Genomic DNA, 121896 nt, shown 5'->3' on the forward strand with positions numbered 1-121896 from the left:
GCCCTGCACTGGGAAAACTGGTGTGATGGCTTCTGAAATACAACTATAGTTTATGTTATAAACAAGCTTCTGTGTAGCCATGGGGCAGCCATTCAAGCATAGGACACATAATAGATAACAGATAAGTTCTGACAAATCCAATTGTATACTACAGAGAGTATCTGTTATCTGCTGTGTATCCTGTGCCTAATCTCCCTTTTCAGTTTTGAATGGCTGCCCCCATGGCTACAAATCAGCATCTTTATATAAACTATTGTAGAGTTAGAGTAGAGTAGAAGCAAACACACCAGTTTTACCAGTGCGGCACAACAGTGCATTATATTATCATTACTTTAATAGACTTTCATGTTTTTGTGTTACTGTTCCTTGAATCAATCACATGGCAAAAAAAAAATCCAAACTTTCTTTTTTTTGTTCATTTTCAAGCAAGCTGAGAATTAGCAACTGGAATCTGAAAATTTGCTTCCTATAGACAATTATGGCATGTCCTTTTTCTGCCACAGTTGTGTACAAATGGAAGCACAAGCTTTATTGCAAATGCCTATAAATCTTCTCCAATCTCCTAATGTCTCAACATAGAATACCCAGACAATGTCCATTTCCATCAAAGCTTTGTTGCTACTACTAAACTGTGGACCTAGCCTCATTTCAACATTTTTTCCTCTGCCTTTTTCAGTGTGGTCACCAGACCACCCACCCGTAAGCACCTGAAGTGTAAGCTCCAATGCTTTCAGGCATTTTACCTTGATAAGGGGCACCAGATACCAAGACTGAACAGGCAGGGATTGAGCATTTACCATTATATTTTTGGAATAGTACGGTATGTGTACCATTTCCCTAAAGTTCTCTGATTGAAGCCAGTATATATAATAGAATATGGATATCTTGAATGAGTGTTGTGTGTCAGTATTTCATGTCATTGTGTATTCTATGCAAAAAAAAGGGTTGCAGGTTCTATATCAGTTCATTATAAAGTCTCCATTGTGAGATCATCACCATTCATCTCTTTTCAGGAAAGCCTGGATTGACTCTTGTGTCATCTGCCTGAGAATTTGGCAGATCACTAAATCTCACTGTCCCTCAGGCATCAGCAATTAAGATTGTAAACTCGGTCGGGCAGGTAATCCATTATGACTGTTAAATTCTATGTTCGAATAAAATGATACCAAAAGAAATAGACTTCTAATGATTGGTCATGCAACATAATACTCGTGAGCAAAGCCAAAGGCCAGGCACGTTTCATAAAATGAGGAAGGCTATAATATTTTACAGCGTAGGTTTTCTTTCTTTGAGTTCTGACCACATATGGTCCAGCCTTGCTAATTGGATGAATGTACATATGTTCTGCCCCATCAATTAATTACACATTCATCAGAGACAAAGCATCCAAAATCCAAACTGCCAGTGCTGCTTACTGCATGTGCCTTTTTTATCCAGGGCCAGAATCAGTAATAATGGGGCTCCAGGCATTGGGTTAAAGCAGTGGCCCCAGTCTCGGGGGGGGGGGGGGGTCAGTGTAGCTCAGGGATATCCAGCTGCTGTTCAACTACAACTCACATCATCTCTCCAACAACCAAAATCTTGGAGCTGCAGTTGAATAACAGCAGTAGGGAATGGCTGGACATTCCTTATAAATAAATAAAAATATATAGCAATTTTTACACTGTTTAAATGCCATTTGTGATTTTAGTAGCATTTGTTCCGAAGAGGCTCCTATGAAGATAGGCGCCCAGGACAAATGCCCTTTCTGCCCTACCTTCAGTCCTTGTCTTTCTCAGCCCCTGCAGTACTCCAGGGAAAAGGGTTCCCAATAATTTTTGAGATTCCTGTAACCTGCTTAATCACCCCTCCTTTCCCAGAGCATTGTGGTTAGTGCTGAGAGAGGGCTGCTGGAAGATCAGAAATAAAAGCAGTGAGCCGAACTGCACACAACATAGAAAGGAAGCCAGCGACCTGCTGAGATCCTATCACTGGGGTAGTGGGGACCCTAAGGGGACTTGCCAAGTTGAAAATCAATGCACAAATTTAAAACCATGTAATATGGAAAAAAAGAACACATTGATTGTGATGCTTTTTGATATTTGGAATGCAAAAAAATGTAATATTTATTGAAGATTGTAAGCTCTACAGGGGAAGGGTCCTCTTTCCGCTTGTCTCTTTAAATAATCATCAGTGTTACTGCACTTTTTATTTATTTATATTTATTATTATATCGACTGCAGTTTGTTCTGTTAATGCATCATTCTGCTGTACAGTGCTTTGTGCATTATAGCACTTTATAAATGAAAATGAACATACATACCTTAGATTGTAAGCTCTTTTGCACATGGCCTTCCTCACCTTTTGTACCTGGTTTTGGTTGTGATGTATGGAACTCCATTTGTTCTATGTATGTAATTAATGGGATTTAGTTGAATAAACACATTTAATTTACAGTGCTGTGAATATGCTGGCACTATATAAATAAATGTTATTAATAATAAATAACAATCCAATAGGTTCTGGCTTTAGGGCAGAGAGTTGCACAGCTCATAAAGAAATAGAAATAGGGCAGTTGCCCATAATTTCAAACCTTAGGCCGGGCACCTTGGTAAGACTATGGCCTTGCGAAAAGCACAGGTTACATACAGTATTTCACTATTTAATTATTATTATATTGTTTTTTAATATTATGAATATCCAACCTGAGGTTCTCCAGCTCTGTAAAAAAACTCCCAGCATCTCACAAACAGGGGACGTTATAGCTTAACTGGAGAGCTGCAGCTAGGGTTTATGTGTGCAGGGTTAAATCTAACGCATATAAAAGCTACAAGCTGAAGGGTTAAGTAACAATTAATTTAAATGTCCACTATATGGCTGTGCAGAGAGTCTGCAGCCTGTATCTTAAATAACTGTTAATTAGCCACGCAAGTTTTCCAGTGCTAAAAGGCTGAGGTGGCAACCTTAGCTGCGTGTTTGACATTTCTGCCAGCATGAAGGCATCCCTGTAGAAATGCCAATAAAAATGTCTTTTTTAAGATTCAACTAGCAATAGAAAAATGTTTGCTGCAAGCCTGCTGCCATGCAAGGGTTAAGCAGATGAGTGGGGGAGGCAGTACATGGTATGAGCTGGAGGCAGTTAAATTGTATGTTTGTACAGCGGGTGGGTGTGGTATCTCTTTGCTTACTGCCCCCCCTCTCTGGTATGTAATGTAGGCTAGTGAAATGTGTATTGGGGGAAAGGTGTAGGTCTGACTTGCATCTTTATGAGCTGTGCAACTCTCCTTTTGCAGACTGACAGGCAGGTTTCTTTTTATAACCCAGAAGTATTGTTTCCTTTTTCAGTTTAACTCTTCTCTCCCTGTGTGCAACACTGCCTTTCTACATCCCATTAGTAATAGGCTATCGGGGGGAATGTAATGAAAGTTGGTAGCGGAAAATTTGTTTGCAATGCGAAAAGTTATGCCTTTGCGTGAACAAATTTTGCTATGTGCGAATTTAATATAGCTTTTTTTTAGATTGTACGTTCTTGTGAGCCTTGACAGGTCATTTCTTTAAATCTATTGATTTGTGACCCAGCTTTATGATTATATGTGCCTATGTTGCCCCTTAACATAAAACATTTGGCTGTTCCATTAGACTCGCCATAGCCCCAATTCTGTGTATATGTGGGGGGTCACGGTCAGCACTAAACTGCACAGACAGACGCTCTTATAGATGGAGTCAGATAACTGGGTCACAGACAGATTGGGTGGATTAGTGCAATTGGCTATCCACATATTTCAATAAGGGAGCAGCGATATAATATTACTACATGTGGTTGATGGTTTTCTCTTAAACACCCACAAAAACCTACAATTGCCAAGACTGTGAGCTGGAGAGAGAAAGGCCTTTTATAGTCAAATCGCTATATGATTTGCTCCATTTTCCTTAGTAAATAAGCTTAAAATATAAATACAGCACTAGCCATGGCAGTGTAGGATTGGACTCCAGAAGCAGCCCATTTTAATAGCTGGGCAAAATGGACATGTGCCCAGGTCCCACCAGCAAACCCTACAACTGGTATAACATTTGACAGAGTTAATTGGCCCCTCTTTGTTTTCTGCGGGACAGTCCCGATTTTGACAGCTCAGTCCACAACACCCAGATTTTTATTAAAAAAAGTCCCAAGTTCCGAGTTTCTCTTTAATCTCCTGCACTGATGCCAGAAAAAGATACAAAGTTTCTGAAACTAAATTAAAATAAGAGGGGTTTGGCAGAGAGACCAGAACACTCAGCAGCTGCACTTAGATACATCTGTAACCATTTAAGATAAGCAATTGTAACTATTTAAGAAAAGCAAGTCTCTTGGGGAAACTGAGACTCACAGCTTAAAGGGCAATTTCACCTTCAAAACAGTTATAACACATAATACATGGCCCTAAAACTCCCAGAAATGTGTTCAAACCTTCATAACCTGCCAAATGTTGTAAAATAGACATGGTGTGGCCATAAAATGGACATGGTCGAAAACATTTTGCCGCATGTAGTGTGGCAGAACTCTTTGCATTTTTCAAAAGTTGGGAAGTATGCAGTATCTCCATTTTGTCATTAATCTGCTACCATGGCCATTGGCCCAGGCACCTAGATATCACATTTGACATTGTTTTCTTTTGCCTTCCCTGCCTTCATATGTTGATATTCACATGCATGAGGGATGTTCCATCAGAAATGTCTGAAATGCCCACCAATGAAATCTTTGTCTTAGATCTGCTGTTACCTTAAAGTGACCCTATCCAGAGTATCTCTCTGGCCCCAGCCAAGGACACTTCCCACTGACCTTTTCTTATTTTCCTGTGCATGTAAAGTTATGCTTTTGCCACTCAGCTATATTGCATGCTTTGCCGTGTGTTCCAGTCTACATTGTAAGGGCTCGCAGGTGGGACGCAGCATGTTGCATTTCACCTGCATTCAGCACATACATGTATTTGTGTGAGTGCAGCCCCCTTCACAATGATTGAGTGCGTCTACTCCTGCGATCCTGCAGAAAAAACAGCCAGTATGTAAGAGCCCTACTAAAATTGCAGTTATTTTGCACACAAAATGTGCAATTATAAAATGTAGCATAATAACAGTCTAATGACCATTATTACATTGTAAAACAATACTCCAGTCTTTAGGGCTCTTACTCACTGGCGTTCTGACCTGCGCTCCCCTGCGTTCCGTTTTTTGGCGTTCAGCCGCAGGGGAGCGCAGGAATAGACGCATGTCATTATTTCAAATGGGGCTGTACTCACTCAGGCGCGTGTAGGCGCCGAACGCAGGTTGAGACGCAACATGCTGCATTTTTCCTGCGTTCGGCGCCTACACGCGCCTGAGTGAGTACAGCCCCATTTGAAATAATGACATGCGTCTATTCCTGCGCTCCCCTGCGGCTGAACACCAAAAAACGTAACGCAGGGGAGCGCAGGTCAGAACGCCAGTGATTCCGCCAGCAAAATTAGCAAGATGGAATACAGACTTTACCAAGCCTCAATGCCTAACTGGCTTTAGTCCACTTTAAATTGAGTTACGTTTAGAAAAATAATTATTTACTACAAAAAAAAATTGTCTGACAAATTCATAAACATTAATGTCAGTTTTATTTTTTCTTATCACACCTTATGCCAAAATGTCTTCTTTATGACAAACATAGTTAGTGTTTCCGCAAACTGAAATCCATTTTCTGAATCCTTTAGACTGTAAGCTCTTGTAAAGGTTTGACATGTGGAGGAGCTTGTGACTGGGGGCCCTGGCCATGCAAGAAAGTGCATATCGGCATCCCTCCACCCTGACATAAGTGTGCAGTGAAAAGCACTGTGTGTCAGTGCAAGCACATGGTAGATTTTCATTGCTAAAATCACACACAAGTGCACTGACATGCAGATGCCATGCTATTCAGTGTACACTTAAAGTTGGGGCAGATTTATCAACGTGTGAATTTATAACTCACCACAATAAAACTCGCTCATTTTCTATTTATTCATATGTGATTTTTAAAAGCATATTTATCAAATGGTGAAGTCCATTGATAAATATGATTCTAAGGGCTCTTACAGACGAACGTTTTTAGCTGCGCTCCCCTGCGTTCCGGTTTCATGCGTTCACCTGCAGGGGAGCACAGGAGTAGACGCACTAAATTCTTTTCAATGGGGTTGTACTCACACAGACGCATGAAAGCGCAGAACGCAGGTTGGGACGCAGCATGTTGCATTTTTTCTGCGTTTGCCACTTACATGCGTCTGTGTTCAAAAGAATTCAGTGTGTCTACTCCTGCGGCTGAACGCATGAAACCGGAATGCAGGGGAGCGCCGCTAAAAATGCTTGTCTGTAAGAGCCCTAAAACTCCCATAGGAATGACTAGAACATGGGTGAGTTTTTGGGTGGTAAACGCTAATCTCACATTTTGATAAATCTGCCCCATTAACAATAACAACTGACTGCAGGGAATTCAGGGTGAAACACCTGCGACTAAGGACCCTAAAGTTAGAGTGGAAGGCAGTTTTTCTCCCCTAATGTATTTACTCATCGTGTGACAACAAGCCTGTGTGGGGGAATTTGCAAAAGTGGAGTGAACTAAGATTAGGCTAAGAAATATTAACCTAGAGTTTAAAAAGTTATTCATAAAAGCCTTTATCTTTTTCATGAATATGATGTTATTGTACACTTCAGGAATGCCACTTTAATCATTTTGGAGTTCTACATTTCTCCATACTAAATCTAGAGTTAATGTTAAGCCAATATATATGTACGCATTTGGGAGTTATTAATGCCATTGTGCTGGAGTTAATAACATCAAATTCAGGAAGATGGAGTTGAACTGTCAAAGTCATTTTACTCCAACTTTTTTGATGTAAAAACATTTTGCCATTGGGTGGATTAAAAAGAAGAGGCGTTCAGGCAATTGTCAATTTGCCATTTGATTCTTTTACGGTGTGAACTAATATTTAAATTTTTATATTTCATTATAATGCCAATTTTGTGAATGCCCACCCTAGTGTAGGTACTGGTACGTGATTCAAAGATACATTACACGTGGGCAAAACGCTATGACGAGTGCGGAAGCAGAACAAGGACATGAGCAGTAGGGATTGAGTAACGCTGAAGATATCTCAGTATAGACTGCGGGGAACCTTTTGATTTTAATTGCAATTTTAAAGTGGAACATTGTAAGTGCAATACTTTCCTTTATTAAAGGCACATGCTATTCTTTATTGTCCAAAGGAGGATTTTTGGAAGTAACCATAGAGATTTGATGATTAAAACAAAACCTATTTGTCTGTGAGTATAATCAACTACCAGAAATAATTTTGGCGTGTGGGTATTTATAGGGTTGCCACCTTTTTTGGAAAAAAATATCGGCCTTCCTATATTCATGCCGTTGTTTTCTATTGATAAAATTGGCAGCATGCATTATTTTTAAGGGCCAGGCCGGTAAAATACCGGCCGGGGGGCAACCCTAGGTATTAACCATACTCGATGAAGAGCCTTCCCTTCTTTAAAACACGTTTAGGTACTGGTACGAGGTTCAGAGATACATTACACACAGCCAGAACATCAGATTAACATCACAGCACTTTCACCAAACTAGAGTAAGCATTCTGTCAAAAATCCCATTTCAATGTACTCCACCGTTGTGTATTGTAGTCGCTATGCTGCTAGCCATTCTACTTTTGCATTTGGTTGATAATAACAACAAGAGGGCTGCATACTGGACACCACTGCAAGTTTTACCAGTTGTCTCTGTAAAATGCTATCACATTACTTGCCTGCATAAATATATTTACAGTGTTATGGGGTTTTCTAGTGTTGTATGGGTTACCAAATAGTGATAATACTACGCATAAACCCGTGGCTGTGGCATTAGTGATGGTGCCCATAGACTAGGACCAGTGTTGGACTGACCCACTGGGATACCAGGAAAACTCCCGTTGGGCCCAGGTGTCAGAGGGCCCTCATGCTGCTAAACATTCGGCTTGATTCATGGTAATTCCCTATTTCTATAAAAACAAAGAGGCTAAATTAGGGTTGCCGCGTTTTCTGGGAAAAAATACCGGCCTTCCTATCTATTTATCTTGTTTCCCTATTAATAACATTGGGATCAGCCATTATTTTTACCGGCCAGGCCGGTAAAATACCAGCCAGGCGGCAACCCTAGGTTAAATAGGTGGAATAATAGATTATAGTATGTAAAGAAAAGAGACTAGGAGAATAGATGTTGAATGAGGAGAGGAAAATAATAATAATACTGAGATTATGCCCCTAGTCTAAGGTTTTTGGGTGGGCCCCTGGTCTAAGGTTTTTGGGTGGGCCCCTGGTGTCCCAGTCCGACACTGACTAGGACTAATAAAGAGAAATACTAGAGTAATATTACACAATGTACATTGGCATAATGAGGGTGCAGTGACATTACCAGGGCTTTCCCTGTAAGGTTGTGGCCTTCTCTGGAATAAAAAAGCAGCTTTCCTTTATTTTTTTGTTTCTCTCTCATAATATCAAGTATGAAGTTTACAGACTGGTAGACAAGCCTAGCCTAGGAAAAACATGATTTTAGTCAGGATGTCCCTGGGCTTGGAGTTATAGCATTGGAAAAGGTCAGCCTTAGCAAGGAACAGTAATATTCAGGGTGCCTGGGAATTGCTGAGGGATCCCCTGGCCTAGGAATGAGAAATAACATTGGTGACTAGTGCGTCCCTAGCCTTGGAATTATGCGGATCCAGCCCACAGTTTGTGGCTGGCTGGGCGCAGAGGCGGGAGTGGCAGCCATTAGAAGGAACAGCCAGTTGTTTAAAAATCCTTCTAGAACGGTTTCAAATCCCCCCTCCTCCCCCCAGCTCAGAGAGAAAGGAGGAGGGGGAGGAAGCCGCTCTCCCTCTGCTCTGCTCTCAGCCCAGCCTGCTTAGGAGGAGGGAGCACGGGAGAAGGTTGGGGGTGTGGAAGGAACTGCCTATCATGTTGGTTGCCATGGGGAGAGGGTGGGGCTGGGAGCCGACCGGGCCTATCAGGGGCGGGCGCTGCTGGTGTCGCCATGGTGACGGGGTTGTTCCTGGTGGAAGGCTGTGATCGGTTGACAGGTGTGTGTGACAATCGGAGCTTTCTGCAAGCATGTACGCCAAAGGCAAGAGTAACAGCGTACCGTCCGACAGCCAGGCCAGGGAGAAGTAAGTGGCACTCAGACCCCTGTGGGGCCGCGGGGCATGGAGGCAGCGGGAGGTGCAGTTGGGGCACTGGGGGCAGACAGACATGGGGCTGAGAACTTCCTGCCTCCTCTTGGTGTAACAAGGAACGGGGACTGTGTGAAAGTAACTTTGCTGGCAGTGGGGTGAGTAGCTGCTGGGGGAGGCTGGGGCCCCATATCTCTCTGTTGTACAGCAAGGACACTGGGGAGCTGCTGAACTACAACTTGCATCCTCCTTGCACAGTCACAGGGAGCTGCTGGGGTGTACTGTCTGTGCCCATTGACTTTGTGCTTGAACAACAGCTGGAGCTCTTCTATCTGATCATCCCTGAGTGAAGTGGAGGCTTCTGGCTGTGACCCATGTCATTACATAAGTGCTACTTTACTGCACACATATCCCACCTATATCCCACCTATATCCCATCTATGGCCCATCTATGGCCCTCCAGCTTTTGTGCAATTAATGGCTACCAGCATACCTTCAATTGCCTGGGCATTGCTGAGAGTTGTAGTTTAACAGAGGCTGTTGGGGGGGGGGGCAGGTTGCACATGCCTCCTCTGCATGTTGTTGTATACAGCATCACTTGTAAATAGCTGCCTATCCTTCCAGGGTGTATAACCTGCTGTCCTCCAGCTCTTGTTTATCAACAACTCCCGGCATCCCTCGGCCATGTGAGGGATATGTTGGAAGTTCTATTTCAGAAGGTGTTTTGTATGGCAGGACACACATGTTGTGCTGTAGGTTGCAAACTCTGGGGTCCCTGGGCCTTCCCTGTCAGTGTGTATACATGCACCTCTGCTTTTGTTGTCTCTGTTGTATGTGCTGCAGTGTGTAGTATGCTTGGCACTTGCAACCTGCCTTGCTCAATTAGATTGCATGCCCTTTGGAACACTTTCTGCTATTTGTGTCAGTTGCATTACCATTGTTTGTTTCCCTCTGCCGCAGGGACCTATTACTGATCCAAGATATATCTGGGGCTGATTTGTGTGAATAGTATGTATTATTATCATTCATTACATAGTAAAAAACACATTTACCCAGCAATTGGTCCTTAGAGCTTACAGTCTAGTCCCTAGACATGGGCATTATTGTCGGTATCATAAAGAGCCATCTCTTGAGAACTAGTTGCAGGCTGGACTCCAGCAGGACTCCCAGCCACCTTGTGCACAGTCCAAGTGATGACTGGAAGTTTCAGTGGGTGCTCCTGCTAGTCCTGTTTTTTACAAGTGTTCCGTATGCTGAATGGAAAGGTGAGGGCATATGTACCATGGGGACATTATCGGGGGGACAGCAAACAATGGCTCGCTCTGTTTTTTATCAGCTCTGTCATCTCCTCCTGTGCTGCTGGAGTTAGTGTGGAACATGCCGAGCTCTACTTTGTGCCACGGGTCGTGTGTGTGTGAGCTCCTTGGAGGGAAAGTGCATGAGGAACAGGCAGGGGACAAGACTCTGCAGAAAGCATACATGCAATGGTGAGGGATAAATTGCCTGTTCTTATTTGTATCATAGACGGGAGGCAGTTGTGTCAGCTAGCAAAGTTCAACTTACCTGTCACTATTCCTTTCTTATTATAGCGAGGTTCATGTCCAGGCACAAGTGATTGTAGGTAGGAGCGTCTGTGTAGGACAGGTATAGACAACTCCTCGACATACTGTTCAACTACAACTTCCAGCATTTTAAACTGTGGGTTGTAGTTGAGCATCATCTAGAGAAGGGCTGCCCAACTGGCAGCCCATGTGAAAGTCTTCCTGCTGTGTCTGCTTACCATGTGTAAACTTTATCACTGCAGAGATTAACTGGCCCCTGCGTTGTTTAAACCTCCTATTCAGACTGTAGTCCCCTGTATTGTTCACACATGTAATCCCCCCTATATTGTTCACACTTGTAACACCTCTATTGTTCACACCCCTAAATCCTTGTACTTTTCACACCTGGTACCTAGACTGAGACTGCCCACATTGTTTACCTGTTTACTCTTCATACAAACTGCTGAAGGGGCACCAGCACTGTGTCACTGTATGTAGCACATCTTAAAGTGGTCCTGATAGGTTTCCCTGTCTTCTGCTCTATTCTGCCTTCCCTATGCTCCCTGTGTGTGCCATATTCTGCCTGCCCTATACTCCCTGTTTGTGCCATATTCTGCCTGCCCTATACTCCCTGTTTGTGCCATACTCTGCTTCCCTATGCTCCCTGTGTACCATACTCTGCCTTCCCTATGCTCCCTGTGTGTGCCATACTTTGCCTGCCCTGGACTGCCTGTGTGTGCAATACCCTGCCTACCCCATGCTCCCTGTTTGTGCCATACTCTGCCTGCCCTATGCTCCCTGTGTGTGCCATACTCTGCCTGCACTACACTCCCTGTGTGTGCCATACTCTGCCTGCCTTATGCTTCCTGTGTACCATACTCTGCCTGCCCTGTACTGCCTGTGTGTGCAATACTCTGCCTACCCCATGCTCCCTGTGTGTGCCATACTCTACCTGTCCTAAGCTCCCTGTGTGTGCCATACTCTGCCTGCCCTACACTCCCTGTGTGTGCCAAAAAAAAGATTGATGAGTGATATCCCTGCAGTTAGCACCAACGATTTGGTTCTTTTGGTGTGCTATCACTTAATTGTTAATGTCGGTATGGTCTTGTGGTAACATGGGTGTGGTTTAAAGTGGGTGTGGTTTAAAAACAGGGAGTGGTCAACACTGGCTTCCATTATTGGCCCTCTACCATGTAGGCCACAAAAATTCCAGCGCTTTGTATCACAGAAGTTGGACAGCACTGTTCTAGAGTACTGACTTGTGGTATAGACATTTTAATGTGGGCCTTTTGTGTATTTCAGTAATGGGCAGAAAAGCCTGCACTCAGGAAGGTTGTACTTTATAGAAATGCAGGAGGATTCTCTTACTACATTGAATGAGAATGGTTACTATAGTCATATTATTTGCATGGATGGTCTGTTGATAGTAATGCACTAATGCACACTGATGTGTATATTGCAGGGGTGTCAGTTCTGTATTCCTACAGCACTCGTTGAAGTTGGAATTTGTAGCCTCAATGACAACAGGAGGGCTGTATGTATGTATGTATGTATGTATGTATGATATCTACAAAACATGGCATTATCTGATGTGATGTTTACTAAATAATCTCCATTGTATGCCCAAGTAATAATAAATAGCCCACAAAAACATCACATGAGATATTGTCATATTTTATAGATATCTAAACATTGGGTATTCACATACTGTAACTGAGAGAAGACCGCAGCTCTGCCCCATGTACTGTTGCTTATTATAGGAGCAGCGCTCTGCCCCATTAACAATATGATTATATAACAAGTGACCATACGTTGGCCTGCCTCCCAAGATTTCTGGCCAGTTGGCCTGTGGGACAGACACAATGATACCAAGTGACTGGCCATACAATGGGCAAATGTGGCACCTCTTCATTTCATTCATGTGGTGCCATGCTTCTGCTGACAATATGACAGTTTCTGTTTGGGCAACTGAATTGCAATCAAGTAAGATCACAAGATGTTCAATTGAGACTGAACCCTTTAGTGACATAGACATGTTTGGAAGTATGGTCGATATCAACCAAACTGCCAACCAAATGAATATGATTGTTTTACAAAAAAAAAATCCTGTGCCTCATGTACTTACTGTCAGTTCTCTTCATTGTTCATTACATACTGTCACCTAGAGAAGAGGGAGCACCTCTGGCCTATGTGCAGTACTTATTGTAACAGAGAAAAGGGGCAGCAATGTCTATTTTCTCTTAGAGAAGGGACACCCCCTCTGCCCCATGTACATTGCTTAGAGTAACTGACAGCAAACATTGCTCTCAAACCCTTGTCTGGCATCCTGCAACTGCCAGCCTCCAAACTCTGCAGTCAGATAGACTGGGAAATGCTTCTTTATAAACAAAGGGATTTTTTATTTCACTCTCACACGTAGAATATTATATATAACTGAAGAGTGAAGCAGAGCAGCAAGGGTGGGAATTCAAGGGTGAATTCGTAAAATTTGTTTAGAATTCACCTCGGCAAGTCCCCTAAGGGTCCCCACCCTTGGGGGAGTGATAGGATCTCAGCAGGCCCCTGGCTTCCTTTCTTTGTTGTTTGTGGTTTCAGCATGACTGGTTTTATTTCTGGTATCCTTCTAGTACCCTCCCAGAATGAAACCATAATGATCCTGGATGGATAAGCAAGATCACATGTCCAGCTGTTGCAGCTCCCATTGTCCTCACCCAACCCTCCCAAATTCCCAAATGTATCATATTATTATTATTATTATTATTATTATTATTATTATTATTATTAACATGTATTTATATAGCACCAACATATTTCGCAGCGCTGACCATAGCCGTCTGTGATACAAAATAAAGTATACCTGAAAATATACTGCATTAATATAGGGTTTCCTTGATATTCTAATTAATTGATTACGTTTTATAAATTAAAACATTTGTATCGGACCTACATATACTAATAATACTGTGCCTAATGCTTATGAATGGCAGTATTAATAACACGCCAAGGTTTGCTTTAAAGGGATTGTTCACCCTTAAAGGAGAACTAAACCCTAAAAATGAATAGGGCTAAAAATGCCATGTTTTATTTAATGAACTTATTGCACCAGCCTAAAGTTTCAGCTTGTCAATAGCAGCAATGATCCAGGACTTCAAACTTGTCACAGGGGGTCGCCATCTTGGAAAGTGTCTGCAAAGCTCACATGCTCAGTGTGCTCTGAGCAGCTGTTGAGAAGCTAAGCTTAGGGGTCGTTGTAAAATATAAAGCTGGAAATGAGGTTTGTTTGTAATATAAGCTGATGCTACAGGGCTGATTATTAAATTCTGATGCTAATTGCACTGGTTTCTTTGCTGCCATGTAGTAATTATCCATATTAATTACTAATTAGCCTTATACTGTGACATTTATATTCTATGTTCTATGGCGACTTTTCCTTTTTTGAAGCAGGATTGCCTGCATAAGTCCTAACAAACTTTTTTTGGGTAACTGGTTTTCTCCAGACATTTCATAACATATGGAACATTCATTTTACAGGGGGCTCATGTGTAGGGCATTAAATTAACTCTCTTGTCTTTATTAAGGTTCCCTGGACATTTGTAATAAAAAGTGGTAACTTCAAGCATTAGCACCAACATTTATAATAAAGACGTCCCTACAACTTTAAATTACCCGCCCTTTGCAAATTGACCTAATCGCAAGATCACTAGCACAAACAGACGCTAAATGCTCGCACTGCCGAAGTAACGCTAGCGAAAAGTCACCTGCGTTCGCCGACCAGGATGAAACTCTGCATATTAGTGAATTGGCGTAGTCGTTGTGCATTTGCGCCTGGCGACCTGGTGCAAGCTGAGGCTGCCAAAAATTTGCATGTTAATGAATCTACCCCATAGACTCCATTTTATCCAAATAATCCACATTTTTTAAAATGATTTCCTTTCTCTCTGTAATAATACAACAGTAGCTTGTACTTGATCCCTACGAAGATATAATAAATCCTTATTGGAAGCAGAACCAGCCTATTGGGTTTATTTAATGTTTACATGATTTTATGGTAGACTTTAAAGTATAAAGATTACGGAAAGATCCATTATCTGGAAAATCCCAGGTACCAAGCATTCTGGATAATGGGTCCAATACCTGTACCATGTTGGTTTAATTGTATGATCCCCTTTTGTGCTATTGCCTGTTCCTTCCTACACTCCATGACTCCAACCCTTTAATTTCTGCCTCTCGGAGGGAGAGAGCTGTGAGTCATTTCTCTCTGGCAGTGCTGATTTCCAGGGCAGAGGCCTCCGCAGTTTTTCAGCAGAACTATATGGGGCGACTGTGCAGTTCTGCTTTGCTGTACCTGTCCTTTTCCCATGCACAGTCCTGGGAATGTAACCATCGGAACACTGGCAATTCATTGTACTTGTAATTACAGCGTATGTGTCCTGGAGCTTCCCATTAATATCTCTTTGCAACCAGATCAGTGGAAGATTTAATGAGTAGCTGTCAGTTATTTTGTTTCTCTTTTTAATTCTGTATTTGTTTCGCTCCAAAGAAAAACCCAAATACATTCACACCCGATTATTTTCATGTATCTGCATATTAGCTGTCCTGTCTCAACTGTATGGTGTGGCTTCCTATGAACAAGAGGAGCAAATAGTACAGTAGCTCTGCATCTGTGCATGTCAGAATAAGGGTTAGTTAAGTCTCTGAGTGTCAGATTAAGAATTAGTTAGGTCTCTGCATGTCAGAATATGGGTTAGTTGGGTCACTGCATGTCAGAATAAGGGGTTGTTAGGTCTCTGCATGTCAGAATTAGGGTTAGTTGTGTCTCTGCCTGTCAGAATAAGAATTTGATAGGACTCTGCAATCCAGAATAAGGGTTAGTTAGGCCTCTGCATGTCAGAATAAGGATTAGTTATGTCTCTTCATGTCAGAATAAGGGTTTGTTAGGACTTTGCAAGCTAGAATAAGGGTTAGTTAGGTCTCTGCATGTCAGAATAAGGATTAGTTATGTCTCTTCATGTCAGAATAAGGGTTTGTTAGGACTTTGCAAGCTAGAATAAGGGTTAGTTAGGTCTCTGCATGTCAGAATAAGGATTAGTTGTGTCTCTGCATTTCAGAATACCGTATATACTAGAGTATAAACCGAGTTTTTCAGCGTCCAAAATGTTCTGAAAAAGTCTACCTCGGCTTATACTCGAGTCAGCGGGCAGTAGCTGAGATTGCAGTCACTTTTAATCATTCCTATACCAACATTTCGCTTGGGGAGAGACTGCAATATCACACAGCGCCATCTGTTGGTTATATGAAAAAATAACAGTGACTGCAATATCACACAGCCCCATCTGTTGGTTATATGAAAGAATAAGTGACTGCAATATCACACAGCACCCTCTGTTGGTTATATGAAAGAATAACAGTGCGCCCTCTGTTGGTTATATGAAAGATTAACAGTGACTGCAATATCACACAGCGCCCTCTGTTGGTTATACGAAAGATTAACAGTGATGGCAATATCACACAGCACCCTCTGCACATTGTAGTGGGATAGTGGGACAATGCACACAGTAATCCGTTTGGCAATTCTCTGTCACCATCAACTTTGCAAAGAAGTCCGGTTGATCGCCTGGGGGGGTCGCTTTGGTGGAATGTGCGCTGCTGGGAGACAGGGCTGTAGTTGTGTCTAGGCTTATACTCGAGTCAATAAGTTTTCCCAGTTTTCATAGGTAAAATTAGGTACCTCGGCTTATACTCGGGTCAGCTTCTACTCGAGTATATACGGTAAGTAATAGTTGGATCTCTGAAAGTCAGAATAAGGGTATGTTAGGTCTCTGTATGTCGAAATAAGGGTTTGTTAGGTCTCTGCAAGTCAGAATAAGGGTTAGTTGTAGGGATGCACCGAATCCAGGATTCCGTTCGGGATTCGGACAGGATTCGGCCTTTTTCAGCAGGATTTGGATTTGGCCAAATCCTTCTGCCTGGCCGAACCGAATCCTAATTTGCATATGCAAATTAGGGACGGGGAGGGAAATTGCATGACTTTTTGTCACAAAACAAGGAAGAAAAAAATGTTTTCCCCTTCCCACCCCTAAATTGCATTTGCATATGCAAATTAGGGTTCGGATTCGGTTCAGTATTCGGCCGAATCTTTCGCAAAGGATTCGGGGGTTCAGCCGAATCCAAAATAGTGGATTCGGTGCATCCCTAGTTAGTTGTGTCTCTGCATGTCATAATAAGGGTTACTTAGGTCTCTGCAAGTCAGATTAAGGGTTACTTCTGTCTCTGAATGTCAGAATAAGGGTTAGTTGGGTCTCTGTATGTCAGAATAAGAGTTAGTTGGGTCTCTGAATGTCAGAATAAGGGTATGTTAGATCTCTGAATGTCAGAATAAGGGTATGTTAGGTCTCTGAATGTCAGAATAAGGGTATGTTAGGTCTCTGAATTTCAGAATAAGGGTTAGTTGGGTCTCTGAATGTCAGAATAAGGGTATGTTAGGTCTCTGAATGTCAGAATAAGAGTTTGTTCATTTTGCCGTGTAGCAGGACCCTGCCCTTCTGGTCATACACACTTTTTTACACTGTATTTTTTCCATGTAGTAGATATATAACAAGAGCTAAATCTCAGAGATTCTTTATGATGCAGATTAAACCACTACATAGTTATGGCTATGTGGGGATACAGTCTAGAGCAGGTAAGACTGAACAAGTAGTAAATTGTTTAGCTTGGCTAGGGAGTACTGTTACTCCTGTGTAAGCAATGCTTTCTGTGCTACAGCTATAAGGAGAGTAGCTGCTCTGTGATGGATAGCCAGAATTATGCAACATTTAGAAGCAAGGTTTCATACTTCTGTTAGAGCTGTGCTGCAGGATATTTCCCTGAAACTTCAATGAATTAAAGAGGTTGGGGGCACATACAGTATAGTATAGAAAGTTTCTGACTGTTAAATTATTCTGCATAGTAAAATAAACCCTGGGTTGCTGTGGCTTTTAGGTAAGGATGCACTGAATCCAGGATTCGGTTCGGGATTCGGACAGGATTCGGCCTTTTTCACGATTCGGATTCAGCGGAATCCTTTTGCCTGGCCGAACCGAATCGAAATCCTGATTTGCATATGCAAATTAGTGGCGGGGTGGGAAATTGCATGACTTTTTGTCACAAAACAAGGAAGTAAAAAATAAATTTCCCCTTCCCACCCCTAATTTGCATATGCAATTTAGGATTCGGTTCGGTATTCGCCCGAATCTTTCGCGAAGGATTCGGGGGTTCAGCCGAATCCAAAATAGTGGATTCGGTGCATCCCTACTTTTAGGGCATTGTTTTGGGAGCTTTCATTTGTTGACTTGTTAATAAATAATTCTTAATAATAATAATAATAATGACCATTTACAAAACTTAAGAAATAGAAGCAAAGAACAAACAAAGCACATCTGCTTTAGATATACCATCTTATGCAATGGAAAAACTGCACTGCTTATACAGGGGGTTTTATAAAGTGGTTACTAAGGCATGAGAATCTCCTTATCTCTTGGATTGAGCCTACAGCTAGGGGGTGCAGTTAGTTTTATCATTTTAGCTAAAATCCAAAATCCTAAAATACAGAAAAGGACTATCCTTTTAAATAAAAAAAAAATGTTCCTTTTCAGCTGTTGCTTTGTAATAGAGAACAAATGCCAAAATATTGTAGCATTTTGCATGAACTGAAATCAAATCACCCACCAGGCAGCTTTTCCAATACATCTCTCAACAATTTTTATTTCAGTAATTGGTAACTTGGCTTTATTTATAAGAGATTTATTTTCAGTTTTTTTCCATAATGTTCCCGTAAAACAAAAAGAATTGGGTTATTCTGAACAAGGAGATTTTTTTTTTCATCTGTGTACTTTTATGGATTAATATATGAGTGGCCAAAACCATACAAGGCAAAACAGTGAACTGTCATGAAAAAATCCATAACTAGTTATTATAATGCCTCTTTTTTTCCACAAGTATGATTCTTTTTTTAGTAGACTTATTTTTAGACAAATATTGATTGATCTAGCTGTAAAATCCTGTGGATCATATCTGCAGGTCAGTGTGGTTCTTGATTTAGCAGGCTCTACTCTCCAGTTAAATCAAGATCTCTCCAAGCCTTCACCAGATCTGTGGGCATTCTGGAACCATATCCAAGACGATAGTTTTCCAACTTTAAATCAACCAGTGTTTACACAAACCCCTATATGCTATTTATCATTAGATGGGCAAATATGGTAAAGTTCTATTCATTAGGCGCAGTGTCGAACTGGTGTTCCAGGGGCCCACCATAAAACCTTAGACCATGGGCCCACCATAAAACCTTAGACCATGGGCCCACCATAAAACCTTAGACCATGGGCCCACCATAAAACCTTAGACCATGGACCCACCATAAAACCTTGGACTGTGGGCCCACCTGAAGACCTTGGACCGTGGGTCCACCATAAAACCTTGGACCGTGGGCCCACCATAAAACCTTGGACCGTGGGCCCACCATAAAATCTTGGACCGTGGGCCCACCATGAAATAGGCCAAATGGTTAGAATCAAGAGGTTCCACTGACAAAAGTTTTCCTGGTATCCTGGTGGGCCAGTCTGACACCGTTTAGGCGACCTTGACAAACAGAAAAACCGAATAGAATGAGCCTTAATCTTTACTTGGTTTCCCACTGCTGTAAAACCCCCAGTTCCCATCAAAATACTGATTTGATTCTTGTGTATGTAGTGTCAAAGCATCCACCAACACTACTTGCAACAGAAAGGCATCACTTATAGCACTGTTGTATATACACTTATGCTTTAGCATCCACATGGAGTGGTTTCTATTATAGCCTCATCAATTTTTATTTAAACGACCTGGGTATAGATGGAAGATGTGTTCGGAAATAATTAACAACCCTTCCACTAAGTGCAAATTTATTATTTGTGTTATAGTCCAGCCTCTGAACTGTACTTGGGGTGGATGTACTGTAATTACAGCAACAGCAAATAAAGGAGATATGTGTATTATTTCTGAATGTACTGCCAGTTGATCTTGAATTGTAAGACTAACTGTCAAAAAAAAATTTGAAATGTTTCTGTGGGTAGGTAAGCAATGAGTGCATAAAATTTACAGTTCTGACTGTCCTGACCATGTATGTTGGAAATTTTAACAGACTTTAACAAAATTTCATTCAGTTTTTCAACAATGAAAATCAATCTACCGGAAGCAATGCTGAATTGCTTTGGAAAACCTCCAAATAAGAATTTACAAATGCTGATCTTCCAAATACTAAATACTAGGGGTGATCTAGTTGTTTGACCCATGGGCTGTTTAGTCTGTGCCATCTGCATGTGTGTGTGTCTCAACAAGGAATAATCTGATTGCATACGATCTGATACAATCAAATGGAAATCATCCCATGCGTGACCAGATTCTGCCTTGCTTCACAGTGTCATTGTTTTGCCTTATTCTTGTAATCTTATCTTAAAGGAGAGGGAAAATTAAGTAAGCTTTATCAGAAAGGTCTATATAAATACACCAGTAAACCCTCAAAGTAATGCTGCTCTGAGTCCACTGTCAAAAGAAACACTGTATTTCTTTCCTTATATTGTGTATACATGGGCTTCTGTATCAGACTTTCTGCTTTCAGCATAAACCTCCAGTGCTAAGGCTTGAGCATGCTCAGTTTGCTTCTCTCTCCCCCCTCACTTTTCTCCCCTCCCTGCTGTAATCTGAACTCAGAGCTATGAGTGAGCAGGGAGAGACTCAGGCAGGAAGTGATGTCACACCAAGTTAATATGGCAACTGCTATCCTAAACAAACAGAGAGCTTCTAGAGCTGTTTACTCAGGTATGGTAAAGCATTCTACTGAATAAATAGAATATTCTAGCTTGCACTGGTGTAGCTAATCTATTGGCAATAAACTGCTTTGATAGCTTTCCTTCCCCTTTAATGCTCCACTGTCTACATGTAAGGTTAAAATATAGAATGATTTTAATAAGGAACATTCCATTATTAAGAGGAATATAAACAGAATAATTAGGGAGAGTTGTGTTCAATGTTGGTATAGGTGCATGTGTAGATCGTTTTAAGTATTCTATAATATTGTTCTTGATATTCAACGGTCTGTGGAAGAATACAGTAAAACAAACCAGCTTCTTGCTACATTCTCATTCCTATATGTTTTACACACACCTGACCATCTAACAACACTTGACCTATGAAATGAGTCCTTGGTCCTTCTCTTCATCGAAGTTATTTCCAATATCCCATTCAGTCTCTGAACTACATTGTCAGATTTTTCACAGTCTCACTGGTTTTAGATGCAAATAGCCTTTGCTCCGGCAAATTAACTAAGGCTGGCCATTCTGGAAAGCCTATGCAAGCAAATTGATCTTCCTTATTGATTGGTCTGTGTGAGTGTTTTAGTATATAGGGAGAAATCCCCTGTGTATTTTGTACACTTTGTATGTTTGTTTCGCTTCATGCTGCATTTGTCTCCTACCCAGCTATTTTGTAATGCAAATATGGACTTTTTTCATTGTACATATTTTTTACATGCTAGCCCTACAGGGCCAGGGCCATGTCCAATAGACCGGGATGAGGTTGTATTGCTCTCTTTGTTAGGGATGAACCAAATCCAGGATTCGGTTCAGGATTCAGCCAGACTTTTCAGCAAGATTCGGCCGAATTCTTCCACCTGACCGAACCGAATCTGAGTCCCAATTTGCATAATGCCGAATCTTTTGCGAAGGATTCGGGGTTCGACCGAATCCAAAATAGTGGATTCGGTACATGCCTACTGCTCTTACATTTATGTTATGTATACATATACTCCTTCCTATTGCCTCTGACAGCTAAAGCATATTGATATATGGTACATATATATTTGTGTGTTCTGGTTGTTTACTCTTTCAGTAAGTTCTCTTTAATATAGCGAATTTTAATCTCCTTTAAAATGTTTGCTACAGAATTTTCACCAAATAAATCACAATTAAGTAAAGATGTCTGCAGTAAGGGAAAAGCCTTGGAATGAAGAGGGCCCCACTCAGCATTTGTTTTAAGTCAATTTATAAGAAAATTTTTCCAGTCATCAGTTTTAGGAGTGCCAATCAGCCTAAGGGGTATTTTTCATGTTTTTGCTCTTCCAAAGCTCTTCATTCTGCCTCTAAAATACATTCCTCACAAAGCAGTACCATATGTACATGATAATAGATGTTTTTCCTAGTAGCAGCCTTCTATTGCATGTAGCAAATCTCTCCAGATTCCCTTCTAATGTTATGTAAATGTAATGGTTTTCTTTAAACCTGATTGAAAAGTTTTACGTATGGAAGCATTAAATAGGGGGGTATTTACTAAATTTCTCACTATAATTACAAAAAGAAAAAATTTACCAAACTCCCAAACCAGAATCCCCTTAATTTACCATAAAACTTCAGTGCGAGAAAAAGTAATGACAAAATCGTGCAACTTTTTCAAATTGACACCCCAAAACTTGACTTTATCGAATTGCAGCTGCAATAATTGCTCTGGTTTTCGTTCTAAAATCCGATAAATTCCAAACAGACAGAAACTATTGAGGACACTGAAGGTAAAAAACATGTTCCTATTGTTAAAGGGACCATCTGCCATTGACTTGCACATAATTTCAACGTGTTTACTTAGTATTTTCAGATTTGGTTTTTAGTAGCTGTAAGATGCTCTTACAGAATGGCTTGGCGCTTTTCTATGAGAACGCTGTAGACTTACGCTGTAGACTTAGGCCCAATAAATGTCCAATGTGTCTAATAGGAAAGCAAAATAACTTGAAGCTGATGCTGGATCAATAGTATTAGCAGGCTATTGTACAAAAGCCATAAATTACAGTGTGATCTGTTTTTGTCTGGGATTAGAGACATGCACTTCTGGGTGGCAGGAGAAACTATATTCTTAGTCTTTATTTATATAGTGTGGATATACTCCTCAGTACTTTCAAGAGATTGTATATCAGTCACAACAGTTCCCGCCACAATGTAAAGTCCCTATCACACACACACACTGTGGGCAGTTTTATCAGGAGCCAATAAACATCCGTGGGTGGCAGTACAGGTTTGATTTCTATTATCTGGAAACCCGTTATCCAGAAAGCCCCAAATTATGGAAAGTCTGTTTCCCATAGACTCCATTATAATCAAATAATCAAAATTTTTACAAAATGATTTCCTTTTTCTCTATCATAATAAAACAGTACCTTGTACTTGATCCAAACTAAGATATAATGAATCTTATTGGAAGTAGAACCAGCCTATTTGGTTTATTTAATGTTTACATTCTTTTCTAGTAGACTTAAGGTATGAAGATCCAAATAACAGAAAGATCCATTATCCGTAAAACTCCAGGTCATGAGCATTCTGGGTAACCGGTTTCATTCCTGTACTGCCTTATAAAATAGGCAGGGAGAGGTCTCAGGGTATTGTGAGGCTGATCTCAGGCCTCCCAATGAATTACGGCTGCCGTTGTTTAGGTTAGGGCAGAGAGATTGTTTTCACTGGGACTCCAGCATCACAGGGGCCTATGGGGTACAGATTAAAGTACAAAGAGCAATATTATATTGTGTAACTATTATTTGATATTTTTAGTACAGGTATGGGATCTATTATGCAGCTCCAGGCTTCAAAATCTAGACATGCCGTTTCCCATAGAGTCCATTTAAAGCAGTTAATTATTTTTTTTAATTTCCTTTTCTCTGTAATAATAATACATACCTTGTATTTGGTGGCTGCGTAAATCTATATTGGTGGCAAAATAAACCTATTGGGGTGTATAAAAAAATTTTTTCCTGAAAGACTCCTTATCATACCTTCTAACATTTTGAAAGTAAAAAGAGAGACAACATTTTTTTTTTTTGCACGTAGCGCAGTGACATCTTTTCGACCATGCCCATTTCTGTGGCCACACCCCCTAATTACCATGTTTATTTTACAAAATTTGGCAGGTTATGAAAGTTTGAAAATAATTCTCCTTATCTAAACTGTTTTTTTTTTTTTTTTGTCTCAAAATTGTTACAAAGTATCTTATTTACACCTGTTCTGAGCTCTCTGCTAAAAGCCAATTAAGTGAGAAACTTTGTTTCTTTTTCTGGCTGTTCAGTGCAGAGAAAATAGGGACTTTACAGTACAAATGAGGGACTGCAGGTTGAGCTGTTAAAAGAGGGACTGTCCATCCGTAAAAGGAACAGTTGGGAGCTATGCCTTATTTGTATGCCAAGCATTCTAGATACTAGATCCCTGTATGGTTTGTTTTCAAAAGGCACCTGTGAAAATGTTGAGTTGTAATGCAACGGTGTTTGGAGGCTGCCATCAGAAATCTTTGGGGGGGGGGCACAGCTAAGGGCCGTCCTCATACATTACCAGTGCAAGGCACTTTTAAAGGAAAACTATACCCCAAAAGGAATACTTAAAGGAAAACTATACTCCCCAAACAATGTAGGTCTCTAGAAAAGGATATTGCATAAAACAGCTCATATGTAAAACCGTGCTTTATGTAAATATACCATTTTCATAATAATATGAATATATAGTAGTATGTGCCATTGGGTAATCATAAAAAGAAAATTGCCATTTTAAAAAAAATAAGGGCCGTCCCCTGGGATTGTATGATTAACTGTGCACACAAACATACCAGGCAAACTATACTTGTTAGGTCACATGAGCCAATTAACAGACTGAGTTCTGTCTTTTGCTTCCAAACTTCTTCCTGTTACAGTTAGAGCTGCAGTATTTCTGGTCAGGTGATCTCTGAGGCAGCACATAGACCATCACGAAATGGTGGCTCAAGGCAAGAGATGTAAAAGGGCAAGATTTACTCAAATATATAGACCAGTTTGGGAAGATTCTTAAATATGCCACTTAATATGATGTAAACTATCTGTTGCTTAAGTATTCATTTTGGGAGTATACTGTTTTCCTTTAAGCAACACATATTTTATATGATCTTAAGTGGCATATTAAATAATCTAATCAAACTGGAATATATATTTAAGTAAATATTGCTTTTCCCTTGAGCCCCCTTTATGTGATAGTCTGTGTGCTGCCTCAGAGATCACCTGACCAGAAATAGTGCAGCTCTAACTGTAACCGGAAGAAGCGTGGAAGCAAAAGACAGAACTTTGTATGTTAATTGGCTCATGTGAACATGTTTGGTTTGTTTGTTTGCACCGTGAATCGTACAATCACAGGGGCCGCCCTTAACTTTTAAAATGGCAGTATTATAGTTAGGAATTACCAATGGCACATACTACTAAAAAAATATATTCTTATGAAACTGTTTACTTACATGAAGCAGTGTTTTACACGTGAGCTTTTTTATGCAATATGTTTTTATAGAGACTTACATTGTTCGGGTGTTCAGTTTTCCTTTAAGTGTCGCCAGACGTTGCATTTCTTGGCTAGGGGTGCTGACCCAGATATTGCTGCGTAAAAAAGGGAAAAACAAAAGCCCCTGGGCCTAAAATCAGGTGGGTTCATAGTAGCCCTGTCCCTTGTTGGGAAACCTTCATTTATGTTATATTAATTTATTTATATTCAGTGGAATAGGTAGCCCCACTCTTTCTTTATTGCCAGGGGCCCACCCTTCATTTAAGCCCTGATCCCACCAGTCTTTATAAATTAAATAAATAAAAGTAACTACTTGCTGCAGATTATGCGAGACCTGATTTATTTGTGATAATATTTCTTTTATCTCTCAAAAAAATCCCAGAATACCTCACTGTGATGTGAATATAATAATAAAGCCTTAGTTCTTGGGAAGCATCCCTGTTTACAGATATCTGTAAAGTGCAACTTCACAGCCTGATTGTAAATTCTGTTATTTTATTTGCATAAATAAAGGGATGTCGGTTGCCAGAGAGTATAAGCAGGCTCTCTGCTGTCTGCGCTCTGCTGGTAGCTTCTGCAGGTACATTTATTTAACATTTATTTAAAAACGAATGTGACAGCTACAAGTAGATATAACAGAATTTACAGCTGTTTTTTCTAGGCACGTAGATGGTACTAATATTTACTACTGCTACTAGGTGGGCGGGGCCTTTCCTGTTGATCGAAGTTGGAGCAGAACAATCAATGGAGCCTGATTTGTCTGAATTTACGTGGAGGATTAAACTATAAGGCTAAATAAAGCATAGGTGTTTTGAAAGTGGCAACTTTTGTTTCCCTAAGGCTGATGGCATATATACATTTTACTGTCATACAACATATATTGTATCTATTATTCATTGGACCTCGATACTCAAATACACTGGTAGAGAAGTGACTAAACTCCATGCCATGCCACTTCCCATTGACATGGGAACAGCTGGACACTATCAATATTGGTGGTTTTTAAGCCGAAAATACATTAGGGTATGAATCATCTGTACTAGGGCTGGGATCTCCACTTCCCCTTATGTGAATCCCGGCAATTTTTGGCCATGTCCTCTTCTGCACAGATCATGCCATTAACTGGTATAAATATGACTTACTAGTGAAAAATAAAAATCAGAAGTGGTACCAGCCTGGCAGTGCTAAAATGGAACACTTGATGAACATGCCCATGACTACATAGTTAGGTGGTAAAAAGGGAGGGGAAATGTGAGGAGTCCAGTATTATCTAGGAAGTGCAGAATGGAAGTTTAAAGGAGAAGGAAAGCTACGGAGGCATTTTATTGCCAATAGATTAGCTGCAATAGTGCAGCTAGAATGGTATGTTTATTCTGTAGAATGTTTTACCATACCTGAGTAAAAAGCTTGAGAAGCTCTCTGTTTGTTTAGGATAGCAGTTGCAGTATTAGCTTGGTGTGACATCACTTCCTGCCCGAGTCTTTCCCTGCTCACTTATAGCTCTGGGCTCAGATTACAGCAGAGATGGGTGGCCCCCGGGGCAAAGAGTTTTGAAGGCAGGAAGTCTGATACAGAAGCCCATGTGTACACAATAGAAGGGAAGAAATGCTGTGTTTCTTTTGACAGAGCAGCACTACTTTGAGGGTTTACTGGTGTATTGAGGTGGACCTTTCCCATCTCTGTGCCTGAGGCAGGTCTGGCAATATATAATTTGACAGCTAAGATTGTGAAATACCTTTTACAACTGGTATGGATGTTTTAGTAAAAAAAAAAAAAGGTTTCGGACTTCATCACTATGAACTTTGGGTTATTGGAAAACAGACTTTGAACTTTGATATGCAGGGGCGGGGTGAGAGGTGGGGTCCAACCCCGTTGAATTATTTATGTTTTTCATAAGTATTACACCATTAGGCTTAACAAAGGGTCCTGTAGAGGCCCGAAACGTTGCCACTTGTTTTTTGAACTAATAAACACCCAATACTAAATAGACTGCATCAGTTGTGCCATAGGTACAGTATTTTGTTTTGTTTGTATACAATCTCGATGCCTTAGGCATAGTATTAGATATGGAGATCCAAATTACAAAGACCCCTTATTCGGAAAACCCCACGTTCCAAGCATTCTGGATAACAGATCCTGTATCTGAATTTTAAATGTGTAATTTCTGTGTTGTGTTTTAATTTCAGTGGTGCTATTGCTGTAACAACCAAAGGCACCTCCAAACTTTAGGGATTTTGGCTGACAGATTACCTTTTATGCACCAAGGGACATTTTCTGTCTGTAACTGCAGGAGAGCAAGAATGAACTGCAGTTCATACATTATGCTAAAATAACCAATACAATCAAGTTAAGATTTAATTAACTTCTATAATGGGCATGTTAAAGAGCTGGGGGAATGTTTGTGTTTATATGGTGCTTGATTGTGCCTTTTTTATAGACATTTGGCTTCTGTTTTAAAGGAAAACTATACCCCCCCGAACAATGTAGGTCTCTATAAAAAGATATTACATAAAACAACTCGTGTAAAACCCTGCTTCATGTAAATAAACCATTTTCATAATAATGTACTTTTTTAGTAGTTTGTGCCATTGGCTAATCCTAAATAGAAAATTGCTATTTTAAAAAATAAAGGCCGCCCCCTGGGATTGTATGATTCACGGTGCACACAAACAAACCATACATGTTAGGTCACATGAGCCAATTAACAGGCAGAGTTGTGTCTTTTGCTTCCACACTTCCTGTTAGAGTTGTAGTATTTTTGGTCAGGTGATCTCTGAGGCAGCACAGAGACCATCATGAAACGGTGGTTTAAGGCAAGAGATGTAAAATATTTAATTAAATATATTTTCCAGTTTGGTAAGATTCTTTAATATGATATAAACTGTCTTTTGCTTAAATATTCATTTTGGGGGTAAAGGTTTAAGGGGAATTACAGTCTCAAATAGAATAATGCTAGAAATGCTGTATTTTGTATACTAAATATAAACATGAACTTACTGCACCAGAAGCCTAATAAAACAAATGATTAAATTGAAGAAAAGAAAAAAAATGACCCATACAGTTGCATCACCCCGCTTTCAAAGTCAGGGGTTTGTCAGTGACCTTTAATCATAAATAATTGAAAATATGCCCAGAAATCAACAAGGTTAAGATAATGATTAGGAGAGGAAGCTAAATCGACTCAAGGTCACTAGCTGATGGAAGGATTATGTAGGATTCTACATGAATAACTTAACCTCAATTGGTAAATCCTTCTGTTAAAGGACATGTAAAGTCTAAAATAGAATAAGGCTAGAAATGCTGTATTTTGTATACTAAATATAAACATGAACTTACTGCACCACAAGCCTAATCAAACAAATAATTTATGCTTTCAAAGTCGGCTACAGGGGGTCACCATCTTGTAACTTTGTTAAACATCTTTGCAAGACTAAGACTGTGCACATGCTCAGTGTGGTCTGGGCTGCTTAGGGATTGTCATAAAAAAAGCTGCTTGAGTTCTGCATGGCTGGGAAGTAAGGCGGGGGCTCCCCCTGCTGTTCATAAGTATGATTGTTTCCCTGCTCAGCAGTTAGGGACTGTCTGACAATTCCTATCCTCAGCAGTAAATGAAGGGAGAGTTTCACTGCATACAGTCAGGTTTCTTATAAAAACGGTACACATTTTTTAATTAAAGTATATTGGAGATGGTTTCTTTTTCATTAAAGAAAGTAAAAATGGGATTTTATTTGTTTGCCTTTACATGCCCTTTAAACAGTGCTGGGTTCGCGATATGGTTATGGGTAGAGCACCAAAAATATATGTATGAACAGGACCACCAAACTAATGTATAGATTAAGTGGTTAGATCAGAGCAGAGATCGGAAGACAGTGGGTTACAATCTGCCTTTTAAGTCTAAGAAGCCGTGTGCAGTTTGACTCAAACCGCTAGATGAAAAGGCCTTGCGAACATCTGAGATCCAACCCCTTATTCAACCCACACCGCTCCCTTAATGGCCGCTATCACTTGCGCATATCATTTGCAAAAAATTGCTTCATCCTGCCTGAGATTAACTGCCCAGTTCTACCCATACGGGCACAGTACCCAACCACTCCCGCCCTTCCACTACAGCAATTACACCGGTAAATTATCTGTCGTCCTGCCTTATTAGTTTAAAAAGAGCGAGAAAGCACCTGACGAGCGTTTCACTCGTTATGCACGAGCTTTGTCAAAGGCTTTGATAGCAGATGGACCCTTTCACTTTAAGTACCTCCATCAACTCCGTTTTATTCTCTTTCAGGAAATGTGAGTTGTTATGAAACTGTTTGGAGACTGTTAGTCCCTGTAAATCATTATTAGACATGAAATCAATCTGTGCCACAAGGGATTTGATTGGTTATACGTTTCCAAACATGCACTTTACAGAGTAGCATAGTAGCAGTACACAGTAGCAGCTCACTTCTTTATATCCTTGACATGGCATTATAAAGGTCTTGATGACTTGGATATATAGCTATGCAATTTAATATCTGGTCACTGCTGAGATTAACTACTAACATCACTCGTGACTTGCAGCTCTTCATAGAGGGTGCTTGCCTGTTAGCCACAGTAAAATTTGGTGGGAGGTAATTACCTTAATCTATCTGAAGGTTTTGTTTTTTGTACTGGCCCCTGCTGGGCCTGAAATTCCTTGGGGATGTTTTGTTTGTTGTTTTAACTCCCTTGCACCCCCTTTTCCTAAAAAACTGAAAAATAAAAACTTGTTGATACTAGGGGCAACTATGTATTTTATGGAGCTGTAGTAGAATGTATAGGTGTGGGATTTATTCTGTGGAACTCTTCGGAAAAAGACTATGAAGATTTTCATTCATCCAGGTCATGGTATATCTAGTATAGGTAAATCTAAAAACAACTGGACTTGCTGAGTAATCAATGAAGACGTTTCACTACTCATCCGAGCAGCTTCTTCAGTTCAACTGACTGGTGTGGGAAATTCCCGGCATATAAACTCTTCCACTAATCCAATCACAATGGCCCATTGTAACTCTTCAAAGAGTTACAAACACCTGTTTCTAGGAGTTGCATGACACATTGGATAATCCTATCACAGTAACTACACAGAATCTACACCTCTGTGAATTTCTTCTGATGTCACCTCTTTGAAGAGAACTTCCCACACCAGTCAGTTGAACTGAAGAAGCTGCTCGGATGAGTAGTGAAACGTCTTCATTGATAACTCAGCAAGTCCAGTTTTTTTTTTTTTTTTTAGATTTACCTATACTAGATATCTTCGGAAAAAGGTTTTGGTTTTTTTTAATTTAAATTAAGTGTCTTTCTGCAGTGTGGAATGCCTTAAAGGTACTGAATCAAAATGGGAAAAACCCTAAAAAATTGTCATGAACCTGGATTTATACAGCTTAGTTATCATCAAATACAACATACAGGCGATGTCTTGATTCTAAGACATTTTGCCATTTTTTATTGGTATTCAGTTATTTCATTTTTTGTTATTATTTAATTTTTTATTAGCAGATCTCCAGTTTGATTTTTCAACAGCTACCCAGTTGCTAGGATCTTATTTACCCTATCTACCAGGCAATGGTATGAATGAGAGACTGAAAGATGAGTTGGGGAGAACCTGAATAGAAAGATAAGTAATAAAAAGTAGCAAACCCAATAAAAATGTAGCCTCAAAGAACAATAGTTTTTTTGGCTGCTGGTTTTAGTTACCCCCATTCGAAAGCTAAAGACCAATTATTGCTCGGAATAGGGCCTTCTACAACCCAAAGTTAATTTAAAGGTAAACCACCCCTTTGGATGCGTGTGGCAGAGGAGCACCATGTGATTTTCTCCTTAAAACTCTTGCAGTCATACCTGCATAAACCTTTTTGATAGGTTGGGGTGGGGTATTTCTGTGTCTATTTTCTAAAACCAGCAGAATAACCGGTTTAATGCGAAGTTTTTGAATACATTTATTAAAAAATATGGGTGATCGGTTAAGACGTACAGTTTGTTAAATTGCTCAATATAATTATTATAGTAGTAATTGTAATCAGTGCACTCTTTGCTTTCTAAGGGTTTCAATGGGACCATAAGGGATAATATTAATAATGAATTTTTTAAAGGCAGAAAGACTTGCCAGTTATTGGCTTTTCCTATTGCGTGTTAATTAATCGTATACTTCACTGATATCTTCCATAGTTAAATACGTAAGTGGAATTTTTTTTTTTTTTTTATCTCGGTCTCTATATGTCCTCAGTTTCTTTTTCTCAACACCATTTGCAGCCACAGATAGATCAATAGCTTTTGCCAGACTAACTTAATTTCTTTTTCATGAGAAGGTGAGCAGGGACCTTGATTCTGGGGTGGCAGTGGGTGTGATTTACTTAGACTTTGCCAAAGTATTCGATACAGTGCCACACAGAAGGTTACTGGTTAAATTAAGGAATGTTTTGTACCTGGATAGAGAATTGGCAAAAAGATAGACTACAAAGAGTGGTGGTAAATGGCACATTTTCTAATTGGACCAGTGTTGTTAGTGGAGTACCGCAGGGCTCTGTACTAGGTCTCTTGCTTTTCAAATGGTTTATTAATGACCTGGAGATGGGCATTGAAAGTACGGTTTCTATTTTTGCAGATGATACTAAATTGTGCAGAACTATAGGTTCCATGCAGGATGCTGCCGCTTTGCAGAGTGATTTGACTTAATTAGAAAACTGGAAAATGAGGTTCAATGTTGATAAATGCAAGGTTATGCACTTTGGCAAAAATAATATAAATGCAAGTTATACACTAAATGGTGTTGGGTGTTTCCTTAACTGAGCAGGATCTAGGGTTTTTTTGTTAGTTGTTGAATTCTGGGCAGTGTCATTCTGTGGCTACTAAATTAAATAAAGTTTTGTCTTGCATAAAAAGGGCATTAACTCAAGGGATGAAAACATAATTATGCCTCTTTCTAGGTCCCTGGTGAGGCCTCATCTGGAGTATGCAGTGCAGTTTTGGACTCCAGCCCTTAAGAGGGATATAAATGAGCTGGAGAGAGTGCAGAGACTAATTGCAACTAAACTGGTTAGAGGGATGGAAGACTTAAATTATGAGGGTAGACTGTCAAGGTTGGGGTTGTTTTCCCTTGGAAAAAGGCGCTTGTGAGGGGACATGATTACACTTTTTAAGTACATTGGAGTATTTTAAAGACAAATTGCAGGGGACCTTCCATTAAGTGGATCACCGTACCAGAGGCCACCCCTTCAGACTAGAAGAAAAGAACTTTCATTTGAAGCAACGTAGGGGGTTCTTCACAGTCAGGACAGTGAGGTTGTGGAATGCACTGCCGGGTGATGTTGTGATGGCTGATTCTGTTAATGCCTTTAAGAATGGCTTGGATGATTTCTTGACATAATATCTAATAATATTAAAGGCTATTGTGATACTAAACTCTATAGTTAGTATAGATATAGGTATATGTCTTTATAGTGCTACGCAATATGTTGGCGCTATATAAATACATGTTAATAATAAATAATAATATATATAATTTATGTGAAAGTATGGAGGGGGGTGTGTGGATACTGGGTTTTCATTTGGAGGGGTTGAACTTGATGAACTTTGTCTTTTTTCAACCGGATTTAAGTAACTTAACTGTAACCAAACACAGCCCTATTCTGTACGTGTCTCTTAATAAGAGACTCCTTGGCTACTTTTCCCCTTCTGTTCTGGCAGCTACAAAACTTGATCACTACAGAGCCAAAGATTTACAGGACATTTTTTTTTTTTTTTTTTTACCCCCATTGTATGACTTCATAGGGCAGTGATAATTCCAGTGCATGCTGAGGTGCTGATAGGTTGGAGCAGCACTGTAATTGGTGCTTTCAGCCTATCATATTCTTGCTGTTCCCTAATGAGCTTGGGCATCACTTAGCTATGTTAATGATACAAAGTGTGGAACTTCAGAGGAAGGTAGAAGGTAATACAAAAGCCAATTCTATCTCATACCTCGCAGCATTTTGTAAATAGAAAGAGGGACAAAAATATTTGCTGTGCTCTGTGTGTCAAAATTTTTTTGAACAAGCCCATTTTGTGTCCACACCCCCTAATTACCATGGTTATTTTACAAAATTTGGCAGGTTATGAAAGTTTCAACACATTTCTGTGGTTTTTATGTGTTATTACAGTTTTGCTAATGAAGGTGAATTGTCCTTTAAAGGGGGCCGTCGCCAAAAAAAATCATTCCAAATCCTATTTTATCACATTAGCCAAGCAAAGTGAACTTTAATTACACTATATAAATTATTTGAATCTTGTTTCCTTCAGTCTGGGAATTCATAATTATAACAAGCAGGAAGCAGCCATTTTGTGGACACTGTTATTAAGACAAGACTTGTATCATCTTAGAATCTTGTTTGTGCACCAGAATTGGGGACCTGATGTCCATCCCCATGCCCTGGCTACACAATTAAATGGTGAAGAGAATGGGGGAAGGTGTGGAGAGCAGTGACATCTAGGAAGTGCTGAATTGAAAGTGAAAGTAATTGTCTGCCCTGCCTCTATGCCACTGGCAGGGGCAGACAATATTTGATTGACAGCTGAGATTTTTAAATGAGTTTACAACAGCTATGAATGCTTTAATAAAAAATAGAAATTGGATTTCATGTTTAATTTGAAAAGGACTTTTATTATACAGATTTTTGTGTCTGGGTGACAGGTCCACTTTAAGCTGCAAGTCAAAATTTCTCTTAGAGACCAGCTTTTCTTACATTGTTACAATTCTTCCTAACCCCAAAGTGGCAATAAGATAGAGCCTTGAAATATTTAACCCAAATCATAAATAGGAACTATAATTTGTTAATCAGTACTGTGCTGAAAACCTTTCTTTCTTTCATGTTGTTTACTCCAGTCTCATCCTTTTGGCATATTTCCTGCCCTAGGTATGTAGGTACGAAAGGTGCCTATTGACTTTCTAAAACCGACTGCATAGAACAGTTGCTGAAATTATATTTACATATTTATCTAGAATTTTGCAGAAGAGACACCAACTATTTTGAACGCTTATTCCGCAACTCCTGTATCCACTAGGGTTATCACTTGTAATTAAAATTAGACTGTATGGAAACAAAGCTTGTGCAAATGAGCAGTTGTGTTGCAGCGGAAGTTGGCATTTTATTTATACTGCCGCAGTTCTAGGCCGTGTTTTTCCTCCCATAGCCCTGACCTTTTAAATTACTTAACCAGTTCTCACATCTATGATTACATAATTTGCATGTAGAATAATGTCTAGAAATACATTTGCATAGCCTGCACCTGTAGCTTGTAATCAGCTGTAATTTTGTAATCAAATGTAATATATTCACTGTATCTGTGTGCATACGGTTAAAGGTGTTATTGAGTGTAACTTGCTGCTAGGGTTGTGTTTGTTCACATCTGGAAGAACGCTTTCTGGCCCTTGTGTAGTACATTGTTAAACATTGTACTGTTTATTATTTATCACAGAACTAATGGCACACTTTGTTCTACAAATATATATTTATCCATTCCCATGTGGTGGTATTTCTGAAACAGTCTTTTGTTCACTCAGTTGGATTGAGATCCCCTGGGTGAAATAATGCTTCGGCTACCTGACTGACTACAGCTTGCCCACCCTACTAAAGTTGGCCTAATGTAATGTTGGGCTAATGTTAAAGGAGTTTTCCACCCAAATACTATTTGGCATAATAAAAAAGTACTATAAGCAGCTTTCCAGTATACATTAATTACAAATACATTTCAATAGTTTTAAAGGAATTGTTCAGTGTCAAAATAAACACTGGGTAAATAGGATGTACAAAATAAAAAAATGTTTCTAATATAGTTAATTAGCCAAAAATGTAATCTATAAAGGCTGGAGTGACTGGATGTCTAACATAATAGCCAGAACACTACTTCCTGCTTTCCAGCTCTCTTGGTTTCCACTGATTGGTTACCAGGCAGTAACCAATCAGGGACTTGAGGGAGGACCATAATGGTCATTTTGAATCTGAGCTGAATGCTGAGGATCAATTGCAAACTCACTGAACAGCTAAGTCGCTGACTAACTCAGAGTTACATATTTAAATCAGGTTGAGAAAAGACAAAGTCCATCAAGTTTGACCCCCTCCAAATGAAAACCCAGTATCCATACACACATCCCTCCATACTTTCACATAAATTATATATACCTATATCTATACTAACTATAGAGTTTAGTATCATAATAGCCTTTGATATTATGTCTGTCCAAGAAATCATCCAAGAAGGATATACGAGTCCGCACACGCTCCTCCGTTTTATAGGTGCACGTTCCGATATTGGCCACAATCCACTCAGTACAGCAAAAATCTCGATAATGGACAGCACCTCTTTGTATGAATAAGAGAGTTTAGTATCACAATAGCCGTTGATATTATGTCTGTCCAAAAAATCATCCAAGAAAGTTCTTTTCTTCCAGTTTAAAGGGGTGGCCTCTGGTACGGTGATCCACTTTATGGGTAAAAAGGTCCCCTGCTATTTGTCTATAATGTCCTCTAATGTACTTGTAAAGTGTAATCATGTCCCCTCGCAAGCGCCTTTTTTCAGAGAAAGCAACCCCAACCTTGACAGTCTACCCTCAGAATTTAAGTCTTCCATCCCTCTAACCAGTTTAGTTGCACTTAGTCTCTGCACTCTCTCCAGCTCATTTATATCCCTCTTAAGGACTGGAGTCCAAAACTGCACTGCATACTCCAGATGAGGCCTCACCAGGGACCTATAAAGAGGCATAATTATGTTTTCATCCCTTGAGTTAATGCCCTTTTTTATGCCAGACAGAACTTTATTTGCTTTAGTAGCCACAGAATGACACTGCACAGAATTTGACAACGTGTTATCTAGATCCTTCTCATTTAAGGAAACTCCCAACACACTGCCATTTAGTGTATAATTTGCATTAATATAATTTTTGCCAAAGTGCATAACCTTGTATTTATCAACATTGAACCTCATTTTCCAGTTTGCTGGCCAGTTTCCCAACTTAGACAAATCACTCTGCAAATTGGCAGCATCCTGCATGGAACCTATAGTTCTGCACAATTTAGTATCATCTGCAAAAATAGAAACAGTACTTTCAATGCCCACCTCCAGGTCATTAATAAACAAGTTGAAAAGCAAGGGACCTAGTACAGAGCCCTGCGGTACTCCACTAACAACACTGGTCCAATTAGAAAATGTTCCATTTACCACCACTCTTTGTAGTCTATCTTTTAGCCAGTTCTCTATCCAGGTACAAATACTATGTTCCAGGCCAACATACCTTAATTTAAACAGTAACCTTTTGTGTGGCACTGTATCAAATGCTTAAAGGGCAACTAAAGTCTAAAATAGAATAATGTTAGAAATGCTGTATTATGTATACTAAATATAAACATGAACTTACTGCACCAGCAGCCTAATAAGACAAATGATTTATGCTTTCAAAGTTGGCGCAGGGAGCTGTCATCTTGTAACTTTGTTAGACATTTCTGCAATATCAAGACTCGCACATGCTCAGTGTGGTCTGGGCTTCAGTTGGGAGGTTAAGCTTAGGGATCGTCATAAATTATCAAAACAGCACAAGTCAAATAATATCTGCCATAGAAGCCAATACAGCAAGGCTGATTAATAATCAGAATATAGAGATTGCACTGCGTCTCTGGATACAAATCTCTACAGGGAATCCAACAATGCTGCTCGAGTTCTGGGAAGTAAGGTGGGGGGGCTCCCCCTGCCATTTGAAAGTATGATCGTTTACCTGCACAGCAGTTGGGGACCATCTGACAATTCCTATCCACAGCAGTAAAAGAAGGGGGAATTGCACTGCATACAGTCAGGTTTATGATAAAAACTGTAGACATCTTTTAATTAAAGTATATTGGAGATAGATTTCTTTTTCATTAAAGAAAGTAAAAATGGGATTTTATATTTTTGCCTTTACATGCCCTTTAAGCAAAGTCTAAGTAAATCACATCCACTGCCATCTCAGAATCAAGGTCCCTGTTACCTTCTCATAAAAAGAAATTAAGTTAGTCTGGCAAGATCTATTACGCATAAAACTATGAGGGCACACACTTATAGTATTATGATTTGCTATAAAGTCCGGTATCTTATCCTTTATCAACCCTTCAAAAAGCTTTCCTACCACTGACGTCAGACTAACTGGCCTATAGTTTTGAGGCTAAGAATGGGAGCCTTTTTTTAATAGAGCCACCACATTAACAATTCGCCAGTCTCTCGGCACTATGCCAGACCTCAATGAATCCTGAAAAATTAAGTAAGATGGCTGAAAAGCAGTAGTGTTCTTGCAATTATGTTAGACATCCAGTTACTCCAGCCTTTATACATTACATTTTTGGCTAACTAACTATATTAGAAACATATTTTATTTTGCACAGCCTATCTATTTACCCAGTTTTTATTTTTTACACTGAACTGTTACTCTAAAATTATTTTTACATACAATTGCTATTAAAAACAGTTATTTCTGATTACTGAAACAATGTTTCTGATAAAATGGCTTTTGTTACACTGGTTTAAGAGTCAGACCCAGAGAAAAGAAAGGGCTAAAAAAAAATGCTATGTTTAACTGCAGATACATTTTACAAATAACTTTGATGGTTAGAGGATCCCTTTTATTAATAATAAGACCAAGGAAGACAGGCTTGGTATTCAGATAAAGGCCTAATGGTTAATGTTATAAAAGGTACAATAGTTTGCTATCGGTCTAGTAACTCATGACAGTCATTCGGTAGGTAAAATGTATTGGTCAACTGTTTGAAAACCCTCATCTAGTTGCTTGGGATAATTACATTTGGCAAATGTTATACTTTTTATTTAACATTTGCCTGTTGGTGTTCAGTCCAAACCTTAAAGGAAAAGAAAAGGATAGTGTTTTGCAAGAATTGCAATATAATGTACTGTTGCCCTGCACTGGTGTGTTTTGCTTCAGAAACACAACTATAGCCATTCAAGCACAGGATACACAGTAGATAACAGATACGTTCTGAAGAATCTCATTGTATACTACAGAGCTTATCTGTTAGCTGCTATGTATCCTGTGCCTTTTCTCATTTTTCAGCTTTGATTGGCTGCCCCCATGGCTACACTGCAGCTTCTTTATATAGTGAACTATTAGTAGAGTTTATGAAGCAACTATACCAGTTTTACCAGTGCAGTACAACAGTACATTATATTTTCATTACTTTATAAGACTTTGGGTTTGTTGCTGTTCTGTTAAAGCCACATGTCCTTTAAGTACCCATATTTGCTCAGTACATATGTATTCTTGCCACAATGTGTGTTCCAGTCATTCCCTGCCTTTCTGGTAAGCATTGTGCTCCACAAGTATATTGCTAATGCTGCTATATTTTCTATATTTTCATTTGTCTTCCCTCTGGCTGTGCTTATTGCTGCTGCTTCAGCACTTCTGTCTTATACATTTTTAATGCCTTTCTATGGGTAGGGGTGGCTTCATGTCTTGATTAGATACCGTTCTAACAAGCTTTTCAGTAATGTTTTTTTTTTCTTCCAGCCCCCAACTATATTAATAGAAAGTGCTTAAGGGAAACATAAACCCAGTGATCCTACACTTAGCAATACTTTAAGACCCATAGGGCAACACAGTGTAAAACTGGCCCAGAAAGGCATCCTTAATTGGAAGTATTATCCAAATAATATTGCTTCATCCATGCCATTATAGACACCCTTGGTGGTTCATTTAATTTACTCATCTGTACATAGCTTCCTCTGTAATGAAAATATTTTTGCATATGTTTACATTGATCCAAATCTGGGTAACTGGACATTACTCCAAACTCTGCTGAGGCATTCTCCTTAGGCTTCATTCTCACATTACCATCTAGTGGTCACATTATGTTCTGTTCTTCTACTGAGGTTTATGAAAAAAGCAGACCGAGATAATATGGCTGTAGATGTAAACAATGTGGAAGGTTCCACTCATATGTTTCTATGTAAATTGATAGCCCTAATTATAATTATAAACTGCATAAGTTATTAGTAGTTGTTGTGCCCGACATGACAAAATTCATGTGATGGAAGATGGTGGACTTGGTGGAGAGTTCTGACCAAATAACCTTGCATCAGCTTTGTAGCACATTTCTTCAAACAAATCACTTTAAAACATATGGGGCTACTTTACCGAGGGAATGCAAAATTGGTGCAATTCACCCTGTTTTTCCCCTGAAAATGGGGCCAGACAAGCAGGATAATACTAAAAATGTAAGTAGCAGAAATCTAGGGCCCAAATTGGGGCTTCTAGGAAGCGATTGTAGAGAAGAATTGAACAAACTCTTGAAGATTTCATTGTCCGTTTTCTTTAAAAACTGTAATCTTGATATTGTCTCAGAATGAGTAGTTGATGGCATTGCATCATATTATAAACATTTACATTTTTTCTGTTTATTATTCAATCCTTTCTTTCTTATGTATAAGTAAGTTTCACCTTCGAAGGGGGAACTTCAAACAATGAGTTGGTGACTTTTTCATGTCTCAAGCAGGGACTTCTCTGTGATGCATAATACTAGATAGAATCTGTGGTATGTTTTCTGTTCTTTCTTCTCGGTGTGTTGAGTGAGGATAAGTTTGAACCATCTTAATTTCAAGTGTGTATAAGGCTGAAGTTTAATTAAAGTTGCTAACATGATTTTTTTATTTTTATTTTACAGGTTAGCATTGTATGTATATGAATACCTGCTGCACGTTGGCGCACAGAAGTCTGCCCAGACATTTTTGTCAGAGGTAAGGAATTATACATAAATTAACAGATTACATAGCTTCTCACAGATACATAAATTATATGCCAAGATGCACAGAAGGCATAGACGGGACTTTGTGGTAACCTAGGAAAATGTTTGCTCTATTTTTACTGGTCTAGTAATAATGAAAAACATCTGACTGGTTACTGTTGGTCCTTTCAGATGAGCTGCTTTGAGACACAGTGTAAAGTCTTCAAATATCAAGAACTTCATTTAAAACTCAATGAATACCAGCAATATAATTATTGTATGTATGTATGTGTGTGTGTGTGTATATATATATATATATATATATATATATATATATATATATATATATATATATATATATATATATATATATATATATATATATATATATATATATATATATATATATATATAATGAAAAATAGAAATGACCAGCAACACCGAGTTCATTGGTGAAAAAAATCAAAGTGTATTCATGGCTTTACATGAATACACTTTGATTTTTTTCACCAATGAACTCGGTGTTGCTGGTCATTTCTATTTTTCATTATCTATTTAATTTACCTTGCACCCGAGGTAAGCTACAAAGGCGGGGTGCTGCCCATTTGGAAACTATTACATATATATATATATATATATATATATATATATATATATATATATATATATATATATATATATATACCTAACTTTATTTGTAAAGTACTGTTAAGGAGCCACAGCGCTCTACAATGCATAAAAGTACAATATAAATAAAAGAACCATATATAAAAGTACGCAATAAATACACGTACATTCATTATACACAGTGCACAGAGCTCATATAAGGACACAGAGCTTAAAGGGATACTGTCATAGGAAAACATGTTTCTTTCAATGCATCAGTTAATAGTTCCTCTCCAGCAGACTTCTGCACTAAAATCCATTTTTCCAAAAATAAATTTATTTTTTTTTTTTAATTTTGAAATCTCCCAGGTGTCCCCAGTCATGTGACTTGTGCTCTGATAAACTTTAGTCACTGCTGCAATGCAAGTTGTAGTGATATTACCCCCCCCCAAGCAACCCATCAGCAGAACAATGGGAAAGTAACCAGATAAGAGCTCCCTGGTAGATCTACTAGCAGTACTCAATAGTAAAAATCCAGGTCCCACTGGGATGCCTTCAGTTACAATGAGTAGGAGAAACAATAGCCTGCCAGAAAGCAGTTCCATAGTGTAGCACTGGCTCGTTCTGAAAGCACATGACCAGGCAAAATGATCTGAGACTTCTGCTTACAACCCAATATTACAACTAAAAAAAATACATTTGTTGGGTTAGGAATGACATTTTACATAGTAGAGGAAATTATTTGCAGAGTAAACAGTGTAATGTAGAAATAAAAACAATATCATAAAAATCATGACAGAATACTTTTAAGTGCTATCAGTAATGAAGCTACCGGGGACAGACCTGGGTACAGGCTATGCAGCCGGGCCCCCCTCGAAAAGCCAAGATCACGGCAGATTTGCAATAGTGCGAACCACCGGCGGGCCCTGAGGGGGTGTAGGCCCTGGTGCAGTCACACCCCTGGTAGTTCCGCTACTAAGTGCTATATGGTAAGAGACCCAGTGGAAAGGAGGGAACATTAATGAATGTTGTGACCATCTAAATACACAGTCTGGTCTGTTTTTCAGGTGGTATGTGGCTTAGACTCTGTGGCATAGGATTTAACATTTTTGTTCATGCTTATCAAATTACTTCTTGAGCCCTGTTGTATAACATTTTCTTCCCCTTAAAATGCTTAGTAGCAAGCTACTAGCCCAGAAGCTGAGTGTCAGGTGAGTATTCTAGTGTTTGTAATAATAGGGCAAATTAGTACTCCCAATTCCCTATTTATAATTGTATCTCTTAGTTTCTGTTGAGGTCTGACTTGAGTCAGAAATAATGAATTTAACCAGTGATTTTTCCAAAGAGGAAGTGAAAGCACCCCACAGAGACTTAAATCTATAGTTAAACGTTATTCTTCCTCTAACCACCACTATAATACATTCAAGTTGGGGATAAGTGATATATATATATATTGCTTCCTCAACCTTGGTAATTACTACTATATATAATTAACTTGGGATTATTCATTTTCCATTATACTATAGTGTCACTTGTATGATTGCCTTAAGAGAAACCAATGAGGATTCTCTAATATTAAAGTGCAAAGTGAAAACCCCAAATTAATTTTAACCTTAGAAAATCATTTAATTAAGCTAATTATACGCGTTCAATCAAAGTTCATCTATATAAAGTGCAGTGCAATAAATACCCCTATAATAAATATACCTGATTAAAATTACAAATGGTAGTAGGAGAATAAACAATTCATGTAACCAGCACCAAGATGAGATACAATTTATACCACTTGCTCCAGTTCATGAAAATAGATTGGAAAATGGAAGAGAAAGAGAGGTGAAGTTGTCCCAAAGTTTAACTACCTGTATTTTTTCTATCAAGGGACATCACAAAGCAAAGGCAGGCAGGATAACCATGACTGTGGTCTCGATAGTTAACACTAATCTATGCTTGGATGAGAGGCTATCTACAGCTAAAAAAAACACAAATCAAGGCCCCTTGTAAATTCAGTGCAGTTAGGAGAAGAATTAGAGCTGAGCAATGGATAATAAAAAGGTCCCCCAGAACAAGAATGGTTTCAAAGCTTGGTCTTGTACTTTAAATAAAACTAATTTTCCTCAGATTAGTTAAAATTAGACCGGGCACCAAGAAAAACGCAGACGCGAGTTTCGTAATTGTGCTCCTCTGGGGCTCCTCTGTTTTGATGATGAAATTTTGCTGACCACTCCCCTAGTTGCATTCACTTGATAAAAGCACAACCACCAGAACACTATGATTTGAATGAGTACTTTTCTTCTTGTTGGCCATATGCAGGGGTGTAAATAATGGGGCCCAGGCCCTCCAGCAGCCCCCCCAAAGAGTTTTGGTAAAGCAGTGATTTAGAACATATAAGAAGCCTCCTGCAAACCACCTCCTGGCCCTCTCTTTTGTGACCCCTAAACCCCTGGCCTTCCTGTGGTTACATTGTTAAGTCACTGGCTTTCCAAAGGTATACACCAGTCTTCATGACTGGCTTTCACATTGTTGTTTGCAATCTCAAGATCATGTTATTTAGGTGTGATACTGAATGTATCCACTGTGCTCTGTGTGATGTCCTCCATTTAATTGCTGACACTGCATGCTCATATCCTAGGTAATTTTTGAAGCCAAATGATACAGAGGTTGTCTATTTTGCCTACATTTTGAAACCAATGAATGGAGCTTGTTGCTTTATTTTCGACCTGACCGATCAACGAACTAACTGATACCCAAGTTTCCTGCGAATATTGGTCAGCTAGTCTCCAGCCATACGCACACCAAATTTTGTATGAAACCTTAAAGGTGGCCATGGACACACAGATAATATCGTACAAAAGTGATATTCGGTGCATGTATGGAGGGACGAGCCAACCAATATAGGCGGGAGACTTGGTTATCAACAGTAGTAAATTCATGGATCCGCACACACACACTATTATCTGCAGTCGGGGTAAGGTTGATCTTGCTGGTGGTATAACAATAAAAAGAGAGGCCACGTCCCTGACTGCAGATAATAGGGTGTGTGTAGATCCGTGAATTTACTACTGTTGCTAAGAGACCTGGCCGGGTCCATGGAGGACCAGCAACACCATTGCAGTGAAAGAGGAGTTGCGGAAGACCAGTAGATATAACATAAGACTTGGTTATTAGTCAGCTGGTTGTGGCGATCATCCCCCACCGTACTGCTGAATCGTCATATATAGGTAAATTTTATTGTTTCGACCTGTATATCTGACCATTCAGCTTTAACACGTCTATAGTGATGTCCAATGGTTGCAGGAAAGATTGTAATTGTTGTGTCTATGGTCACCTTTAAACAGATCACTTATTGCCCCAAATTAGATTTCATTGATCTTTCCCATGAGCCACAAGCTCACAAATCCCTCAACAGAATGGGAAATGCACCTGCCCTTGTTTGATCAAACAGTGACGTGCGCCTTTAAGCAGTGCCCTTATGCTCCTTATGGTAAATGCATGGATGACAATCACTCATTGTATAGAGGGAATGTTGCCTGTTTTTATTGTGTTTGTGTTCAAGCCTTGTCTATTAGTAGAGCTCATAAAGCAGCAGGTACGCGGGAAGTATAATTTCTCATACAGACATTTGTTAAAACTCTTTAACATCCCAAGAAATCCTTGTGTTGGTGTTAATTTAATGTTTGTGTACTGAGAGCCACTTGCTACCTGGGCTTTGCTTTGTTTGGAACCTGTTCAGCCAGCATGGTTTGGTCTTAGCAACAGATTGCACAGCATCGAACATACAGGGGAGGTTAACAAGCTGGTAATATGGAAGCAGTCACCTATCATTTATCCATGGCGCGAGCTCTCCAGATGCAATCTGTTATTACTTTGCCTGCTAAGCCACTATATACCGATCTAATCCAAACAAGTTCATTTCATTATGCATCCTTCACTTTTGCTTACAGCTTGTTTTTCTTCACAGCAGATGGGACAGCCCTGGGGACGGCACATTGCGCTTTTTAAGTTGTGCAACAGTTTTTGTAGAAGTGCTGAAAATACATAATTTGAGATTTAAAAAAAATGATTCAGTGATAGTGATTAAAATCAAGCTTAAAAGTGCAAAGATTCAGGTGATAATCACTAAGCTGGCTATGACAAAGGGGGTACAGGTATGGGATCCGTATCCAGAAACCCGTTATCCAGAAAGCTCCGAATTACAGAATGACCCTCTCCCATAGACTCCATTATAATGAAATAATCAAAAAAATGTTTAAAAAAATGTATCTGTAATAATAAAACAGTACCTTGAACTTGATCCAAACTAAGATAGAATTAATCCTTATTGGAGGCAAAACCTTCTGGGGTTTGTTTAATGTTCACATGATTTTCTAGTAGACTAGAAGATCCAAATTATGGAAAGATTTTATCCGGGAAAACCCCAGGTTTCTGGATAATAGGTCCCATACCTGTACTACTTAATTGTAAATCCATAAATAAGATCCCCTTAGGAATTATGTATGGATGGCGGTGCAGAGTCTTGAACATTAGTGCATTTTAAGTACCCTCCTAATGAAATTTAAAGATATATAGTTTCAATTAGCATGGAGTTTAGGCAAATGCTAGCGGGCTGAGTGGGGCAGTCTGCAATCTATATGGAAACAAATATGATTAAGGGAACCTTTTCCCGAAATGCGTAAGGCGATGTAGATCCATCTCTTGCTGGATTAAATACTCCTTATTCATTTCATCTGGAGTGCCGGCTATTTGTTTCCATATATTACTAAGGCACAGCTGGGGCGCTGGTGGCTCAGCACCCGGTATTGGAGTGGAACCAAGTGGGGGAAGAAAACCCGCGAGGGGTGAATTTGGAGCGGCTATTATTTTTGATTGAGTCTATAATCTATGCCTTGTGTTGGTTGCAACTTTCATGGCATTGCAGAGAACACTGCCCAGACCCACACACAATCACTGTAATTGGTTGTTGCCTTGAGTGTTCTTACTTCAGTTAAGCTCCTGATATACCTAAGATTGCAGGAGAAGAAGGCCCCATCTTGGACTCAGGAAACTAAAGGCCCGGAAAGAACACACGTCTTCCTTTTCCCCCTTATATCCTGTAATTTTCCCTGTGTACACACCCCCACGTCTAAATAAAGCAGTGGAGCATGAGGCAGAGTGTTCATATTTTCTTTGTGTTACTGATATCGGGTTGAATGAAATGGTGTGAAAGTCTATTTGTCTTTGGGTGCAAACCTTTCTTTTTTTTTTTCTAATTCTTTTTTTTTTTCTTTTTTAGATAAGATGGGAAAAAAATATCACACTGGGAGAACCCCCTGGATTCTTACATTCTTGGTGGTGGTATGTATTTATATTCAAATTATGTGTCAAACAAACCTTCGTGCATTTTTCTAAGCTTTTAAAACAGTGATTCATTCACGTGAAAATTTAAAAAAAAAAAACAATAGTCACAAGATTATACTTAGTTTATTTGCACACAAGTTCTTATGAGGCTAATATGACTGATATAGAGTCTATACTGCACCTGTAGCACCAGTAGTTAACTGGTGCAATGCAGCACGAGTGTTCATAATTTAGCTCAAGGAAGGAAGATGACGCTAAATAAAGCCAACAATTTGTTCATCCATCTCTATTTTTTTTTTTATTTTTTTTTTATTCTTATTTTATGCTAGCGGTACTGAAACATATTGGTGGTTAGGAGTTGTAGAGAGCATCATAAAAGGGCTCAGGCCATTTCTGTCCTTACGGGAGGGCAAGAGAAGGCCCTGTTGCAGCCTGCAGACAGGTTGTACAGTATTTCTAGGGGGGGTGTCCACATAGGTCTGTGTTAGAGTCCTGCATGGAACCAATTTGTTAAACACGACCCGCAACCCTGACCCGTAACCTGCATACTTACCCGATTGGACCCGCGGCGCTACCCACCCGCAAGTACCTTATCCGCAACCCGACCCGCTGACCATCAAGAAACCGGAAGTGCTGTCATTGTAAACCGGAAGTGACATAATTAGGTGTGATCAGAAAAAAGGAGTAAAACTCGCTATTAAGAAGACCCGCAACCCGGAAAACCGCAGACCCGCGTCTATACCGGTTCCCAAAACTTCTACCTGCAACCCACAGGGTACCGCAGGTTTTTGCGAGTAACCCGCAGGAACCCGACCTGCTGCAGGACTCTAGTCTGTGTGCTGTGTAATGGAGGGCAGAGACATGTGCCATTCATTTAGTGCTGAAGGGAAGGTGTTAAATAAAATGGTGATTGCGTTTTTTTGTTGGTGTTTTTTTTTCTTTGCACCCTGCACCATCACATCTTGTTCTTATTAGTCTTATTAAAAGTTAAGTTTTAACTCGCTATTTGTGCTAACTATGTAACGTTAAGTGAAAGTTTGGAGCCTGAACTGGATTGCTAGTAAGTGTGTGGGGGAAGGTCCCAATGGCTGTGGAACCATAACTCCCCACATTACAAGGTTCTTTTTGTTTAATGTGTATTGTAACATGGGCAATGTTTGCCTAATCCTATTCTTTCATACAAACCAACCAAATATGGCCATACACGGGCAGATAAAGCTGCCGATATCGGTCGTTTAGACCAATTTGACAGCTTATCTGCCCGTGTATGGGGGCTTCTGACGGGTCTTCCTGATCGATATATGGCCACGATATTGATCGGGAAGGTTTGATTTTTAGCCGACCGACTCGTCGGAGGCCCTTGGCATATTGTAATTCGATTGTTTGACCATATGGCCGAACGTTCGAATTACCCCCGATATAGCCATGACAGTGGCATATCGGGGAAAGATCTTTGAGTCTATGGCCAGCTTTAAATCCATTCCCCAGTCTTGGCTAATACTTGTTCAGTCTGAATACTGTGGCTCTCCCTGAGTTCCATTGGCCACGTCCGTTAAAAAATAATCCTAGTTTAACCTTATAACCGGTTGATATGGGTTAATGGATTCGTACAACCTTTGCACCATAATCAATAGTCCCTGTTTTTCTGCTTCAACAGATACTGCCTTATAGTGACGCTAAACAGGAGGACGGCATGTAACTGTAACTAATTATTTCATCCTCTTGTCATTTGTCAGTGTATTTTGGGATCTGTACTGCGCGGCACCAGAGAGACGGGAAACCTGTGAACATTCGAGTGAAGCAAAAGCCTTCCATGATTATGTAAGTCATTGCCCCTGCATTGTATTTTTAATTCACTAAGGATTATTCTTGCTCTATTTTGTTTCTGTTATGTTATTTGTACAACCGGCTTGTGATATCCTTTCTGATTCTCGCTACTTGAGAAATATGATACAGTAGTCTCTGAAGGGAGCTTTCCTTTGGGTTCAGTGACTTTGCTTCATACAGAATTGAATGAAACATTTTTTTATGCTATTTCATTTTTCTGCTATTTGTAGAGCGTGTTGGTTTTGGCTGATATTTGGATTCAAGCTTTTACATGCAGTCTTTGTGAAAGTATATTTATTTCACTATCAAATTATTGTACAGTCTTGTGAAACAAATGGTGCACAGTTACAATCATTTTATTTTAGCTTTCATAGATTTTACACTGATAAATGCGTAATTGCTGTTTTCCCAGATTACGGTCCGACAAACAACAAAAACTTAATTTACTAAAGCAAGAAGCATCTCTTGATGGTTACCTGCTCATTCGATCGCTTGATGTGATGGGAACAATATGAAATGAGCAAGGAAGTGCCCAGAGACTCTTCCTGCTTCAGTAAATTAAGCTTGCTGTTGGCCCAACAGCAGGTGCCCTCAGGTTACACATTTATGATATTAGCATTATAAAAATTGATAATTTCATGTACTTTAAAAAAAATTGTCAAATTGTTCAGACTGCTCTTCTGAGCACTATTTCAATTTGCATTAAAGGGGTGGTTCACCTTTAAGGTAACTTTTATTATGTTCTAGAACGGCCAATTCTAAGCAACTTTTTAATTGGTTTTCATTATTTATTTATTATAGTTTTATAGTTATTTGCCTTTTTCTTCTGACTCTTTGCAGCTTTCAAATGGGTGTCACTGACTCCCTTCTAAAAAAAACCAATGCTCTGTAAGGCTACAAATATATTCTTATTGTTACTTTTTATTACTGATCTCTTAATCATATTCTAGTCTCTTATTCAAATCAGTGCATGGTTGCTAGGGTAATTTGGGCCCTAGCTACCAGATTGCAAATTGAAGAGCTGCTGAATAAAAAGCTAAATAACTCAAAAACCTTCTATAATAAAAAAACTAAAACAAATTGAAAATTGTCTCAGAATATCTCTCTCTGCATCATACTAAAAGTTATCTCAAAGGTGAATAACCCCTTATCGTTATTGAATTGCCAATTTTAAGTAACTTTTCAATTGGTCGGTATTATTTATTTTTTATGAATTATTTGCCTTGTTTTCCCAACTCTTTCCAGCTTTCAAATGGGGGTCACTGACCCCATCTACAAAACAAATGCTACACATTTATCGTTATTGCTACTTTTTATGACTCATCTTTATATTCAGGCCTCTCCTACGCGCATTCCAGTCTCTTATTCAAATCAGTGCATGGTTGCTAGGGTAATTTGGACCCTAGCTACCAGATTGCTGACACTGCAAACTGGAGTACTGCTGAATAAAAAGCTAAATAACTCAAAAACCACAAATAATATAAAATGAAAACCAATTGCAAATTGTTTTAGAATATCCCTCTCTACATCATACTAAACGTTAATTTAAAGGTGAACAAGCCCTTTAAGTTGCACACTGGTTATATGTCCCTTAAAGAAATCATGCAATATGCATTCACAATTGTGTTCTTTAACATTTCTAAATTGCACATGTAGAGCTTTCTGACCCAAATCATGACAATGTATTCCCTACATTTCCAATGCATTCAACAGATTGATGATTTATGCATCAATCTTTGTTCTAGAAACATTTTTGTTTCGTGAGCAGAAAAGAAATCACTGCCATGACTATTCCAATGTATTTTTGGCCAATATAATAAATAATGTTGAGGTTTGATATTCAGCAGTGACATGTTAGATGTCAGAAAGTTTTTATCTTAATAAACTGTGGTTTCAGTTCTAAAACTGTCACTAATTAGAGGTTTTACTTGCTTGGAAATAGGAACCATTTGATATTTAATGAGTTTTTTCAAAGCCACATTGATTTATAAGCTGTTTCTCAGTTCTGCAAACTGTTATTCATGCAGGGAGCACGTTGCATGCTATTGTTTGTGTGAAAAAGAAATGAGCAATCGTTACTAAATGCGGCAAGGAGCAGTACTTAAATGAAATCCCATGAATGAAAAGAACCCCTTAAGGAAGTGTGTTTGAGTTTCTGCCTTCTAGTGTGTGCTTGCCAGGGCTGGACTCGGAGCAGGGCAACCATCTGCCAGTGATGAAAGCCTGGGCCATTATTTAAGGGGACAGGGAAGTATACAGCATTTTGTGTGGCTAGAATGGGCAGTCTGTTGAAATTTGCCAAACAATTGAATAGTTATGTACTTAAAGGAACAATAACATCAAATTAAAGTAAAATAATATAATGCAGTGTTACCCTGAACTGGTAAAAGTGCTGTATTTGCTTCAGAAACACTACTATTGTTTATATAAATAAGCTGCTGTGTAGCAATGGGGGCAGCCATTCAAAGGAGAAAAGACTCAGGTTACACAGCAGATAACAGATAGCAGATAACCTCTGTAGAACTTAATGTTATCTGTTATCCATTATTTATCCTGTGCCATATAGACTTTTTTGAATTTCCACCATTACTATGAACTATAGTAGTGTTTCTGAAGCAAACACAGCAGTTTTACCAGTGCAGGGCAACAGTACATTTTTTGGTGTTACTATTCTTTTAAAACATATCACCATTGACAGCAGACAGATCAAAAAAATACCTGTCCAACATAATTTAGGGTCAGGGCACACAGACAGATTCAGGGAGATTAGTCGCCTGGCTCTTCTTCTTCGGGGCGACAAATCTCCCCGAACTGCCTTCCCAGCGGCTAAAATGTAAATCGTCGGCGGGATGGCACTTTTTTCCACATTTTACATTTTTTGTATTCCTATCCTGTTCTTATATGCATTTCCGTTTCTTGCATTCTACTCCATAGTTGATCACAATATAATGTGCAGTATTTCTAGCCTAATTCTTTAAGCTTTAGGTCTCCTTTAAGTTTCTGCGGCACTTGCAAAAACCAGGTTTTCAATGGACCGATCTGTTCTGGTGTCAGAAGAATGAACTGTGTTAAATTTCCTATAATATGGGAATTGCAAAGTGCCCTGTTTATAGAAAACCTTGCTGTGAATGAAGCACAGGTGCCTACCTGCTTGAAAATTAAATTGTGTGTTGCTGCCTCTTGCTTTGGAAAAGGTATTGCCTCTTCTGCCATTCGTATGAATTTATCACAATATCTATATAATGTGGATGTATGTAGTTATTTAAAGCAGATGCAATATTTACACAGTTGGGCAGAGAAGAAAAATAGTGTCATTCTTGTGGATTAGAGCAATACCATTTGTAGTTTGCTCATAGTATGCTGTGCTGCTATTGTTTTGGATCATACTTTTCATACTTCTGGCCCTTATGTGGAGTTCAGAGTCCTATTACATGAGAAAGATTATCATGGTCACTGACATAGGAAGATTAAGGGAATATCCGCTAGGAAATCTTGTTAACAGCAATCCCCCACAATTCACATACTGGCTCTATTCGCTATACATTCCCAGAAGCTGGGATATTTAGGTGTTATATTGCACCCGGCTGTTAATAATGGATGTGCGAAGAAGTGACTACCTATCCTCCTCCTCCCTCTAAATTGAAGTCAAATATGTTCAATGCTTTCTGCAGTACAGACACTCCGCGAACTTAATATCACATCAAAGAATATATATATATATATATATATATACACACACACACACACACTCTCACACACACACGCATGTTCCTCCAACTGAAACATAGAAAACACATACCTCCCAACAGTCCCTCTTTTGACAGCTCAACCTGCAGTCCCGCGTTTGTACTGGAAAGTCCCGTTTTTCTCTGTACTGAACAGCAAGAATAAAGCTGGCCACAGACGCAAAGATCCGATCGTACGAATCGTACGATCGGACTTTCCCATCTCCCGAACCTGCCACTAACCATTCCGATCAAAGTCTTACGATTCCAACCAAATAAAGTAGTTAAAGAACAGATCAGCCGATGTTCTGCCCCTGACAGCAATCGTACGATAGACAAAGCTAGTGACAGTCTCCCACTGAAAATCTTAAGATCGGCAATACATGCAACCTGTCCGATCGACCAAACGACCGATCTCCGTCTGACGAAAAATGTCGAGACTCTTCACACACGTTCCGAAAATTGTACGAATCGTTTCGTACGATGAGATATTTGCATCTATGGCCAGCTTTAGAAACAACAGAAACAAACTTAAATGGCTTTTGGCAGAGAGCCCAGAACAGCCACAGCGGCAGATAAGATAGTTTTGAAACAATTTCGAGATAAGCAAATAAGTAATTGTAATAATATAACAGGTCCCTTGGGAAAAGTTAGGCTCACAGCTTAAAGGGCAATTCACCTTCATTAGCAAAACTATAACTGAACTATGTTCAAACTTTCATAATCTGACAAATTTTGTAAAATGAACATGGTAATTAAGGGGGTGTGGCCACAAAATGGTTTGGTAAAAAAAAAAAATCACCGCACTACACACTCCAATTTTTTTGTTTCTCTTTTTATTTCCAAAATGTTGGGAGTTATGAAAATGTGTTTAGTAATTGGGAAAGATAATGATGTTATTGAGATACAGAGGGGCGTATAGAAAACATTCATGTTTTTAGATCCAGAGAACGTTAAATTAAATTATGTCAGCTTATGGAGTCCTTTAATAAGGTAGGCTGGGGGCAGGAGCACAAGTTAACTTTTGGTTAGATTTGCATACAGATACAGATGTACTGGTATGGAATCCATTATCCTGAAACCTGTTATCCAGAAAGCCAGGCAATAGGTGATTAGAGGGGAAACCTGTAAATAACCAGCAAGATCACAAATCCAAAGCAATATACAGTAGTTGTTTCTTGGTGTAACTGTACCGGCGGGGAGTTGCTGCCGTTTCTTCTGACTTTATAAGAATAAATGATGACTGGGACTTTTTCTTTATGATTTATGCACTTCACATTTAGTGTAATGTTTAAATCTGACAGCTCCATTCAAGCACAGACATCTGTGCGCTCTCCGGAGACTTGTCTGTCTTCTTACTCTCCTAGTCTCATTTCTCACTCGCTCACATGAAGTCACTCGTTCAGCCATTATTATTAGGTGCTGTGCTCCTTCCCTATATCTGCCATTGCTCCCCTGTGCTGCCCCATTGTACTTGCTTACCAGAAGTCAGGCCTAAGAGATGTAATGTTATTGTGTGCATAAACTACCCACGTGAGATGTGACCTATTACTGCACGGCTTAGTTTTGCAATAGGGCCTATGGCAAATTCCTCTCGTGGAACTGCAGCATTCAGAATGAACCTTTTCCTGAGGATATGGCTTCCCAATCACCTGACAATATCGCAGTACACTTAAGTAATATTTTCCATTCGAAATAACATACACCTAGGGGCACATTTACTTAGCTCGAGTGAAGGAATAAAATAAATAATACTTCGAATTTCGAAGTATTTTTTTGCTACTTTGACCATCGAATTGGCTACTTCGACCTTCGACTACGACTTCGAATCCAATGATTCAAACTAAAAATCGTTCGACTATTCGATAGTCAAAGTACTGTCTCTTTAAAAAAAACTTCGACCACCTCCTTCGCCACCTAAAACCTACCGAGCATCAATGTTAGCCTATGGGGAAGGTCCCCATAGGCTTTCCTGCCAATTTGGGATCGAAGGAAAATCGTTCGATCGATGGATTAAAATCCTTCGAATCGTTCGATTCCAAGCGTTTAATCGTTCAATCAAACGATTTTTCCTTTGATCGTTCGATCGCAGGAAATGCGGTAAATCCTTCGACTTCAATATTCGAAGTCGAAGGATTTTACTTCGACGGTCGAATATCGAGGGTTAATTAACCCTCGATATAAGAACAATAGTAAATGTGCCCCCTAATGTTAACTGTAAGGGTATTAGAAGTCACCAATGAGCTGCGTGATCATTTTTAGCATGGAAGCTGAGTGCTTTTATACAGGTCACAGTACGCATTTGGGGATTTCTAATATTTTGATGGAGGAGGGGCTACAACTTCTCTAAATATAAGGTTTTTTGGTACAGAGATGGTGCTGTATGAAGGGGCATCACTAAGGATAGGTTTGCCACCTGGCTGGCTATTAGAAATGATGTTTAATGCCAAATGTTTGTGAAGATTCTCATTCATCCAGGTCATGGCATATCTGTAGAAATAAGTCAAATCAACTGGACTTGCTGTTTTTTTTTTCTTGAAGACGTTTTGCCAGTCATCCAACTAACTGGCTTTCTCAATTCTGAATAACTTGTAAATAGGATCTTTCTTTCCGGAATATATATCCCCTGGAATGTTGCTCCAATCCGCATAATCTGTTTATCATAATCCGCAAGGATGTCATGAAGTTACTTATGGATTGTATTAGCTTGATTGGAGCTTTGAGGTGTTATTAAACCTTCCAGGGAGAGGTGCCAAAACAGTGTTGTATGTGGCAGACAATAGATGTTTTTTTCCATACGCATCAGTAAATAGTGCTGCACAAGCAGAATTCTGCACTGAAATGCATTTCTCAAAAGAGCAAACAAATTTTTTCATATTTAATTTTTAAATCTGACATAGGGCTAGACATATTGTCAGTTTCCCAGCTGCCCCAGTCATGTGACTTGTGCTCTGATAAACTTTAGTCACTCTTTACTGCTGTACTGCAAGTTGGAGTGAAATCACCCCCTTCCTTTCCCCCCAGCAGCCTAACAACAGAACAAAGGGAAGGTAACCAGACAACAGTTCCCTAACTAACACAAGATAACAGCTGCCTGGTAGATCTAAGAGCAGCACTCTCTTGTCACAGAGCTGCAGACAAGGCATTAGCAGTAGGGAACAATGCAGACATTTTGTGGGATATGTGTGTGAACCCTGCCGAAGGCCATCAACTGGGGCTGAAACCTTAGTTTCTTTGCCCTAGCTTTAATCTGTAAAATGTATTCTTTATAAATAAGCCATTTGTTGTACCAGCAATTGTTTAAGCACATGGGCATTTACAATTATTTGTGTAAAGAGTTAATAGCCATTGAACCCTGTAGAGAGAGTTCTATATACAGTATGTATAATCTAGTTTTCCTTTTTTTTTTGTAAAGAAAAAAACGGTAGAATTGACATTTTGTTTGAAACATATATTGAATCCAGATCCTTCATTTTCAGTTACTGAGCAGAGCATCTCAGGTGGTTTAGCGGGCTCTTGTTATGGCCTGGGAAATGATTTGGGCATTATCCGTAATGTTGCCTTCAATCCACTGAATTCCAGAGAAGTATCGCATAAAGCCTGGAAGAATTCTGAAAGATTGACCTGGATGTTTAAATGATTTTTTGAGCAAGCTTTAGCTCTGAACTGTCAGATGTGCCAATTTATCTGAGCTTGTCCTATGTGTCAATATAGTGGAGCTTTATTTATTTATTTTTGGTTGGGGTGGGATAAAGTTGAGCCCAAAATGTTTATTGTACAGGGATAATTGGCTAATCTTTGGCATGGGTTTTGCTGTGTTCTAAATCAGCTGTAAAATAAGGGTATTTGTAAAGCTCCTACAGCTACCTTTCTAAAAGCTCTACATCTGTGTCGTGCTAGTGTCTGCCTATTGCTGTTTCTGCTAGATGTAATAGATATTCTTATGCAATACACAAAAGCCATGAGTATCTTGTAAAGTATATCCTTATAAACAATGAGTAGTGATGTCATCAGTTATAAACAGTGAGTAGTGATGTCATTTCTGTCACATGACTCACTGAAAATTGTGTATTATAATAAATATAAGGATATTAGACCTTACCTTGGAGTTCCATGAAACTCCTTTGGTAAATTATAATATCCTTATAATTTACAAGAAGGGGTACTTTATTCACTATATTCCACTTTCACTTACAAATTCACCAATAATAAGAACCCGATGTTCCAGCCACATTAACTACTGAAATAGCATCCCTAGTGCAGTACTAGCATCTACCTTGTTTGTTTTTTCTTCATTTAATTGCTAATACCGATATGGGATCTGTTATCCAGAAACTCCAAATTATAGAAAGGCCATCTCCCAAAGACTCCATTTTATCCAAATTATCAACATTTTTATAAATGATTTCCTTTTTCTCTGTAATAAACAAACAGTAGCTTGAACTAAGATATAATTAATCCTTATTGGAAGAAAAACCTGCCTATTGGGTTTATTTAATGTTTACACGGCTTTCTAGTAGACTTAAGATATGGCGATCCAAATTACGGAAAAGATCCATTGTCTGGAAACCCCAAGGTCCTGAGCATTTTGGATAACCGGTCCCATACCTGTAACAGAAATGTTAGATAAATAATGTTACAAAAATATATTTTAATGCAGTTCATGAAGAAAAATTAGAATTTCAATTTCTGAAGAATGGAGATGGAGTTTTCATTCAGTAGCCTTATTTATATATTTAATGGAAGCAGTCCCAAAGATGCCCCTAATATCACTATGTTGTTTCCTTTTGACCTCAATAGAAAATGTACCACCAGCACACCCCAGCCTTTTTTACTTTGATAACCCGGTGCCTGGCATGGATGTTCTGCACCTTCTGAATGTAATATTAGAAATCTTACCAGGAACACAGAGTACCCCACTTGCATCTGCTTTGTTGTGCTAGTTAAGATTTTCTGATATTTTCCCTGTAGGGCAAAGTAGGGTAATAATTGTGTATGTTGAAATGCTTAAAAGAGAACTAAAGCTTAACTAAAGAAGTAGCTAGAAATGTTGTATATTATGCTTTGGGATTCTGTACCAGCCCAAGGCAACCACGGCCCTTTAGCAGTAAAGATCTGTGAATCCAAAGATGCCCCAGTAGCTCCCCTTCTTCTTTTCTGCTGATTCACTGCACATGCTCTGTGCTGCTACTAAACATCTGTAGTAGCAGCACAGAGCATGCTGTAGCATCAGCTTATATTACAGACCAACCTCATTTTCTGCTTGATAATTAGTGACGACCCCTAAGCTTAGCTTCTCAACAGCTGCTCAGAGCCCACTGAGCATGTGAGTGTCACAGACACTTTCCAAGATGGTGACCCCTGTGACAAGTTTGAAGTCCTGGATCATTGCTGCTATTGACAAACTGAAACTTTAAGCTGGTGCAATAAGTTCAGTATATAAAACATGGCATTTTTAGCCATTTTCATTTTAAGGGTTTAGTTCTCCTTTAATGGGACCCTTTGCACATATATACTCAGGTTATGTAACTTGAAATGGGTTATGGGTGTGCTTGCCGTGTTTCTATTATTCACATGGCTGCTATACCTATGGGCTTGTACAGCAGCACTACAGAATGGATTCCTGTGATACAACAAATTTATTAAGTATGAGATAACAGGGTCACTCCCTGTGCTTTCCCAGAGCCCTTTCTTAATTTAATCTGGGCACAGCCTGCCGGCCCTAGGTGTAATTGGAGTATAGGGGGTGCACCCCTGCTGGAGAGGTTTTCTATTGAATCCTTTTAGCTTTTGCTGCATCCAGTGCTAGTTTGTGGGTAAAGGTTGGTATCTGCTTGAGAGAACCAGAGAAAAGAACAGAGAAGGGAATGGCTAAGGAGAGGGAGCCTTTATTTACTTTCTCCTCCCTGTTTGCAGTCTAACCGGTGTCTTGCTAAGCAGGTTCTGTAAGTCGCAGTCTCTGTTCTGGGCTTGTATTACATAACTGTCACTTGGCTTATTTACCCATGTTGTGGGCTTGCTGTGTGCCAAGCAGAGTCATGTTGCACCTCTGTGCGGTCAAGTTCCTTGTTTTGTTTAATACTTGGGTGTTGGGGGTGAATCCATGGCGCTGCTTACATAATGCATTGAGGTATTTCTAGCTGTGGAGTTGAAATGTCATTTGGGAGGCTGCTGTCACTAAGCATATTCTCTGTAGCATGTCATACAGTAGTAACTCAGGAGGGATCATTACACAGGCACTGACTGGGAAGCACACACTCGTCACATAACAATTGCAACACGTTAAACATTCTGTTAAACTCCTTTTTGTTTATGTACACGGCATAACAATATACTGATTTGCCACAATAATGAAATTAATTATAAATCTAATAATGTCATTTGTATGCAATGTGAGCCTTGAAGAGGCAGCACACCAGGGCAAATTTATCTAGTATGAGCAATTATTAAAATCAGATTTTCACCACAAAAAATTCACATAGCTATGGATGTGTAATAAAGCTAAAAGTTGAACGTTTTTTTTAATTAGTGAGCTCCTAAAGTACAACATGTATATTTCCTGCTGCAAACAAGTCACCTATATCTGGTACTAGAAAGCTTATGCGTTCCTCAAACAGACAATCACTATGGGATACAGTGTACTAGTTAAGCTGGTCATATACTGCAGATGAGCTTGTTTAGAGAAATTGCTAAGCAAGCAGATCTGGGCCTGATTTGGCCAGCCACAGTTTGAAATTGGGCTAATCTGGTCAATGGCCCAGGGGCCAACAATCCGATCATATAGAGGCCTACAGGACCAGCAGATAGGACCACATAAACAGACGCAGTCCTTGTCGATATCAGTCAGGCCCCATTACACAGACCAATAAGCTGCCATCTCAGTCCTAAAACTTCTATTGGCCTGTGTATGACCACTTTTAAAGGCACATTTATTAAAGGTCAAATTTGAATTCATGCAACTTTTTTTTAAGCTCTATTAAATTGGAATATACTCGAAATTCTGCTGGGGAGTTATTTAAAGGGGACCCGTCACCCAAAAAAAAATTCAAAATCCTATTTTATCACATTAGTCAAGCAAAATAAACCTTAATTACACCATATAAATTATTTGAATCTTGTTTCCTTCAGTCTGGGAATTCATTATTATAGCAAGCAGGCAGGAGCCATTTTGTGGACACTGTTATTAAGACAAGCCTTGCATCATCTCAGAATCTTGTTTGTTCACAAGAATGGGGGAACCGATTGTCCATCCCCATGCCCTGGCTACACAATTAAATGGTTAAGAGAATGGGGGAATGTTGGGAGAGCAGTGACATCTAGGAAGTGCTGAATGGAAAGTAAAAGTAATTGCCTGCCCCGCCTCTATGCCTAGGTAAAGAGGAGGGGCAGATAATATTTGATTGACAGCTGAGATTTTTAAATGAGCTTACAGCTATGAATACGTTAATAAAAAAAATAGAGATTGGATTTCATGTTTACCATATAAACTCGAGTATAAGCCCAGTTTTTCAGCACCCAAAATGTGTCAGTATGCGAGTGGCTGTGTACATTCCGCCAAAGCTCCAACCAAGATTTCCCCTCCTCTGTGGGAAGTATCTTACCTGCCGGGAAACGCTGGGAAGGTTTCTCTTTGTGACTATAATTAGGACAAAACCCGGAGACTCGCAGCACATTCGATCTTGCACCCCCCCCCCCCAAACAAACATTGCAATGGTGGGAGCAGCAGCGCGATCAGTGGGGAATCTACATCAAAACCCACATAATCTGTAACGTCAGAGTGCGTGCCACCCGCACTTCTACTGTGCACCCTGAATGGGGCCCGCAACCCATCAATGGGACCCCCGATCCTGAGGAGCCAACGGGGAACACCCCCCCCTCCCAGCCAGAAACAATGGTGCTTATCCGCAGCGCAGGAGGAGCAGCAGCGCGCAACTTTGCGCAAGGAGTGTGGAGCGATACCGGCTGAAGTGCGAGTGGCGCGCACGCTGACGTTACAGATCATGTGGGTTTTGATTCCCCACTGATCACGCTGCTGCTCCCACCGTTGCGCTGTTTGTTTGGGGGATGCAAGATCGAATGTGCTGCTGCGAGTCTCCGGGTTCTGTCCCATTTATAGTCACAAAGAGAAAACGTCCCAGCGTTTCCCGGCAGGTAAGAAACTTCCCACAGAGGAGGGGAAAGCTTAGTTGGAGCTTTGGCGGAATGTGTATTTTTGGAGGTAACAACTCTGTGGAATTTCATTAAATGATGGTGGTACCTGCTTGTCTTAGTTGTGTCTAGGCTTATACTCGAGTCAATAAGTTTCCCCAGTTTTCGTAAGTAAAATTAGGTACCTCCACTTATACTCTGGTTGGCTTATACTCGATTATATACGGTAATTTGAAAAGGACTTTTATTATACAGATTTTTCTGTCTGGGTGACAGATCCACTTTAATAAAAAATTGAATATCTAAAACACGCACGATTTATACCAACTCGAAAACTCAAATTGAATTAGACTAAGCTTGATTTGAATGTCCGGAAGGCTAGTAACATGTCCAAATTGGTCCCTGGACCTCTCCCATTGACTCGGCAGGTTTTAGGTGGTAAATGGTTGAATTTGAAAGGGCCAGGGTATGATAAATCTTGAAAATCAAATTCAAACTAGATTTGAGTTTGGATAATTTACAATTTGAATTTGAGAGTTTTTACAATTAAAAAAAAAAATTTGAAAATTTGACCCTTAATAAATCTGCCCCTTAGTGTATTTGCTTCTGTCTGCTGGGTACAGGGTTTATTCACTTTCTCACCCTAACAATATATGGGGCTATAGTGAATTATCTGTTATCCAGGACCAGCTACAGAGCTGCGTGTGCTCTTATTGTATAAGAAATGCAAATACAATATACACAAGTCAACTACAACAAAATGAAGACATTTTCAGAACTACTACATTATTTATTTATTTTATTTTTTTGGAACTTATTCTTTTAGTCGGTTTGTATTTGTGTGGGTTGTTCATGAGTCTTCTCCACCGATCAGATCTGCATAGGAGGTTCCTTACAAAGCAAGCGGTGAGCGACAGTGAATATGTGCTAATTGCAGAAGCTGTGCCTTTACAGAATTCATCTAACAAGGACATGATCCAGAGGAAATCTCTGTTCAGCATATTTTTGTATGTGCCGTGCCAACAGCTAAACAGACAATAGAGTGCATCACATCCGCCATTAAGGGGGCTGATCCCCAAACATGTTGCTTTCCTGTTGAAGTACAAGTACCATAAAACATTTAAAAAAATGTATTTCTTTTTTTGAGTGACCTAGGCAGGGGCCAGAGGATTCTGGGAATTGTAGTTTAGGGTTATCGGGAAGCTCTCTGGCTAAATAACAGACAGAGACTTACATACATGGCTTAAATATATTATACCATTTGAACCTACCCACCCTATGAACCCACCCCTCCATAAATGTACATGAAAACTATGTTATGGCTGCTACACATGCATTAAAGGCAGATTGGATTAGTATATTCTATGCACCCAACACTAATCTCATCCCCCTGCTCACCAGTGGCAAGTAAGCCAAAAACAATATGCATTGGCCTGCATATCTTATGCCACTCTGTCATTGTTTCCCTAAAAAAATTGCACCTGTAAATGAGGTAGGAGCATTGAGTTTGGGTGAGAATCATACAGTGTGCCAAAATCCCATAGGTAAGTAATTTCTATTCATTTTACCCTCCGTTTATACACTTTAAGTATGAAAATGGCACTGTATTGTTTTGATATTGACTGACAGCAGGGATATAATTTGTAAAATAGAAAAGGAGAAATAGACTTGGACGTCCATAGCATGTGGTCTCAAGAATTGGTCTCAAGAATTGGCCCATAGCCCATGAGGCTTTTAAAGGGTTTGCTGCAGCAAACCGGCCTTATATTTGACACCCCTGATTTAGACTGTAAATCCATCTGTAGAATTCAACATGTGTTATGGCACATTGCTCTAAAATAACAGAAACACTGCACAGCTGGTGCCTTTAAAGCAGAATTAAAACTTGACAAAATAAGTAGGCTAGAAATGTTGTACATTATGTTTTGAGCTTCTGTACCAGCCCAAGGCAAACACAGCCCTTTAGCAGTAAAGATCTGTGTCTCCAAAGATGCCCCACTAGCTCCCCATCTTCTTTTCTGCTGATTCACTGCACATGCTCTGTGCTGCTGTCACTTACTGAGCTTAGGGACCCACTCACAATATACAGTACACATAGAATAGAAATGTCACAATATAAGGCTGATTAGTAATTAATACAGATAATTACTACATGGCAGCACAGAAACCAGAACAATTAGCGTCAGAATTTAATAATCAGCCCTGTAGCATCAGCTTATATTAGAAGCTAGACTCATTTTCTGCTGGATAATTAGTGATGACCCCTAAGCTTAGCTTCTCAACAGCTCCCCAGAGTTTACTGAGCATGTGAGTGTCACAGACACTTTCTAAAAGGGTGACCCCCTGTGACAAGTATGAAGTCCTGGATCATTGCTGCTATTGAGAAGCTGAATCTTTAGGCTGGTACAATAAATTCAGTATATAAAATATTGCATTTTTAACCACATTAATTTTATGGTTTAGTTCTCCTTTAATCCTCTTTCTGTTCACCCATCTTGACGTGTCTTGCTAAATTCATGAGAATGTTTCCTGGTAAGTGATTTGATTGTGAAGAGATTGCATAAAGTTAATAGAAACATTCTGAAATAAACATGTCTCATAGCCTGGGACAGCTGCCATTATTCCATGGTGATGCAGACAAACTCTACCTTATCGGAGTGTGGATCTGCCAGCACCCTGGCCTCCCGTGCTAACCTCAATTCCCAAAATACAGGTTTCCCCATTAGTTGTGTATTTTATGCTATGAGAAACTGAATCCCTCCAGTCCTTCTCATTCAGACAGTTGGAACACCATGGAAGCACAATGGAAGCAAGCCCCTATCCCAGGTTGCTCAATGTATACAGCAGTCCTATGCAGGGCCGCCATCAGAAATCACGGGGCCCCACACAACAACATTTTCTGGGCCCCCCTCGCCACGCCTCCCCTAACCACGCCCCCAACCACGCCCCCACCAGTACAAAAGTCCCATGGACATTTGTGGCTAGTTAAGAAAACCAGGCAGGGCCCAAGAAAAAAAAAACTGGCGGCCTACTAAAATTATATATAAAAACACGCCATTCAGGGGGATGTCGAAAAGCTACATTGGTGGCCGGGGTCACAAAAAAAAAACACTGGTGGCCAGACCCTTCTGCAAGCCAGGGGGCTGTATGGAGGGTCAGGGGCAATCATTGGTGGTCAGTGACTTGCTGAGGGGCCCTGCCACCAGTGTTTTTTTGTGACCCCTGGCCACCAATGTAGCTCTTTGGTATCCCCCAGAATGGGTTAGGTGCCCGCATTGGGGGTTCAGGGGCCCTGCATTGGTGGTTCAAGGGTCCAAAGCCCTGCAAGGGGTTCAGGGGCCCTGCATTAGTGGCTCAGGGGCTCTGCATTGGTGGCTCAGGGGCCTGCGGCCCTGCATGGGGTTCAGGGGCCCTGCATTGGTGGTTCAGGGGCCCACAGCCCTGCATGGGGTTCAGGGGCCCTGCATTGGTGGCTCAGGGGCCCTGCATTGGTGGCTCAGGGGCCCTGCATGGGGTTCAGGGGCCCTGCATTGGTGATTCAGGGGCCCACAGCGCTGGATGGGGTTCAGGGGCCCTGCATTGGTGGCTATGGGGCTCTGCATTGGTGGCTCAGGGGCCTGCGGCCCTGCATGAAGTTCAGTGGCCCTGCGTTGGTGGCTCAGGGGCCCTGCATTGGTGATTCAGGGGCCCACAGCCCTGGATGGGGTTCAGGGGCCCTGCATTGGTGGTTCAGGGGCCCTGCAACCCTGCATTGGTGGTTCAGGGGCCCTGTGACCCTGCATTGGTGGTTCAGGGGCCCGTGGCCCTGCGTGGGGTTCAGGGGCCTGCATTGGTGGTTCAGGGGCCTGCGTGGGGGTTCAGGGGGTCGCATTGGTGGATAGGGGCAGGCATTGGTGGTCAGTGGCACTTACCTGTAACTGGGGGGTCTCTCTTACACACCCTCACATGGTGACTTCTTCTTCTGTGCGGTCTTCTTCATCTGTGCTGTCATCTTCTTCTGCGCTGTCATCTTCTTCTGCGCTGTCTCCTCCTGCATCCGGCGGGGTCTTCCGCATCATCGCCGTCACCCGGAAGACTGTCCTTCGCCAACCGCGTCTTCACTCTTCTGTCTGCAGGCGGCAGCGTGCCGGCGGTTTAAATAGCGTTGCGCCCGTGCGTACTGACGTCATGTGTACGCACGGGACGCAGCCAATAGGAATAGCCGCTGACACCAATGAAAGTTTCGCCGGGCCCGGTTTCTCTACGTGAAGTGCGGCTCGGCCGGGCCCCCCTCACAGCTTAAAATCCTCCGGGCCCGGGAGAACTGTCCCCCCTGTGACCCCCTGATGGCGGCCCTGGTCCTATGTAGTCATCTGATGTCAAGTTATGTAATTTTAAAATGTGTAAAGGTGAACCAGGTTATCTGAACAGCAAGTAAACCCACCATATCACCCAGGGGTTAGATCTTCAGCTACAGGAGAACACCAAACTATTCTTGTATACACCAGGCTGGCACAAACTGGAACTCAGTCAATAGATGCCTTACATTATTTCTAATACCCTTTAATATTATCTAAACAAAAAGCCTGACACGTTTTGTGCCTACATAGGGCACTTTGTCATAGCCCAGTGATCCCCAACCAGTAGCTTGTGAGCAACATGTTGCTCCCCAACCCATTGGATGTTGCTCCCAGTGGCCTCAAAGCAGGAGATTATTTTTGAATTCCTGGCTTGGAAGCAAGTTTAAGTTGTATAAAAACCAGTTGTACTGCTAAACAGATCCTCAATGTAGGTTGACAATCCACATAAGGGCTACCAAGTGGCCAATCACAGCACTTATTTGGCACCCCAAGAAAATTTTCATGCTAGTGTTGCTCCCCAACTCCTTTTACTTCTGAATGTTGCTCATGGGTTCGAAAGGTTGGGGATCCCTGTCATAGCCTATGACTAAATTCCCCAGTTCAGTTGTTTTCAGGTTGTTCCCCAGAAATAAAGACTTTTTTTTCAATTACTTTCCATTATTTTTTTTTTTTTTTTTACTGTTTTTCCAAAATCTAAGTTTAAAGTTGAATGTTCCTGTCTGTGGTGTTTGAGTCTGGCAGGTCAACAATTCAAATTCTGAACTGTTACAATTTTGAAACATTTAGTTGATTCATTTAGTTGATACATTTCTTAGCAGCATCTCTGGAGTATTAGCAACTATTGTATCAATTGTAACAGCTGCCTGTAATGAAACCCAGAGATTTTGCTCAGCAGGGACAAAGATAAGAAATGCATCAACTAAATGTATCAATTTAGAACAGTTTACAGGGTCGGCGACATCCCCTCCCAGAGCTGCTTTAAGAGCTGGTGAAAAAAGACACTTTACACTTTAATAGTAGAAAAACTGTGACACATAGAAAATAGAAAGTAATTGGAAAAGGTCGTTATTTCTGGTGATCTATCGGTAAACAACTAGTTGTTTGAAAGGTGAACAACCCCTTTAATTAAGTATCGTTCGCATCGTTTTCTATACATTGCAAATCCATTGTTAATGTATTGGCTTCATGCATTGGCCTGAAGCTGGTGTATTGAGTAAAGGGGCTTTTAATTTGTTGACAAGAGTATGCTGGGACCCGCAGTTTTTATTTATAAAGCGCCAACATATTGCGTAGCACTGTAAAGTAAATGTGATTATACAACTAAATCACAGGAATTATATACATAGAACATATGGAGTTGCATACATCACAGTCAATACCAGTACAAAAGGTGAGGAAGGCCCTATGCATTCGCATCCACTCTAAAGGGAAGGGAGTAATACACAAGATCGAATTAAGTGGGTGAGAAATGTGGTACTGTATGTGCTGTTGCGTTTGGTAGCTAAGCAGAGTGAGGGTAGGCTTCTTGAAAGAAATGCGTTTTTTAAGAGATTTCTTGAAAGCAGAAAGGTTTGGAGAAAGTCTGACAGACCGTGGGAGAGAGTTCCAGAGGAGGAGTGCAGCCCTTGCAAAATCTTGAATGCGAGCATGTGAGGAGGTAATGAGAGAAGAGTTGAGTAGCAGATCAGTAGAGGAGCGTAGAAAGCAGTTGGGTGAGTATACAGAGATGAGTTCAGAGATGTAGGGTGGGGCAGAGTTATGAAGTGCTTTGAAAGTCAGTGTCAGTGTCAGCAGCCACAGTTTTGATTGACTTTGAAGCTGAAAACGCAAGTCTGGATAATATTTAGCTGCATCATCTGCTTTAAGCTTCCGAAATACCTCATTCTCTTTCTGCAATCATTTTTCTTCCATTTCCACCTCTTCAGATTTTAAAATAGTGCCGCTTCCCCGCTGCAGCTTGTCAGGATAGCATTGGGAAGCCTCTCGTCTCACTTCTCTTCCCTGCCTTCAGGAATGCACAATATCTACCAATCTCTGGCTAGCGGAGAGAAAATGATAGCCCCATGTCGCTTGCCCTATTCTCTCCAACTGTCTGGATTTTCTTTCTAGCTTCTTAAACTAATCTATATCATGCGGTCTTTATGTTATCCCACTGCTAACTCTGTAAACTGTCTGTAGCAGACGGAGCATAGCAACCAAACTGCTTTTCATTTCAATCGGCCCAGAATTTTTTTTTTTTTTTTATTCTTAGTACTTTTATGTAGAATATTAAGGTAGAAAGTTTACAATTCTGATGTTACAAGTAGAGCTATTTCTGTCCATTTTGTTTTTTAATGGAAGCTTATTGGCCCATTTGTTGTTTCCTTTCACATTCAGCCCTTGTAATGAGACTTTAAATGCAAAACTTAAGTAGAATGCATTTCATGGAGACTGGAGTTTTTTTTATTGCCATTTTCAAAAAGTATAATATTATATTAAAAAAAACAAACAAAAAAAAACCCAAAAACAATATGTATGAGACTATGGGCCAGCTTAAATTCAGCATGAAAAAGGTTAATCACATTAAAAAGTCACAGATGAGATTCAATTGCAATTATTCAATTCATTAAAACTTATCTCCCTGTTTATCACGTATAACTCTATTGAAGTCTATGGGAAAAAGCTCTAACTGAATTTGGACAAAAGTTTTTTTTCCTCCTCGAATTGAATTCTCGTCCATGAGTTTTCACTTGATAAAACCGTGAGATAACTTTCTTCTCACTGAATAGAATGTGGCCCAGGGAGAGAAAAGGATTCATTGCTGCCACTCTACATGGGCATTCTGATTATTGCAGTGGTGCGGGATTAATTATATCTTAGATTAGATTATGTACAAGTTACTGTTTTATTATAGAGAAAAGGGAAAAAAACTTGATTATTTGGATAAAATGGGAGACATCCTTTCCATAACTGATGTACAGGTATGTGACCCGTTATCCAGAATTCTCTGGACCTTTTTTTTTTTTTTTGTTCTGGATCTTTCCACAACATGGATCACTATACTAAAAAAAAACATTGATAAGATACAATTAGATTGTTTTGCCTCCATTAGGGATTGATTATACCTTAGTTGGGATAAAGTACAAGGTACTGTATTATTACTACAGAGAAAAGGGAAATCATGTTTAAAAATCCTAATTACTTTAAAATGGAGTCTATGGAAGATGGCTGTCCCATAATTTCTGGATATGGGTTTCTGGATAACGGATCCCATACATAGTCATTCTTTTGCCACGGCTGCTTACTTATCCCAATGGCTGCATTACAAAGCACCACTGTGACACCCCCCCCCTGCATTCGATCACTGATAGATTCTGGAAACTGACTACTCTGGAAACCATCCTACTTTATTAGTTTTGGGTTACACCTTGTTCGTTGCTGTACTTCATATTATCTGGCAACACCTGCAGTGGAAAGAACAAATATGCTCTTTAGAAAAAAGTTAAAGGAGAACTAAAGCTTAACTAAAGAAGTAGCAAGAAGTGTTGTACATTATGTTTTGTGCTTCTGTACAAGCCCAAGGCAACCACATCTGATTCTGAAGCTGTTTTACTGCACATGCTCTGTGCTGCTGTCACTTACTGAGCTTAGGGACCCACTCACAATATACAGTACACATAGAATAGAAATCCCACAATATAAGGCTGATTAGTAATTAATACAGATAATTACTACATGGCAGCACAGAAACCAGTGCAATTAGCATCAGAATTTAATAATCAGCCTTGTAGCATCAGTTTATATTACAGACAACCTCATTTTCTGCTTGATAATTTGTGACGACCCCTAAGCTTAGCTTCTCAACAGCTGCTCAGCATGTGTCAGAGACACTTTCCAAGATGGCGACCCCCTGTGACAAGTCAGAAGACCTGGATCATTGCTGCTATTGACAAGCTGAAACTTTAGGCTGGTGCATTATGTTCATTATATAAAATATGGCATTTCATATTCATTTTTAGGGTTTAGTTCACCTTTAAAGGTCAAAGGAAGATCAATATTCACTTTTGAACTGCGGTAGTGGCCTGGTCCCGTTTATATTTAGCTTAACGGCAGGCAGCATAGGCCTGAGACCTCACATTGTACCATGGGGCAGTAATGGTCGGGTGTAATCTGAATTACCCTTGTGCCATTAACTTACAGCTTTACCCCCTGACTCCTGCTGAATAGAGCTTTTTGATGGATATGCTTTATGTTGCCCTTGCTGCTCCTGTCAGACACCGAATAATCAGACACCAAATAATCATAAACCTTATCCAAGGCTTTACTTGCAACATAGTAATCATCTTATAGGCAAAGATCTTATCTGTGGCCCTGATCCTTTAGGATTTCCTTTTAAACTACCTAAATCTGTTAGTACTTGAAGTATTCTGTTTCTTGTGAAGCAGTGAAGTGATTGGCAGGTGATTAATTGATAGCAGGAGTGTGTGCAGACTGGAGCACATGGATCTCAGAGATAAGTACTGTACTACAAGCATAAGTGAGACATTTCTTTATCCTACTTGCTAATTACACTTACTTTGCTGCTTTTAAATCTACTTCTTCCACCATTCAGCAAATACATAACCCTTAGAAGTCCTTATGTCCTATTCTGCCTATGAATTAAGTGATTTAGTGAAGATTCTTCAATGTATGAATACGGAGAAGATAAAGTATAGTGTATAATGTATGAGATGCATAAAGTTGCCTTGGAGTGGGGGCTCCCTAGACTAAAGGTTTGGGGCACGTGCCATCTCTCTCCCATTCATTCACAAACAATGGTTGCGGAATAAATAGATCAGAGGGTCTTGCTTACAGTTTAAACTGGTTGTTCTCCTTCAAACACTTTTCAGTTCAGTTGTTTTCAGATATTTCATCAGAAATAAAGATGTTTTCCAATTACTTTCTATTTGTGACCATTTTTCTAATATTGAAGTTTAAAGTTTCATTTTTCACCTTCTTATGTCTTTATAAATCTGTTAGAGGGGTGCAGACTCTGTAACTGTTGTAAATTGATACATTTATGTTTGTCCCTGCTGAGCAGAATCCCTGAGTTTCATTAAAGGCAGCTGTTAGAATTGATACAATAGTTGCTAATATTCCACAGATACTGTTGAAAAATGTATCAACTAAATGTAGCTACTAGATGTATCAATTTGTAACAGTTTAAAAGCTGCACATGGATTACTGCAGCGGTCTTTTTTGGCCCAGGGACTGGGGGATTTGGTCGGGAGGGGTTGGCGTCCAATTCGGGTGCACGGCGGACCAGTTCAAGACTGTCCGAGGTCCGGCGGTTGGGGACCCCTGGATTACTGAGCTACCAGACTGAAACACCAACCCAGAGACAGGAACATTAAACTTACATTTTGTTAAAAAAATAAAAGATGGGAAGCAATTGAAAAAAAAAATTGATTTGTGGTGAACAATTCGATTGAAAAAAGTGTTTGGAAGGTGAACAACCCCTTTAATGATGCAAAGGGCGCTAGTCTCAGGAGCTTACCATCTTCCAGCTTCCAGCTGTTTAAAGCATAGGAAGTAGGTATTATTAGGTGGCTTGTCAGAGAGACAGACACAGGTGAGCAGTGTCAAGTCTGAACAAGTTTGTACTCCATTGGGAGGAAGATGCAATTGGAGACTAATGTGAAAATATCAGATGTTATGGGAACAGTCCCAAACTTAGTGATTGAATTCGCTGTGGGTTCCTAACTTATATCCCACATTAGTGGATAAGGCATTTTTTGTCCCTTAATTGTATGAATGCTCTACATATACACTCATACTAATTTCTGCAATGTGCTTCGTATAGTTGAATAGCAGTGCAGCTAGAATTCAATGCTATCTCTTTGTACAGCTATAAACAGTCTATAGGGTTGTGCCTGATTTCTATGCAGTCTATGCCTATGTTTGCACGATCATTGATTCAAATTAACAATTTCTCCTTTGTTATTTGTCAGTGTTACATGTTTGTGTGTGTTTGAAGATTGGGCAAAGATGCTGAAAGCCTTAGGGGTTCATTTATAAATTGTTAAAACAAGCCCAGTCCCTAATATTGTTATGTTACCAACAATATCTGCAGTGAACATGAAGTTAATTCAAACAGACCTTCCAAAGGACAACACTCAGACTTGCCTCATGCCTATAGCACCTCTTTGCTTTGCTCAGCCCTACATTAAAGCATAGTATAGTCAGCATTTGCAAAGACGAGAGAGAAAACTGTGTGATGTTGTGACTGCTATCACTTAGGTGCACAAATTACTGCCGAACACTTTGTGCCATTTAGCTCAAGTTTGGGCATGTAGAAAGATTCTTCGGAGCTTTAAATAAGTTGGAAGGATTTGTGTGTTGTGTGCTGCCCGTTATGAAATCACATTTCCAGTTTCTGTCTGATTTCTTTATGCCGTCTGCTGGAGTAGAAATAAACTGCCCTAGAATAAACCAAGATACAAACACATCTTAACTCTCCGCACAAATAATTACGGGTCAGTTGGGAAAGTAAATAAAGAGACTATCTCCGCCAAGAAAGATAAAAGTAACTAACCACGATACAACTTCCAAAGTCCATCCAAACAAAGCATGCTTGCCTTACTGATATATTTATGGTTGTTTGAGTGCTCTCTATGGAAACACTGAAAAAAAAAAAATTCAAAAGGAAACAAAGTAATTGAAGTAAATCATTATTGGGTATTCTTTCCCTTTATAGGGCCTCTTTAAAGGGGTTGTTCACCTTTAACTTTTAGTATGTTATAGAATGGCTAATTGTAAGCAACTTTTAAATTGGTTGTCATTATTTTTTTTTTTATAGTGTTTTAATTATTTGCATTCTTCTTAAAACTATTTCCAGCTTTCAAATGAGGGTCGCTGACCCCATTTAAAAAACAAATGCTCTGTAAGACTATACATTTAGGGGCATATTTATCAAGGATCGAATTTCGAAGTAAAAAAACTTCGAAATTCGACCATGGGATTTGAGTACTTCGATAGTCGATTTACATTTTAGCCGACGGGAAGGCAGGGGAGGCAGTTCGGGGAGATTAGTCGCCCGAAGAAGGGGAGGTTTGTCACCGGGCGACTAATCTCCCTGGATATGCCTGTGCCCTGACCCTTACCAGTGGTGAATCCATCCCTGCTCTTAATTCTGGTGCTACCAAGCATTCCAATTGTTTATGAATCTTGCATAATGTAAAATAAGATTGCCCTACAGCAACAGTTGAGAGTAAGGGCACACATGGAGATTCGGGGAGATTAGTCCCCCGCGACTAATAGCCTCTTCTTTGGGGCAACTAATCTCCCCAAACTGCTTCCGTCTGCTTCAATGAAAGTTTACTCGTGAGGAAACTTCGGGCTACTACGGAAATTGAGTGAATTGGCGCAGGCGTTTTTTTCATTGAAGCAAACGGAAGACACGGAGATTAGTCACCCCAACTAAATCTCTCCGAATCTCCAGGTGTGCCTTTACCCTGAAGGCTTTCAGGAGGTGCTGGGAAATGTAGTTTATTTTGCATTATAAATAAAGTGATATTTGCCCCAGGCTCAACTGCCACTTCGGTCAGCTCGGCACTTTCACTCTTGTTGGCCTGTGCCATTTTACAGTTTTACATGCAAAATACATCAAAATCACTCTAGCTTGCATTCTGTTTATTTGTATTGTGACGTCTGTGATTTTTTCAGGTAGCCACTAAACTGGCCATCCAGTAACTGGTAGATATGGCCCCACCTCTCCCAGATCTGCAAACTAATCCCCTGCTAACTGTTTAAAGTATCATATTTCCTTGTTTGTGCAGCAGAAACCTGATCATTGTACTACTACTCCCTGTTGTACCAACTGCTACACTGGACACAGCACACAGCCTGTGTAAATACCCAACTCCCTATGGGAGTGCCACTTACCATGGGTATTCTTACTGCAGCACTGACAAAACTGCATTTTAAACGAGATCAGTACAGGACACTTATATTAAAGGGGAACCATCACAAAAATGATTTGTCATACTGAAATAAGAAACTTTGTAAATACAATGAATTAAATATTGTGCTTTGTTTCTGAAATAATCAAGTTTATGTTCTTTCTCCCTCTCAGCATCGGTTTCTCTTCATGCAGCAGTTGGGTGTCGGATGAATGATCCGATATATCTTATAGAGGGGCTTCCTTTCCTAGCAGATTTATTAGAGCTCACTCAAATATCTGATTCCAGTACAAACAAAATCCAACAAAATAACTGCCTTTTGCACAAATTCTGCCTGTAGAAAGACATGATTTTAAAAGAGTGAGCTCTAATACATCTTCTAGCCAAAAGGAAGCCCCCCTATAAGATATCTTGGATCTATCTGTCAATGATTATCTGACACCCAACTGCTGCATGAAGAAAGAATGAAGAGAAACATATGTTGAGAAAGGAAAAGTGAAGATGAACTTGATTATTTCAGAAACTAGAGAATTTTTAATTAGAAAACTTATTTCAGTATGCTGAAGCATATATTAAATTTTCATTTTGCGATAGTTCCCCTTTAATGTATTGAGGGTTAATAAAAGAATTGTGCTTTGGTAATGACAGTTAGATCAGCATATGGTGACTGGGAGACCATAGTAGTACAGTATAGCCCCTATATTGCACCATCTACACAGATTTTGTTATGATAAAATGGCAGTATTCTACATTGGCAATGCCTGGTTCTGGCAACCTCTGAGGCTGTTACATTTAGCTGTAATGATCCTCCAAGTTAGGTTTGTTGAAATCTATAACCTGATGGATTACCTGTGTGCGTTTACTGCATGCAGAGCCCATCTGTCACCCACACAACATGTTCTATAAGTATTCCCAAGGGAACTACTGTACATATGGCCACTGCCACACACGGATGTGTCCTTTTCCCCCTAATTATAAAAAAAGGCCAAATCAACCCTTGAAAAAAATGTGTCTAGTAAAAGAAAAAATAGTTCTAAGCCTTGCTTTACACTTTTGACTTAGCTTTTAGTATGGTGTAGAGAGGGATGTTCTGGTACAATTCTCAATTGGTTTTAATCTTTTATTATTTGTGGTTTTTGAGTTATTCAGCTTTTTATTCAGCCGCTCACCAGTTGGTTGCTAGGGTCCAAATTACCCTAGCTACCATGCACTGATTTGAATAAGAGACTGGAATATGAATAGAAGAGGGCCTGAATAGAAATATGAGTCATAAAGAGAAGCAATAACTATAAATGTTTAGCCTTACAGAGCATTTGTCCTGTAGATGGGGTCAGTGACCCCCTCATTTGAAAGCTGGAAAGAGTCAGAAGAAAAGGGCAAATAATTTAAAAACTATACAAAATCAAGAAGAATAATGGAAAAGTTGAACCACCCCTTTAAGGTGGCCATACACTGGCATAGAAAAGCAAGGTTATGCATAATAATATAAATGCAAGTTATACACTAAATATCAGTGTGTAGGGAGTTTCCTTAAATGAGAAGGATCTTGTTTTTTTTTTGTAGATAACAAGTTGCTAATTCTGGGCAGTGTCATTCTGTGGCTACTAAAGCAAATAAAGTTTTGTCTTGCATAAAAAAGGGCATTAACTCAAGGGATGAAAACATAATTATGCCTCTTTATAGGTCCCTGGTGAGGCCTCATCTGGAGTATGCAGTGCAGTTTTGGACTCCAGTCCTTAAGAGGGATATAAATGAGCTGGAGAGAGTGCAGAGACTAAGTGCAACTAAACTGGTTAGAGGGATGGAAGACTTAAATTATGAGGGTAGACTGTCAAGGTTGGGGTTGTTTTCTCTGGAAAAAAAGGGCGCTTGCGAGGGGACATGATTACACTTTACAAGTACATTAGAGGACATTATAGACAAATAGCAGGGGACCTTTTTACCCATAAAGTGGATCACCGTACCAGAGGTCACCCCTTTAGACTAGAAGAAAAGAACTTTCACTTGAAGCAATGTAGGGGGTTCTTCACAGTCAGGATAGTGAGGTTGTGGAATGCACTGCCGGGTGATGTTGTGATGCTGATTCAGTTAATGACTATAAGAATGGCTTGGATGATTTCTTGGACAGACATAATATCAAAGGCTATTGTGATACTAAACTCTATAGTTAGTATAGATATGGGTATATATAATTTATGTGAAAGTATGGAGGGGTGTGTGTATGGATGCTGGGTTTTCATTTGGAGGGGTTGAACTTGATGGACTGTTTTTTTCTAACCCAATTTAACCATGTAACTAAAGGTGGCCATACACGGGCAGATTAAAGCTGCCTATATCGATCCTTTAGACCAATTCGGCAGCTTATCTGCCCATGTGTGGGGGCCCCCGACGGGTCCTCCCGATCTATATGAGGCCAAAAATCTGGCAGATATCGATCGGTCAAGTTTGATTTTTTTGTACGATCCAAGACCGCATCGGCTAGTTGATGCGGTCCTGTGACCCGTCGGAGCCCATTTGTAGTATTGTAATCCGATCGTTGGGCCCTATAGCCGAATGTTCGGATTCATCCCATATCGCCCAGTCGTGGGCATATTGGGTTAAGATCCGCTCGTTTGCCAAATGAGCAGATCTTAGTGTTTGGCCACCTTAACTATGTAACTATAAGCTGCCGACAGAAAACGCATTGCCCAGTGTATGGGGGCCCTCCGATTTGCTTCTGTGATCAATATCTGGCCAAAAGATGTCGATCGTGCAGACTTACAGTTTTGTCCAATCAAGGACCACATTGGTTCGTTATTGCTGTTCTCAATCCCACCGCCTGCATTCCTGGGTTAGTGATTCGATCGTTGGGATATATATATAGGTGCAACCAGTACAAATAAGAGGATCTGCTCATGTAATGCCATCTTTACATTGTTTCCACAATCTGAGGCACCAGGGCAGAGAATAGAAAGGGACAAACACTACTTTCAATAGCAATATATATATATGTATACAAATAACTTGAAACCTGTAGAAGAATTGTTGTGGATATATATTGTAAAGTTGCTTAGAATTGTGTTTTTTTATTTATTTATTTTTTATAAAAAAAATTATTGTTTGGGTTGACATTTCTTTTAAATTGCATATTGCAAACTATGTCCGAAAATATTCTCAGGAACCAGGAAGTTGAGTGACTTCCATGGGGATGAGTGAAAAGGCCATACGCTTTCTATAAGGCAGATCTGAACTGCAATACATTTTAAAACTTTCCTAGCTGAGTATTGTTCTACTGCACATAATTGCACGATAATGATGCACAACTGAATTATCCGGCACACAACTGAATTATCCGGCACATCAGGCTTCTTGGAGAGCTAGTTAAAAATAAGTAGCTTATCTAAGCTCCCTTACTTACGCCTACTAATTCAGCAGCTGCCATGAAGGTGGGAGCGGGGCTGCTAGGGCCTCTGCTGCAACTGTCATCTGTATAACCAGATATCTGTAGCATCTTGTGCATTTGCAAAAACAGAGGCAAATCTTTGCCAAGGCCTTTGGCTCTATGCTATTTGTCAGAAATGGGTAACCTCATAGTAAGATCCTTAGCACCTTCTTACAGCCTTTGTTGCTTTTACAGGGTGTTCGATTTCTTCCAACAGCTGTAGGGTTGCTGCACGGCTATCCCAGGTTCAATCCTGTCCACGCTCTTCAAATAAATGCACCTAGGATTGGTTTTGCACCTTTCTTTTTGTGGTTTGAGCCAAATTTAGTACAAAGCCTAAAATTTCAAAGACATTTAATACATATTTTCACTTTTACTCGCAACGGTGTTGGCTTTTTTTGAAGCTGAAATGTATTATTGTGCGACTGGAGGGGTGTCAACCTTCATGCCTCCCAATTCCCTCATTAGTTATTTTGGAGCAGAGTGAACATAGAGCTCCTCTGTACATTGCATTCATGCTGTGGCTTAATATGACTTTCAGACACACTGAGGCGCGTGTGCAGTTCTATGCCTTAGGGACAGGCTGGTTGCTATGGCAACCCTTTTCATTTTTAATTTTGTGAAATGAGGCTACACATGATTGACAGGAGTCTGTTTCTTCTGTATTGATTAAGCCTTGTCGCTGCTGGAATGCCAAGGCATGAGACTTGGGTGCGGAGACAGAATATATAGTATATATATATATATTTATATATAGATATACAGGTACATGTGTGATGTTTCAAGACACTAAAGGCCAAACACATACCATCATTTGGCTGTTTAAAATGTAAATACATTTTTAAAACAACATTTTTAATTGGGCAAAACATTGTACATGTATAGGACCTGTTATCCAAAATGATTGAGGCCTGGGGCTTTCCGGATAACGGATCTTTCCATAAGTTGGATCTTCATACTTTGTCTAGTAGAAAATCATTTAAACATTAAATAAAACCAATAGGCTGGTTTTGGATTGAATCGGGATTAATTATATCTTAGTTGGGATCAAGTACTGTTTTATTATTACAGAGAAAAAGGAAATAATTTTTAAAAAATTTGCATTATTTGGATAAAATGGAGTCTATGGGAGACAGCCTTTCCGCAATTCAGAACTTTCTTGGTAACGGGTTTCCGGATAACAGATACCATACCTGTAGTATGAATAAGTATATAAATGATGCTGTTTCAGCCCTATAATGTATTGTGACTGCTGCATTATTGCATTGGTGTGACATCTGCACTGATGCATCTGATACGTCTCATGAAGTGCCGCACAAGTGTAGCATGTTTTAAAGGGGGGTTGCTCCATTATACAAAATGGACATTACCTTTGTTCCTTGCTTCTGTGGTTGGATTGTTCCAGGGTGCACGCCCTGATCTAAGGTTGTGTTCTTTAGTGCTGAAACAAAAAAAAAAGGACATATAGGTGTGTAATCAGCTATAGTTTATTCACAAACTTGAGGCACAAGCACCCTGGGGGCACCATTGTGGGAAAATTATTTCTAGATACTTTGTCACTGAGGCTTTTGCCAACCATGTGAGGGGCATGATGGGGCTAATTTACTAACAGGAGCAGGCGTAACTTCGCTAGCGAAGGAGATAGACTTTAGCGCTACTTCACACTCTTACGCCAGGCCAGTTTTGCTCTGGCGAAAGAGCGTTACTTCACAAATTCACTAAGATGCGCCTTTTACTCAACGTTACCTGTTCCGCCAGACTTTCCTTCTTCAATGGAATGTATAGGGCTTCATCAATTTTTAGTTGAAAAAAAACCCCAAAAACCACTGGCGTCTTTTACTTTTTCAGGGTAATAGGCTGCAAAAGTCTGTAAAAAATTTTTTTGGGTACCCGGGCTCCCCCCTACATTTCCTAACATATGGCACATAAACTATACACTGGGCTGGTGTGTAGGCCATTATAACAACTTAATTTTATCCTATTAAGGTTTCCCGGGCTTGTGTAGTTTAATGTACTAGCTGAAACATATACGTCCATTGAAATCCAACTTCCCGCCGTATGCAAATTAGCTAATGCTAAAGGTGGCCATACACGGGCCGTTAAAAGCTGCCGACAGACCGAGTCGGCAGCTTATTGGCCAGTGTATGGGGGCCCCCGACGGGCTTCCCCAATCGAGATCTGGCCAAAAGTCGGGCAGATCTCGATCGGATGGGACTAAAAATCCCGTCGGATCGCGGCCGCATCTGTTCGTTGATGCGGTCCCGCGATCCGACCGCCCGTTTGCGTTGGCTAGGATCCGATTGTTGGGCCCTAGGGCCCACGATCAGATCAGCCCGATATTGCCCACCTCAAGGTGGGCATATCAGAGGGAGATCCGCTCGTTTGGCGGATCTCTCCATGTATGGCCACCTTAACGCAATTTCGCTTTGCTTGGCGCAGTGATGCTAGCACAGCTTCGCCAGAGTTTGGCGCCCTGGATGCAACTTCGGATTTTAGTGAATTAGCGTTGTCCTGGCGAATGTATGCCTGGCGAAGTGTTGCGATGTGAGCGAAGCCGGCACTGGCGAATTTCTGCAGGTTAGTGAGTTTGCCCCATAGGTTTAGACTTAATTTTATGATAATTGAATGTAGTGTAGTGGAGATATTATTTCAGCAGCCAGAGCTGGTATAACAGATTTATCAGCCCCCTTACTGATAACTCCCCAGAGTATCAACTTGGCTGTTGGTAAAGCTTGGGGACTGAGAATTTCTGCACTTGCACACAGTGTATAGAAATACCCTGAGGGGCCCTCATAGGCTTACACATTCCTTCTTGCAGCCAAGGCATATGTCATGTTTGTTTATTAATAACTCTACAAGTAAGTTTACCTTAACCTCGAGGGATGAAAACCTACATGTAAATAAACCGTAACAGAATAATAGCAAACCTTTATTTTTTTTTTAAATGCTATTTCCCTGCACAGTGATGGATAAACAGAGAGTGAGAGGCTGGAGAGCTTGCTGCCATTGCATACAGCCCTGTATAAATTCCATGGAACACCACATTCATATTAATTCAGCCTACAAATGTCTCTGTTTACCTGCATAGTATCTACGTGACTACCAAGAGTATTACCGTTCTACCCACTGTACAGACCCACTTTTATAGGGTTTCTCATTGACCCTACCTTTCCTCTGCTATACAAATACAAGTGTTGTCGTTTCTATTTGTGTGACATTTCATTCATGCTCAAAATCCTTTCCTTCATTATAACCTGCCTTGTCTACTGCAACCTCATATTGGCTGTCGTTCCTCTTTGTATCTTCTGTCATTCCCTTCACAGGTTATAAAAAAATCTAATTTCAAAATGCCCTTATAATTGCCCTCTGCTTGCCACTATCCTCTGCTTCCGTTACCTCACTTCACCCCCACCCCTGGACTGCCCTCTGGCTGCTCCACTCCAGTGGAACTGCCTTGCCCTGTCAGTCTGTCTGACTCTTACACTCTTACACATGAGTGGTTTTACCTGTGCTCCCCTGCGTTACGCTTTCTTCTATTCAGCAGCAGGGGAGCGCAGGAGAAGACACACTGAATTATTGTCAATGGGGCTGTACTCACACAGACGCCTGTAAGCTTCAAACGCTGGTTGGGACGCAGCATGTTGATGCGTAAACTACATGTAAAATTTTCCATCTGACACGACTGTCGGATGTGAACGCTGCATCTTCATCCAACAAGATAAAAACGGATGATGTCGGAAAGACTTTTTTCCTCATTGAAATATATTGACTGTCGGATGTAAACGCATGAACTAAAGACTCCATCCGACTTATCTGATCTGACTTTACATTCTTGCCTAGGGGCATCAGATTTTGTAGCATCCTACAAAAGCTTGTGGTGTTGCATGGAGGATCAGATAAGATCTGACCCACAAAATCTGATGAATAATGCTCCTGTAGTTCTGCCCTTATTGTAGATTGCCTACCCATATTATTAATGAGGGAGTCGGAGGAGGTAGAAAAGCCAAAAGACATAACCCATGTACCTTGGGAAGACAGACCAGTGCTAAATGACAACACCCAGTGGCTCAGGAGATTAGTGCAGATAGTACACTTCATTATTTAAAAAACAGTCATAAATAGAGAATAGAAAGTAATTGGAAAAAGTCTTTATTTCTGGTGATCTATCTGAAACCAACTGAACTGCAAAAAAAGTGTTTTAAGGTGAACAACCCTTTTAAAGGCCCATTAAAGTTTTTGAACCAAGATATTTGTCCAGATAAGACCCCCCCTGCCTGTATATACAGAGGTGTGTGTGTTAAGTGCAATATCTAGACTTTGCAATAAACGGTTAAACAGAGCACTGGTACAAACTCTTTATTAGGCGTTTTATGCATTTACCAATGGATCCGTTTATTTTTATACAGCTGCTGCGCCGAGTTTGTTAGTGTTGCTCATGAAATATGCTAAATAAGGCAGAAATTAGTGCATCTGGCAAGGAAGGTGGAATGTACCCTGTGGGTATTTTCTGTTTTTGCAAATTGTGATTTTGGCAAATTCAATTCATCCTTTAGTAAATGTGCCTTCTTGTCACCCTACCAATACCTATTCTGCATCTCTAGAAAACACATCAGATATAGAGGTTCCACTTCCAACTCCAGCTATCAAACTACAACTCCCAGAATCCACCAAACATGGCAGCTTGACATCTAGGGCACATGTTAATCATCCTTGGTAAGAGCAGTGGGTACCTGGATATTGATACTGCTGGGCAGTACATTAGATTGAAGACCCTTTCCCTGGTTGGATAAAGCGATCATTGATATTCAGTAGGAATGTGAAGAGACTGGTAATTGACATGCACTTCTGCTTAAACAGGGCTCTTAATGTGCTCATGTATTGCTATGAAAATCTTATTAGCTATGATCTCTTTTACTGCTGATCTCCTCTTGCTTCTCTCTCTTCACCTGCCTCATAATATTTACATGTTAAAGAGGAAGATGTGGACATTTGCTTCTAATACAATTTTGGTGATGCATTTCTTTAGCAGCCTTTTTTAATTATAGTTACATTGTAAGTAGGGATACACCAAATTCTATTATTTCAATTGAATCTTCTACAGCGGATTTGCACCAAATGCAAATCCTCGTTGTCATATGAAAAGGTAAAAAAAAACATGAATCAAGCGTGCGGGAGTAAAACAAAAACTGCAATTTTCATGTCTAATGTCACATGATCTTTAGTCTGGATTTAGTTTAGCCAAATACATATCCTGCCGAAAAAGGGCTCGGATAAGGTCGTAACTACAGTGGAAGCAGCCCCAGCGGCTGCAGGGGGCCCAGGAGGTTTATGGGGCCCCAAGAGGCCATAATTCATATCCATGCTTGACAAAGGGGCTTGCCCCGAAACGTTGCACTGCCGGAAATAAATATTTTGCAAGGTTTTCACCTGCATTCACATCTTGTGTGCCAGTGTGCCCTTTTTTCAGCCATAATTCATATACAATTTCAATGAATATTGTTAAAACATGTCAACCTCTAGACATTTTGGGGCCTAAAAAATAATTTGCTGTGGGGCCCATTAATATCTAGTTATGACACTGGCTCAGATTCTGCTAAATCCAGGATTCAGCCAGGATTCAGTGTATTGCCCCTAATTCTGCAGAAAATGAGGGTGAGGGTCCTGTTTGTTGCAGGGGATGTCATTGCTATTAAACCTGCAGGCCAAAACAAGATATTATTGCTATTTAACACTCAGGCCAGCAGATGAAGCACTCCCATCATCCTCAGCCATCCAGTGGTTGTAGTCCTGCAACTAGTGGAGTGCAGCCTGTCTAAACCAGACCAGATTTATCAAAGGTCAAATTTCGAATTTATGTGAATTGATTTTTTTTTTTACTAATAAATTTGAATAAACTCACAACTCGAATGGGAGGTTATTTAAGAAAAAAATTGAATGTCTAATATTTTATCTAATATCCCTTGACCCGAAATTTGAATCAAAGTCTAATCGAATTCGAATTGCGTTTTCCCTCGAAACTCTGTCAGGAAGGCAATTAACATATTAAAATGTTTCAACGGACCTCTACCATTGACTTGTAAATTAACCTGGCAGGTTTTAAGTGGCGAATAGTCAAATTAGAACTGTTTCCATGGTTGAGTTGTGCTAAATCTCACATTCAAATTTACATTCGAATTGGGGGATTAAAATTTGAATGTGTGAATTTTGACACCAAAAAAAAAAATTAGAACATTCGAATTTGAGTTTGAATTTACTATTCAACCCCTTATGAATCTGCCCCTAAGACTCATATCTGTATTCTGGTACCGAGTTACCAAGCTCTGCAGATAAATAAAACAGAAGTTTGGGAAACGCTTAAATCCATTTCATTAGAACAGCATAAATCCAATTAAAGTGGTCATAAACCCTTGAAATAAACTGAAGTGCTCTTTTGAGCACTTTCGCAAGTCTTCTCTATTAAGTATTTTCAAAATATTTTCATTTGGAAGTGAGTGAGATTGCTAGTTAAACGGAAAGCGAACCCAAAAATAAAATATGGTCTAATAAAAAATAACGCCATTCTTTTAGAATTTAGACATATTCAGAAGTGTTAAATTTATTTGTAAATGTAATTTCTATTGAACACATTCGTCTGTCTCTTTCTGCACTCCTTGTTCTGACTCTTGAAGCAATGTTGCCAATGTCAGATCTTCTTCAGCCAAGACCTGTCTGTTAAACAGCTAACTTTCTGCTACATTGTTTTAAAAGTCTGAGCCACAAGGGCAGAGAATAGCAAGAGAAAGACAAACTCTGCTTTGCGTTATATGTGGTTTGTTTTAGTATCCCATTTCAAGGTTGTGCAGTAGGCCCAGCCGTTTATATTAGTTGGCATTCTTTCTTTTGCCCATGTCATTGTTGTGTCATTGTGGGCACCCCTCTAGCAGGTGCCAGTCCTCCAAGATTCTAAAGAAAAATCTTCTGACATTCATTCATATGCTTGTTATTTTAGGACTAAGTAACCTTTCTCTTTCTTTTCATGGCTCATTGAGAAATAGCAGCACATAATAATAAATACAGTATATTCAAGGCTAGTAACATAATTGTGCATTGTGTCTCTTGGATCCTGAGAGCCTCTTAGCACCACAGCACATCTTGGGTTTTTTTGTTAGTTTGCTTTAACTGGAATTTTTTCCCTTTTCCAAGTACTATTATTCTTCTTTTCTTCTTAGTAAAAGACACAAGGACAATGCTTGTTTGCAGGGCTTATTCCCTCTCTGTATATTTGCATTTAGGATGTCCTTTTTTCTGCTTTATCCTTCTTATTAACAGTGGCACATAGTGTGTGCTGGTCAGTTTATCCAAGGATACTGGCAAAATATGTTAAAGGAAAACTCTAACCCCAAAATGAATACTTAAAGGAACAGTAACACCAAAAAATTTAAATGTTTCAAAGTAATGAAAATATCATGTAGTGTTGTCCAGCACTGGTAAAACTGATCTGTTTGCTTCAGAAACACTACTATAATTCATATAAACAAGCTGCTGTGTAGCAATGGCGGAAATTGAAAAACGGCTATATGGCACAGGTTAACGAATGGATAACAGATAACACCATTAGACAGACAGAGCTTATCTGCTATCTGCTGTGTAACTTGAGCTTTTTCTCCTTTGAATGGCTGCCCCCATTGCTACACAGCAGCTTATTTATATAAACAATAGTAGTGTTTCTAAAGCAAACACAGCAGTTTTACCAGTGCAGGGCAACACTGCATTATATTTTCATTACTTCAAAACACTTTTATTTTTTGACGTTACTGTTCCTTTAAGCAACAGATTGTTTATATCATATTAAAGAGATACTGACACCAGAATTTTAACTTTTTTTAACATCTACCATAAAATTGACTTTGCATACTTCTTATAATTTTGCCATAAAGCATTTGACCATTGCTTTTACATTACCTATCTGACTCCCTGTGATCGCCTATGAGGGGGCTGCCATATTTGTGCAGCAGGAGTCCCTTAGCATTAGAAACTATAACTGACGGGCTGAGATGGGACAGTCAGGTTGGCAAAACAGTCAGGTTTAGGAACTTTTAACTACTTACAAAACAAACGTCTCAGCAAAAAACAATCAGCATGACCTATAGGTAACTTTTAATGTGCATTCATATTTTAAAAAGTAGTTTTTTTACTGTTAGTATCACTTTAAGCGGTATATTAAAGAATCTTAACAAACTGGTATATATTTTTAAATAAATATTGCCCTTTTACGTCTCTTGCCTTCAACCTCCATTTTGTGATGGTCTGTGTGCTGCCTCAGAGATCACCTGACCAGAAATACTGCAGCTCTAACTGTAACAGAAAGAAGCGTGGAAGCAAAAGACAGAACTCTGTCTATTAATTGGCTCATGTGACCTAACATGTTTGGTTTGTTTTTGTGCACCGTGAATCCTAGGATCCCAGGATTTATGATTACCCAATGGCACATACTACTAAAAAAGTATATTATTATAAAAATTCTTTATTTACATGAAGCAGGGGTTTACATATGAGCTGTATAATATATTTTTATATAGACCGACATTGTTCAGGGGTATAGTTTTCCTTTAACCAGTAGGGCAGTCCCCACCTATATGCAGGTAAGCACAGGGTTGTACCCTCTATTATAGCATGATGTCTAACTATACCATAATAATCATATTATTTGTCAGGTGAAATGAATGAATGAAAATATACATTCAGGCTAAGTTCAGTCCAGTCCAGTCCAGTCACACCAATATGACTATTTGGAAGGCTTCTTACCTTTCCTTATTACCCACAAAAGAGTAGTACAAAATGTGTCACTGCATCTATATTTGCCATTTAACTGGCAGAGTACAGATCTTTTGTTTTGTTCCTGGCGAGCTCAGTTATTGGAAATATGATTTTATTCTTGCTTGCCCTGAGATGATGCTTCACCTCCATTACTGTATACATTATTGATATACAGTACAAGTTATCGATCAGCTTTACATTATTTCCTTCTGCTGTGACACGTCATTTATAATGTTCCTCACTGACATCTTCATTTTTTTGTATGCCGGCAATTGAGTGCGCACTGCCACAGTAAGCTTTGCTTGGCCTTTATGGTGGATATAACAGGTGCTCATTGAAGGTTTTTTTTTAAGTCCACATTAAACAATTTTCTAGTGAAATATTTTGGTGGCGGAGGACGTGCATGGTGCATCTTACCCTAAGAGACACATTTATTAAGGTCGAATTTCAAATTCATGCGAGTATTTTTTAAAATTCGATTATACTCGATATTTGACTGGGGGATTATTTATAAAGAAAAATATCTAAAACTCTAATTTTACCGACTCGAGAACTCGAATCGAATTAGACTAAAATCTATTCGAGTTTGTTTCTCGGAAAAAAAACTCAGATGTCCGGAAGACCCAAATTGATCCCTGGACCTCTCCCATTGACTTTTACATGAACTCGGCAGTTTTTAGGTGACGGCTTTGAGTTCTTAAAGGGCCAGAGAGTGATAAATCTCGAAATTTGAATTAAAACGCGATTAGTGTTTGGATAATTCACAAGTCGAATTTGAGAGTTTTGACCATAAAAAAATAGAAATTTCAATTTGACCTTTTATAAATCTGCCCCTAAGTGTCTTAATACATTTTATTCCCTTGGTAGTGATATATTTTATTTAATTGTCCCAACAATACAGAAACCCCTCCCATGCTCATGGTGATACCTCCAGTTTCAGTGTAAGTTCTTATGTCACCTGCACTATTCTAAGGAAGACATATTCATTAGAGAAAAACTTTATATTAACCTTGTGTATATTTGGACATGTTGGCCATATAGTTTAACTCTCTGTGCCTGTCTCTGACTGATTTACAGTTATATTGCCATATTTATAGCTATATATTAAATTCAGGCTTTACTCCTGATGAAACTGATCATTGTTTGAGAAACTTGCTCTGTATTAGCACCTGCTGCACGTTGCTTTGCCAGGTACTTACCGCAAGCATATGGCCCCATTTACTGGCCTCTGTAAGCAAGCAATAGCTAGGGCTTGTTTGTAATCCCGTACCTGATAATGGATTTTACTGTTGGTGCTAGGGTTGCCACCTTTTCTGAAAAATAATACTGGCTTTCTTATATATTATTGTTTGTTCCCTATTAATTACGGACATCAAGCATCATTTTTACTGGGCAGGTAAATAGATGGGCATGAAGGTCAGTGGACATGCTACGAGTAAGTGCCCACCTCAGGCACGAAACGTGTCAGGCTTACATATGTCCTAATAAAGATTTTTTTTACTTTTATAAAAACATTTTTGTCTACTGCTTTACTACAGGATGACCTCTTACTACATTTGAATGCTCAGTGGACATGCTAAAACATGCTACCAAAACAAAAAAAAACAGGCAAAAAGTTGAGATAAAAAGCAGCTGGTATAAAATCGGTCTAGTTTATTTTACATGAAAATTGCCTTGCGCGTTTCATGCCACCAGGGGCACTTAATCACAGCAAGGCATGCTCCTTGTTATGTCTAGGCTTTAAACAATACAGTGCCCTATAGCATAACTTCTTTGGTACTATGGAAGAACAGTGATTCCATTACTGGCATTCATTATATTTATATTAAATGTTGGCACTGTTCCTATCCATGCATTGTGTACATGGGACATATATATTTAGGGGCTAGACAATAAATGTTCACGTCAATACCCCTTTAGTAGAATAGAGCATGTGGCATCCTATTTAGTGCGGTTTGCTGGCTGGTCGTAACATTTGCAGCTTTCTATTTGGGAAGTCTTCTAATGGCATTTGGGGGAGGGAAGCTCATTAGCCTCCTTCCTGAGCTGCGTAAATTTTATTTCCTGCTGTAACCGTGTCCTCAGCCCGTCTACAACAAAAGGAAAATGCTAGCACTGGCAGAAATGTTTCACGTTCCTATTCACCCTTGAATGAGACAAGCAAATGCTTCAGGAATTGGCAGGGATGCCGGGATGTGGCATTGCTGAGGAGCACCCAGATAGATTGACTTGTGTACTAATGATTAGGTCTAGCGGTTTCCACAACTACCTTTAGGGCTTATTCACATAAGAGTTTGTGTTGGGTTTTTTTGAGGCTGATTTGAATTGCAGCAAATACAAGTCCTGTAACCCAGAGCAAACAAACATTTTTCCCACTACAGTCGACATGTTATGACGTGATTGGCTGCTAGGGGTATTATTCAGGGGTTATTGTCTGTACAAATGGATACACAGATGAATCATGACTTAATTAATCATGATACTGTATATAAGCTCTCTGTGCTGCTGAATAACTATGCAAAGGGTTACCACCTGACTGGTAAGACCCTAGCTATGGCAGGGGTTGGTATTACAAATTTACTACCCATCACCCTGTGGCCTCTGAACTTTTGTAAGCACCCCACTATAAAAAAAAACCCACTGAAATGTACATGAACATAGCTCAACATAACCATAGAAACAGGCAAAGCTGTGAATGTGGTCTGTGTTGTGGCCACGGGTAGAATGGGGAGTGGTCGTGGCAGAATAGACCATTGTGAAAAGGACTGTGGGGACAAATGTGTTTTTAGATGGAAGAATATTACATAAATGCTGGGCACAAACTGTATTTTTTATTGCCTGATCACTCTCTACCAGTGCTGTCTAAGATGTTCCATTCTGTGGGACAATTCTCCCCTCTGTGCCACTGCAACAAAATCATATTATTATTGCAATGTCAAACAAAGGGTCTAAGGAGATCTTGGACATGCTGGGGGGCCATAAAATATGACATACAGTAAATCTAATTTTAAGGTTTTCTATTTCTGTAGAAACCAAGGTGTGAATTAAACGTCAATGGGATTTATGTCTCTGCTTTTTTACAGTTATGCTTATTTCTGCTTCTACAGATTACTTTGCCTAACAGTTTATCAAACAAAAGTAACACAAAATAGTCTCGAAATTGGAACAAAAATTCTGTAAGCTGTTCAGCCTACTTCATAAGACTGATTAGAAGAGCATTGTGAGCTAGCCTTTAAATGCCTTTGTGTTGTTGCGTCTTTCAATTCTGTCTGGCTCCCTAGGGTGTGCAAGTGCCATGTTTATTTCCATTCATTCCCAACTTGTAATAAGAAACCTTTTTGCATCCATTTCTAGGACTTTCCGGACAAAGCGCAATCATTTATGTGCTTAAATATCAGTTTCAAAAGTGCAAAACAATTTACTTGACTAACCCAATTCCGCACCTTAAGTTTTATTTAAATCCGAAAGCCACTCTGTAAGCCTGCCGTCAAACCGAGGTCAGTTAGAAGCGTTAAAATTATAGCTCTCCTTCAAGTAGCAGCTAATGAGAGCAGCCGCACTCCTTCGCCATGCAGAAAATATCTGCTAGACAGCAGTCTGACAATCCTTTAGAAGAATCACATTATTCTACTTTCTCATTGAATTGTGTGAGAAGTAAAAAAGTCACGTTTATTGAGCTATATTCAGCCACGTTGTTCCATTGGCCAATGAGATCAAATACGCAGAGACTGGAATGCTGCTATACATGGCAGCAGTCCTATTAGCGAAGGTTCTATTTTTTTTATTAGGACTTTTTTAAAATTTTAGACTTTTTAAAGAAAATGTTAAAGTCCTACTAAAAAAAGATAGAGCCTTCGCTAATAGGACTGCTGTCATGTATAGCAGCATTCAAGTCTCTGAGACCCTTTTCATAATTTCAGCAAAAGGAATAAAAAGGATATTACAGAGTAAGGGCCCAACCAGATTACTTTAATGTTTGCTTGTTGATTGTAAGTCAAAAAAAACTACTATTACTTTGGAATACGTGACCTTTCAGTACTTGAATGTGGTTTGGTATAGATTTCATTTAATCACATAGCAGAAAAACTGTTAATGACAACTTCACGGTAGAGTTGTGTGAAGAATAAAAAATCCATAATAATATTTTTTTTTTAATATTCACAGTGATTGTGATGCATATAAAGTACATATTTGCAGATCATGTGTAATAATATATTGCCCCTCACATTCATTCAGTCTTTTTTTTTCAAATCCGCAGGCTGGGTTCAAAAGTAAGATGATCGTAATTAGATTATTGCATTAACGAAGAGTGGGTCAAAAATGGCATTTTCTTGCTCTCAAATATAGTAATATCTGATTCAGAACCAACAGGCTTTTACTATTCCTTTCTAACCAGGGTCCAAATACAATAGGATGCTTGTTTTACATTATACATTATTCTCTGTGAGCGTTGCAATCCTCACAATATCTTATGTACATGATGAAGCTGGGGTTGTTCAGCGGGGAACCTGCTTCTGCTATTTAAGCAAGGCAAATTCATATTCAATGGGGGAAAGTTAGAACTCACCATTTGATAAATATGCTTCCAAAAATCGCATCGGAATGAATAGTACGTGGCTGAGTTTTCATTTATTAAACTCTAAAAATTGATAAATCTGACCCTAAATGTCAATTTATAGTAGGTCCACACAGAAGATTTGTGTCCCATTATAACGCTCTGTATTATAGCTTGCTCTGGCAGGGATGTTGTCTGTAGACTTTTGTCTGCCCTCAGCCATTGTGATGCCAGGGGCGCACCAGAAATCCAGGAGGAGCCCACCAGGATTTTTCATGGCCTGTCTAATACTGGCCAGGGAAGCATTCTACATACACAATGCGTCTTTGCACTGTGTATCTGCCTTAGGGTTCCATACTGTGCACGCCAGTTAAAGGCTGGCAGTTGTGAAGGCTCAATGCACACAATACATCCTCCTCAATGTTCTGTTTTATTACATTGTTGGCAGTTAAGAGCCTAAACGATGTAGTGGGACAGTTGTTTGCCCATTTGTGCTGTTTCTCAGTGTAAATCTTGTGCTAGTGAAGTAGCCGAGGTTGTTAGAGCCTTATTTCTCATTCAGATCTATGTACTAAATCAGCACTGCTGTGTGAATCACTATCTTCTTGAGTTATTCATCAAGTTATCCATGGGCTGAGATGCAAATACATCTCCTTGCATTGTGTAATCATGTTGGGAGTCACGCTGAATGGTGTTCAACACACACAAACCTGATGCTATATTGTCTCCATACCCAATATCTTTAGTATCTATTTCTGCTACTGCTTCTGGAGGAGAATATGGTGGAAGTGAGAAGCAGAAATAATGTATACTTGGAGACCACCCCTTCCCTCTGAATTCATGTTTGTATTAATTATGAGGAGATGCCATACATGTTGATTCATTTGTAGTAATCATCTAGTCATATAAACAATAACATTTCTGTTGGTAGTAATTACACAGGTCTCCTGCCAAGGCCACATAGTACTCAGTCTGCTCAGCTGGAAATATTACAGGTTAACCCTCTTTTAAACCTAAAAAATAATTTGAAGTGAAACCAAAACTCTGAAAAACTGTCTTCGAATTAAATTTGTACTTTATACTTTTTCGTTAATGCTTAGAAATGATGCTTCCTCCTGCCAAACCAATGGCTGCTCCCACTCGTAAATTCTAAAATAAGTGCAAAAAGAACTTGACTATGTACATTCATGGTTCCAAAGTTTACAATAATGATGGTAACAATAAACTTTGGGTTTGGGTATGGCCTGCTCACTTTCTCCTGTCAGACCATCCGTTCCCTATAACCACAAGCAGAACTGTAAGTATGGCTGAGGCCGAAGTATGTGGTCACACTTCCTACAAATAATTCCACTTAGATTGTAAGCTCTATAGGGCAGGGACCTCCTTACTACTGTTTCTCTTACCACGTGGCACTTATGGTCTGTGTACTCATATAAGATAGAAAGTGAGACAAATATGCCTACAGTCACATATGTGCATTACTAGTTGCAGACAGATAAAGAAACCTAAAGTTACTTGCTACCACAAAAAAGTCTAAAGATCTCATGGGACAAGCACTTGGCACCCACTGTGCTCCTTGGCAGCCTGTCCTTTCTCCTCTCTGGCTCCTCTATGATCTCCTTGATTGTTCTCTGCAAGGTGGCAGATGGTACGAGTCCTTTTCTTCTTTGCCTGAAAGCAGCCCAATAAAAAGGATTAGAACAATCATTAGAGTTTCTATTCAGTGTGCATGTAAACAATCTGCCTTACATTTAAGCACAGAGAGGCCTCCCTATATTTATCCAGCTGGAAAATCGCATCAAATCTTTGTAAAATGTCTTCGCTTTCTGGTGCTTAACCCATTGCCTCTCACCTAGGTTTTATGTAGTGTGTGTGTGTGTATAGTATCAATTTTTTTTTTTTTAATTTTTAAAGGCGACATATAGGATAAGTGCAAAAATTTATTTTGTAGGCAATTATAAGTAATATATGGTGTAGCTTTTACATGGTGCTACAAATTAATATTATCTTTAAAAATGGCCCCTTTATTGGAGCTCTCTATAGATCTTCTCTGGTCCCTGTCTGTGTTTCAAATGAGGGGTGGGCGTGCCAATCACAGTCCTGCAGTCACACAAGTACAGACAGGTTTCTGCTGATTGGTTCCTGCTGATTGGTTCCTGTCCTACAGTGCAATGAGCTGCACAGCCTGGGAATTCAGGGAACAGGAAGTGAAAGAGAAGGGAGGGATTATTGGGGTTTTTGCAGAAATATTCAATAAATCAGCCTGAAACACTACTTTTTTAAGCACAATTCTTCTATATCTAAATGAATATAATGCACTGGTACATTCTTATTTATTATTAATTTTTTGATTTGGAATAAAGAGCATAAATTGGGAATTCCTCATGAGCAACAGTGGGAAGGCAGGATTATTTGCACTAACATCTGCTATGTAAGGTCTTAGATACTTGCAGGTTTGAAACAAAGCAGCAGCCAAACTCTGGAACAATGTACCTGACTCCATACTGCTTCCCTCTACCTGTTTCCAGTCAGTTCTATTTTTCATACCGCTGTTCACACCAGTGTTGCACACTATCCTGCCATTCACCTACACTTGTGTGCAATACTTTCATAATAAATCCCTTTCTCATGTATATTATATTATTAGTTACTTCTTTACCAACCCTGCAGAATGCATACATACTGAGCTCTGTGTCAGCAGGACTGCCAGATAAATTGCTCATTTGCTTATTATGAACTGATTTGACCCAAGTGAACTTACAGATGGCAACCAATCATCAGTTAGCTTTGATCTGTGTACAGCAGGTAGAACAGCAAAAGCAGATCTCTGTTTGGTTGAATACACTGGGTCAGATTTGCTCAGTGTTTGTAAACTGTGACCCTCAATAGCAAACTGTACACTGCCTGTTTCCGTCTTGTTTATATTTTTGTAGCTCAAGCCATGGCCATATTGGAAATCCTGTGCTGGGTGCAGAGCATAGTGCAAGTGGGCTCCATTACAGCCGACACCAGTCACTAAAACGTACAGATTAGGGGACAGGAGGTGGGGCAGATATGTAATTTCACCCATCCCTAATGAATACAGAGCTGATGAAGCCGGCAGCTCTGTATTCATGGGGCACACACAGGTCTCTGCACTCTTTTTGGAGAACAGAGAGCGGCACCAATTCAGAAACGTGCAGAACAGCACATGTGCAAACATTGTTGTGGCTTGTGGCCATTTTTTTCACTTTGCAGTCTGCTTGGCTTTATAATATCAGTACACTTATGGGAACTGGTATCCAAAATGCTCAGGAACTGGGGCGTTTTTCAGGATCATTGATCTTTCCATAATTTGGATCTTCATATCTTAAGTCTACTAGTATATCATGAATGCATTAAATAAGCCCAATAGACTGGTTCTGTTATTATTAAAGATTAATTATATCTTAGTTTGGATCAAGTACAAGGTATTGTTTTATTATTACAGAGAAAAGGCACATCGGTTTAAAAAATTTGGTTTATTTGGATAAAATGGGAGATGGCCTTTCTGTAATTTCGGAACTTTCTGGATAACGGGTTTCCAGATAACCGATCCCATACATGTACAGTATAAAAAGACAGATCAGTCAGTAATGATGCACCTGTCTCTGCCTTCATCCCTATCAAGGGGCACAATATGCAGCCCTAGGCACAGTAAGCCAGTAACTTGATGCACACACATGCCACTAAAAGTTGCTCCATCTGCATATTGTGTATAGGGCCGCCATCGGGGAGGGACAGGGGGGAGTGTTGTACAGGGCCCGGAGGGTAAGGGGGGCCTGTATCTGTTGCACTTACTTGATTAGCTGGGCCTCCCTGCTTTCAGAGAGCTGTTGACTTCAGAAGGGAGGGCAGGAGCACAGGTGGAGGCATTTTCTGTCCATTCCCTTCCCTTATTGGTCCCGGTTGAGCTGCTTAGGGGATTGGATAGCTAAGGTCTGAACTCCCTCTCCAACTCATCCAATCGCCAAGCAGCTTTACCGGGACTTACATTTTTGTGACCAATAAGGGAAGAAAATGCTGTCACTGGAAGAAGATGCAGCCACCTGTGCTCCCCCATCCCTTCCAAAGTTGGCAGATCACTGACAGTAGGTGGACCCTGCTAATCAAGTAAGTGCAACATGGCAGGGCCATGTTTATTTTTAAACATCTGGGGGGGGGCTGACAATATTTTTTTTACATGAATGTGTAAGGGTGGCCCCAGCCACCAATGTTTTTATAATGTGGGGGGGCTGGCCGCCAATTTTTTTTTTTTTGCTGCTGTGGGGGGGGGGGGAAAGACCTGTGGGTGGGGTGGGCGCAGCCCAGGAAATTGTCATATGGGGCCCTGTGATTTCTGATGGTGGCCCTGAATGTGTACACTATATACTGTAAAATGTATATGTTGTGATGGGGTGGTAAAATCTAGTTCCAGTTGAAGCGGGGGGGCTGATATGACATGCTTGTGATAATGCAAGGCCACTTCCAAAATCACAGCCTTTCTTAATGTATCCAGCCATGGATTATCATGTGGAGGGTAAAGCAGCCTTTGTGTAAGGCTATTGGCCACCCCAAAGTGCAGCCTGTGACTGGCCAGTGTGCTCGCTCTATAGGAGCTTCTTCCTCTCAGAGTCCGCATGTCATTTTATAGAAATGAGCTGCATCTGCTCCGTGCCGAGAGACATAATGGGTAGGAAAGTGGTGCTCGGTGATCACGCTTCAGAGACTTCTGTTTATGGTGGTGACGGGCTTCACACAATGACTACAGATCTATTTTAGTCGGTTGCAGTGCAGCAGGAATGACATCTCCGCTCTCGCTGCATCTGATTTGCATTGTACAACTTGAATAGAGTGAGAAGTGCGCACATCCAAAGCCTCCATACTAGGCAGGGGCATGCTACTGGGTCGTACCACAATACAACCTTTTTTAATTTGCTTTTTGCCTAGTACTTATTCCCATCATCAGAGGGGCCCCTTGGGGATAAAACATTGATACATTATAAAATATTTCATATATATTTTAAAACTATAAACATCATTGTATAAGGACCCCAGTTGCCTTAGCAGGAACATTGTCTTCTCTGACATGTTATAACATTCCTCATTATTGAGCTAGCTTCAGCCTGCCCTTGAGAGTGTGATTCCCTGGCTTGGCCTATTATACAGGCAGGAGCTGGAACGTTACATTCACCCTGTTGCATTTGCACTCTTTTTCCACAAATGTTACCCAGTTGCTGTAGAAAGACAATAAATTGCACTTTTTTCATGGATGCTGAACTCTTGTCATGCAGCTTGTGGCGAAGCAGAGTTCGATAGCGACACCTGCTGGAAAACATTAAAATGACCGCAGCCTTCCGCCGATTGAATCGCTGAACAGGATGGCCAGCATTTGCAAATGGGTGCCACTGGTTTTTATATAAATAAGGGCAGCAGATACTTAGTGAAACACACCAAGGGACCTACTACTTTAAAGGAGAACTAAACCCTAAAAAAATGAATAGGGATAAAAATGCCATATTTGATATACTGCACTTATTGCACCAGCCTACAGTTTCTGCTTCTCAATAGCAGCAATGATCCAGGACTTCAAACTTGTCACAGGGGGTCACCATCTTGGAAAGTGTCTGTGACACTCACATGCTCAGTGGGCTCTGAGCAGCTGTTGAGAAGCTAAGCTTAGGGCTCGTCGCAAATTATCAAAATGAGGTTGGCCTTTCATATACGCTGATGCTACAGGGCTGATTATTAAATTCTGATGCTAATTTCACTGGTTTCTTTGCTGCCATTTAGTAATAATCTGTATTAATTACTAATCAGCTTTATACTGTGACATTTATATTCTGTGTGTACTGTATATTGTGAGTGGGTCCCTAAGCTTAGTAAGTGACAGCAGCACAGAGCATGTGCAGTGAATCAGCAGAAAAGAAGATGGGGAGCTACTGGGGCATCTTTGGAGACGCAGATCTTTACTGCTAAAGGGCTTTGGTTGCCTTGAGCTTGTACAGAAGCCCAAAACATGATTAGCCTACTAGCCTACTTCTTTAGTTTAACTTTCTTTTTCCTTTAAAAAATTAAAGGAATATTGTTGCCATCCTAAATTCTTTTAGCTAAGTATATACTTATTATAGACCTGTTGAAAGGTAATCCATTTCAGTGTCATTTCAAGTTGTAATGTAGGCATGGTATTAATGCTTCCTTGATCTCCCTATCTATACTGTAAGCATATCTGCAGATGTGTCCATATAGGAACCTGGTGACATACAGTAGATTTTTGAAAAAGACACATCTGTCAAGTTCCATCAACCTTTTTAACTCACATAAAACATGTACAACTGTTTTTATTAGTCTATATAGATTATTCATTATACTTATACAACATGATCGGTAGATTGCACCCACTTTAGGGTTCCAGAGGACAAACATTATTTGGTTTTTCTGTCCTTTTAAAATCCACTTTGGATCCATGGAAATTAGAAGAGAATGTGTCAAAAGCCCCATGTGTAACTCTTGACTCCAATGCCAATCAACCAGTCTTAAAGGAAAACTTTACCCCCCAAACAATGTAGGTCTCTATAAAAAGATATTGCATAAAACAGCTCATATGTAAAACCCTGCTTCATGTAAATAAACCATTTTCATAATGAAATACTTTTTTAGTAGTATGTGCTGTTGGGAAATAATAAATAGAAAATTGCCATTTTAAAAAGTAAGGGCCGTCCTCTGGGATCCTAGGAGTCACGGTGCACACAAACAAACTATACATGTTAGGTCACATGAGCCAATTAACAGACAGAGTTCTGTCTTTTGCTTCAACACTTCTTCCTGATACAGTGAGAGCTGCAGTATTTCTGGTCAGGTGATCTCTGAGGCAGCACACAGAACAGGCTCAAGGCAAGAGATGTAAAAGGGCAATAGTTACTTAAATATATTTACCCAGTGTCGGACCGGGATGCCTGGGGCCCACCAGAAAACCTTAGACTGTGGGTTCACTTTCCAAGCTATTATTCCTCCTCTCCTCACTCAACCTCTCTAGTCTCTATTCTCTACTCTATTTTTCCATTATTAAGCTGCTTTGTTCCCATAAAGAAATAGGGAATGACCATGAAATAGGCCAAATGGTTAGTAGCAAGAGGCCCACTGACATCTGGGCCCACCGGGAGTTTTCCTGGTATCCCGGTGGGCCAGTCCGACACTGTATATACCAGTTTGGTGCGATTCTTTAAATATGCCACTTAATATATTATCTGTTGCTTAAGTGTTCATTTTGGGGTATAGTTTTCCTTAAAGGCACAGGGGATAGAATAATAATTGTGTACAAATGGTAAATGCGGCAAAGAGGGAATACTTTCACCCAATGGAGGAAAATCAAGCTGCCTGATAGGGTCGAGTACTGCTTCTTACTGCCCCCTACCTGTGTCCCCAGGGATTAACATAGCCTCTTCTGCTGAGCGATCGGCAGTGAAACGGCTATTAACCCAGTCTGTGTGTACATAGATTTTAATCTCCTCACTTATTTACTGTAGGTCTCACCTCTGCTCAGCCTTGGCTGTGGACTCATTGATAAACTTTTCCGCGGAGATCCTCGGGTCGCAAACTGCATAGCCCCTTTCAGACTGTATGGTTCTTGTATTTATGTCAGGAAGATTTAATAGGATTACCCTCAAACAGCATTAATCCATCAATGCTTTTCCCTTTTCCATGCAAGAACGCGCAACACAGATCATTAGTAGGGCGGCTGCACTTTGAGCTGCGTTTATTATTAGTGTTATTTCCAAGCACAATACAGGAAAAAATAACCTACTGTGCAAAGCCACCTTTAATCCCTGTAAGGCTACTAGAATGGCCCTTACACGAATATAGGATTGTTGTGCACTGGGGCAGTTCTTGGAAGTTCTTGCTAATGCCTTTTGGTACATAGTTAATCTGTTTCATTTCCAAGGTAAATGGGCTAAACATGGTGCTACATCTGCACAGCCATGCTGTTCCATAAACTGCACTATATATATATATATATATATATATATATATATATATATATATATATATATATATATATATATAATATACACATATATATATCCACCAATATTACAATGGTTGTTTAATACAGGGCATATTATTTCTATATGTGTCATTTTTTAAATATATCGGGAGGCACATGTATCAAGGGTCGAATTTTAAATTTTAAATTTATGTGAATATATTAAAACTCCCATAAATTCAAAATTCAACTAATCAAAATGTATTAATAAGATTTAGTTATTAAAGTGGACCTGTCACCCAGACATAAAAAGCTGTATAATAAAAGTCCTTTTCAAATTAAAAGGAATTCCAAATTCTTTTTTATTAAAGCATTAAACTCGTTTAAAAATCTCAGCTGTCAATCAAATATTGTCTGCCCCTCCTCTATGCCCTGGGCATAGAGGCGGGGCAAGCAATTACTTTCACTTTCCATTCAGCACTTATGACTAGATGTCTCTGCTCTACCCACATTCCCCCAGTTAATCATTTATCCAACTTGGACATCAGTATCCCCATTCTGGTGCACAAACAAGATTCTGAGATGATGCAAGGCTTGTCTTAACAGTTTCCACAAAATGGCTCCTGCCTGCTTGCTATAATTATGAATTCCCAGACTGATGGAAACAAAATTCAAATAAATTATACGGTGTAATTAAAATTTTGCTTGACTAACATGATAAAATAGGATGTGGAATCATTTTTTTGGGTGACAGGTCCACTTTAAAATTTGGTCAAATTTTACTGATTCGAAAACTCAAATCGAATTCAATTAGAATTATAAACACAAATGTCAGGAAGGCTGCAAACATCACCAAATTGACCCTTGGACCTCTACCATTGATTTGTACAGTAATTTGGCAGATTAGGTGGCGAATAGTCGAATTCGAGTTCTTAAATGGCCATGATAAATCTCGAAATTCGAATTTGAATTAAAACTCAAATCGAGCTTGGAGTTATGACCAAAAAAAAAAAACTAGAAAATTCAAATTCAAATTTTCACTTCAACCCTAAATAAATCTGCCTTCTAGTGTTTTATTAGCAAGCTGCTTCAACCTAACCTACGTCCCACTGCAAACAGTCCCAGACTGGAAGTAGGTTTTGTTTACAGCCAGGAGAAAATGTTTGGTTGAGGAGGTGCATTTGCAAAACATTTATACACCACCTATCTAGTTACAGCGTAACTGGAGGCAGCTGGGAAATTGACAATGTCTAGCCCCATGTCCGATTTTAAAATTGAATATAACAAAATCTGTCTCTTTTGAAAAATGGATTTCAGTGCAGAATTCTGCTGGAGCAGCACTATTAACTGATGCATCAAAAAAAAACATGTTTTCCCATGACAATATCCCTTTAAGGTGCCCATAGAAGTAACAATTACAATCTTTCTTGGAAAAGATTTTTCTAAGAAAGATCGTTGGTTTCAATACACACGTGTAGAGCTGAATCGTCAGATATACAGATACAATGCTACCTGTATCTGACGATTCACCACTAACAATGGCCGATGTTTGGTGCCTTCAAAGGCACACAATTGGAATTTTCCGTCCAGCCCGATCAGCGAGCCGGTCGATATCTAAGTCTTCTGCCGATATTGGCCGGCTCTTTTCCCACCATACACGCACCGAATATCGTTCGGTGTACAATATTATCTTTGCATCTATGGCCACCTTAATACCAGATTGTAGAAATAATGGAAATTTGGGTAAATTATTTCTATTGTAACAATGCTTGAGATCTTCACCTGGAAATATTTGCATTTAAATGTTGACTCCATACTGCAAACAGTTGTTGACGCCAATTAGCAAACATTTGGTAGGGACCTCTTTACCTCTTGTATTGGGTATAGTTTTTTTTTTTTTGTGTTCCCTTCAGTGTGCCCTACACCCTCTTTTTTGTTGCTCATTGCATACACGTTTATTGTACAGCGCTGCTGAATATTTTGTCGTTTTATAGATACATGTTAAAAATAATAGTATTGGCTTGGTTCTGTTTTGTGTCTCCATCTCATGCATTACCGTGTTATTGGTATGACTGAACCATCTTTAAATGATTTTCTGTTGCTCTTGTCTCCAGAGTGCTGCAGCTGCCCCTAGTCCAGTTCTTGGAAACATGCCTCCAGGGGATGGAATGCCAGTGGGCCCAGTTCCTCCAGGCTTCTTCCAGGTAAGGCCAAGTGAAACACTCACATAGGAGCCCTTGCTACTGATATAAAAAAAGGCATATTTAACCCAGCACAGAGTGATGCTCACACTGATCTATAATACGGCTGTAAATATTTAACTTTAGCCAGTGAGCCTCTGTGTTACCTATTGAGCGTATTCCTGCCTCTCTATCATTGTATACCATGCACTCATGCACCGAATAAAATTACAGAAATATTTGAATTCCAAAAAAAATCAGCAATGAGCTCTGAATACTGAGAAGAACAGAAATCAAGAAGAATGCTTTTTGAAATCTTATTGATTTCTGTTCTTCGCAGTATTCAGAGCTCATTGCAGAATTTTGTTTGGAATTCAAATATTTCTGTAATTTTTTAGGTAATTGTTTTATTTATAATTAAAGTGTGTTTATGAATAACTAGTCCAACATTTGTAGACTAGTAACTGTTCTTAAGATGGCCATACACGCACGGATATTGTCGTATACAACTAATTTTCGTACAATATTTGGTGCGTGTATGGGGGGAGACTAATATCCGCAGAAGGATATTGGTCTGCTCATTGATTGGCCCAGGTGGAACATTTTGTTTGGACGTTTTTAAAGGCATCTGAACATTGGCCATTGTTAGTGCTGAATCGTCAGATACAGGGAAAATTCTATTGTTTCTACCTGTATATCTGACGATTCAACTCTACACGTGTGTATTGAAAAGAACGATCATTAATCGTTAAAGGAGGCAAAACAATCCTGTTAATGTAATTAATGCATTTACATTTTTTTTTAGTAGATTTAAGGTATGGATATCCAGATTACAGGAAAAACCCCAGGCCACAAGCATTCTGGATAACGGGTCCCATACCTGTATGCAAACATCCAGCATATACATTCTACCACACGATCACCATATATAGTGCTACTTTTTGCCAACATGATATTATTACCCAAATTTAAATGTTTTTTTTATAATTTTTTATTTATGATTTTATTGAGGGAGGAGGGAAGGGGTACAGAAGAATTGAAATGTAAATATTCATTTTACAATAATTATAATCTTCGGATGACTCTACTGCAAAGGAACAAGTTGTCTTTTGCACAAATTATTAGATATAATAAATATTAGAGACCAGCCCCCACCAGTGGGGAAAAATAATTCTTTCATTTGTGCCATTGTGCAGTATATATAATAAACCTTCTTGTTGAGAAAGTCATTATTTTTGCACCAAGAATCTACTCCAACTTTTGGAACAAGGAGTATTTTGTCCATGACTGCCATTTAGCAGAAAACCGCAGCAGACAAAGCCCCTCTCCATCTGTCACTGCTCCTAATGTTATACAATCACAGGCTGTCGCACAGAAATGTGACATGCATGCTTTCAGCCAAAACACTCACTTGACATATTGATTATTGTTATTATTTAAGGTGATCAGTACTCATGCTCTTTAGCATTTGTTCTGGCCACAGCTAGCTCTACTGAATGTAGGAAGAAGCTAGAATGAAAGTATTAAGTAATCCAGTTACTGATGTGCATGTATGTGTTCCTGCAACTAATCCAAAATATTATATTCAATGATTTTGTGCTCACTAATAACAAATAATAATTAACTAATAATAATTAATAACTAATATCTGCTCTGCCACCTTGTGGAAGGAGGTAACAAAGAATGACTTTGGACCTGGAGTAGATGAAAGGAACGTGCCAAAATACTTCCCTAATGAACCTCCATACTGAACACAAAATATTCCAGTGAAAAAAAAAAAAGTCATACCTCCCAATTTTTGACAGCTCAACCCGCAGTCTTTGATTATTAACAAAATGTCTCAACTTTCGCTTTGATCTCCTGCACAGAACAGCCAGAAAAAGATACAAAGTTTCCAAAACTTAATTGGCTTTTGGCAGAGAGCCCATAATATGTGGCAGGTGCACTTGGATACATTTGTTACAATCTAAGAGACAATTGTAACGATTTAAGATAAGCAGGTCTCCTGGGGAAAATGTGACTTGCAGCTTAAAGGGCAATTCATCTTCATTAGCAAAACTGTAATAACATAAAAACCAAAGAAATATGTTCAAACTTTCATAACCTGCCAAATTTTGTAAAATTAACGTGGTAATTAGGGGGTGTGGCCACAAAAAATGGGCGTGGACAAAAATTGTCACTGGTTTTTTTTTGCCCAAAATGTTGGAAGATAGAGATTATTCATGACCCATGCAAGAGCTGATAATCCAAAACCTTTATACAAAATTATTGAACTCCCAGCATCATTTATAACATTTTATATACATGATAAATAGACCATACAAGGCGTACACAATTTCTTCATTGTTTAAGTGGTTATGTTCTATATGCTCAGATTTTATTTGGGCTTAAAAATGACTAATTGTTGCTTCATAACCTCTTTCATCTGGAAGTGTGTCAGGGCATGTTACACAAGATCACATGAACTAAAAACCTTTTGTGTCTATATTGCTAATATCCATTTATACAAATTGCTTCAACTGCAAAGGTTCTTATAAGTGATTAGTTGCCCTTCAATTAAAGGGACATAATGGTTAAGAATTTCAAATCTAAGTAAGAGAATTAATATCTTCGGTAAGCACAGATTTCCGAATTAATAATCTGCAAAAGATAAGCAAGTACTCTATTTGTAGTAAACATTGGTCCAACAGAGGTATTTACTGTAGCCTGTAGATACGTTTTAGCTGGATATGATCACTCACACACATATGAATAAATAATACAAATGATGTGGTGATGGTATCCCTTTAACACTTGAGGAAGACGCTTGAATGTTGTGTATTCCATTTTTTGTTTGTTTTTGCTTAATTATCCTGTTCCATGAAAATGCATCATCAGCTAGAATCCGCTTCCATTCTCCACTAATACAGCAATCAATAGTTTATGCTTTAAGTGCTAAAAAGGATCATAGCTGTTTTTACAGATAACGTTTTACATCGGGTAGCCTACAATTATTGATGTTTAACCCTTACATGCCTTAATTCTTAAGGTTCCAGGGTGAAATGCATAAGATAGAGTTCTGTAATGGATTGGGTTCCCGCAAAAAATATATGGTTTTCCTGGGCAGTAGGGATGCCAGTCAGCAAGTCAAATTCTATAGAGCATTTTGCTCTACTTAATTTATAGCATTACCATTACAGTAATTACATTACATGAAATTGCTTAGAGGCTTCAGTTTTGGTGACCCAGTCTTTAAATTGCGGTTCTAATGGTGTCCCTGATCTTATTATTCCCTAGGGCCCTCCAGGTTCCCAGTTATCACTGCATGCACAGCACCTACCTCACCACCTCAACAATTCCATGATAGGACCCCACAATCAGGTAGGAGGCCCAAGCAAGAGTTTGCTCTGCATGAGTTCACTGGTTTTATTAGTGCCCCTATTTGGGTATTTTATACTTTAAATTAAAACAAAAATGGGCATGGTAAATAGATTTGGGTACAAATGAAGTACCCATATCCTTAATTCACATGCTGGCCTTACACCATTTCCTCACAGTGTATATGAAGGTGCATATATGAAATTCAGAATATTTGGAGTGTAGGCCATTGCAAATAAATTAATATATATTGAACAAAGTACTATACTCCAAAGCTGCCCATAAATATCCCACCTTTTCATACAGATTGACCAGTCTCTCACTGCATTGCTTTATTGTTACTGTTGGGAGCTCTCCAATCATGTTTATCTATAGGGTCTTCTGCTACACTGGGATTCACATGAACAACATTTTAAACAGATTCTAATTTGACTTCACTCACCACCTCACAAAGCCAAACAACTGGGATTATATAATATTTCCAGAGAGAGTTCCAAAATGAGGATCAGTTACAGAAGCAGCGTTGGACTGGACCAACCAAAGATACTGACATTGGGCACCGACCCTCATAACAATTAGATGTAGACAAGGCTAAATATAATGGGTACCTTACAGACCTGTGGTGGATATAAGACAGGGCTCATGGGAGTTGAATTCATCTGTAGAAAACTCAAATTTGAGCTTTCTACAGGGGAATTCAAAACACTTCAGCAATTAATTCTGATCAAGTGCAACAAGACAAATCATAGCTAAATTCTGGTTGGGAATGGGGAAGTATCAAAACAGCCTATATTCTGATAACATGTAAAATCTGGAAGAAAAAAAAAGACAACACTTACCTGCATGGGACTGTGAAAAAATGGTGCCAATTCCAGGAAAATATTAAATCCAGGATAAAAGAAGATTGAAAACGGCGACTGAACATTTGTATTCTGATTAATACCACTTATAATTAGTGCTCTTGTGAGTAAAATCGAGCATCAGATCTACTGTGGTTCCTAGTGTGGGTATCAATTTTATAATGGTAGGGTTTGTGCCAATGGCAAAAAAATATATATAAATAGGTACTACTCCAAAATAATTAATAATTCAAAAGCAAATATTAAGTAAATCTTGGAGGATATACTCACAATTCACCCCAGTCCCAGGGTGCAAGTCCAAGACAACATTACAAAATAGAGATGTGAGTACCCCAACAATAATGAGTCAATCAGTTAAAAAATTAAAAAATTTATTAGGACATAAGAGACAAGACCTAAAGCGTTTCGTGCCTGCTGGGGCACTTACTCATTCCATTTTACCCAAATCCCTCTCATCTACTTTTCATATTGTACATGTGATGTAACACTTTTCACTATTCACGCTTTATATTTCATATATTACTTGGTGTGCACTGATCCAAATACTTTTAAACACCACAGGTGTAAATACCATTTGAAATACTACACTATGTTATTTTTCAGCTTTTTCCCCCCTCAACAACCGAGATGTACAGCGATCCTTACTGAAAACTGTTCAAATAAAATTAATCCTTATTGGAAGCAAAACCAGCCTATTGAGTAAATGTTATTATTGTTTTCATTTTATTATTGTTTACATGAAGATCCAAATTGCGGAAAGATCCGTTATCCGGAAAACCCCAGGTCCCAAGCATTCTGGATAACAGGTCCCATACCTGTACTATGCAGTTTTCATTAAACAGAGAATATTAGTGATTAATATGATATATACTTTCTCCCATGAGCAAGGTTAATATTAAATTCAGTTTGGGTAAATTATACATAGTTACATAGTTATTTTAAGTTGGATTGAAAAAAGACCAAAATCCATGAAGTTCAACCCCTAAAATGAAACCCAGCGCCTATACATACACACTTGCACTGACACCTCCATACACTCACATAAACTATATATATAAACATATCTATATTAATTGTACATTTATGTATCACAATTTACTTAGATATTATACTTGTCCAAGAAATCATCCAAGTCATTCTTAAAGGCATTAACTGAATCAGCATCACAACATCACCCGGCAGTGCATTCCACAACTTCACTGTCCTGACTGTGAAGAACCACCTACGTTGCTTCAATTTCATGTTCTGTTCCTCTAGTGAAGTTATGTGACTGCTAATCACATATTGTTTTAACATTGTTTAATGGCCACCAAGAGATGTGACACCAAAGAAGCTCCACGCTCCCAGTTAGAGGGCCACCAGTTGCTTATTGATGTTCCAAAGTAGCTTTATTAATTGCAAACAAACTAAATTCTATTTACCGCTCTTTCTGTCTTGTCTCTACAGCCATTTATGTCTCCCCGGTATCCTGGTGGTCCCAGGCCCCCCTTAAGAATACCTAACCAGGTGAGTACAGTTTGCTTCCCACATTAACATCTGTCAGGAATTAGAAATGAGCATTGACTAACAAGTATTTTTTTTTGTATAGGGACTGGCTGGTGTTCCTGGAAGTCAAACATTACTTCCTAGTGGAATGGACCCATCAAGGCAACAAGGTGAGTGAGGCTTATGGCTATAGTGGCTACCGTGACATCAGTTTTGCTATTAGAATTGTTCTTTACTAATGTCATATGGCTTTCTATATATGTATTATTGCTTTTTACATTTTGACAAGCAATCCTTGTGACTACCCTGTTTTAATGAAGTGTTGGGCCTTTATTAGCCCCTATGGGACGCATGAAGGATCAAATGTCAGATGAGACTCTCTCCCTTGTGAAACATTGCCAGACAAAGGGATTATCTGCTTACTTCATTAAGGTCTTGGCGAGTTACTGCGAACATTCTAGAACCTCCATAATAACACTCCAGAGACCCATATGCTAGCCTGTCCTCTATTTAGTACTCCCCACCACTAAATCTGCCAGCTTTCACTAGCTCCCCGCCCCTGTCAGTGTCATCAATTAACTTTTCTCCTGCCAACCTTTAGTGCTGTTCCCTGTATTTGCAAGCATTTATCTGTATGCCAGCCTTGCCTGGGTCATGGCTAACTTCCAGAGAAGGAGAGTGGCAGACATTGTTGCATAGGAAAAACCAAACTACGTGGGCTGTAATTCTGTATTTGGGAGGCATACTAAGGCATTCCATTCCTCTTGCACTTAAAGCAAAAGTCCCGATGTAAAAACCTAAAAAGGTTTTTATCTCGCCAGTGATACGTGGGGCCTGCTGCTCATGCCCCAGACCTACAGCTCGAGGTGGAGGTATCCAACCAAAGAAGAAAACGACAGGCACTCACAGATTCAACAAATAGGCTTGTAAAAGAACTGAGAACTTTATTTAGGACACAAAGTAGATTAACACATAGCCTTGCGCGTTTTGTGCATAGACTGTACCTATTCCTCTACCTACAAGGCAACTCATGCAACTGATCTTGGTAGTTGGGTCTATCCACGAAAGAGTTGTGTGACTGCTTATGATCTTCACTTTAATGGGAATAAGGCTTGGCCAACTATTTGGAAGCCAAACCTTGACCACTCAAGCCTCCTCAGGCCACTTTCATATTTTTCTGGAATTGAAGGGATCAACTATACTGCACGTCAGATGTAAACTGTATATGCACAGAGCATCATAGTAGTCAGGGCCTGATCTATTGTGTATATTGCAGCTTTACTTTTCCTTGTTTGAGGACAAAAAGTCACAATGATGTAAAGTCACTGTATTGTGCTGGATCATCACAATTCCCAATCAATGATTTTGCTAGGTGGCAAGATGACATTTTGTGTATCTGTACTGGGTTTCCAGGTAATGCATATTGCTATCATCACTCAGATGTGAAGGATAATAAGAGAAGATGGATAGCGACATACAACACTTTTGCATTGTGGATTAAACTTCTTTATATGTTGTTATACTGTTTTCAGGACATCCAAACATGGCTGGGCCCATGCAGAGAATGAGTGGTCCGAGAGGAATGGTTCCTTTAGGCCCACAGGTAAGTTCTCTTTTTTTTTTTTTTCTCCACATGGGACTGTACTCCATATAAAAGTTCCACTCCTTTCTTTGCCCTTACAGTCAGAAAAACCTGTATAAGACCAGTATATGTATGCCTTACTATATATAAGTATCCAAAATCCATCCTTCCATATAAATATGTTCAGATGGGATTTTGACATTGCAAGATTTCCCCATGTGTGCCTGTCAGAAAGCACCTGTCAGAAGAATGGAACCATATAAAGCTGGCCATAGACACAAAGATCCAATCGTGCGAATCGAGGAGAGTCCCGACATTTTTCGTCCGGAGGAGATCGGTTGTTTGGTCGATCGGACAGGTTAAAATATTTCTGTCGGCTGCCGATAATTTCTCTGCATGTATTGCCGCCTTTTCTGGAAAAAATTACTGGCCTTCCTATATATTTATTGCTTTTCCCTATTAATAACATTGGGATCAGCCATCATTTTTACCGGCCAGGCCGGTGAAATACCGTCCAGGTGGCAACGCTAATTGCCGATGGTACGATTTTCAGTAGGAAACTGTCACTAGCTTTTGTCGGGCATAACTTTCGTACGATTGCTGTCAGGGGCAGAACATTGGCTGATCTGTTCTTTTACTACTTTATTTGATCTGAATGGTTAATGGCAGGTTGGGAGATGGGGAAGTCCGATCATTCGAGGATTCGAACGCTCAGATCTTTGCATCTATGGCCAGCTTAACTTGTTGTGCACTCATAATATTCCTTCTCTGCATATGTGCATTAATACTCAGAACAGGGAGCTGCCATAATCAGCAAAGGTAAACTGGAGAATTCTCCATCAACAGCAAAATTAAGAACCCCCCTGTGAGGTTTTTGACTAATACAAATGTTAGACTTGAATGTTCTGTGCATGTTATAAGCTATGTACTCATACAGAACGGATTAGATGGTAGATAAATCCAGTTAATGACGAGGGAACAATTTCCCATTTTACACATCACTGAGAGGACCCCTGCGGCTCCCTTCTCGAGAGAGAACTAGCTTGAAAGCCTACACTTTCATCAGATTCCATCAGCACAGATGTAGGCGTTCTACCAATAGGAACCCTATTTCTTACAAGGTATGTCTGGGCAGTGTACCATAACCAGCATACTGTAGTCAATAGAGGGTTCTGGAAATAGTCAGAGTAGCTATTGCACTACATCGAGACATAATACATACATATGATTTTTAAAACAACAAGAAATATTAATAAAACAAATATCCCATCTACCATTTTCTTATATTCTAAATGTTTTTACTAAAAAAAAAAGTCTTGCTTCTAGCAAGTGTTTGTGTTTATAAATAGGGTATTGATATGGAATGAACCCGTGCACATACCTGAACAGCAGCATATGCTAGGTCCTTTGAATATACCATGATACTTTTAACACAATACTATCTGGCAATTTTAATTGGCACCAGCCAAAGAGCAACAATATAAATACCCATAAAGAGAACATACAGGGATTCTGCTTATAGATGGGTAATGACGGAAATAAAAGCTGCCCATCCTACTTTTAATAGGGTTGAGATTAACCTGCTGTCCTTTTTTCCCCCTTTCCTTCTTGGTTTTGTTTTTTTGTTTTGTGGTAGTCTGACCATTGGTTATCATTGCAGAGTTATGGAGGGGGAATGAGACCGCCACTGAATGCACTTGGTGGCCCAGGGATGCCGGGAATGAACATGTAAGTAGCACTTATTTTATTAATATATAAATATAGCAGCTGGGCTGCTAGTACAATTAATGTAAGTCCAAGAACAGCGATACATGTTTTTTCATAAGCACAACATTTTGGTCATCACCTGTGAACCAACACTTTTTTCCATTGAGTTGAGTGATTGACCAAAAGGGTGGTGGCCTGAGAGGCTTGGTTCTTGGTAACACCAAACAAGCGTAATCAATAGAGTCTTTTGAGTGGTATTTAATTTTGCCTTGGGGAAAAAAAAAATATTGTTGCTTTAACCCCTTTATTAATTAGTACGGATATGTACATCATAAGACTTTCTATGTAAAACATCCTATTCAGATAAAATTTGAAAGTATTCTTTTAAATAGTGTAAATTTAGCCATTAAGGATATTTTTCTTATAAATTATTTTTCTTACATAAAATGCAATGGCATCAACATAAACATTCTCATTATTCTAGCTTCAGTTCATGCAAAGAGCCCTGATATCTAATATCACATATGGTATACACTATCATAACATTTACATGGGAATTTGTCCAAATTGTGATTATGAGCCCCCAGTGGAGTACGGTCAGGATCGGCGCTCACTTGTAAATAGCTCTGAATATCTATTTGCATTTTGTGTTCCGTGGATGATTATTTTACCGCACTGTGGGTGCAACCCTATGTGTACAAACTGTACTCACTGCTTTCCTATAGTTTATATTATGTACATTGTTAATTCGGGTTGAACTCCTCCCAGATATGATACTAAGTTTTCTGGAAAATATTAAAGTCTTCATATTCAAGTATTTGTTTGCTTTGCAGGGGTCCCGGAGGTGGCAGGCCATGGCCCAATCCAGGCAATGCTAATTCGGTTAGTATTTTCTACCTACGTTGTACTGTATCCTCTTGGACAGCCAAGAGATAAGTTAAGTTGTAATGCCACATACACCCACTTGTACTGCTGTAGGTGGATACAGATAATATTTTGCTCATCAGAACAATTTTTTTGAGTGAAGACCTGTATGTGTACAGACCGTCCAGAGTAAAATGCATTATGGTATAAATAAGAATCAGTTCTCCCATATACCACAGCTTATCAGGTCATATCATTCTCTGCCACAGACCTTCAGCTCCCTGCCTATTTAGCCAATCAGGGATGAGCTAAGAAGTTTAAGGATTATAGCCATTGGAAGTATTAAAGAGGCAATGTGTGAGGCTTTCCACCCTACACTGATCATGAGTATCCAGTCTTCCTTGCCTGTATTTTCTAACCAGCAAGGTGACTCCTGTACCTGAAAAGTATTAGCAAGTTTTACTTTTAGTTGCAGAACATATATATATATATATATATATAATGTTTGTTAGCTCAACAGATTTCTTTGATCTGAATATGAGAGTCACATTTGAGTGCTAAAGAAGAAATTCAATATGGTTATAAAAGCCAAAAGCTGTACATTTAAAATGACCTCATATAGAAATAAAGAAGGTTCCCTACTTGACATGGCACCTGCAAATATATGGTAATGTGACGAGTGAAGGTGTACATAGGTATATGTAAATGTTAGTACTCAACTGTAATTATAGATCTATGTGGGGCAGAGAACTTTTAATGTGTACTGCTTTTTTCATTATCTTTGGGTCAAGGGAAAAAAGTGCACAATCTTTGATATTCTGCAGTTCGACCACAGCTACAAACCACTAGAGTTAGAATTGGGCAGAAGTTGTAGGCAGGACGAGTGGGAGTAATAGGTAAGAGCTAAAGGGACCATTAGTCAGGTGATTTTATTTAACATAAATAAATGCTGATTGAGTGCTGAAAGTGCTTAATTGTTTCACAATGGCATAAAACATTATTGTTCGCCAATTAAGCATTTTGGCATTCAAATCACTAATTCAGAGTGCTGCTGATTTCTCACTACATACATTTGCTGTAAGTGACCCTAGTTTGGGTCAAACCGTACAGCATCTAGTATTTTCATAAAGTCCAGGTTGAGGGCTCCAATACTTGTTTGAAACACACACCAGGTCTGATTGTGCAGTACTAAAATTCAATCCCAGTTACTAAACAACATATTTTTTCCCTAAAAGATACTCGGGTTTGTGTATGGAGCTGGTAAAGAGCCCAGGCAGGAGCTAAGAATTAGGGGGTATGCCCTATGAGCTACTCTCGCAGTTGGCATCATTTGGCATAATTATGAGCTACCTGTCTTCCCTGGAGTGGCTCCATTTTCCTCTCAGTTTTGGCTGTGCAGCACTGTACAATATCTATGGAAAAGGCCATTTAAAGAGAAAACAAAACCAATCAATAGACGTTCTGTCTGAACACTAAAAAGACTAACTTTGATTTTTATTTGCTTTCAGATACCCTACTCATCTGTGTCTCCCGGGAATTACGTGGTAAGTTCATCTGGCTTCATTTTGCTCGTCGCAATTGATGTTACGTTTTATTTAGTGAGCGAAACAGTTGTCCAGATGTTAAGAAGAGCCCTTGTGTATTGTCTGTAGAGTGAACATCTGAGTTGGGTTTACTTGTTTTGTCTATCGTTTAATGTGCATATGTTGATATTCATTTGAACAACCATTACCAATCTGGACAGATTTTTTCCGGAACAGCCATGCTTTGCTACACATTAGAATCAGCATTAATATGTCTGATTGTTCAAAGGGATGCCATAATTATTTGTGGAAATAATTTCAAAACAAAATCTCTATATGAGCATGTAAATGGCACTTTACATTCCATTTATAACTATTACACCAATTCACAGCTGTGGGTTTTACGGGTAACCTTATATATAGGGATGGGTGAATTTATTTACCTTTTCTTGCCCCAAAAATTATGCCCATAGACTTGTATGGCGTTGTGTGTCAAAAAGAAAAGTCGCAGCGCGCCAAAATTTTTTGACGCCCATAGACTTTAATGGGCGTCGCCGACATTTCACCAGTGGCAAATATTTGGCAAAACGAAACTGGTCAACTTCGCCCATCCCTACTTATATATCCATTATATACTGACCAAAAAATGTGTTCCTAGCCAGAAAGAAAGAAATATTTTGCTCAGTTAGGCATCCATTCCATTGGCTTATGTTTTTTTTTTTTGCTGCGCTCAGTTGCCCTTTGAAGGGATACTGTGATGGAAACATATCAGTTAATAATGCTGCTCTAGCTGAATTCTACACTGAAATCAGTTTCTCAAAAGAGCAAAAAGATTTTTTTTATATTTAATTTTGAAATCTGACATGGGGCTAAACATATTGTCAGTTTCCCAGCTGCCCCCAGTCATATGACTTGTGCTCTGATAAACTCTAAGTCACTCTTTACTGCTGCACTGCAAGTTGGGTTGATAACACCCCCCCCCCAGCAGCCTAACAACAGAACAATGGGAAGGTAACCCGATAATAGCTCCCTAACACAAGATAACAGCTGCCTGGTAGATATAAGAACAACACTCAATAGTAAACTCCAGCTCCCACTGTGACACATTCAGTTACATTGAGAAGAAGAAACAGCAGCCTGCCAGAAAGCAGTTCTAAAGTGCTGGCTCTTTCTGAAAGCACATGACCAGGCAAAATGACCTAAGATGGCGCCTACACACCAATATTATACATTTTACAAAATATACTTGCTGGTTCAGGAATGAAATGTTTTATTGTAGAATGAATTATTTGCAGTGTAAACCGTGTAATTTAGAAATAAAAACTGCACCATAAAATTTTGACAGAATCCCTTTAACTTTACGGTTATTATTTCCACCCAGGTAGCACACATGGCTGTTATTACAGGGTTACTTGGTACCTGCACCATGTTGATTTAGAGTATGTGCTTTTGTGAAAGCTTTTGGGAACTTTTGCCAAGTTATACTGATCTATTTTTTCACTCCCTCCAGGGTCCTCCGGGAGGTGGAGGTCCGCCAGGAACCCCAATCATGCCAAGCCCAGCAGGTACATTAATGATGTGGGACACAACATCACTTGTGCCCTCTAAACTTCAATCTGTTATTGGGGGGTATTTTTTTTAGTCTTTCAACAACAATATTTTATTTTATAAAATATTAATGAAAAATAGTTAATGCTGCATGTGTGTACTGTAATAAAGAATCTTACTGCTTTTCAGTTACAAACGTAGAGTGAAAGTACTATATCTAATATCTGTGAGCAAATACTTTAGTAGTGTAAACAGAAATTCGGTGGAGGGTGAGAAGCCACCTGTTGGTTAAACTCTGATGTCTCTACTGCATTATCATTCAGGCTTTTACAGTTCGAGAGCCACTTTGTGATCCAGCAATTTGTCATGGTTCTCGTTACCTCGTGACAAAGTTAGAGATAAAAATACTTCTGTATCAGGGTTGCTGGAAGTAGTAATGGGAATCCTACACCAACCTGTCCCCCTCCATGATAGTGGTCATGTCTGTAATTCAACCACCAATTCTGAATATCTTGGACAGCAAATAAACAAGTGTTTATCTCTCTCTAAGTGACTATCTGCCTTGGAAAACTAAGAAAACAAATAGGCCTTTTGCCTAGACCTCACTCTAATCTTCAGTTCCAGCACACCAAGCACAGAGCTGGGCACTCCCAAGGGTCAGAACCACATTTTGGGGGAAAATGCTCTGCTTTATCCAGCAGTAGAAAACATATTGAATGATTTAAACAAATTCATTTGCAGAGATTTTTGTGTTATCCTGTTTTATTTAACACCTCCATCTTCTTTCCAATGCTAGATTCCACAAATTCTGGAGATAACATGTACACTTTAATGAATGCAGTTCCTCCGGGAGGCAACAGGCCTAATGTAAGTATACTAGCAGTAATGGGATTGGGGTTTGTAAGTTGATCTTTGGTGATGTTGTTTATGTGTGTTAAGCTGGCCATAGATGTTGAGATTTTTAAAAGATCCGATCCTCATCGTGAGACTACGATCTTCTCAGAACGATCGTAAGAATTGACCATCAGCTAAAAAGACCAATTTGCCAGAAAAACAAAGGGGAGCTGCCTGCTTGGCCCTGCAAACATAGAGAGATTGCACTGGGACCGACAAAGATTTTTTGACCTGGCCGATCAATTTCCTGACAGATGTCGGCCGAAAAATCAAAAGATGTTCGATCATTCGAATCCCACTAACCGCACAATAATTTCGAAGGTTCGGTCAGCTTCCCTAAAATCGGTCGTTCGGCAAGAAGAATCGTCGCGTCTATGGGGAGCTTTACTCTGGCTCCTATTAGCTTTTCTCACCCTAAACACAATGGGTTTTCTAAATACTGTAAACATTTCTTCACACCTATATAGGAAAGTGTGATGTAGACAGCAGCATTTTTCTCTTCTGCCTTGCCACTCTGCCATTACCTTGACTGGTTCTCTGTCCCTTCGAGAATTATATTTAAAATATTTCTACTTAGAAAGCTGCTTTGGATATCTTGATCCAAATATGTTCCTAGCAGTGAGGATATTAGCATCTGGAAGGAACTGTGGCTGTGGGGTAGTGGGTATAGTAGAGATGGTTCCTATAGTAGCAGTAGGATAATAGTCTCTGGGAAGGGAGTGTGACTGTGGGATAGCAGGTATAGTAGGGAGAGATGGTGACTATAGTAACAGTGGGATAATAGTCTCTGGGAAGGGACTGTGACTGTGGGATAGCAGGTATAGTAGGGAGAGATGGTGCCTAACAGTGGGATAATAGTCTCTGGGAAGGGACTGTGACTGTGGGATAGCAGGTATATTAGGGAGAGATGGTGCCTATAGTAACAGTGGGATAATAGTCTCTGGGAAGGGACTGTGACTGTGGGATAGCAGGTATAGTAGGGAGAGATGGTGCCTATAGTAACAGTGGGATAATAGTCTCTGGGAAGGGACTGTGACTGTGGGATAGCAGGTATATTAGGGAGAGATGGTGCCTATAGTAACAGTGGGATAATAGTCTCTGGGAAGGGAGTGTGACTGTGGGATAGCAGGTATAGTAGGGAGAGATGGTGCCTATAGTAACAGTGGGATAATAGTCTCTGGGAAGGGAGTGTGGCTATGGGATAGCAGGTATAGTAGGGAGAGATGGTGCCTATAGTAACAGTAGGATAATAGTCTCTGGGAAGGGAGTGTGACTGTGGAATAGCAGGTATAGTAGGGAGAGATGGTGCCTATAGTAACAGTGGATAATAGTCTCTGGGAAGGGAGTGTGGCTATGGGATAGCAGGTATAGTAGGGAGAGATGGTGCCTATAGTAACAGTAGGATAATAGTCTCTGGGAAGGGAGTGTGACTGTGGGATAGCAGGTATAGTAGGGAGAGATGGTGCCTATAGTAACAGTGGGATGATAGTCTCTGGGAAGGGAGTGTGACTGTGGGACAGCAGGTATAGTAGGGAGAGATGGTGTCTATAGTAACAGTGGGGATAATAGTCTCTGGGAAGGGACTGTGGCTATGGGATAGCCGGTGAAATATGGAGACATGCATGGTGCCTATAGTAGCAGTGGGATAATAGTCTTTGGGAAGGGACTGTGACTGTGGGATAGCAGGTATAGTAGGGAGAGATGGTGCCTAAAGTAGCAGTGGGATAATAGTCTCTAGGAAGGGAAAGTGACTGAGGGATAGCAGGTATAGTAGGGAGAGATGGTGCCTATAGTAACAGTGGATAATAATCTCTGGGAAGGGAGTGTGACTGTGGGATAACAGGTATAGTAGGGATAGATGGTGCCTATAGTAACAGTGGGATAATAGTATCTGGGAAGGGACTGTGACTGTGGGATAGCAGGTATAGTAGGGAGAGATGGTGCCTAAAGTAGCAGTGGGATAATAGTCTCTAGGAAGGGAAAGTGACTGAGGGATAGCAGGTATAGTAGGGAGAGATGGTGCCTATAGTAACAGTGGATAATAATCTCTGGGAAGGGAGTGTGACTGTGGGATAACAGGTATAGTAGGGATAGATGGTGCCTATAGTAACAGTGGGATAATAGTATCTGGGAAGGGACAGCAGCTGTGGTATAACAGGTATAGTAGGGAGAGATGGTGTCTAAAGTAACAGTGGGATAATAGTATCTGGGAACGGACAGTGGCTGTGGGATAACAGGTATTCTTTACAATAGGAAGAGATTGTGCCTTTAGTAGTAGTGGACTGTGGAATAGCAGACAGGACTAGATTGCAACCCTAACTCTAGATCAGAATTCCCTAGCCTGCAGCCCTTTAGCTATAGCTGAAGCAGAAGCATCCTGTGAAGTCACATTTTGGGTTGTAATGTGTCTGTCATCTGTGTTATTTGTTTTGCTTGTTTAATAATATGTGACATTGTATGCATGTTATTTTAGTTTCCAATGGGTCCCGGCTCAGATGGCCCAATGAGTGGATTGGGTGGAATGGAACCACACCACATAAATGGCTCACTAGGTAAGTGTGCTTGATAGCATAAACAATACAGTATCACTGATAAAGTAGAACCCCAGTTTTATGATTGCCAGAGGCCTGTGTCAACAAAGTTTAAATCCCAGGCAATTGTAAAATCCAGGTTAAAATAAACAGAGTTTGCTTGTGTGGGACCGCCAAAACATGGCAATGTCGGGAAAACAGAAAATTCACGAATGTAAACTTTGTGTGTATGTTCTATATATACACAGCAAATGCTGTCCAAATGAAAAGGCCATACAATAGTGATATTATATTATATGATCACTTCCCATTGCCCTACACTACTGTCCAGCACTTGGTCAGACCCCTGTTTAGCTTTTAATAATGTTACATACTCTAAGCACACAGACATTCTATATTCTGAAATTATAAAGGGGCCGAGAGTAGTAAATCATCTGATGGTCAGATTTTGTCTGATTCCCAAACTTGGGAAACCTGTAGAGAAGCTCACAGGGGTGTTATTTAGTGGTTGGCATTGAACTGTGCCAGTTAAGTAGTACCCTGCATAGTTCTGCATCAAAATGTTATTCTATAAAGGTGTTTTTCAGTGACAGGTCGAGGGAACCTGGCACTTATTTACCATTAGCTATTCAGTAGTGAGAAAAGTTTTATGGAGTCAGGGTTCCACCTATGGTTAGTTTAGGGCATTACATTTAAAAATAATACAATAAGGCAACTTCCTTCCGTGACCAGTAAACTCCTACAGCACATGGTTATAGAGTAATTGAGGTTGATAATCTTAAGGAGAAAAAATAATGTAATAAAAATAAGGCACTCTGATAGGTCACTCATAGATCAGACCAAAAAATGAGTAGAAATATGAACATTTTATTTATATAAGCATCTCTCACCTAACGCGTTTCGTGTCACTGGGACACTTAGTCATAGGCTTGAGTGTTGACAGACAAGGGTCAGTATTTAAAGGCCAAACAACCAATCACAAAAAAGAAGGGGAAACATACAAATTGTTAAAGGGATCACATACCTTATTGTAGGTAATACACATATCAAGGGCTCATTAAGATACAAGAATACAGAAAATACAAAAATACAAAAGATGAAAATTTTATTTGGTGAGTTACTTCATTGGTGAAGTTTTTATGCTTAAATATGTATTTGGCAGCATTGATAAACTTAAAGGAAAACTATACCCCCAAAATGAATACTTAAGCAACAGATAGTTTATATCAAATTGAATGACATATTAAAGAATCTCACCAAACTGGAATATATATTTACATAAATATTGCCCTTTTACATCTCTTGCCTTGAACCACCATTTCGTGACTCTATCTGTGCTGCCTCAGAGATCACCTGACCAGAAATACTACAACTCTAACTGTAACAGGAAGAAGTGAGGAAGCAAAAGGCAGAACTCTGTCTGTTAATTGGCTCATGTGACCTTACATGTGGTTTGTATGTGAGCACAGTGAATCTTACGATCTCAGGGGGCGGCCCTTATTTTTTAAAATGGCAATTTTCTATTTATGATTACCCAATGGCACATATTACTAAAAAAGTATATTATTATGATAATGGTTCATTTACATGAAGAAGGGTTTTACACATGAGCTGTTTTACTCAGTATCTTTTAATAGAGACCTACATTGTTTGGGGGGTATAGTTTTCCTTTAAGGTTCAGCCTTCCCAACATTGCTGCTATTGATTTCGATTTTAAAGGAACAGTTCGTGTAAAAATAAAAATGAGGTAAATAGATACACTGTGCAAAATAAAAAATGTTTCTAATATAGTTAGTTAGCCAAGAATGTAATGTATAAAGGCTGGAATGACTGGATGTCTAACATAACGGAACACTACTTCCTGGTTTTCAGCTCTCTTTAGTCAGCGACTTTAAGGGGAGCCACACGGGACATGATTGTTCGGGGAGTTTGCAATTGATCCTCAGCATTCAGCTCAGATTCAAAAGCAACACATATGACCCATGCAGCCCCCCTCAAGTCTCTGATTGGTTACTGTCTGGTAACCAGTGGAATCAGCGGAATCCAAGAGAGCTGCAAAGCAGGAAGTAGTGTTCTGTCCTGTTCTGTTAGACATCCAGTTACTTCAGCCTTTATACATTACATTTTGGCTAACTAACTATATTAGAAACATTTTTTATTTTGCACATCTATTTACCCAGTTTTTATTTTTATACTGAACAATTCCTTTAAGCACACTCACCCAGTGAGTTCTGTGCCGGATGCTGCTCTTTTTATACTGATTGTTATTTTCTACATATTATTAATGGACATTATTGTATTACTTTTAGGTTCAGGGGACATGGACAGTATTTCAAAGGTGAGTCCCTCCCCTCTGGTTACAATAACCTGGCTCACAATGTATATTTTCTATATTTTATACTTCACTTTTGAACATGGAAGGCCTGATCTAATACAGCAGCTTATATTTGGCACTGACTGCTAATTTATTGATGCTTTGTAGGAAAACACTTATTTATATAACTTTATCAGTGCAGATACCTGTGCCAATCCTGTTGAATGTACTTTGAGCATTAAAACACCATTCTGCATTGTCGGGTGTTAGAGTTCAGCAATAGCAATGAGCTCTAAAATCCCTCTGAACCGTTCATTCCTGGTGCAAATTAATATAAATATATTAAATTAATATTTAATGGCCATTCCTAATCCAAGTCATAAAATGCTACTCAAACCTCGTTATTTCTATAGTATTTCATTATCCTTATCGACATTATTGTCGGGTAGTAAAATATTGATGACGTCCCTCATTCTGCCCAAAAACAGTAACACATGTACCATAAGAAATAGTTGGTTTTCCAGAAATGAGCTGGTGAAATTCTTTCTGTACAGGGGAATGAGAGAAAACCGCCATACTGGAATGAAACATTTTTGACACATTTGGAAAACACCAGTTGTACTAGTCTGATGGTTTATAAATAGCAGGGATGCAGCAAATCTACTATTTTGGATTCAGCCGAACCCCCAAGTCCTTCGGGAAAGATTCGGCGAATCCTGAATCCTAATTTGCATATGGTGGGAAGTGGAAAACATATTTTACTTCCTTGTTTTGTGACAAAAAGTCACACGATTTCCCCCGAATCCTGCTGAAAAAGGCAGAATCCTGGATTCGGTGCATCCCTAGTAAATAGGGCCCTCTGTACTATGTTCATATTCTACAACAGACCTGCACTCTGATGCTAATGCTGAATTGCACTTGGTCTGATATGTTTGTTTTTTTTTTCTCTGTATAAAATCTACAGAACTCTCCCAATAACATGAATCTGAGTAACCAGCCAGGCACACCAAGGGATGATGGAGAAATGGGTGGAAATTTCTTAAACCCCTTTCAGAATGAGAGTGTAAGTACGTATATTAAAAGAAAATATCAGATCCTCTTTACAACCCACAATTGCAGCTGCTGTTTTGCAAATATGGTTGCAGGCGTTTCACAGGTTGGCTCCTTTCATTAAAGGAACTTGCATCAAAAGCTGCTCTTCCAAATAGTTGCATTTAGCACCACTATCTCTATTGTGCCTATTGATGATGGGAAACCCTGGAGCTAAAGATACCTCGAAGATGCCGGGAGTTCCAGGGTTCTTCTCACAGTGACCTATGATGTAAATAGATGCAGCTTATTTACTTAAAGGGATACTGTCATGGGAAAACATGTTTTTTTCAAAACACATCAGTTAATAGTGCTACTCCAGCAGATGACTTCTGCACTGAAATCCAATTCTCAAAAGAGCAAACAGATTTTTTTATATTCAATTTTGAAATCTGACATGGGGCTAGACATATTGTCAGTTTCCCAGCTGCCCCCAGTCATGTGACTTGTGCATGCACTTTAGGATGGAAATACTTTCTGTCAGGCTGTTATTTCTCCTACTTAATGTAACTGAATGTGTCTCAGTGGGACCCGGATTTTACTATTGAGTTAGATCTACCAGGCAGCTGTTATCTTGTGTTAGGGAGCTGTTATCTGGTTACCTTCCCATTGTTCTTTTGTTTGGCTGCTGGCGGGGAAAGGGAGAGTATGATATCACTTCAACTTGCTGTACAGCAGTAAAGAGTGATTGGAGTTTATCAGAGCACAGGTCATATTACTGGGGGCAGCTGGGACACTGACAATATGTCTAGCCCCATGTCAGATTTCAAAATTAAATGTATAAAAATCTGTTTGCTCTTTTGAGAAACAGATTTCAGTGCAGAATTCTAATAGAGCAGCACTATTAACTAATGCATTTTGAATTTTTTTTTTTTAACCATGACCATATCCCTTTAATTATATTGGAGACCCCAATGCAACCAAACAGATCTTTGCAATGAAATCAAATAATTTCAATGTGCAATTCGAAAAACAAAGGAAATATGGTTGCTGCCTTTCCCTGCCGTTAAGTCTGGGCAGGAGGGCAGGTGGTAACATCACGGGGTGGAACATTACCATTAGCGCCACAGGGAGGGGCTATAGAATGGTGATTAGATGATCACCATGTCAATCCTGAAACTTCCAGGCAGATGTTCTTACGCTCTGCCTCTGCCGAATTCACGCAAAATCGCATCAATCCTTATCCAGGGAACCACTATCCCTTAAGTTATATGTCAAATCCAGTAATTAAGGAGAGAACTCCAAGCAACATGTTTCGGGCCTTGTGTGACCTTTCTCAAGTGAGAACACTTTAGTCCACAAATAAAATCGAATCACAGCAGTATTGCTTGGAGTGCTCCATACCCCCAAATGAACACATAAGCAACAGTTTACATCATATTAAGTGGCATATTAAAGAATCTTACCAAACTGGTCTATATATTTAAGTAAATATTGCCCTTTTACATCTCTTGCCTTGAGCCACCATTTTGTGATGGTCTGTGTGCTGCCTCAGAGATCACCTGACCAGAAATACTGCAGCTCTAACTGTAACAGGAAGAAGTGTGGAATTAAAAGACACAACTCTGTCTCTTAATTGGCTCATGTGACCTAAGAAGTATAGTTTGCTTGGTATGTTTGTGTGCACAGTGAAATCATACGATCCCAAGGGGAGGCCCTTATTTTTTAAAATGTAAATTTTCTATTTAGGATTACCCAATGGTACATACTACTATAAAAATGGTTCATTTACATGAAGCAGGGTTTTACACATGAGCTGCTTCATGCAATATCTTTTTATAGAGACCTACATTGTTTGGGGGTATAGTTTTCCTTTAATTACAGGATTTGAGACACCATGTCAATCCTGCCTAGTTTTTCTAATTTGGAAATTTTGACCCAGTCAGCCCTTCTGAAAATCAGACTGTCCTGGTCAAAACCAGACCAGTGGCATCCCTAATGGGAAGATAGGTGAAGAGAGCTGTGCAAATCCCCTTTTGCCAAAAAGTCACCACATTTTACCATTTTAACCAAAACCAGAAGTTTGTTAAATTTATTTGCCATCAGCAAAACCTATGTGAGCCCAGAGAGCGAGACTCACGCTAAATCTGACTTTGCTCCCGTTGCAGTATTCTCCTAGCATGACAATGAGCGTGTGATTCCTCCTCGAGTCTCGTCATGAAGACGCCGCGAGTCAGCCCTCTTCACAGATCTCCAACCGAAGAGAATCATCCATCACCGTACAGTTTAACCGACGGACCCCGGTCCCTGCCGCACAAACCTTTTCTTTATGTTGCCATGAACCCTCTTGTGTGAAGGAGCCGGTCCAACCCAGACTCAAGCAGCTGTAAAGAGTGGCCTGTGTAAGGATTGCCCTGAACAGAACTGCAATTTATCATCTGTACATATATATAAATATATATAAATATATATATATTCCCACAGGACATTGTAAAAGGATATTATCACATGCCATCTTAGGTAGCGAGACATAGAGACTTTTATTCCAACTTTTTTTTTTTCTCGTTTTGTTTTTTGTTTCGTTTTTTTTTTCACGTTTACATTTTAATGATAAAATGTTGCATTTTTCTCCCTGAACTATTTTGTGCTGTGTATATCACTGCTTAATAAGTTATTTTTTAAGGTAAACTCAAATGTTGTTCTGGTTTTGTAAATGTCTGCAATCATGGATAGGAATAAAATGCTTATGAGTGCTTTTATTAAATGGCGTTTTGATACAAGTTATCCTTTGATTAGCTGATTGATAAACCAACCACTGACTCCCAACTAAGATCTCTGGACAAATATTAGTGGCCTTATACAGCGTGCAGCCATCATTAGCAAGTCCTTGCAGAAGTGACGGAACAAACCATCCATATGGGGGAAGCCGTCCTGTGCCACTTGGTTAAAGGGCAACTAACCCATAAAAATTAATATGGCTAAAAATGGCATATTTTATATACTGAACTTTTTGCACCAGCCTAAAGTTTCAGCTTGTCAATAGCAGCAATGATCCAGGACTTCAGACTTGTCACAGGGGGTCACCATCTTGGAAAGTGTCTGTGACACTCACATGCTCAGTGGGCTCTGAGCAGCTGTTGAGAAGTTAAGCTTAGGGGTCGTCATAAATTATCAAGCCAAAAATGAAAATGGAGTTGGTCTGTAATATAAGCTGACGCTACAGGGCTGATTATTAAATTCTGATGCTAATTGCACTGGTTTCTGTGCTGCCATGTAGTAATTATCTGTATTAATTACTAATCAGCCTTATATTGTGAGATTTCTATTCTATGTGTACTGTATATTGTGAGTGGGTCCCTAAGCTCAGTAAGTGACAGCAGCACAGAGCATGTGCAGTGAATCAGCAGAAATGAAGATGGGGAGCTACTGGGGCATCTTTGGAGACACAGATCTTTACTGCTAAAGGGCTGTGGTTGCCTTGGGCTGGTACAGAAGCCCAAAATATAATGTACAACATTTCTAGCTACTTCTTTAGTTAGGCTTTAGTTCTCCTTTAAGCAAGAAAAGGTAAGAAACACACTGAGCTGT

At 39.6% G+C, this 121896-nt stretch overlaps 1 protein-coding gene across 5 annotated transcripts; it reads left to right on the top strand.

The window, feature by feature from the left end:
- Window positions 1–8835: 8835 nt before the first annotated feature.
- Window positions 8836–121072, top strand: ssbp2.S (single-stranded DNA binding protein 2 S homeolog). 5 transcript variants are annotated; one of them, NM_001086878.1, is given in 18 exon segments: window positions 8836–9158; window positions 39723–39795; window positions 45658–45719; window positions 47459–47543; window positions 98549–98638; window positions 101891–101974; window positions 104278–104337; window positions 104420–104486; window positions 105849–105919; window positions 107559–107626; window positions 108439–108487; window positions 109978–110013; window positions 111503–111557; window positions 112337–112407; window positions 114908–114986; window positions 117275–117303; window positions 118244–118342; window positions 120477–121072. In NM_001086878.1, coding segments are annotated over 18 exon segments (1164 nt in total). In that variant the 5' UTR covers window positions 8836–9102; the 3' UTR covers window positions 120507–121072.
- Window positions 121073–121896: the final 824 nt, after the last annotated feature.

This window comes from Xenopus laevis, chromosome 1S (assembly GCF_017654675.1).
Source record: "Xenopus laevis strain J_2021 chromosome 1S, Xenopus_laevis_v10.1, whole genome shotgun sequence".
In the NCBI taxonomy this organism is placed as follows: Eukaryota; Metazoa; Chordata; class Amphibia; order Anura; family Pipidae; genus Xenopus; species Xenopus laevis.

What these genes read in the sequence shown, in the direction of transcription:
- ssbp2.S (XM_018233646.2), top strand. Translation starts at nt 9,195, where the DNA reads ATGGAGGCAGCGGGAGGTGCAGTTGGGGCACTGGGGGCAGACAGACAT. An exon ending in GGGATGCCGGGAATGAACAT is followed by an intron (nt 107,627 to 108,438) that starts GTAAGTAGCACT and finishes TTTGCTTTGCAG; the next exon opens with GGGTCCCGGAGGTGGCAGGC. An exon ending in TGTCTCCCGGGAATTACGTG is followed by an intron (nt 110,014 to 111,502) that starts GTAAGTTCATCT and finishes CACTCCCTCCAG; the next exon opens with GGTCCTCCGGGAGGTGGAGG.